General features: G+C 37.8%; 1 protein-coding gene across 8 annotated transcripts; it reads left to right on the top strand.

Moving 5' to 3' along the window:
* The first annotated feature begins 68063 nt into the window (after nucleotides 1-68063).
* ELAVL2 (ELAV like RNA binding protein 2) lies at nucleotides 68064-138313 on the top strand. Of its 8 annotated transcripts, none has more exons than XM_063080507.1 (7): nucleotides 68064-68072; nucleotides 71929-72172; nucleotides 101934-102037; nucleotides 126147-126300; nucleotides 129452-129677; nucleotides 137385-137423; nucleotides 137986-138313. In XM_063080507.1, exons 1-7 carry the CDS (start codon nucleotides 68064-68066, stop codon nucleotides 138311-138313), a joined length of 1104 nt encoding a protein of 367 aa, XP_062936577.1. The 8 variants fall into 8 exon arrangements, with proteins under 8 accessions (XP_062936577.1, XP_062936576.1, XP_062936573.1 ...); XM_063080506.1 differs by having other exon boundaries at nucleotides 137968-138313; XM_063080503.1 differs by lacking the exon at nucleotides 68064-68072 and adding an exon at nucleotides 68999-69070 and having other exon boundaries at nucleotides 71932-72172.
* Nucleotides 138314-144179: the final 5866 nt, after the last annotated feature.

Genomic DNA, 144179 nt, shown 5'->3' with positions numbered 1-144179 from the left:
TCTGTAAAATGATAAGTTTATTGTGAGAATTATCTGATTTAATGGATGTACAGTATTAGAATTCTACTTAGCACATAGTACATGTTACCCCTTATTATTATTACTATCCACTCTTCCCCTGGAAATTATGAGGTTTAGTCAGAATGACTTGCTGAAGGCAATCAGCTCATTAGTGGGAAGAATAATGCTAGGATTCATGTTTCCTTTCTACAAGTCTAGGGATCTTTGCTTAATGCCACAATATGTCCTTTCCCAGCAGTGTTTTTAAAGCCTTCCCTTAGGTTCAAAGGTTTCTTAGAGGCATCCAGGGTGCCAGCCTGATAGGCCCTGGTCCCTGGTTTCTCTCCCTCACACCTTTTTTGGGCTTGTTGGCTCAGAAGTATTTGTTCGAAACCCTATCACTTTCCCAGAGCCTTTAAGAAATATTTTGGTCATCAGATACTTTCATTATTATCAGTGTCATGAACTTCTTTTCTGTACCTGTTAGTCTTTTCCCCATCACCATTATCCCCTGACCCTGCCACCTCATTCTAAGGATTCTTGAGTTTTAGACAGAAGCTTCTTAACTCTGCTTATGTCTTGGTTCTTATTCGTATACCTTTGGGTCTTTTTCTGTTTGGCACTTCTAAAATTCACAGTTGTCAATAGATATATCCTGTATCTGGTAGTTTTATATCTGTACTCCCCTCTTCTGGCTTTCAAAGCCAGCATGATGTGACTTCACAGTACCTAACCAACCTGATATCTTATGCTTTCCAGTCCACTTTCTCCACTATAGTTAGCCTGATCTCCTTCACCACAGTCCTGCAATTTTCACCTGTGAACCTCCTTTCATTTGCTCAGAACACAACCCCCACCTCCACCCCAATAGAGTAGATTTATATAAAGATCTTTTAAAATTGAGGACTGCACACTGTAATATACATTAATATTTTCCTCTTTTCTACAAACCTTACAAAAAGGCTCAAAATTTTATGTATCCTTTTAATATGACTAATATGAAGACACACCTCTCTTTTAGTATTCATTCTACATCTAGGAAATATTAGTATTCTAGAAAACATCAGTGCTCTCTGAGTTAAATAGTGAGCACTGACATAAAAGAAAGGCTTTTCTTTTTATTGTCTGCACAAGGAATCTAGAAATATCAACAAGAGAAAAAAGAAATTTCACAGTAAATTGTGTCAAAATAATTCAAGGAAATGTCTATTTGTTACTCAAACAGCTTAAACAGTCTGTAACACCATTCATTTATGTTACATCTTCCAACTCATGTTTACAAAAACTGACACTTCAAACAACCATATTCTCTAATTTCTCATACCAGAACGACAGTGACCAAAAGAAGAGAATATTATTTCTATTACAACAGTATCCTCAGCCTTAAAATGCACATACATATACTTGACCAGAGAAATAGATTTTCCATTTATTTACGTCAACATGAAGAATTAAAAGGTATGACATGGCAATAACCAGCAGCGCTGGCTTCTCTGTGAGTATGCATATGTGTTTCTTCTCAGTTCTCATTATACTTCCCCATTAAGTCTGGCAGTCACATGACTGGGCTTGACCTTGAGTGGGTCAATATTATCAGATTATAGGATACATTTAGGATGCAGACAGATGCCTGTTGAAGGTTAAAATAAAAACAATAAGTCTGTTTTCCATTGTGACCTATAATGAATTTAGACCTCCAAAAGTTCAAGGTTTGTTCTTTCATCAGGCTGCAAAATTTTGTTTCCTTCCATTTCACTTACTCACTGAAAGTCTACATCTGCAGCTGCATCTATATCAATCCATAGTAAAGTAAGCCCAGGAGGCAATGCAAAACTATAAACCATAAGCAAGTGTTAGTATTTTTCAAATATTCTATGTTTTACAATGTCAAGTGGACATTAGTTCTCTATTTTGTTTTATTCAAAACAAACACAAAACTGTTATAAAAGCCCTTATTGTCTACCTCTGTATTCCTTCAGATATTTATTTTGATAGGTGTTTCAAGCACAGACAACCTAAGAAATAGAAAACTAGAGCAGAAAGTACTGTTAGCCTATGTAAATGGAATAAATAGCCTATAAAAATATTTGTGGGGAGGAAGAATGAGCCTAGACAAAAATGAGTAATGAGATTAGAACTGATTTCTTTCAAGGCCCTAAATGACCAGTAACTTTTGAAACCTTGCCTTAGAATTAACACAGAATGGTAAATAAGAATAGATAATGCATGCTTATATATAATAGAATAATAAATGTCTAGACATAAAATCAAAATATTTCAATTTGATTAGACTGTGATGGCATATATTTGACTCGACTTGATTTCATTAAGTAATTAACTGAATTATAAGCTATACTTAATGCCAAACACTAGCATTTGAGCTTAGCTAAAGTAACAATAGCCATAATTAATACCAAAGTAAGTAACAGATAGCAGGAAGACTGACATTCAGGTATTCTGCTATTTCTATTAACCTTAGAAATGGTACCTACATTCCTAATGCTTCTGTTATGCCCCTGAAAATGAGAAATGATTTAGGTCCTTCTTACCTCCTGAGGTTACAATGATAAATATGTAAAAGTGCATTGAGCTTTTTGTGATAAAAGGTACTATAAAAATCTAAGGTATTTTTATTATTATATCAGTCAGATGGGATCTCAGACTCTGTTCTTTTTTGAAGACCCACAACTTTTTATGGGTGAATCATGAAATTGGAAAATATATTGAAGTCACATAACATGGCAGACAGAAGATTTTATGCCTTTTGGAGCCTTTTAAACTTGGTTACAATTAGAAGTGTGAGAAGATATTTATCCTGAGATATGTCAGTTATGACATTAATGAGAGCAAATGAAAATATTTAAGAGACAGAATGCAAAAGCAAAAATTCTACTTCTGCCTTCATCGAATAAATGTGCTCGGTTACCATTTTTGTTCCCATAATCGTAGTTGATATGCATTGACCGCTTCCTCCCTGTCAGGAAATTTGAGTATTTTATGCTCATGATTGCATTTAACCTCACAGTGATCCTAAATTAGGCATTACTATCACCATTTTATAGATCATGAAACCAAGGCTTAGAAGCAATGAAGTAACTTGTCTAGGGCCCCACAGTGGTGGAGTCACTTTCAAATGCACGTGTATCTAAAGTCAAAGCCCAAGCTATTAAGAGTTTCTATTTAAAGACATAATTTTTTGACAAGCTATACTATTTAAAATTTAAAGAGATATTGTACAAAAGTTCATAAAGAAAACAATAACAAAACCCAGCCATATTGTGAATAAATTTTATAGAAGATACTGCGATATTAAAACCTCCCCAAATTTTCCTTTACTAGGATTTCCTAAAAAGTAATCTGATTTCCTTTAAGCTTTATTGTCTCTAATATAATTCTGTTATTCTAGCACATGATAGGCACTCAAAAGATATTTGAATCAAATTGAAATGGGTCTTTTGTCAGCTATCAGGAATAAATATTTAGAAATAGGATTATGTATCACTCATTTGACCCTTACCTGGTGATAAATGTTATATCTGGAAGGACACATTAGTTATGTCTAACATTTTTGGTAATAGAATTATGGTCAGTTATAAAAAAAAATTTCAACTTTTAGATTTTTCAAAAGCTTCCAATATTTTTGCCTTTATACATCATAGAAAGACTGTTTGCCTTAAAAATATATTGTCCCTTTTTCCACAGGGATGAATAAATAAAAAAATCCTTTTAAAAAACAACTTTTACATTTTTGGATATTTTATTATTTCTTATTATTCATAATGAATTGCTATACCTTCAGAAACCATGTATAGCACTTATTTGTGACAAAATGAGACAGAAGTAGTTTTTATATTTCATGCTAAAACATTTTCTGTTCAATAATGAAAATTTCTTTTTAAAATTACCTTTTAGTTTTAAAATGCTATAATCATTTAAATTTATGAAATCTTTTTTCACATTTCATACTTAGAGTGCATCTTTTAACCCTTACGGAAATTCACATCCTTAAAAAGTTCTACCTATATTAACAAAGAATAGTTTAAGCTGTCCATTGTATGCATATTTTCAGTTTTATTAAGAAAAAAAATAAAAACCATAGTTTATGGGGCTTATTAAAGCTGGCAATTCAAACTTGTTTGAGTATTTGTAAGCAGAAAAATATTTTTGTTTTCTGATTATTGAAGATAATAGTGCCTAAAATGCTGTAATTCATTAAAAGCATATTTCTGAAAATGCTTATGGAGTAACCATTACTTAAGCCAATATAACATTATGAAAAATGTGGTATAAAAAGGAAAAGTTAACTTACATAACCATAGATTTCTTTCTCATTGAGATATACACAGCACTCATTCATCCATATGAATTTAAACAAAACAAAACAAAACAAAAACCTCCTATTCTCTGTTACATCATATGAAGGGTTTTTGCATTTAGCTATTCAACAGAAATGTCTTTGAGATTTCATGACATATTTATCTGCTTATCACCCTATGAGTAATCAGATAACCTCAAAATTTAGAACTGTTTTTAATGTATCAAAATTATTTAATAATTACTGAAACATATAATAGAATCTTAAAATGTTTTTTCATCACTTTTTTCAACAAATCGTCTTTAATTTTTCCTCACCCCAGTAATTTAAGCTGCCTTCATATTGTCACTTAAGTGCACTCTGACATTGATCAAAGTTTGGGGTTTAAACAAAATAAAAATTGATTTTCTAAAGCTGTATTAACTATGTGTTGTTAGCTGAAGGTACCTGTTTATAAATGTTTCTAAGACTTAAAATAAAAATGCTGTTGTAGGAAATGGAATGCACCCTCTCATACCCCTCATAAATGGACACCAGTGAGCTTGCAATCTACTTAAGACACAGAGAACAAGGTACAGTACTAAGTCATTAGTGAATCAAGACAACAAGGTCACTGGCTGTATGCTGGTCATTATACATATTAAATTTGAAGGGAAACATTTGTTCAAATAATTTATAAAATTTCAAATGTCATATTCAAAAAAGCAGACAGAACAGTGTAGATATAAAGTGTGCTGTAAGAATCAGGTGGTGTCATAATACCTACCTGGAATTTTTTGAGTGTCCTGAATTACCCTACAGTAATGACCTGGGTAAAGAGGGGAGAGAGTTGAAATGTAACCATTATTCCTGTAAGCAGCTAAACAGAATTTTTTTTTTTTTTTTTTTCCCCTGTAGTTGATGACTTCTTAGGCTATTCAAAAAGTCATCCTGGAATCTCTTCTTTGGCCTTGTTGCTTCAGCAAAAGAGCCAGGTTAACTTCAGTTTATGGGAACTCCACTGTATCCAGCTGATCTGCTTTTTTTGCAATGAAAGCAAAACTTTATAGAGTTTATTTGGAATCCACTTTCTCTGCCCCCCTACTCTGATAAAGACAGAATTCCCTTTTTACAAGATTGATTTAAACTGTTCCTTAATCTCTATCACACCAAACTTCACACAACCTTATTTTTTTCAGTTTGTTTATTCACAGTAGCTCTGATTACAATCATGGCCAGATCCTGTGCCCCTTTTCCACTCTTCCTCACAGCTTCCCCTCCCCAAATAACTTTTTAAACCCAGTGCGATTTTTCCTTTTCACCACCCTCCTTCTTCTCGCCGTTAAAAAAAAAAACAACAAACCCAACCAAACAAAAAGCAATATCCCATTCCAGGCGCCCCCTCTCTGCCTGCCGAAAGCATTTTAATGACAGTTTACTTTAGCGGTCTATCAGCACACTGCTGCCTCTGCCACCTGAATTTCAATTTCTTAATTTACAGCCCAGATAAAACAGAATGGAACAGGATCTGGGCTGCTCTCTACATTGGGTCGGCTTTATCAAGCGTGAAGTTTGGCGCATTGCAAACCTATTCAAGTGATTATCTGTTGAGGACCTCTCGAGCCATCTCCATCTCTGCAGCGGGCTGATAAGACAGCTGTTTCTCTAGCCGCTGTCTCCCCGGGCCTCAGTCTTCTTCTGGTACAAACTCCGCCTTTGTCACCGTGCCCCCGTGCCGTCACTTGCTCTGTGGGGCAAGGGTTTGATCTGAACACACGTGGGGGGACAAGTGTGAGGGTGTGTGACAGCAGAGGAGAGAGGAAAGAGGAGGGGGAAGGCAGGGAGAGCGAGGGGGGAGGAGGGAAAGAGTTAGAGACCAGAGGGAGATGGGGGGCAGGGCGCCGTGCCGAGCGCAGTTGATGCTCTGATTGACTGGTCGCTCAGCCCGGCTTTATTATTTCAAATTAGACGTGCATCGCACACAAGTGGAAACATAAATCTTCAATATAAGAAAGAGCCTCCGAGCATCGGAAGCAGAAAAACCGTTTCTTTCCAGGTCCCCGTAAAGGGGCCGGCGAAAAGACTGATTTCTACCAGCTGAGACAGATGGTTTCCTTTAACTTCGGAAACTGCTATTTTTAATTACTTGTATTAATTTTGCATGAGATGTATCGGCGTCAGGAAGAAGCTTAGAGAAGGCTGTCGGCGTCTCTGAAAGAAACGGACACAAGGTTCTGACTTGCCCTTTCTCACCTCCAGTTTTTCTTACTTCACCCTCGCCAGGTCGCCTAGATCCCCCTTTGCATGCCCAGGAAAGACGTGAGTTTATCCTCCTAAACGTTGCTACTTAGTAAAAGGGGAGGAAAATCTGAGACATTTGTGGGAGGGTTTACATAAATGATCGTCGATCCGAGGCTGCAAATATATTTTCCGGGACACTCTGGGGCACGTGCAATCGATCTTAGTCTGAATATCTGCAGGCAAATCATCTAAAGGAAAATGAACCTCATACAAATTTTGCCCAGAAAGAAAGTTTGGGGGTGGGGTGGAGGACGGGAGGAAGGAGAAAATCTAAGCTGGTCTCAAAGATTTACCGGGACACTAGTTACATTTATTTATTTTTTAACATTTAAAAAAGTCGCATGCCTTTAAGTGTAAACAGTAACCTCAGGACTTAGGGAGAATTCTCATTAAGTGTGCTGCTCCCTTACTTTACAATCTTTCCCCTCAAACAGGAGTTTAAAGACAGAATGTAAAGAGAGAGTCAAGGATGCTTGTGATCCTGCTCACTGCCGCCCCTGGCACTGTTTCAAATGGAAAGTATTTGCAATATAAAGGGTTCTTTTGCAAAATAGTCTTGGAGGTCGCTCACCTTCTGATAAAAGACTTTGCCCCTTTGCCAGTGGGTGGAGGGAGCCGGGAGAATTGGGGGCGGGGGACGAGGGTGAGCGCGTAGGCGTTTTTGCTGAGATTCCCATTGGGAATTTCGAGCATTCAAAACTCTGGAGTAGGTTTGCCAGACTTTTCGAAGACTACCTGGATTTGCATTTATTTTTGCATGAACACTTTAATGACAGGCAAGCTCATTCCGGCAAGGGAGTATATGAAAAGGAGGACAGTAGAAGGTATTCAGCGAGTTCGGGGCTCCAACTCTATTGGTGGTTTGTCACGATGGCCGAATTCTAAAAAAAACCCAGCCTAATTCGAAATAAACGTGTTTCTGTGGAGGAGGACAGTCTCTTAAAGTCCGTGAATGAAACATTCCCAAGAAGTGCAGTTTCCGTGTTTCACAGTAACAGGCTTTGCAAACCTTTATTCGCGACCGCCTCGTCTCTGTCCATGGTGCTAATTCCTGCCTCATTCTCTTGTCCGGTTGCCACGGCCTCAGCTCACATTGGTGTCAGTGTTCTCCACAACTTTTTTTCTGTTTTCCAAACTGTGGAAGGAAAGTTGACATACTTCTTTAAGAAGAATAAATTAAGAGTAATCAGCAACTTATATCTCTATTATGCTGGCATTAAACAATCACATTTCCAACATTATGAACCACAAATCCCCCAAACAGCCCAAAAAACACAGAACTGTATTTTTATTCATCTGAGAGGGTTTACGGTTTGGAATTGTCGCCACAAACCAAACGTTGTAAACTCATTTACATAGCTTAACTGCTTTATTTTTAAAAAAGTTACATGTATTTTATAGCGCCCTTTACTATAACATACTAAAATTACTCCCTCCTCCGCCCCCAGGGGGACTAGTGTAAGGGCGTTATTTACCTTAAAAGACATTGTCCACAATAACTTTACGTACATGAATGACTTCTCTTTTATAAAGAAACCTCGGTAAAAAAAAGTTAAATGCATTACCATTTTGGCTTTGAGAACCAATTTTTTTTTCAACTTTGTCCACATCAAACTTTTTCTCCAAGCTCTCAGTGACTCCTTTGATTTCTCCCCTTTCTGTTGCAATTCAAAATAATGCCAAGGACTTTGAAGATATGTCAGAGCCATGACTTAATCATAACTCAGATATCTTTTAAATGCTTTTCAAATGTAAGTTCAGATGCTGTGGATAGTTCTGTTACCTAACTATGAAAAAAGAAGGGTTGATTACATTTTTGCTTAATCTGGAGTGAGATGTTTGCATCTTCATTAATTGCAAGATATTATATGTTAATGTTTCAGACTATGACACATGAATTTCAAAATGAAATCTATATCCGGATATTACATGTTTTAAGGTGGCTGTATTCAGTTTTCATTTTTAAGAGTTGGAAAGTACATGTTGCTTAGGATACATATATCCATTTAAAAGTTTTTAGGCTTAAAACATCTTTTTTATTAGGTAATAAGCTAGTATTTTAAGATATTTTCAATTTCTTAAATGATTTAAGTCCATTTAATCTACATAGAAAAGAGAATGTGTTGAGGATGACAACATTTTGAAAAATATTTGCTCCTCTGCCTGAACCAAAAAAGGGAATTTAGCATTTGAATAGACAAATTTACCATTTTTTTTTTGTTACTTCTTTACATAACATACATGCTAGATTTTCATCACTCCTTGCCACTCCCAGCTTTCCATACCTCCCACCCCCATCCTTCTGGAAAACATACCATTGTAATCTACAAATCTTTTTTTGTGGATGTAAACATGCACCAAAAATTTAAACAAAGTGTTAGTTTCCTCCAGTTAGAAGGCACTTATGTAATTATAATGGTAGAGATTTTCTTCAAAGTGCTGAGATTAGGTGAACACATGCAACTAATTCAATGTTAACTTAAGAACATGGTAACAAGGAGAAAAAATTCACTTCATAGGTAAGTCTGACTAAATAAATAGTATTATACTTTTACCCAAGTTGTATTTATTTAAGAGTTATTTCTCTGTACTGATCTGGGTGTTAGGGGAGGGGTTGAAAGAGGATGACAACAAACCCATACATCTATTGTAGATGAGGTAAAGTCTGTCTTTCTCTTCCCCAGCCCCTTGGCTCTCATTTCTTCAAATTGCTTTTTCTCTTTAACATGAGTTTCACCCAGGTCTAGAGAATAGTTTCAAGTTGAAAATAAGACCTCAAAGGCTGTTGTTCTATTAAAAATGGGGGCAGGTTAGGGCATGATAATTATAAATGCTAATTATAAAATAACATATAGATTCAGGCCTTCTTTCCCAGCTACCAGTTATGGTCGTGCAAAGTAATAGAATTTGGACATTGTTATTCGGGCTAAACGGGAGAGATAAACAGGTCTTCTGTTCTTTGTCATTAATCATTTATCAACACCCAAGGACACTTTCAAGGAACACTAATTTGCTTTGCTCCTCATTTCCAAGTCATTGTGCTCTGGGACAATTTGTCCCTTTCCCCTCCATGATGCCCCACCCTCCAGCAATCTCTAACTCTTACCTGCATCCTCAAAGCTAGGGGCTAGTAGTAAACAAGCAGGTAAAGGAATTCCTTTCAGAAAAGCATGTGCCTCTAGAGAAGACATACATTGTGTGAGAAATGTAAATACTGTCTAGGATATTGGCCCTACATTTCAAGATTGAAAGAAGAAATTCTGTCTGGAAAAGAACATAGGTCAAGTGAGTACTGTCTCTACTTATATATCGAGACAATCCTGAGGACCTCACTTTCACTTACAGGGAGAAATAAATATCATGAATAAAGCTGTACTTCAGCCTCCTGTATGTTATTTAAACATGGATTTATAATAAAGGAGTCTTCATCTGTAAAGCAGAAGCGTTGATAACACTTAGTCTTCTGGTTACACTTTCTAAATCCTCAGAGAAAGGGCCCTGAGAAAGGTTCGGCTATCTTTACTGTCAGCAATGCATATGTGGTCCAAGAACTGTACCACCAACAAATGCAGAGGAGTGGCTAGTTCTAATTTTATATACAGCTGCTCTTTTTGAGAGTCATCATATACCTTAAAGTGAAGGACCTTAGCTGTCTACTCAGTACCTCATTTCCTGCACAGGATTGTGTATCCCACACTTTTCTATTCTAACGTGAAGTGAAAGCTAATTCAAACCGTGCAGCTTTATTTGAAAGCATTTCTGACTTCATTCTTATCCTAAAAGAATGCTTTAAAGAGAGAGAAATCTGCAATATGCATATGTTTAAGTACAGAAAGACATAAGATTGCCTAATATCTAATACGGAATACTGAAACAAATCGAAAAAGGCATGCGGGCAAGTAATGGATGTACATTCATCCTTTTCACTCAGATCAAAAGGGGAGCTCTCAATGACTCACACATACCGGACAGAGAGTTTAATGTTAAAAAGAAAATGCCATAGATGCAGCAGGGATGGCAAGAGAAATGGATCTTTCCGAACCAGAAAGATCTAAGAGAAAAGGAGATCGTGCCATATCGAAAACTCTGATAGTACAGTTCCAACCCTCCCACGTTGCTCTCTCCCCATCTCTTTTTGCTTCTTGCATTTCCCTTCGCCGCCAGTGTTAAGTGTATACCTCCCCGCACAACTTACCTTGAAACGGGACTCCATTGAGCTCTCGAGAGTGACACAAGCTCATAGCCAATCGTATCACGCGGCCTCGCCTGGGCGGCATCAATGGAAGAGTCTAAGCCAATCAGCATCCTGTGGCGATGAGCAAGTTGCGTTGTGGCGCGACTCGGCGTATACTTCCGCGCGTGCAGCCCGGGATAGGAGCCTGGCAGAGCAGCTGCACACACGGCAGTGCGGAGGCAGAGAAGGGGTTGGTGATACGGTGCTATAAATCTGGTCCAGTCCACCTCCCTTTTAAGACGTCCTCCCCCCTTATTTCTGTTCTCACTTAGAGATGCAGCAGCTTACTCCTGTAGCGACCTACTAAAAAGCAACAAGGAGAAAGACATCGTCTTTTTGAAAAAACGTTCTTTCGTCTCTTTTCTTTGTTCCTTGGTTTGTTTTTCTTGCCCCTTTTTGTTTAGTGGAACGGCAATAGGAGGGTAGTCTCTCCGTCTTTTTAAAGTCTTTTTTTAAGTTTCCCCTCCCCTTTCATATATATATATATTATTTTTTTTTTTCGTCATTTCTTTTAGCATTGGACTTTGGGGTCGAAAGCATTTCTTTTTATTTGCTTCTTTTAAGCCGAGCACAGTTTAGGTTTCGTGCTGTCTTAAGAGAACTATCCAGCAGCTTCTTGCTCATCCTTATTGGGAGAACTGCACCGTTACTTTAAAAACACACATACACAAAAACCTTAAGGGAGAAAGGTAAGTTTCGGTTTGGTTTCTTTAATCATTAGTTGCAGCGATGCGCTGGCAAACCCAGAAAACCTGTAAGTGAGTGGAATACAGAATATGAAGTTAATTGCACATGCTTGTCTCATTTCAAAGCTACTGCTCTGCTTTTTAATTCTAGAGAGCTAGACTGAAAGACGGTGGACGCATGCTTAACGTACTGAATATTCGCAAATGTCAGTGGCAGAAACTTAAGTGGTAAATGTGGCCAGGGCAATTCAGGGGTGCAATGAGAGGCTAGATGTAGAGTGAGCTTCGGGATTGAGGTTGGAAGTTCATTTCGTGGGAAGAGAGGGATAACTTGAGTGTTGGGGGAATGCATGCCTCTACTTTCGCAAAGCAACCGAAGGATCGGAGGCTTTGGTATCATTAAGAGGAATCGGAAGCCTGGTCTTGCAGATTAGACCAGTGAAAACCCCAGGCTTAATTGTATTAACCGGATAGCAGGATAGCATGTGCTGGGGAGATGGGATTGCCAGATGGAATTTAGATGCTGCACCAGGCAGCGAGTTGTAGTTAACTGAAAAAAGTACATGCCGCCTGAGGGCTGGGGCTGGGCTAGGGCTGGGGTGGTTAGAAGCTGTCAAAACTCATCATTATATACCGGCTCTAATTCACGGACGCCAATTACCGTAATTCAGTTTTAAAAGAAGATAGCCAATTTGGGGCCGAATTCTTAAGCCTGTACCGGATATGAGATTCCCTTTGTTCAGAAAAGCGTAAATAAGATCCTTAGAGCTGTGTCTGTGAAGTGGCGGCTGCCTGGGAGCCTCGTTGTGCTGGGCGCTGGGAAGTGGATTCTAGGCACTGTCCTTGGTCCTACGCGGCTGACTTCGCCTTCGGGGCGAGGGGGAACCCCTCCGCAGCCACGAGGCTCCGCAGCGACCCAGGGAGCTAACTCCGCTATGGAGCCCTGATCCCCTGCTTACCGCCTCCCCCCTCCTCGAATAGCTATTGTTAAACTGATGCCGGGAGAAAGATGGTTGGGGATTGGAAGCTGAGCAGACAGGCACACGCTTCATTTTAACTTTTGCGATTTCTCAGGATTTAGGAGAAACCAGCTGGCTTTCGACTGCGAAAGAGTCCAGGGTAGATGTGGGAAAGCGGGAGGATGTTCGGAAGGTGGGGAGGGCGGAGATAGTGGCGGTGGTGGAATGAGGTGTTGGCTTTGCCTAAGAGAAGTTTAAATTATTGGCACGAGGGGGTGTGGATGAGTGTGTGCATGGGAGCGCCCGTGTGATGCTTGAGAGGCAGAGGATGGGGAAAAGGTACAAAGCCGGCCCGGCTTGTTAATTTCTCGTTGTTCTTCACCACACCCACCCTTTGGGTTAGAAAAAATAACGCATCGCGAGCCTCCTCCTGACTCGACTCTGCTCAGGGCGGTGGGGGCTAGGGATGGCAAGGTGGCAGTGCCCACCTCGGGAGCTCCGCGGCGGACAGGACCTCGAGTGGCCATTGTTGCTTAATTTATGCCCAGCACGTTGCTACGTACCCACCTATTTCACGTCTGTAAAGAATTAATACGAGAGCTATACAACTGTGGCAAATTGGAGGTGGGATACGCTGCCCGTTTTCCATTCTCAAGTACCAGTTAGCAAAACTAACGTCGCGACTGGGTATTTTTCTCTTGTAATTACCAGCTTGCAGGTTTGACTTTATTGTGGCGAGGGTGTGAGAAATTGCCAACCATTTAGTATTCACTCTTCACACTGATGGACGGAGATGGATGTTTCTGCACTCCCAAAACCCCCCAAATGCACTGATTCTCCCCCCCCCCCCATGTACAAACACTCTCGTTGGTTAAGATTCTAAACCCTCAGCCCTTCTCCATACCCCTATTTATCATACCCATCCTCTGGATGGTGGGGTGGGACGGAAATGATGAATATGTTTTATTTCCTAGGCCTACACTGTTACCTGCAACCTATAAAACGTAGGCTTAAAATGAAATAGACAAAAAGTACAGAGCAGATAATAGTAACCGAAGAAATTATTTTCCTAATTGAAGATCACTTCCTAAAGGTCAGGAAAAGGGTGCTTGTGTTTTGGGGAACGGAAGGATAGGAAATCTGTTTAGGCTATCAAGACTTCTTTGTAAAATGGCTTCTTAAATGGGACATCTGAGAGATATGTCAGAATTTGAACAAATAAGTCCGCAAAAAAGAAATTGTTGAGTGTTTCAAAATCTCCTTTTACGGGATTTTTTCCTTTAATTTTAACTATCTTTCTTCGTTATTGCGGTCATTCGTCATTCCCTGAGTCTGTCTTACAGTAGGCTCTTCTTCCCCTTCCCTCTTTTAACCAAGTGCTTGGGCATCTCACTTTATAGAGCTAACGTGTTCTGGAGTTCTCTAGGAAAACAAGGATTGTAGGCAGAAGTGGTTTGGAAGACTCAGGGAACTGTTGAGAGAGATCTCCCATAACTTCAAGAAGTCAACTTCAGGAAGTAGGTTGTAGGGCGTTCTAAGAGGATTAGGCTTGGGTTGGCAAATTAGGTAGGCCCATTTTCGCCTAACGTCTGGAAACAGGCATTCATAGCAATCCCACGTGCCCGGGATGGGAATATTATAATTAACTGTTTAGAGAAAGGTCAAAGAGGCGCAGGCGCTTTGAGCGGTTTTCCCAGGAACCCATACAAAGTCAATTAAGGTCATTTAATTGCGAATCGGATTTGGGGTGACGCAGAAATGCTGATACAGAATCAATTAGCTATTTCCGGTGTCCCCAGTCTGGATTCCCCAAATTGAGGGATGGCGTGTCTCCATTTTGACCGTGGTTGAGCTCTCTACTTTACTATGCTGATTTGACCTACCCCAAGAGGCCAAATTTGCCTCCCCCACCCCCGCCCAGGATTAGAGGAGTCCTCTCCCCTTCCCTCCTCCGCCCCGCCCGTCGCGTGGGGGCGGGGAGCGCTGGGCGCCCTTAGCGGACCTTGCTGCATCAAATCCGCATCATGCCCTTGAAGCAGTAACCTCGGTCACGTTCTTGCGGCGACTCAGTCGCCCACTGCTCAGTTTCTTTTTCTTACCTCCTGCGATTTCAGGTAGGTTTGACAGGTGATATTGTAAAATGTAGTTTTTTAGGGGGAAGGGTTAAAACGGAAGCCTTTGCCATGAAAAAACAAACAAACCCACCCCCAACACTACAGGTGCTCTGGTAATTAAGCGGTCGAGCAGGCGTAAAAACGTGTTTCAAACGCGTGTCTCCGGGGTTGCTTTGACTCCCAGTCGTGAGGCCGGGTCTGAGGACAGGTTCAGGTTTTTCCGGGGAAAAGGGATTGAGCTGGGGTGAAGGGGCGAGCCGAGGCAAGGCAGCGATGGGACGCCCCCTCGGTGAAGAGTTGGCCTTTTCTGGGCTTGCGTGGGGGGGGGGGGGGCGTTGGAAGGATGCGGCTAGCGGCAGGCGCTTGTATAGCCGAGTGCAGGATTTCCTACTTTGCGTTTGAAGCAGAGTATAGCACCCCGCACAGGTACTCGGGGCTTATTTAAACGTCAGATTCCATCTAGAGGCAGGGAGGGGCAGCGGGGTTTAAACCTTTCGTTTTCCGTCGAGAGACAGGCCCCTTTGGCTGTGAAGAAGGGGGAAAAGCCTTTTAAGTCGGCTTGCAATATATATGCGTTACATATGTACATATTTGCATGTATATATGTATGTATTTGATACACATATATGAAAGTAACCCCCGCGCTAGTCGCTCTGACTCCCAGTTAGCGCCCGGAGTCTCGGGGTTTGCAAACTTGCACCTGGTATCGACCGCCTCTGGTCGTGCGACGCTCTCCGCGCGGCCCAGGGAAATCTGGTCGGGGAGTCTGTTGGGAATCCGAAGCCCGGAGGGACAGAGCCTAGCGGCCGCAGCCCGAAGTCTCTCCGCAGGTAGCGACTAGCGAGACGGCCGGGCAAGGCACGCGCCGGCAGCGGCCGAGGCGCAGCGAACTCGCCGCCGGCCCCGCCTCCTGGCGCTCTTCCAAGCAAGCCCCTCCTCCCCGCCTCGCTACAAACGGCGGGACCGCGGCGCCGGGGCGTCACTGAGGCAGCAGCCGGCGGGGTGTGGAGGGCGGTCGCCGGCGCGGCGAGGGTGGGGCGGGGGTTCTGCAGGGTTCCAGTCCGCCTTCCCGCCGCCACCGCCTCTCCGTGGAGCCCGGCCGAAGCGTCTCCTCCGCAGTTGTGCTGACGGTCGGCAGCACGAGCCGTAGTAGCTGCTGCTCCGAGTCATAGCAGGCAAGTGAGGGGGTCGTGGGGGGTGGGGGTGGGGAGGGCGGTCGCGCCGTGCCTTGCCCCTGGTCCTTTTTGGACGCCGAGGCGAAGGGCTGTGTGCGCCCCCGCGGAGCTTTGCTGGGTTCGGCCTCGGCTCGGCGGGAGCCCTCGTCCGGGCTCAGGACGGGAACGCCGGTGGGGGCGGCGGAGGTTGTGCCCGCGAAGTTCCTAGAGCTCGGCTCCGTGCGGCGGGAGTGGAGGGAATTGGGCGCCTCAGGAGGTGGCACCGCTCCTCCGGCGGGCACAAGCTGGTTGGGGGCGGCGGGAGCGGGGCAGGGCCAGTCGCGCCCGGCAGCGTGCACGGGCGTGGACGTGCCCGGGTACGGCAGCGTGTAGCGCGAGAAGGAAACTGCGCCAAGACACAGGTGAGTGTATTGGAGGGAAAGTGGGGGAAGGGGCTTTTATAGAAAAAGGGCAGGATTCTTGTGGTGGGCTGGCAACCTTGCCTTGTGGGAGGGTGTGTGTACAGGGTTCTCCTGCCGAACACACCGAGGTGTTGTCCGGTGTGTGCACACTTCGTACGGCGCTTCCTTGCGCGCGGTCCTTGGAGCTCCCGCGGCGTCTGGAGACTTGCAGCGGCTGCGCTGTGTGCGGAGGTGGCATGGGGCGTGTGCTCCCGGGACAGGAGCAATATTGCTTCTCCTCGTGTGTGTTAGGTGAGGCCTGGCGCAGCCGCGCGAGGACCCAGCTCGCGGTCGCATCCCGGGTTTGCGCGCGAGCAATGCGCTGCGCGGGAAGCGCGGACGCTCTGCCGGACGAGGGATTTGGTTCGTTTGCCGTGGTTGCAGCAGCTGGTCCTCCCGCTCGGCCGGGGGGGGGGGCGTGGGGGGCGCCCAGTTGCGGCCCCGGTGCGCGGACGTGTGTGCGTGCACTGGTGGGATTGGTGGAGCCCGGCGGACTAGCTTCGGTCACCAGCAGGTGTTCCTCCAGTGGCCGTGACAGTGATCGTCAGTCTTTCCACAGCTTTTCCTTAAAAGCCTACTTGTTACCCTTGAGGGTCGGGGCGCAAAACCGTGCCTTTAGATGTGATCATGGAGTTGGAGCTGTCTAGATGGTCATTTAAAATTGTGTGCGTATGAAAGACAGTATGATAAAAATTTTCATTTCTTGTCTTGTCTCTCTTCTGAAAACGTGGGAAAAGGAGGATTCGCCACCGGTTATCTACTTTCCTTTATTCCCTCTCCCAAAGAACGGTGTTTAGCAGTGCCAAAATGTGATTCTCCGGAAAAGACAAAAGAGCTTTTTAAAACTTAATTTTCTGGTAGTGCTACCTTTAGTAATTCTGTCTTCGTAAAAATGTAGCTCAGCCTTAGAACTTAGGACAAATAAGGCCATTTAAAACCACTCACATGCCAGTGGGTGTACTTTTCCCCTTCCCCTTAACTAAAATCTGTTGGAAAGTGTTTAGTTGACCTTGAAGGCAATTTTCTCAAGAATCGTTTCTCCAGAGTCGTTTGAATTTTCCCTTTGTGCTAAGGTCAGACTTTCTTGCGGAAGCTGACCTCTAGTCTCCATTTTGGTGAGCGGGTGGAAAAGCTCTGGTGAATTTGCTTTCTCATCTGGACCTTTGGGTATAGAAATGGTGGCTATTTTGCTGGACCGACTGGATTACTGCATTTTTCCAGGCTCTTTTTTAAGGGAGGTTTGTAGGCATGTTAATTTAACACTGCTCAGGTTGGGGGAGGGTAACTTAAGGGGAGTTTTCTTGGAAATGGGAGATAGAGAATGGGGAAGAAGAAAACATCTATCTGTAAGATAATGGCTGGAGTGGGGTAGGAAAAATTAGATTATGAAGAAACATATTACATCCAATTTTATGTGATTCTTCTTTTTTCCTTTCTTGAGAGTATTTTTGTATGATTAAAACTGTCCCCTTGTTGCCTATTTGGGTAACTTTGTGCTGCCACCTTTCGGAGAATGAGGGTTTTTTTTTTTCCTTCAAAGACAGAACCTTAGGCATTTAAGCCTCTCCCCCCTGTCTTTAGGTGTTTGCTCCACTGTGTAGTGTATTTCCTAGGAATCGACAGTCAGCAGTTTTCACCTGTCACTCTTTCCCCATGGTTCAGGAGAACTTTAGTTTTAAGATGAGTTCTTTGCAGTAGAACAAGTACCCAATGCTGGTTAGTGTCTGCCAATCCACCTGTTACTTACTACGGAACCTTATTTTTCTAGGCCCATCTAAGATGTGTGAGTTGTTAGAGTTCGTTTTTGAGTTTGGTGTTTTGTTTGGTTGGTTCTGGTTAATGCTTCTTCACCAGAGCAACAAGTTACCTCTTTTCCAGTGTCTGCGGTTTTAGTCAAGACCCAGTTCCTAGTAGTTTAAGGAAGAACACTGCTACAAGTGGCATTTTTGCTACCCCACTCCTTGTACCAGCCTTTTGGTTCTTTGTCCATGGACCCACGTTCCTGGCTGAATTGTCGTAACCACTGTCAGCTATTCCAGCCTTTGGTGCTCTTAACGGTTATAATTTTTTTTTTTAAAAAGTAATGGTTTTTTCCTCCTCAATCTTATTCTTTTTCTCTTCTAGAAGCAAGTCCCAAGTTCTCTTTAAGGACCCAACAAAGCCATCCAGGATACCCTGACTTCTAAGCTGGGATCAACCTTTTTCCTCTTTCTTTGCTGAAACATTTTTTTTAAAAAACTTGTGACGTTTTCAGGTGTTAGCATGGAACAAGAAAACCACAGTGGCAAATTACCCTTCATGTTCTTTTTTCCCCAAAAGACTGGATACTCCGAAATAGCTTCTTATCAAGACTGACTTTACCATTTGCTTTTTTGATCACTTGTCTGCATGATAGGCTCAGTTCTTTTGCTCTTATAGGAAGTCTTATTAAATTTACTGCATCGTGACATTCTTATTGCCACTTTTATCACCTGTAACATTTATTTGGTAGTAAGAGAGGCTAGAGATCTGTGCTACTTAGCCTAGTCAGGTTCTTTTTTTGGTGGTATTGTGGGGGTGTTGTATAGGTGGGATGGTATTGGATGGTGTGCCACCCTGTGGAAAAACCTGCCCACAGCAGTTCACCCCAGCTCTTTTTGTTTTTTTGGATATTCAACTGGACAGGCCAAGAATCACAGTAAGCTATCACATTTGAGTGTCTTTTTATTTTTATTTTTATTAATAACTTGGCTAGAGGCAGGGCCACTTTATGGGTTTATGACCTATGCAGTCATACTTCCTCCATCTTGAAATTGTTAAAATTTCTTTTGAACAAGGGTACCCTGCATTTTCATTTTGCACTGAGAGCCACAGATTATGTAGCTTATCCTGGTTAGACACTTTTCCGCTTGTTAATGTTTAGCTGCCAGTATAGCTGCTTTGTAGGTATAGAACCGTTTGAAGGCTTTATGTGTTGATGATGCCATACCCAACCCTCGAATTAACTCTACGGAGAACATAAAATTCATAGAATGTTCACTTGCTTTGGGCAGTTTCAGTTTACAAATGTGGAAGTCTTCGCTGGTTCTGATTACTCACAGAACTCCACATATTGTAGTTTAATGTCAATTTTGCTGTTTCATATGTTTCTAATTTGGGAAGAATATTTATTGTGTATTTTTTTGGTTCAAGATCTAAACAGTTTATAGTGCTAGTGGATTCTTTCTGGATTTCAAATAATATAAATCTGCTGAGCAGAAACAAGACACTTAAGCTTGAAAGACAATATTTGCTTTAAGGCTTTTGTGTATTAAAAGATAAATGTTTTATTATGGATTATGTGGTAACTTTCGGAATCTGAACTAAAAGTAGAAATTAGTGTAGTAAAATGTTAGGTTTTATGGAATATTTAGGAAATTTTTCACTAATGAGAAATTAACAGATTTGGTTTTTAGCTTTTGTGATATGCATCATAACTTTCATTTTAGTAAGGTCACTAGGAGGATTTATTTCAAGGTAAGACGTTCTGTATTTCTAGCATTGTTTCCCATTGTATAAAAAAATAAAAAATAAAAAGGTGACCCTTGTGTGAGCAACACTTTGCTAGGTGCATTCTTATAGGAATCTTCCCCTTTAATACCAATGCTTAGTTTTTGGAGATTGATCTTCATAAAAATAATCTATTTTTGGAAAGGGTATTATTTTCTCAGAACTATGGGTTAGGCTTTCAAAGCATCAATTTTATTGATGCTGTTAACTGCCTCTTTCCCTCTTTAATGTTGCAGAATAGTTTTATGTGATGACAACACAGATAGAGGTTTTCCTTGTAAGAAATCTTCATGCAGAGAAGGATTGGGGCTTTGGGAAGGAGTAGAATAGGTAAAATAACCAGGAAGATCATAAGAACAGGTGGAATGGGGTTAAAACCAAACCAGTTGTACGTTGTCTTATTAACTGCAAGTTAACTGGTTTTTTTTTTCTTTTTTAAACTTCCATTTTCTTCGTATATGTTTATATTACTGATTTCCATTATGTCAGCTTCTGACTGAAAATGAATAGCAAATAAGGTTTGACAGGCAACGTCCCTTTTCCACTTTTAAAAACTCCTTATTTTAAAAAGCTTGGCAATTTTTCTCAATAGACTTATTTATTGTGAGTAAAATTTATTAACAGTAAAATGATAGTTTTTTTTTTAAAGGTTGAAAGTTTTGCTTTAGCACTAGCTATGTTTTGAACTCCTAGGTTGGGGTACCTACGTATTTCTCCCTTGTTTAGATGCTCCTTAACTTGTGATGGGGTTACATCCTGATAAACCCATTGTAAGTTGAAGATATTGTAAGTCAGAAATGCATGGAATACACCTAACCTTCTGAACATCATAGCTTGGTTTAACCTACCTGGAACGTGCTCAGAACACTTACATTAATGGCTGACTGCGAGCTGTGGCTCGCTGCCACTGCCCAGCATTGCCAGCCCAGGAAAAGATCAAAATTCAAAGTATGGTTTTTACCAGATACATATTTCTTTCCCACCATTGTAAAGTCAAAAAATTATAAGTTGATCCATTGTTAAGATGGATCATCTGTAGTGGTAGATTAATATCAGTTTTTTTTTCCCTTGACTTAGAGTTTGTGTCATAAAAAGGAAATTTGTATTCTAAATGACTAGCTTTTTCTTTTCCTCCAGAATTTTGTTGGTGTGGGCTCTTTGTTACTGGAGTTTATTTCAGCAACTTTAAAGACTATATTGATGGGATATTATAAAAATCCTTATTTTCATAAATAGCATATCGATAAACCACTCCTCCAGGATGGGTTTTTATTTTATTTCATTTTGCTTTTTTGTTAGCAGTGGCCAAAACCCACTTAAAGCTTCAGTAGACACTTTCTTGACTAATTTTATCTCCTTATGAGAATAGGAGGTGATAGAGGTTTTGGAGTTCTTAGTTTTCTTGTATTTCCTTATTACGGAGTCATCATAATATTGAAACTTCTTGTTAATGTTGAAGAGTTGAGTCTTAGCATCTAAGGAAAATGGTAGGCCTTCTCTCCCTAGAGAAATATCCACAGAAATTTCCATACAGTTTTCACCTCCTTGCCCTCTGGAGTAGAGAGTATTAAAATGAGATTCTATTTGGTAAATAAGACTTTGGCAATCAGATTTCTCCTCTGACGTTGGTGAGAGCAGAGCAAAGACATCCAGGTAGGTTCTTGTCCACTGTTGAGTTAGCGTTTGTGGAAGGATGACTCTAAGCTTGCCTGTCTCCTCGTAGTTTGTTTTATAATCCATTCTGTTTTTGTAAACAAATATTGTGCATGTAAAGTCTTCTTGTGAGCACAGTGCTGCCAGTTTAGCCGCTGACTCGGCTTGCTTCAGTAGGTTTTGTCACTTAGATTGAAATTCTTAATTTAGCAGAGCCAGGTGGAAAATATTAGGCTGCAAGTCTGAAGTTTCCAGTGTCTGGTTTTGGCTCAATTGCCTATGTCCTTGGTTTCTTAACCTTTTTTTGTGTAAAAAATGTCACCCTCCCCATCTCAAGGACCGAGTGAAGATGAACATATTGAAATACACAATTTTTGGCAGTGAAATGACAATGCTTACTGAATTGGAAAGGTGATAATAGTTGGTCTCCATAGACGAGTTTTATATATTTGGACTTCAGCGTGTTTATATGAACCGTTTTTAGTGGTTCTTTATGACACACCATCATATGTATATTTCTGCCATGAGGGGAAAAAAAATCCAAAGCGGCAGGGAGGTTTTGGGAGAGTTGTGACTTCAAGCATTTCAGTATGGAAGTAGTTGTAAATATATCTATGATGATGGAACTTGGAAAGAAAGTTTAAAATGCATTTTCCTTGAAAACATAAACAATGCTAAAAGATTACACGTGAGGGCCGGCCCGTGGCTCACTCGGGAGAGTGCGGTGCTGAAAAGATTACACGTGAGGTTTTGAGAATTTAGGTAGCTAGCATTCCAGGAATATAAATTTCTTAAGTAAAATTTTCCCTGTTTTTTCAGTTAGAAATCAAATTTTTAAGTTTCAGTATTTGTATTAAAATAATCAGTTTATATTTTTCTTGATTTGAATTTTGTTTAATTTTCTTATCAAGAATCTATTCCTGTACATCACAAAATGGAATTTACACAGAAATACAGTTTTTTTCCTGCTTGTTTCAATACTTTTTCACCACCCCAAGTGAAAAGTCATTGATGGATGCCCTGTCAAGTAAGTTATTGGAAATTGCTCACTTGTTTAGTTTTTAAAGGACGTTTAACACTTTTTTATTCTTTAGGCATTATTTGTTTATATCAGAAGTACAAGAGATATTTGTCAAAGCAAATAAATCACCAGTATATTTGAAAATCAATCCAGTGAATTGGGTAAGGTAGGGAAAATGTTCCTGTAGCTGATCAAGCTTGATCTTGAATTGCCTCTGAGCTTCTTTTCAAAGTGAGATTTTTCTATTTCACTGATGCTGCTTCTTTACTGGAGGTGCCTCTGGTGACGTGGGTGGTCACCCACCTTTGTTGCAGAGCTATCCAGATTGTGTTAAATGTACAACTTTTATTATAGAGTGAACTCGTTTTTGTAACCTATTCCCAGGTAAGGCCTATCTCTTTGAGTTTATTCAACCACATTTTCTCTCCGTCAGTGCTACTTACTGATTGCTGGCTTATTTTGTTTAAACCCTTGGGATCCTTTCCGGCGTATGACTGTGAATGACTCATGGACTTTTCCCAAATACCAGGTCATCAGTGCTTTTGACTTCCATCCCTTACTTTCTTCATTATCTCTGCAAGGAACTTTAACTACCCACAGCCTTCCTCTCCTCTTTGTGATGCTTCTGTACTTGCCCTCTGTCCCTTGTTTATGCATCTAGCCCTGTACTAGTTCTACTTCTAGCCTGGTAATTCTGGGTCAGGTGCAACCTCCTCACTTGTTCCTTTATTATCTTATCCTGCTTCTACTTTTGTATTGGCTCTCATGCATTTTGTTACATTTTACTCACTGAAGAATATCTGCTGTGACCAAGCCCATCACTGATATTAGAGGGAGAAGTGGGTATCGATGGGTAAATCGTTTTTGCTCAAAGGGTGGCCCCCGGGCTTCATATGGCCTGTAGCTGTTTTATTTGGCCTAAACTGTATTTTAAAAAGTTATGAATTGTTGATAGAAGCCTGGGGAGTAATCATATAAAGATCTAGAGCTGTATTTCTTGAATGTTGAAAAATTGAAAGGACGGAGCAACACTGAGCCCACTTTTATGAACTGTCCCCTTCAGGTGAAGCGTGGTTTGTTTCACTTTGGAATAAGTCACTGCCTGGCCTTTGTGAATATTGGAGTTTGTGACTCTTATGCTGTACTGCCTAAAGCCATGGAAATTAAAAAGTCTACTCAAATATAAGACGTAGGCAGTAATTCTAAAGATTTTATGTTCTTTCGATTTTCTTTGTATTTGCAAATAATGTTTGAATCACTTTAGATTGCTCCTTAGAAATTTAGATCTTGCAGTCTCCTTCACTTCAGTCAGAGAAGTCTCATTTTAGGCCTGTTCTTCCTTAATCCCTGGTTGCAAAATAATTTTTCCTTTTACAAGATGTGCTTCCATCAGCTCATCTTACCCTTTCCCTCTTTCCTTGTGGGATTTTAGACCTGTCCCCATTGGGAGTAGGGATTTCTCCCTGCCAGTGCCTGCTTCTATTTGTTCAGATGCTTTGGGATCAACACAGATGCCTTGGTGCTGGGAAAACTAATGGGATGTTATGAGCTGTTTAAAAGAGGGCCGTGGCCCACCTGCTAACCTCATTGCTGTAGGTATCAGCTTATAAAAGATATTCTTCTCTCAGATTGCTGTTTAAAAAAAAAAAGAAAGGCTGATCTGAGAGGCTACCAGGTGTGAGGTTTATGTGTGTCTTGTTTCCCTCCCTACCCCCCTTATTTATTTATTTATTTTTCTGTTCTTTGGCCTTTTCTCCCTGTCTCTAGAAGCAGCAGGGCAGCTTTAGCAAAACTCCCTCCCATGTGTGCAGTAGAACAAGCTGATGTGTGCCAGCAGAAGTGGAAAGAGGCTCCACGTGTCACGTTTGGACCAATGCTGTAATTTTATTTTACAATAAAGAAGGTGGATATTATTAATCTACTCTTGAGCATAGTAGCATGAATTGAACAGCAGAGAGCAAATTTGGTGTGTGTTAATGTCTAGTGAGATAAATACAGATGAATGCTAAGTAGGTAGAAAATGTCAGTGTAGAGCCTTCCTTGTGGTGACTTTAAGCACTTCCATGTCTAGTTAACTTTTTGTTCAGCCTGGCAAACAGATATGAAGATCTATTTTATCAACCCAGCATTAATGTAGCTTCTGAGGATGGAACAATGCCCATAAAGCCCTGCTCTCCTGGCAGACACTTGAGCTAGGCCAGTTGTAATGATGAATCAGAATGTGTCCCTGTATTGAACATCTTAGCAAAACCCTTCAGAGTAATAGGAACTTAATTCTGGCAGTTTTAAAAATTGGCACAGTCTTACAGCCCAGCCAAATTTTTTTTTTTTTTTTTTTTTTTTAGTATTTGGGGTGTAAGAGTGTATAATAACTTTAAAGAATCAATTTTGAATTAACTGTATACATATATATATTTAAATTACTGTAGATATATTCTGGATTTATTTTTAAGAGGCATTCTTGGTGCCAAGCATCTTTTGTGATTACATGATTCTTTTAAATGAATATGTTGCTTGTTTTTGCTGCTCCTTGCAGCATCTGGTTGAGGGGACTCCAGGGTGTCATAGTTATTGGGAGGAGGTGGGAATTGAGTATCAGTAAAAACAAGCACGTTTTATCTTACTGAAGGTTGGGAAATCATTCTCAAGGAGCTGTACTGTGTGATAAGAATGACTTTGAATATGTGCGCTGGTGATTAAGTTGGAGTTCAGACCTTTTCCAAATTCATCCTTTTTTTTTAATAGTTTCATTAAAGGGTTAAAGGATCTTTAAAAACATATTTTTTGTGTAGGGATTATGCTCGGAAGTCAGGAAGGTTGTGTAATATTTATTATTTCATCACACATTACCAAGTGAATACTTAGCAAACTTGGGAGAAGTCCTTGTCCTCATATTCCTTGGTATGTCTGCTTAAGGAGATGAGGCAGAAAATAGCTTTAAAAATCCGCACCCCTCGTCCCGTTTAGTAGTAGAAACTGAGTGCTTGAGGAGTTGAGAGAGAGACTTATCTCCGTAGTCTGGGGATCAGGCTGGGTTGCTGCGTATTGCTCTGGGTATAGGAGTGTGGCTTTTCTTGGTCAGCTTTGTCTGTACATTTATTTGCTTTGTTTTTGTGTCTCCTTTTGTCCCCCCTTCCTCCCATGTCGTTTTTGTTCCTTTTGATTCTCTCTTTTGTGGTCTGAATGACTATTTCCTGGTTTGCCAGGAGCCCAGTCGCAGGTGAAAATTATAAGACATAACAATTACAATTCCTTGAAATTGATACGGCAAGCAAACAGAAAGGATATTGTTGGGAGGGAGGGGGAGAGAGAAGGAGGAGGGAGGTTTCGGTAATTGGCCACAATTATCAACCACATTGTATTTTGACAAAATAAAATAAACTAAAATAATAATTTTAAAAAAAAGAAAATTATTCATGCAAAACCTACCAAGTTTTAAGTTGTGGCTAGAGAGGGGACGCCACTGTGACTGTCTTAATTCTGCTGTGTGTGTGTGTGTGTGTGTGTGTGTGTGTGTGTGTGTGTGTCTGTGTGTGTGTGTGGTGTGTGTGTGTGTGTGGTGTGTGTGTGTGGTGTGTGTGTGGGGTGTGTGTGTGTGTGTGTGTAACTGTGAAACTACAAAACTACGTGAAACCCCAGCCTTTTCCTCAAAGATTTCTTCTCTCAGCCTCATGTGCCAGCCACCTTCTCTGGGCATAACATTTATTTTTCAAAACACCTAGGAAAAGGTCATACTGATTATACTGTTAAAATCTTTGGCTTCTTCCCCCTTAGGAATATAATTGCAGGAGCAAGAAGCAATGCACAGATCAGGAGCTGGGGCGCATTTAAGAGCATCAGTCTGTGGTCTATGCTCTCTCCTTGAGTCTTCTTATGCAGAGGACCATGTGTTCTCAGGGCTGCTGACTGTAGCTTTCTCATGCTTGTTCTTGGTGTTCTCAGGTCTGCCTGTTGGTTTTCTCTTTTAATGACATTTACATTACTTTTTTTTCCCATTACTTCTCTGAAAGGTGATTAAACAGCTTATGTGCTGCTTTGTCTTCTTGGTTTGGTGGAGAGGTTTCTTCCTTCGGTTGGAACTGGCTGTTTGAAGAATAATTTGTGTTTTTGCTTCTTGGACTTCCCCCCTCCCTCCAAGAATTTGGCTGATCTGAAAACATTGGTTTTTGGACGGTAAGGGAGAAAGTTTGATTTCAGAGTGAATAACAGTTTGTAATCTAGACAGAATGAAGAGATCTGTTTTGCTTTTTCTTTTCTACAACTTGTAACTTCTAAATTACTCCCTCTTAAGGATACAATTAGAGTAAGAAATTTTGTGTTGGACGGTCAAGTTGGCCATGTATTGGGATGGGACAGCAAGGAGAAGCCTGTTCTTAATTGCTGACTGGCTTAACTATCAAGGAAGAAACCTTTCCACCAAACCAAGAAGACAAAGCAGCATATAAGCTGTTTAATCACCTTTCAGGGAAGTAATGGGGAAAAAAAAGTAATGTAAATGCCATTAAAAGATAAAACCAACAGGAAGACAGAAAAATACAGCAATCAGCAATCGAAGGTGGTGAACCATCCAAAATGATGGAACCAAGAGATGGAGCATTTCCTCTAGTAATGGTGATAACACCCAATGTTTCTGTCCTTACGGAACCTTACCATAGCTCCCTGAGATAATCATTTTATAGGTGAGGAAAATGAAGCTTAGAGGTCAAGTGGTTTTTCCAAGGTGACAACTGACTGCATGGGGAAGTAGGACTTGGGTCAGCTTCCTAGTTCTGTACCTTTCCCCATGGATTCCAGAATGGTTTTCTTTCTACCTTTGGTAGTTCTTCTGGCTATAGTTTAAGGTGGATGAAGTCAGAGAGGTAGATTCAAGTGGCAGCTCAACTTTAATGTTTGGAGAAGTCTTGCTTGTATTATGGTTGCTTTGTGATTTAAAAAAAAAAAAAAAAAAGTATGACCCCAGCAAGCAACTATATCTCATCTCCAGGTCTAATTGTTTGGTTCCTCAGTGGTGGGGCTGTTGTACCAGGCAAGTGGTGGTGGTTTTTAAAGCTTCACACTGGTCCCTGTAGCACTCTCAGCAGAATACCCACAACTTGTTCTGCAGGGCTAAGATTCTGACCTTGGATTATTTTAGGTCTGTGACTAGGTGACTTCTGGAAGTGATTCCATCTCAAGCTGTGTCTTCCTGATGCCAGCTGGCAGTCTTGACTTGCAGGATTACTTTTTAGAACCATATGAATTATGGATTGGTTATTTTCTATAAGCAAGGGAACAAAGACAATGTCTTCAGACTTATTTTAGGATGCTGTTAAAATCAAGAAACAAAATTGAAATGCCATATGTTGTATTCCTGATGAAAGTGACATTTAGATAACCCTGGCTCATTGTAGTAAAGAATCTGTAAGGGCTACTCTTTAAACTTGTTAGATTTTTGAAACAAATGTGTTCTAAATATGGTGAGTTTTTAGAAGTACCACTGCTTTTGTTCTGAGAGGAGAAAATCTCAGTTCATGTGTTCAGTAGGATGTAGGGTATCCAAATTTGAATCAACAAAATATCCACTCAGTAAAGATTGTTCTTGATTCACCTTTATCCAGTAAGTTGTCAGGTTCAACTTTCTGATGTTTAAGTTTCTCCAGCTTTACTGTCAGAAAAATTTTGGGGGGATGGCTAGGAAAGAATACAGATTTAAGATAATCTTTTTGTTCTTTTCAAGAAAAGGGACATCTGCTCTATTCATTACTTAATCTCTTACAACTAGTCTAAGTGTGAGTGTAGTAGAAGTTCAGGAAATATTTGTTAAAATCACTTGAGCTTAAAGTTTGGTATAGAGAAAAAGAGATAATATAGTACTTGAGACTTAGAATAAATTGGGAAAGTTTTATTTGCATCTGTAGGTAAACCAGGAATGATAGGTGATCTTATTAGCATTTCAATCACTGCAAGGAAATTTTAGCAAAACATATTGCTTTTAGCTAATACTGTATTTCTTCTTGTCTTAAATATACAATTTTTACATCATTTTTCAATGTCCACTTAGTGTAGTGATTTCATGTCCCCTAAAGCTTGTGAGGTTAGTGGTGCATCTTTCAATCCACAATGTCTTAGAATTGAGGAGCTGAACTAGCTGCATGTTAACATGTTTTTGATTTATTATATCTGCATATATTTTACTCCTAGAGTATAAATATTATCTTCATGCTGTATGAAGCTGGTATAAACCTAAGACAATAAGGTCATTAAATTGTTTCTACATATTTCAAGAAGGTGCCTCTGGTATAAAAGTTGACCCAACTGGCTTTGTACAAAGAGAAGAACGTAGCAGTCAGATGGGATCCTGCCACGGCTGCTGCATACTGTTTTGCTATAATTTAGGAGATCACAAGATGAAGCAGAAGTTAAGAGAGTTGTTGAGAATTTAAAGCTGAATAGTGTTTTATGTCATTCCATTTTATAGCACATTGCAATCTTAAGCTTTGGCCTTAATGAATATGCACCACTTCTTTAATTTGTCTGTGTTTTTTAAATTTGACCTAGACTACCAAAGATTTTATTGAGTAAAATGTTTATATAGTTCCCCAGTTCCCTAAGGAATTCAGAAACACAAAGAGATTGAGGGACTAGCTGTTAAGCTTTGGGTGTCCTATTTTTTTTTTTTTTTCAGTTTCCTTAAGGAATTTAATAGAAATTTATTCATAAGGAAATTTTCATTAAGGCTAGCATTTCTCTGTTTTGTATTCCTGGTTATTATTTATTGGTTGTTATTGTCTCAAAGAAATGAGGCAAATTTAGTGACAGTTTAATTCAATAGCCCATGTTGAAAATGTTCACTATGCTTTTTTGGCAAAATCTAAAGTTTTTATTAGTAGCTTTAAAACTTTAAACTTTTCTCTAAACATTTATCATCATAGTATTTAAAATTTTATGATTTTATTGTGTCTGGCCTCCCGACCTTAACGGTATTTTTCCGTCTTTTCAATGTGTCCATTTATTCACTTTTTTGACTGTTGATTCAACCTTTTTGGCCGTGCAGTAGTTTAAACACAATTATTTTGCCACTTTATACGTGAATATTTCTTGGTTTGCTGTGCAAATGTTCATTTGTTTAGTAAGTATTTGTATTCATACTATATGCCGCACACTGTCTTAGGTATTGAGGATATAGTAGTGAACCAATATAGTCCCTGCTAACATGGGACTTACAATGTATTGGAGGAGACACATGTTAAAGTTGTACAAATTATTATTTATAATTGTGATTTGTGCTGTGCTGGAAAAGAGCCTTTGGGCTCCTACCCTAGTGTGGGGAGTGATTAGGGAAGTTCATTTGTTAACCTTATCTTCCCTTCCAGCTACCTTCCTACACAAAAGCAGATTTTTTTTTAGTCTTTAATTTTGTAGGCAGTAGAATATTGGAATAGACAAGGATCCTGAAATTAACCTCCATTCTCCTTGATGGTGAACTGGGAGTCCTAGAGCTGACCTGTGCCCACCTGGATTGTATCCTACCGTAAACCTGGCTTTTTTTTTCCCCAACAGCTGAGAAACACATTTTAATATTCTTTTAAAGACAACATAAGTAGACAGCTTTTACTCTAAAAACTACAACGAATGCCAAGTGCAGCAGTGATATTCACTACATCCTTCATTCACTTCATAAATGGCTTTGAAAATGTACTGTCTGTACCTGATTTTGAAATAAAATTTATTAGTACTTTTTTTTTTTTTGATAACACTTTTGCAGTATATTGATTGAGGCAGTAAGAACTTAAAAAGAGTATCTGTTCAACTTTTTTGCTTTGCTTAAAGTTCTCTACCAATTTATCCAACGTTGCATTTTGTCATTGATTATTTGGTTAGTTTATGAATAACCTTTTGCAGAACCCCTTTCTTTGCTAGATCTTGGGAGTCTCTACCCCATTTCTTTATAATACTGTGTTCCTTCCAGTATTCACTTAAATTTAAATTAAGATAAAATACTATATTAACTTGGCATTGTCTTTAAAACATTTGTTGGGATGGGAGAGGCTTTAGGCAGTTTTCTTTGTAGAAACCTTGGAAGACATTGGTTGTTTAAGAGTGTTTGAAAAATACTTTTTCTTAAAATGACATGAATGGCTTTTGTGCAGTCCCTTAGTCCTAAAGGACTATGAATGTTTGTAAAAGAATGATAGAGTCTGGGAAGTTACTGTAAGCAATTGGAAAAGACAAGGAAGAGAAAAAGAGGTTAAGGAAAAGGAGGAGGAAAGTAAATTCCCCATCTGTCTAGTTTTCTGGCTATACATCAGAACTAAATAGTACAGTGAGTGTATGACATGATATTTTAAAATAGTATCTTTCTGACCTGCTTTATTAGATCACTATACTTAAAATATACTCTTAGTTTCCTAAGTTTCCACTCTGGTGACTAAAACGGGGTTTTTTTTGTTTGTGTTTTTATAGTACATAGACTTCTGAAAGGCAGACAAATCTTTGAATCCCTTTTAGTTTATACCATCTATAATGGTTTGACTTAACGTGTTATAGCATTTTTTTCTAGCTGGATCTTATTTTATCACAGCTTTTAGATCACAGCCGCTTTTTTCTTAGATGTAGAAAGAAGTCATTGGTAATATACACAGTATCCTTCACTGTTGATGGAATTTGGAGAGAAATAAAACAATTTTAGTCAGGAGAGGAGAATTCTAATATTCTAGCATTACATTGACAGCACAGGTGAGAGTTAAGGAGCTGGAGAGGGAAGAGGGTGCTGGGGTAACAATTTTCCATTGCCTTGGGTATCTGGTCTGTTCTTAATGGCTCTTTAAATTGGTTTGAATTTTTAGGACACTCCTTAAATGTTGTTTTAAACTACATTGAATGTTCCTTGATGTCATTGATTCTGTCTTACAGCTTTGTTCCCTGAACAGAGTAGGTAATATTTCTTGAATAAAGTAGGTCCTATTTCTTTAAAGATTAAAATTATAAAATTACATATGCTGAAGGTAAATATTACATGTAAGTTTTTTTTTTTTTAAATGGTATATTCAGCCTTGGTATTCTGGTTACTGTGAAGTTGCCATGTATAACATACATATTTGACCAAGTGGAGTTAATAAAAATTGTTTATTTATACCGAGCATTTCTATGTCTTTATGGACATCATTCGTTACTACATGATAATAATTAAGTGCTGGATACTAGATGAAAATATTTTAAGATGATTTTTGTATTAACAGTGCTGTTTCTCTCCATCCATCTCTGTGAATAATTAAGACTTTATCTATTTGCAGTCTCCTAGCTGGTGAGTTTAACATTTTACTTGGATCATACAGGAAAAGATCCAATGTGATGCTTCTGTAACCAGTTTGAGTAGGCTGAAACTATGCCTTTCACATGTATTTATGACCTGTTTATACAGCTTCAAAGCAAGCTATATTAAAAAAATATTGGCTGCTTCAGGGTTGGACTGAAGTGGCTGTGTTTGCCAGGAATAAGGAGGCAGGCTCCAGGGATGATGCTGGGCCAATCATTTAAGAGCTGTGTGAAACACCTCTGGCTGTCACAAGAATGGCTGCTTTCTGCTCAGCACTGAGTCTGTGTGGAAGCAGATAGAGAAGTGGAGGTCTAAGGTAGATGCTCTAATCAAGGACAGCTAACCTTAAGAAGGGTTATTGGGCTGGGTTCTGTGTGTGCGTGCACTGCACACACACACAATCCAGGGTATAGTAGCAGTTCCATCTGGTATGTTGTAGGCCTGCCTCGACATAAAAACTGTTTGTTCTAAAGCAACTCATTTTAAAGCTGCAGTATGTTAAATGGGCAGCCCCTCATTGAAGGCCTTGGGTATGTTGGCAGTTTATCAGCAGCAGGGTTGTGATCCTGTCACTTCTTGTTAATGAAGGCTTTTATTTAGCTTAACAAATCATATCTCCTGTTAACATCCACTCTCTCAAATGGTAAACTTGAAAAGGGATGTTTGTAACCTTTTATTAATTAGTAGCCATCAGGATGCTTTGGCCCTTGCTTTGTTATAGACATTTTAGCCATATTTCTGCTAAGATGTGGTTTGTCTTAAACTCGGAACAACCCCAAATGATCCTTTTTTAGTTTATCATTTTTGAAGTGTTTTTTTTATCTTTCCTATCAGGTGGTCATTTCCTCCAGTCTCAATCTCACTTCCATTTTCAAATTCCTAGCAGGGGTTTTATCAGAGCATTTGCTTTCCCAGGGCAGCAATTTGACTTTCCCAGCATTTGTTTGTTTGTTCCTGAGCAGCCCAAGAGAATAAGCAACTGTATTCATATTTAATGTGTGTTTCTTATATATAGCAAATTCAAGGACATGGGAGAACATTAGAGCCAAAATGGCCCTTACCCACAGTGCTGACCAATGCTCATTTTATGCGTTCAGAACTGACGCTAAAGAGGTTGTGTTGCCCAATGTCTTAGGAATAGTGACAGGAGTTGATGACTCCAGACCGGTCGCTAGTTCCTTACTTGCCTTTCCTTCTCCCAATCCCCTTTCTGCTACACTGCTACATGTTTCCTTTTTTAACATGCGATTCATTGGCGGGATTGTAAATTGATAAGTTTTTAGAAGGTTTTTTGGCAGCAACTAGAATAATTATAAATGCAGATAGATTACGAACCAGCAATTTCTATCTTTAAATTTATATTTTTGCTTTCCTGTATAAAGTATTTATTGTAAGCATTGTTTGAAACAGCAGAACCCTGGGATGTTCATCAGTAGAGGACTGGCTAAATTAATTAGTGTATATCTCTTTTATATAGTCATTTATAAAGAAAGTTCTCTATGTGCTGATATGAAAGTGTAAAAGCAAGGTATGAAGAGCATTTAGGAAACTATTTCTCTGTGTATGTATTAACGTATTTATTTTTCCTTACCTGCGCTTGTACACATGTTTGCATTTGCTTTGAAAATGTTCAAAATGCTTATGAAACTTAACCTCTCAGGTAGATTGGAGGAATTAATGACTTTTATATAGTTCCATGGTTTTGATCTTTTTGTATCAAATATTTGTATTTTTTCATCTGCAAAAATATTATTAAAATGGAAAGAAAGCAGCAGGACTTCAGGAAGAAAGTGTAGCATGATTGAAGGCCTGGCTAGGGGGAAATCCACCAAACAAAAATGAAAAACTCCTTGTTGGCATCCTTTGTATTCTATAGGAGAGACTTATGCATTTTCTAAGCCAAAGTAAGTATGCAACATAAATGTAACTTATTATTATGCTTTATAAGTGTCTTTTCTGAGAACCAGAATATAATGTTATATTCAAGGTTCCCCTCCCATGATTTTATAAAAATTCTATATCAGAGGAAGTTGAAGTGGTTAAAATATATTTTTTCTTGAAAATCAGGGTAATACTGGATGTATGTAAGAATAGTTTACATAGTCCCAGGGCTGGAGTGACATCCCTTTGAAGGTAAGGAGAGAAATAAATGTTTATCAGTATGTGCTAAAGGAATTCATCCTAAAAAGAAAGCTGCTTTAGTAATGAGTTAGGCCAGTGATTCTCAAATGTTTTGATCATAAGATGCCTTTGAACACTTATTGAGACCTTTTGTTTATGTAGGTTATGTTTATCAATATTTACTGTATTAGAAATTAAGATGAGAAAGTTTCAAAACATTTGTTTAGTTCAGAAAATAATAAACCTATTACACATTAATAAAAATATTTTTAAAATGAGGGAAATGTATTTCCTAAGACAAAAAAATTGTGACAAGTGTGGTGTAGTTTTACATTTTTCATTTCTTTAATGTGTGGCTTAATAAAAGTCTACCATATTCTCATATTACAACAGAGTTAGTGCAGAAGCAGATATCACATATCATATAACCTTTAGAAAGCTCAGCTGTACATCTATGAGAGAAAAAGGCATTGTTTTAATCTTCCAGATTTATGAAGTCTCAGGGGTTCCCAGATCACCCTTTGAGAACCATTGGGTTAGTCTAAGGTTCTTGGAAGAAATAGGGCTAGGCTCATCTGAACCTTAAAAGAAAATGTAGAATCTGTATTATAGGAGGAGTGGACAGTCATTTTTCTAAGGGAAGTGTAAATTTAAGAATAAAGGCATGGAATTAGTGAAATTAAAGATGAGAATGCCCTTGGAACTGAAGACTTGAATGCTATGACCAGATTCTGTCACTAACAAGTTTTACCTTGAGCTGAGTCTTTGGTCTTGCTTTCCTTACCTAAAAATTGATGCTGTGGACTAGGTCTCAGAAGTCCCTTGTAGCACTAACATTGTATGATTTATTAATGTATTTTTTTATAGGACTCTCAACACTTTCTATAAATATGCACATGCCCACACATCTACGTACACATACTTGGAGCACTTTGGAGGGTCACTGAGCTAAAAATGTACCTCGGAGTAGTTCACCTAAACATTTTTTTTTTCCTATATTGGTGTCATTGTGCTAGTTTGTTTCTTAAATAGAAATTGACTAAATGGTACTGTGGTTGTATATAGAATCTTAACCTCTTCTCTTAGTTGTTGAACACACCTGCACTGTTTTTTCTTTCTTTTTTTTAAACCTTCCATTGCATTTATTTATTTCCATCGCTCTCCCTCCAATTAGTCATGAGATTAGGTGAGTAAAAAGGAGGGAGGTGAGATGTCATCTAAACCACCGTTATCAGGCAGGGTTCCACTTGTCAATTCATGGTTGCTCCAGTTGTTGGGAGAATAAAATGCCACAGTAGTCCTTTCCCTTTTTAAAATGCAAAATGGGGTAGTGGTGGTGAGGAGTGCCCATTTATTTTTTTTTCTGTGTACGATTCCATATTTGTTTAATACTCTGATAGAATTAATTTCCTTCAATTTCGAAATATGCTGATTTAGACATCTTCTGCATTTTGAGATGTAAAACAAATTTCTGAATATTGTCAAATATTGAGACCTTTATGTGCCCTGGCTGGATCAAGATATGTCAGTTACAGTGGCATCTAGCATTCTTAATGATGTTGATTTCTACTTAAAACTAAAGTCCCTTAACTAGGACACCTCTGGTGGGTCATGTTGAAGATTATTGATATTCTGGAATTTAAGGTTGCAAGAAACTTATTTCTCTGAATTGTGTAGCCCTGAAGGTGAAGACACACTTTTATATTCTGATAGTTCTTTATACATAGAACCTAATATTTATTGCATGAATGACAGTAAAACTTTCAAACGGAAAATTCAAGGTAAGAAACATTAATTACTTTATTTTGGTAATCCCTTGTTGCTGTAAAAATGAAATCTTTACCCTGAGAAAATTTTTACCTATTTTCAATTTTTATTTTTTTTATATTAAATTTGAGGCTATTTTCAGTAGTGCTGTTTTGTATTTCTTCTGGGCTTTTATTTTTATTTCATGCTTCAGGTGTTCCTGGGTACTCGGGTATCTCCGAAGAAAATGAAGTCTGGAGGGCTACTGTTAAATAGTTCCAAATTGAAATAAAAAGTAAAAATGGAAGAATTGCTATACATTTCACAATATTTAGGCTTGATTTGAAGTTCTCTGTTGGAGCCAACTGGAAGGTTTACTGGTATAAAATGTGTTCTTGATCTGAAAAACCCAGATGAGGTTCACAGAACATGTTCTAAAGGTTGCAGAATCACTTTCAGCATTGAAGCATGGAACTATTTGTTCATGCCAGTTTAGTAGAGCTGCTCTTGGGTGCTGCCATCTCAGGTGGTGAAGTGGTGCACTTAGGCCCCTGCATGAGCAATAACTCAGCTGCACTTGCTAATGTTAGATAAGTTGAGAGTAAGGAATAGGAACCCTTCTGTTTTAGAACTTGATCGTTACACCTGGTGTTAAGAATTTAGGGTCCTTATTCAAGTTATTCAGCCTCTCCAAGCCTTAAGTGTCTGGCAAACAAAATGGGAATAATAATACCTACCATGAAAGGTTGATTGGGATGCTTTATAGTAAAGCTCGCAAAGATAGTAGGTTTTTTTTTTTTTTTTCTCATTCCTGAATTGGAATTCTTTGGACGACTGAAGATAACTTGCATAAGTGAAATTATTTTAGGAGAAATTATTGGACTTTAAGGCTTTATTTCTGTAATATTTAGAATCTTACAAATCTTGCATAATAAAAGATCAGGTCTGTCCTCTGCACTTGCAGAGGCCTTGGTCAACTAAGTTTGAAAGCATGGGCTTGGTTTAGATTTACTGGGAGGCCCAAAAGAGAAAGGAAAGAGAATGGGAAACGGAAGGGCTTAGATTTCCCTTTTCAATGATAAATAGAGCCTTTGCAGGGTTTTCTAATTCTTAATAGATTTCTTGCCCAATTGTGTGACTCTTCTTTGGTGTATTAGGTCTGTAAAGAAGCTTAGTCTAGCCGGAAGGGACTCGGGTGTGATAAAGCAATTAGAGGCTCTCAATAGAAGATGCACTAATTAGTGATCTGCATCTTTTTCAAACTAGGGTGTTGGCTGCTGGGAGTAGCAAGAGTTACTATTAGGCATCAGTGACTAAGAATCAATCTTATTTAGCTGGAAATGGGGGTAGATACTGTAATTAGACGTGAGAGGCACAGAGATCAGACTTGAAAATGTATGTCCTCAAAATTATTGCACTTTTCCCCACCCACATGGTGGGGTGGAGTTAAAGTATCAAATCTCGTTTTGTGTAGAAGGACACGTAGGTTCTAGTCCTGGTTTGACCCTCAGTGTCTTAGGAGAGCACTTCACTTCTCTCAGGGTCTTTTATTTCTAAAAATGTGAGAAGGGAAACAAAATAACACATAGGGATGCCTTTCTCCTTTAAAAATCTGACTTGCAGATGTTAGAACAAGGGAAGGGTTGGTGCTGCTGCTCGTGACTTTATTTTTTTGTTTAGAAGTCATAACTGAGAGAACCTACCTTGTATTATCATTACTATTTTTTTTGTGTGTGGGTAATTGTTTGGCAACAGAGATGGGGAAAAAGAAAAGAGCCCTTATGAGATTGCATTAGGTTTTGTTAGGCTCTCTACTCTCAGATTGTGTATGTCATAACTGGGTAATAATTAGCACTTCAGGAAGGCCATTATGATAAGGGTTTTATAGTCTTTCCACCCTTCGCTTTTCATGACCACCACCTGGGAGAAAATTTTGTGCACCTATGAAAGAAAATGATCAAGTTTTGGATTTAAGAACCTAATTGTTAAGTCTTGATTAAATGATGCCTATTAGGTTGTAATTATATCTATCTATAAAAAATGGATGATAGCAAATTTGATTGCTAGATTTCCTAAAGCAGTCTTTTAAGATAATGAATTTTAATTATACCCGTACCTGGGAACCATTTTCAGCCATTGAGAGGGGAAAAATGGACAAGGCATATTGAAAAAGAAAAGTATTCACCTGGGTATATAGCTTTTAGCTAGTGGTTTTGGAAGGATAGGAGAAGAAAAATCTGACTCTCCCATATCTCCCTTCCCACAACACATACACCCCTACAAAGACTCCTGAATCAATATTCCTGCATTTTATATGTGGTGCTACGATAACGTTTACAGATGTCAGAGGATGTGGCATAGTAGAAGCGGTTGTGTCAGCATCATTTGAAGTATGTCTTTGTGCCAGGCAGTGTTATAAGCAGTCTGCATGCATTCACTTACCTGAATTCTCACAGAACTCTGAGATGTCGGTAATATAATTTTCCCCATTTTGCAGGTAAGGAAACTGCAGCACAGAATAGTTTGTTACTGGCTCAAAGACGCATTAAATGGCAGAGCCAGAAATTAGAAATCATGCAGTTTGGCTCCATCCAGAGTGCACAATCTCAACAACTATACCAGAATTCTCTGTATTAGACCTAAATTGTGTATTAGAGTACTCTTTTACTTCTGTAACCTTTTTAGCATTGACTTTATATGCTATCTCCTGAGATAAGAATAACTTTGCAGGATTTAGACACATTTTAGTTAAAACCTTGTGAGAGACAGGTAAAGGACAGTTCTGACTCTGTCACCCCTGCCAGAAACCTATTGCCTTCGGAAAAGATTTCATGTAGTTTAGGCATTCAGAGTTCTCCGTTCTTTCTCCAATGCAATGTTTACTTTATGAAACAGCCAAAGTTTTTTTCCTTAAACATGACCAATGAATTCCTACCCTATACTTTTTATTCTCTCAAATATCTCATTATGGGAATCCTAAATCCTATACATGCTGCCCTTTTTCATCTCCTCCCAGACCCTACCTTTCATTCTGTCATTATCATCCCCCCCCCCCCCCCCAAAGCACCCTTTCAGTTTTAAATTCTTAGTATCTAACATTCAGGGATTGTTGAAGTGTGCATTACGTAAGATTTACCTTGTAACACAAAGACGGCATATATTTTCCTCACTTAGTTTGTGTTTATATTTACACTGCTCCTGTGACGTATTAGGGACTTAGTGAGTGCACTCTTACTTTAGGGCTGCCTATGCTTTAAGATTTAATTTAATGATTTTTAGAAAATAGTTCTCTTTTTTTAGTGCTTTTGCTGGTTGTATTTTGTGTTTTTTTTTTGAAAATGCTTGTGGTTTTTTTTTTTTTTTTTCTTTAACAGCAAGGATGGAAGTTCATTTTTGGGCTTAAGTAAAAAGTAGGATTCATTCTGGATTTTGCTTCCTTTTGGTCTCAAATCTTAAACTCTTCAAATCCTATTATTAGCAGCTCAGGACTCAGCTGGGCAGATGGTACCTATTATACAAATCAGGATATTGAAGCATAAAGTTCAGGTTAATTCAACCTGTGTCCACTTAGCTAAATTGGCTACCATGTCATGCTTGTGAGTTGGACTCTACATTAACTAGTTTTGCAGTCCATTGTCCCCCTCTTTATTCTTTGTTTAGCTATCTCTCAGATGCATTCATGCTATTGGCCACGAAGAAATGGGGTTAAAGTCAGTGAATAAGCAAGCCCAAATTCATTGCCTCTACTCTATTCCATGACCATGATATGAATCATTAGGATAACCTATACAAAGGACACGGGCAAGTGCAATTGTTCTCAGAATACCTTTTGCATATTTGGGATATTAGTCTCTCTTTGGAAGAGATTTAATTATAGAGCTATGATTAAATACCCTTGTGTGTAGGGAACCAAATCTGTATTTGTAGATTTGGCAATGATAATGTCAAGGCTGCCTATAAGGATGGCAAATCCAGGATATCTTATTTATAGAAAGTCACTGTCCTAGTGAGGTTAATCATACATCTTTGGACCATAATGACTAAGCAGTAGAATTATAATCTGGCAACTTTGTGTATTTACTGTCAGAGTGTGAAACTGTTTTTGCCTTTTGGCAGTATTTTGCTTTCATCAAGATGATCTCAGCTTTTATTAAGTTTTCATCTGATTGATTTTTGAGTAGGTGAGAGTCCTTTTATGTGATGTCTCAAAGGACAGAGCATGGGTCAGATCACTCTTCAAATGGATGGTAATTGTGAGGAAGAGACTTTTTAAATGGAGATAGCAAGTTACTGAGAGCTTATTGTAACTAAGAGCTTTTGTGTGTAATAAGCTTCCACATGGGTAAATAACGGGAACCATACTAATCCAGTGAAAGCTCCAAGTTCATTGTTTAACTTTTGGTTTAATTATTTCTTGGACCACTGAAGTATTTTACTTCTCAAATTTTTGTTTCTTGTAAAATTAAGAATCAGTAGAAAATCCAAGGACCAAAATGAGTATACTTCCTTTGTATGATATTTCAGAATCTGCTGGGAATAATATTGAGACCAAGAAAGTCATTTAAGCATCCATTTAAGCATTTCTCTCAGTTTGTATGGAGGTGGTGGTGCCACAAAGCAGGCTGTGAAGAGGAGTCGGTATTAAAAATGATTGAGCTCTTGGAAATACTTTCCTGGAAATGCTACATGGCAGTAAATCAGTTTTCAGGGAGGAGACACATTGCCATTAGTTGTCTTGTTTTTGTCTCAGCTTTGTAATGAACAAAGGAATATTCTTTCTTAAATATGCGGACTCTTGAGATTTTAAATTCTGTTTTAATACTGGCAACTGAAAATTTCTTCTCTGGTGCAAGATGTTTTGTATTTTATGAGAATCCCACTCTTTTTGGAGTCCTTTTATATGATATTAATGATCGTGTCTTCTCAGTTTCTTTAATAGTCACTGGTAGGGTTGGACTCTTAAAGAATCTTTATATAAAATATAAACAAATAAGCTACCCACTTAATCATGGTGGAGCCTGTAACTCTTATGGTCTATGAAGGTTGGGGCTTACTTTGTTTTTCAGAATTGTTGGCTTTGAAAATAGTATTTAGAAATGTGTTTTCTCTAAATGTCTAAAGAGCAGTAATATTTTACTCCTATAGGTTTGTTTATTTTTTGCGGGGGAGTGGCTGGCCAGTATGGGCATCTGAACCCTTGACGTTGGTGTTACAAAGCTGTGCTCTAACCAGCCAGCCTTCTTGTATTTTATTTTGATAGATGTTCGTGTGTATGTGTGTGTGGGTGTGTGTGTGTAAGACAAAATAAGGGGGAAATTTTGGTTAAAGAGAAGTGTTAACTTAGCTTTTGTTAAATTTTATTTTTCTAGGAGCTTACATATACCTGACATGTATAGTCTCTGTTCTCTGCTCATCATTGACAGAATAGAGGGTGGAAATGTTAATGCTTACTTTGACGTATTTTATATGTATTCCACTAGTCAAGAAGTTTTACCAGATTTTAGGGAGCAGTGCTAAGGGTTGGTGTACTGGTTCTGAAAAGAACTAGTTATGTTTAACCACATGAATTTTAATATGATTTCCCTAAACACTAGGGACTGATTGTACAAGCTTTGTGTAATTTTAATAATTAGTCTGGTTTGACTTGATGAGAAAATGGTTGATATGTTGGAATTCTCCAATTCTAGGAATTTTTTAAACTTGAAAGGTATCTTATTCAGCCTTGAATTTGAGAAAGGGGGCTATCTTTCCCCTTTAAAAAAAAATGTTCTCAGAAGCTTTTTAGAACTCTGGCAGGACAGCTTGCCTTTTCTCCTGCAAAAGGCCTGCTGTACATGTGTTTAAAAGTCAATCTGTCTTATAAAGTGGGTGGTTCTTTTCTCCTCTTGATGGGAAGCTGATGGCCCAGCCCTCTTGGGCACTTGGTGTTCCAGGAAAGTCACTGAAGTCCCTGGATGTTATACTACTATCAGTTTGCTTCTCATTCTGGGCTCTGACTGTAGATTGGCTTGGTCATTTCTCTGTCCTATCATGCCTATGTTAGAAGGGGGAGATAAGCTTATCAAGCAGCTCAAGTGCTCATGGTGTGTTAAGCAGTGACCTTGAAGTATCTCTGGGTGCTACTGACTACAGTGCACTTTGATTTTGGGTCTGAGTGATGGAGGAGCTAAGGCTTTTCTAAACTTTAAATTCTGCTCTGGTTGGGTCTCTACTTAAAAACTACCACATATAGGTGAAGTCATTGGTGGGGTCTTTACAAGTGTTTATATAATACAGTACATATTAAGTTGCCAGGAAATAATTCTCGGAGGACTATATTTTAAAGGGATGAGCAAAGTTTTATTATAATGATGGGCATGTGTGTGAATTGGAACTAGTGGGGAAAGATGTCAAGTGGAGAAAATAGCTACAAAAGTATGGAGGTGGAAAGTCCAGTGAGTGGGACAGAGGCTATTTTGGGGGCATATAAAATCAAGAGCCATGCATTCAGTTTGCTGGGAATCTTGGTATATTACTGTGTTTTGTCACCCACATGAAAATCAGTAAGGCTTCAGTGTAACTTATGAAGATCAGTTAGGTTCTATAAAAAGAGGGTTGAGGCTTGTTATAAAGTTCTTTGTAGAATTGATAAGAGAGGCGGGAGCTGGCCTGTGGCTCACTCGGGAGAGTGCGGTGCTGATAACACCAAGGCCACGGGGTTCGGATCCCATATAGGGATGGCTGGTTAGTCAAGTCAAGGGTTGAGATCCCCTTACTGGTCATCTTTAAAAAAAATTGCTAAGAGAGGGGATAGTTGAAAATTGGGAAAATCTGGTAGACTCCATAAGTTAGAAGTTTTGTTGCTGGGGTTTAGATGGTAACTTTGGAAATAAAGCAGAGGATTTGAGAGGAAAGCTGGTTGAACTCAGAGATCGAGTCTCTGGGTGCATCTCATGGCCTCTAGGCCTTATGTGATGCTTGGGGTAAGATTTAGGGGAGGTGAAAGCCTCTGAAAACTTCCTGAATTTTATTTATGTCAGGTCCTCCCCCATTTTCTAGTTCTATGGAGCTGAGATCTTTCTCTGTTGTGAAAGTTAGACACATTGGCTCTAAGGTAGAGCACGGAGTCTCTTTTCAAATGCCTATTTTCAAGGGCCAGCTGAAGCCTCAAATCATAAATAATCTGGACATGTTAAAGAGTTCACGGATATGCAGTGGAATTTGTGATTTTCTATATCTTAAAATATTACTTGTGTAATTTCTCTTTTACTAGATGGTACCATCTTTCAGAGCTTGTGTAAGTATCTGGCTTGACTTGGGTGGGGTTAAAAGCCTATTTGAATAAAATCAGTTGTGGCAGAGCTCTGCTCGCATTTTGGGGTAGAAAGTTTTGCTGTAGCTTCTTGTGATTGTGTAATGTTTTTCAGTAACTTCTCTCTTCCAGCCACCATTTAGAAAGAGGAAATAAGATGAGAGGATGTTTTAAATTGTTGCAACAGTGAGAATGAGAGCAAGGAAATAAGAAAATGCAGGAGATATCAACAGGATTATTATGGGTCATTTTGACCTTGTGCAGGGTTTTTGCATGAGAAGTTAGGAGAAAACATTAGGATGAGTAAGTTAGAATATTGAAAAAGCCCTTGAATGCAGGTCTGTGTATGTATAATTGATGGCATTTGAGCAGGTGATAGCATGAGATGTTCTTGGGAAGTTGAAGCTAGCCAGTAGTAAATACAGATTAGAATGAACTGTGGGTGGTGGGGGAGATGGATTGGAAGCAGTGTTTATGGTGATAAAGGCCTGCCCTGATGTCATGGGTATTGGAGGATGATGTGTGGATATTGGTGGTGGTGAAGGAAAATTTAACAGGTGTGGATAAGTGAACAATATGGATTCAAAAGTGAGGGGATATTGTTCAGTGGATGTATACCTAAGGTTCAGATCCCAGGAGTCTGTAAAGATTGTATGGCGGGAATAGGAAGAAAAGGCAACTGAGGGAAAAAATTGGTTTGGAGATTATATCAGCTTTCTTGGGCTACCATAACAGAATACCACAGGCTGGATGGCTTAAACAACAGAAATTTATTTTTTCTTGGTTCTGGAGGCAGAAGTCTGAGATTAAGGTGCTGGCAGGGTTGGCTGCTGGTGAGACTTGTCTTCCATGCTCGAAGACAGCCCACCTTCTTGCTGTGTCCTCACGTGGTCGTTTTTACTCTGCTGTTCCGTGCTGTGCATGTGGAGTAAGAGAAATCTCTGATATCTCTCGTTCCCCTTCTTATATGGATACTAGTCCTTTTGGGTTAGGGCCCTAGCCTTATGACCTTATTTAATTAACCTTTATTACCTCCTTAAAGGGCCTATCTCCAATTATGGTGACATTGGGGATTAGGGGTTCAACTCACAAATTTTGGGAGATACAGTTCGTTCATTTCATAACAGCGGAAAATGTATTTAATTTCTCCAGGGGTGAACTGAAATGAGTTACTTTTGTCTTAATTTCTGATCTATAGTTTTCCTTTTTCCGTGCAGAGGGGAAATGCTTTCCAATCTTCATAATTGCTCCAGGCTCCTTGCTCCCACCTTTTCAATGTGGAGATTTTTTTTTTTTCTTTTTACCCTGTACAACAGTTTGTGACCAATTCTGCCATTTAGAGTTGGGATTTGGCAATTGATATGCAATTGATTTCTTCTCTAACCTCTTCAATTTTACCATCTGACCTCTTGTTACAAACTGCTTTTAAAGGCACTATACTTAGGCTTTAAAAGCCACTTAACTAGAACATATATTTAGAAGACATGATGATTTTTGCCACAGGTGTCAAGAGGGTCTCGGCTGTGTTTTCATGGGATGTCTGCTAGTGTCCGTGCAGCTTTGAGAATCTCTGGGTCCCCTTTACATGGAAAACATGAAGAGGTTAAGTGTTCATCATAGGACTTGTGATATTTGTGTTGGAAATGTGCAGAGATGTGAGGTTCAGGGTGTTTTTTTTTTTTTTTTTGTTGTTGTTGTTGTTGTTTCACTTTGTGTGATTACCCAGAGCAGATATCTGCAAGTCACAACTTCTTAATGGAGTTCTGGTTTTCAAGCTAAAAGGAAAGCTAACAATGGAACCCTTATATATAAAACATGAAATCAAACCTCTGGGATGAATGGCTAACACGATAACTATAACTAGTTACATTAACTAGTTAGTTTATGGTTATTGGCCCTAACCTAGCTTAACTATTGCTTTCCTGTCTCTTCAGGGTGACCATCAGATCCAAACCTTTATTTAACATCTATTGAGGGACTGCAGTGAGACATTTAGTTTTCTTTAAGTTGAGGTTTATAGGTGACTGTGAGATGAGGTGAAGGATAGATATTAATCCTTCAGTCAGGTTTTTAGTGCGGCCTCATTTTGTTTGAGAGTGAATTCCCAGAGCAGCTGATATGCCTGTAATTATTCCTGAGTAGAAAATTCATTCCAAAGTCAAAAATATGTTTTTGCTTTACCTGTGCAGGCGCAGTATGGGAAAGGGAGTTTGTGTAGGTCTCTGAGAATGTGGACTTAAATTGTTTGGTGACGATATCCACTGTCTTTTCATCCAAGCAGGTGTTTCTGTATATTTCTGTGCCTTTTCTATCTTAATCTTTTTCACTACAAAAGTTTGTTAATTTCACGGTTCCCTCTCTGATCCTCTTCCTGTTATTTGTTTTACCTGTTAGATCTGTTTTGTTTCTAGTACAAAACAAGTGAACAGCAGTAGGACCCATCATTTCTTTTAGAGCGGGTCTTTAGCTAAAGAATAATTTAGGAGAAAGTTTCTCATTTATTAGAAGCCTTTTTTTCTTTTTACCAGCAATTGCCATTTTGTGTGTGTCTTAATGGATTATCTAAGCATTAAAGTTGTTCTTCTATGAAAACTTTGGTTTCAGGCATTAGAAATTAATGTAATTATATCACTCCAGGAATATGATTCCCCCTTACCTCTGAGTGTCCTACCTCCACATTCAAGAGAGGGTTAAAAGAACATAGAACTCTCTTAAAAACAGATTCAAATGTTTTTTACTCATTTGTAAGAGATATTTAGTTAAGGCTTGAATGACACAAGAAATTGACTCTTTAAAGCTATATTTCCTATTCCTCCATCCCCCGCCCCTTAAGAATGTTTGTTTATTTTTCCAGGGGAAGAGAGATATGGGATAGCTTGTATAATATAACAGAATATAGATAGGAAGCCATTTCTTTTTCCATTCATATTGTGGGTTTCAAGACCACTTAGCTAAAGGATTACTTAGTAAGTATGTAGAAATCATCTAAAACAAAATAAGGTATATGAAAATGAAAGTTAAATGGGGAATCTTGCATATGACCAAGCTTTATCATTCATCAGGTGTCAGATTTTAAGTTGTGTAGACTTTTTTCAGTAATAATTGAAAGTTTTACCAAATCCTGTTATTAGATTTAACTGTTTCCTAAATAGTACTTGGCCCCAAGAATTCAGTTGAGGACATACAATCATTTAATATATAATTTTGAATATAAATTATATAAATTTAATGTCACTTAGTATACAAATTCACTAACCATGTGTGTGTGAAATGACGATCATTTTAGTGGATGGAGGTACATTACACCTTACCACTGAGGAAAAATTTCCATTTCTCATGGCTTTGCTTAGTGTCTGGGCACCGGCCTAGACTGATGTAGGGCATAATTGAAAATGGAAACTGAATGGGCAGGCCAAGCTTCTAGTCTATATTTACTGAGTCTTTAAAACTATCAGGGCCATCTAAAGTTGCAATGTTAAGAGGAAAAAATTGGGGGACTATTTTCTTCTGTCACACTCTATTAGAAGCCTTTGGTCTCTTTTCTTGGCTGCGTTACAGTCGTCCCCCCTGATCCTCAGCTTCTCTTTCTACAGTTTCATTTATCCTTAATCTTGGTCTGAAAATATTAAATGGAAATTTCCTGGGGCGGGGGGGGGGAATCATAAATTTTAAATTGCGCACCATTCTGAGTAGCGTGAGAAATCTTGTGCCATCCCGCCTGGTGTGTGAATTATCTCTTTGTCAAGTGGATCCATGCTGTAGACACTCCCCTCCCAGAAGTCGCTTAGTTGCCATCTAACGTATTACATAGACTGTGATGGTATCGCAGTACTTGTGTTCAAGTAACCCTTATTTTACTTTGTAATGATCCCAAAGCACAAGATTAGTGATGCTGACATATTATTATAATTGTTTTATTATTAGCTATTATTGTTAATCTCTTACTGCCCCTAATTTATAAATTAAACTTTGTCATAAGTATGTATAGGAAAAAACAGTATATGAAGGTACTGCAAAAGTTCATGGAAACATTTGTATTTTTTAATTCCACTTTTCCATGAACCTTTTGAAGTACCCTCGTAGATAGGGTTTAGTACTATAGGTTTCAGACATTCACTGAGTGGTCACCGTATCCCCTGCGGATAAGAGGGGACTGCTGTATTTCATTTATTCTTCCAGTAACTGAGTGAAATGATATCATTTTCTCAATAAGGCTTAGAATGATGGATGCCAGAAAGCATCTCAACTCGTGGTTGTAACCACTGTGCTACCTCTGATTCCTCAACAAGCCCTACTCATTATCTGCCCCTTCCTATATTTTGTATCACTGTCCATTGGCTTTAATCATCATTTCTTCCTTAGCATTCTAAAATTCATATTCCATTTGTCACAGTTATAAAAATCATTTCATGTTCTCTTTTTACCTATAGTCTTAAAAGTACAGATTTTTTAGCTACTAGTTGTGCTCTCAGCCAAATGATACCAACCTATTTTTACTGGCCTTTTTAATCACTGCTTTGAGTAAATCCTCTGGTCAGACTTCTCCTGATTTTGCTTTCACCCCTCTCTGCCTCAGCACCTCCACAGATGTTCTTGAAGTCCTGTTTTCCCCTTAGAAGTGGGATGCTTCCCCGGTCTCTGATTCTTTGACTCCTGTCTATTCTGCACGACCCACCTGATAGTCCACTTGTATTACGTAGGTCTTTTGCAGTACTCTCAACCTAGGGTGCACGTTAGAGTGAAGTGGGGTGCTCGACATGGATGGACCTAGAGAGAATTATATTAAGTGAAACAAGTCAGACAAAGAGAAATATCACATATTCTCACTTATTTGTGGGAGCTAAAAATAAATTAATAAATACACACAAAAAAAATCCGGGGTGGGGGGGAAGAAGACATAATAATTACAATTCCTTGAAATTGATACGACAAGTGAACAGAAAGGAGATTGTTGGGAGGGAGCGGGGAGAGGGAGGAGGGAGGGAGGTTTCGGTAATTGGCCACAATAATCAACCACATTGTATTTTGACAAAAAAAAAAGAATGAAGTTGGGTGCTTACAAAAGTACCAGTGTCTGGGCCCGTAGGAAGGATTCTTGTTTAATTGGTCTGGGGTGAAAAAGATATTGGTTATTTTAACTGCTTCACTTATGTAGTGCAAAGAGCATGTGTTTTGGAGGCTGATAGACCTGAATTGATAAGTTTTGTGGTTTGGGGCAAGTTAATCCTTTCTAAACCCATTTCATGATTTGAAAAACCACCCACCTATTTTATTGGGATGTTAGGATCACATGGGGGTGATTTCCCTTAAAGAGGCTTAGTGTACTGCTTGGCACACCCTAAATTAAACTATTAATAGCTCTTGTCTTACCCCATCCAACAGTGTTGTTTTCCTTTTCCAAATGCCCATATTCTGTCTCACATTTGCTGTTTATCTATTGGCCTTTCCCAGTGTTCAAATCATGTCTTTTCCATTAAAATTAATACGGGTCCAAGGTCCTCAAGGATGTTTTATTCCATTGTGTGCTTAACTAAAAGTGTACCCTTTACGTTTTAAAATATATTAGACATGAAAAGAAGCTTCCAAAGAAAAATAAAGAAAAAGCATCAAAACTTCTTTGAATAGAAAGTAAACTGGGTCATGTGGGTGTCATATAAAAATTTCAGTGGCTTAGATTTTTTAAAGGCTTTCCTTTCTCTTTTTTTGCCACTAAAATCTGTTAGTGAAACCACTGCAAATTTCCTAGTACACTTTTTGAACATTTGTGTCTTTTTGTTTTGTTTTGGTATTAATAGGCTCCTAGTCTGATCTTTACCTTGAAGTTTAATTTTTTCTTCCAAGCTTCTTAATAGCTTCAGGGTGACTTTCTGAGTGATATATTCTATCTCCAGTGATAAAGGGCAGATCAGCATCAGTTGAAAGGGATAACTGTCTTTATATTTTTAAAAAGTGGGTTTTTATTGAACTGTACTTTTTTTTTTAAGAGTAAAAGAGATCCTCTCCCTCAGAACTCCCGTTGTTATTCTTCTGATGTGTCAGTAATCACCTCTGGGTTTTTATCATTTTAGTTGCTCAGAGTCCATGTATATTTCTAAATCATTCATGTCTTATAAATCTCTATTAAATAACCATCCATGGCAATTCTTCTGGAAGGTGATTTTTCTTCCATATCAGAGGTAAATGCTTCTGTACAGACACAAACATTTCTGATGTCCTTGGAAAATTTGAAATCTCAAGTTTAGCTAGCTTGAGACAGTGTCCAAAATAGAGTGTAGCATCAGTGAAGACCAGCCAGGTTCTTCTTCCAGTAGATTAATCAGCATTCTGGGTGACCTCTTCAGGGTGAACTCATCTGGTGATCTTCAAGGACTTAAAGGTTTGGAATTCTTACTTAGGTTACCATCTCTTCTTTGGGTTTATAAATTAAGAGAAAAGGTTGAGATGAGCCTCCTTTGAGTGGAACCCACTGTCTCCACCTCTATGAAGAATTCCATAAACAGACTATTTTTCCCATTGGGTGCCCTCTCCAGTTTTGACCTATTATTCTTTTCTGGCTGGAGCTGGTCATATGCTTCAGAAATACCTGTTTACAGGTTGACCCGGACCTAGAGCCACTGCTAATTGGCAGAATATGTCCAGGTTTCTGTGTTACAACTGATTAGTACCTATAGTGGTAGTTTTGGGTTAATGGGACAACAGTGAAAGTTGAGCTGTAGTGGATGCAGTTTGAAGGGGGTATCCCCCCTTGTTATTTTTGTTTCCACATTATCCTTTAAAAAATATAACGCAAGGTTTGGAAAATATCTGATTAAAAATTAAGGTTTTGGAGGAAGGAGAGGGGGATGGGGAGAGATTGGATAAGGGGCATAAAGAATAAGTATGATTTGTAATAGTATATGTGCTAATAATATTGATTTGATCAATATTCTGTTAATGCTGAACCCCCAAAATATGTTATAATCAATTATGTTTCAGTAAAAAAAAAAATTAAGGTTTCATTTTGACTGTATTAGACTTATAAGGGCAGCTGTAATAATTAAAAGATCATAAGTCCTTTGTTTTGTCCTTCAGGACACAATTAAATTCATCAAAATTCCCAGTTCATAATATAGTCTATGCATGGACCCTCTTATTTGGTTGCTGAATTATATTCCGTTCTGTGAACATAAGACCATTTATTTGTCTTCTTATCTTTCTTCCTGCTTATCTTCCTTGATAAGCATTTGTTCTCATTTTTTTTGCTTTAATGAACAGTGCTGCTATGAACTCCCTGTTAGTGATTCCCCCAGTCTCCTCAACCCTCTGTGTAACAGTTGTTTCTTAATGTCTGTATTTCTCAGGCAAGTACAGTAAGAAATAAAAGTTTAAGGGGGATGGGGTGGGGGGGGAGAATGGACAGATTTTCCAACTCAGTTTTGCCAGGGAAAGGCATTTAAAATAATCTGACATATTCTCTAATATCACCATCATGATATTCTTCCTGGATGTTTAGACACTCAAATGTAGGATGGATATAATTTCAAAAGAGAAATGGAAATACATTTCACATTACGAAAAACTCAACATTTCTTTTTGTCCTAAACTGGTGAGGATTTTTCCACAATATCTAGTGAAGTGCTCTGTACTTAGGCTCACGTCTGCTTATTTTCCCTATAGATATAAAGTATATCTTGTACATCACCAATTTACTGAACTCTGACTTTCCAAGTGAATTCTCTCATTTAAAAAGCAAATTGGCAGTTGCTGTAATGGGAGTTACAGGCTGGGGCCCACCTCTGTCCCTACCTAGTTCAGTGACACTGAGCCAATTTCTGGGCTTCATTTCCTTCATGTGAAAGAAAGAATGGTTGAGCATAGATGTTTTTCAAGATTTCTGTAGCTTTTTAAGTTTCCACAATTATAAAATTCTGTCTGCTGGGTTTCCACATACTGCATCTGACTGCTTCCTGGGATGGGATTCCTCAGAACACAGGTTATATCTTATTCACCATTCCCCCCTCCCCAACCCCCCACAGTACCTAGCATGTTGTGTGGCATCATCCCCTTACCCTTCAAGGACCATGTATTACATATATCTAAATGTGTTCCTTGTCTTTAAGTCTCAGCTTAAATGTCTCTTCTCTAAAGAGACCTTTTCTTCTGATTACCCTCCCCGTTTTATTCCCATAGCATCCTATTTTTCTTCATGTCATGGACTGCAGTTCTAAACACTAGCTTTGTTCTTTGGCTTATTTAATATCTGTCTCTCCGCTAAGTGCCTGTCTTGGTTATGCTGTGGACTCTGTGCCCAGCAGTGTCTAGCACATGGTAGGCATTGGTTAAGTGGTTGAATCCCTGCATACCTCACTCCCTGTTTAAACACATGACAACAGATACCCTAGTGATCATGTCCTTTCTCTGTTCTGAGCCTTTCTGATTTTATTCTCTATCATCCAGATATAATCCTTCCTTCTCGTGCTTTACCAGATTGTATCCTGTGTTGTGGTTTTGCATGTGTTCTGTTCTTTGCTAGAAGTAAGTGGGAACTCCTTATCTGAATCATCTGAGTATCCAGCACAGTGCCCTGCATGTTGTAGGATTTGCATATTAGAATGAATGCGGGTATCTTTGTCCTTCAGACGAGTTGATATTTGAGTTGTATCTATTTTTTTCTGTGTCCTTTTAGTTGTGACTAAAGCCTCATTTGAAAGCTCCATCTCCAAGGATCCCTGATGCCTTTGTTCAGTAATGATCCTCCTTGTTTTCAGGTCTGTGCATGACCACTTTGTAGTGGTCTGGAATTGTAGTGGTTTGTCATGCTCTCTGAAGTTGTGTGTTTCTTCTGTTTAACCTCTCCATTTAATTGGCTCCAGGATCATGAGTTGAGATCTTGCTGTCTTCCATTCTTGGCACTTTTGAGCATTTCTTTTTATGTTTACAAGCTAGTTGTTTCTCTATGGCTATTTTTATTTTAGGGACTAAAGTGTAACAGATAAGGTAAGGATAATTCTGCCCAATGACTTACCTGTAAGTGGGATGACTCCATCACTCCCGAGAGTAGAGGTTGGCTGCCTTTCACAAGTATTGGAATAAATACCAGGTATTTCTTGCCCTTTTGAAGTATGAGTTTGGATGCTAGAAAATGAGGTGCGCTCTCTGTCTTTAACCAAATACTTACCAGTGAGTATCTTGGAATGTCTGGGGACTCAGTGAAGTTCTCAAATGCGAGAGGTGATGAAGACCCGGTGAGCGGCTGAGATGGGAAGCTAGGAGGAAAGAAAAGGAAACTCATAGGATAATGGGGTATGTACGAGACTGTCTCGTCAGCTACCTCCTGCCCCCTTCTCTTCCCATGCCCTGCTTTCTCCATGTTCAGTTATGCTTTCCCATTCTGCCCAAGTCTGTTTACCAAACCTTGGAGGTAAATGAGCTTGCAAATATTTTCTTTATCAGTAAATTCAGATAGGATTGTCTTGTCAGCAGAATATATCAAGAAGTATGTGGCTGTATAAAGTGGTTTTCTTTGTGTGGGATGGTACATACTAATTATCTTCATGCTTAACCTTTGGTCATAGTTCTGGCTTTTTAAAATGTCTTAATCTTTTGTGTGTTCTTAAGAATGCCAGGCATTTCATACTAATCACAGATTACTGTTAACTTTTTGACTGTGCTAAGACCCTGCGTTAAGCACTGTACTAGGCTCTAAGCAAATGCCCACCATGTACTTTGATTCTGAGTTATCATGGGGTATGATTCTTAACTTGGCATCTTTTGAACATTTCTCTCACCTGCATAGTAATAAAGTGCTTAGACTTGGTTATTTGAACGTTTTTATGTTAAAGAGTTTTTTCTTAAATATTCTATTCTGTATGCTATGGTGGACTAAATATTTGGTACTTGGAACTTAGTATATAATAGAGTTCCTGGTCTGCTTGTGTAATTTAGCTTATGGTGGAAAAAATGTTCTTTGAATGAAGAAAGTGCAGCCTGTGTGTGTGTGTGTGTGTGTGTGTGTATTTTTGTTAATTTGAATTTCTCAAGTTAGTGATTATGGCAGTTTGATCTTACCATAAATTAGAAATCTGTTGTTAGAAAGGAGAACATGAAAGCATAAAATAGTTCTCAAGGTTATTGTCTTAAGAATAATACCATACTTTGTGTAGTGTCTGACAGTTTTTGTAAGCTTTTAAAAAATTTATTATAAAAAGCATGTTTGCTAGGCAGAGTGAGAAAAATCTCTATAGATGAAGGAAGTTATCAAGGCTCACAATTTGTCAAAGGTCGCAGAACTACTAAGAAATAGATTTAGGACTGGCAGCCATCGTCTTTGGACTTCATCTGGGCTTTCCCTTCTTTCTGGTCTATTTCCAGACAACTCCTCGTGAGTTGTCTGTTAGCTTAGAACCTGGGAACGGTATATTTGCCCCTCCAAGGCTACTCCTAACCCTGACTCTAGCTAATTTGAAAGCGTAAACTCTAAATTTCCCACATACTACATAGTATTGAAACCTGGCTTTTCCTGGCCTTTCCTTGCCTTTTCCTGGCCGTTTCAGCTCTTCTCAAGAACTGAACTGAAGCCTTCATTTTATTACAAGTGGATTCATTTAGTTCTGATGTTTTTGATATGGGAAATAGTGGCTATATTTGGGCGCTACTCTGTGTTACACGTTACTTTTGATTTGAGTTTAGACCTATCCAATGCATTTATTTCTGTAAACTTGGCCCCTAATGAAGAAAATAATAAGACTCTTGGTGTGGACCATCATAGTTATGGATGTGGACCTAAGAGGTGTACCTCTTACCTGATATTTACATATTCTAGAGTTCAACTCCTTTAATAAGATATCATGAGAAAACAGTTATACAAAGACCCATAAGGACTAAATATTTATAAACTTGTATGAAATTGGAGATATTTGGTATGTGTAAGGCCAGTTTATAAGTTTATTAGGTTGGAAATTTATCTTAAGGGTTACTAACAATCAGGTGTCAAGGCAGGAACCATAAACACTTGCTAGTGTTTAAGTTAAAATGTGAGAATGTGAGAACTTCACATTGTTTAATAAGTTCTCTATTATGTGGTTACTTTCTTGTTTTTGAGTCTCATACACTAGATTAGTAAACAAATATAAAATTACTTTTTTAATATACTACTATTTAATGCCAAATGTTGGTTCTTTTCAGTTCCATGTTATATAAATAGATAACCCTGGAAGAAGAGAGAATCTGCCTGGGTTATGTGTGAGGTTTTGCAGAATGGGTGAAATGCTCTGCACACTTAGAAAGCAATACTTTACCTCATAATGGAGATTGGACTGAGGAATTTTTTTTTAAAAGATAACCAGTAAGGAGATCTTAAACCTTGACTTGGTGTTATCAGTACCACACTCTCCCAAGTGAGCCACAGGCCAGCCCTGGACTGAGGATTTTCATGAGGATTTTTTTAAAAGGAAAATTACCATGAATTCTGAAAAAAAAGTCAATAGCATTACAGTTATACTCTGCAAACTTAAAGATTTGCAGTTGATGGGGAATAATTTAATTTGCCCTATAAAGCCCTCAATTTTGGAGTTCCTCAAGCTTTTTATTTTTAGCTGTGGTTTTTTAGTTACGAAAAGAGGTGAAAAGTAGTTTTCTCCCTGTCTCTGCCTGAAATTACAGAAAATTTCAACACTGAAAGTTCAGGGAGTTCTGGAGATCATCATTATACACTGGGTGGTGGTGTCCACACCTCTTTGTTTAGACTTATTTCTAGAGAATAGGAAAGAATGGTGAGTTAATTACCTAAGGATTTTAACTAAATAGTACTTGCTCTGATATTGTCAAATGGAGCTGGAGGGACAGTCTGGTAATACTTTGAAAACTTATAAAGGAAACAAAATAGCAGGTTCCAGGGCATGGAAGAATGCATGAAATTCTGAGTCTAAGCAAGCTGGAAGGAAGCCCACTCACCAGTGAGCATATTCCTTCAACCTCCTCACAAATCGTCCATTCACCTTGCTATGAAGCAGCCAAAATCGTTGGGCAGGGCTTTGCCTTCTACCCTGTTACCTTCAAGGAGTTTCTGCAGGTCCTGGAATTGCTCCTGTTCCACTGCCTGCATACTTTGTGGGTTTTGAAGCCTGTTTTTACGGGAATCTATTTAAGTAAGCTGAAAGCAGCAGAAAAAACGTGGAGTTAAGACCTCTTCTTTACACTTCTGTCCCTAATTGCCCTCTGTTTTACCTCCAGAATGTAATTTGTGGTATGTCACGAGGCGTTTTTTGGACAGTTTAACCTGGAAATTTGTTTAATGTTAGTTTCAGGGCCTTCTGATAATAGTGCAAGGTGATTTTTTTCTTTTTGTGTTCCTCCTTCCCCCACCACCAGTCCTGGGGATAAAGCGCTTAATGTGCTCCTCCTCTTTGTTCTGGTATCAAAATATTTGATTAGGCTTGAATTAGCTTTCTCCTCAGCCCCCAGAAGGGACAGATTATACTTAATTCTTTGTGGACAAGATGGGCTTTTAGTCAAAATCCGGAGTAGTATAAACATGCCGAAATGGATCTTTAGCATGCTTTGCATGTATGTGGCAGTCGTGTAAGGATGCTTACTTAGTTACACCGACTCAATGCTTTTTTGTCTCATTTTTTGTTATGCTTATTCCTCGGAATATTTTCATTGACGAGTAGGTCTGCAATTAGAGATCCTAGGTTAAGGTAACCAGAATGTGTCTGAAGTAGTTAAGATTAAGCATCCCCACCCCAGCCCATCCTTAGTTGTATCTCTATGCTGTGTCTACAGTGAAGTTTTCAAGTATTTTACATTAGGGATTCCCCCCCGGCCTTGAGCCTCTGGCCTTTTGAGCCTCTCTACTACCCGTGGTAGAAAAGTTGTATACTCTTCAGCATGTTTGACCTTTAGGCTAACGTTTTTTATTCGGGATCCAGCCCTTGCAGGTATCAGGATCTTAAGGCAGTATTGGGAGAACTGGAGAGAACATACCCCATTTAAAGGGCAACCTGTTGGCTCTTACCTCTTTGGGAGTGTGGAGTCTTGCCAATCTCTTTCTCTTTTCTCACTCTTTTTTTTTTTTTTTTAAGAAAAGCCAGGAATATCTTTTCTTAATGTGAAATTGCTACATTGATAAAGTTTTAAATGTTGAGCACTACTAATTTAAAAAAAAAAAAAGACATTGGATAGACCAAGTAACATGTTTGCAGGCTCAGTCTGCCCTCTGGCTTCCAGTCGTGACTCTGGCCTAGAGGTTGAGGAGTGTTGTAGGTCTGCGTGTTTCCAGCTATCTGTTGGCTTTCCTCCAAGAGACTTGTGCATAATCGTATGTGGTTACTGATGAGAGTTTTTTTTGGCACTTTTTCCTCTTTTCAAATGTGATCCTGTAACCTCTTTTCACTTTGTGCATGAATTATTTAAGCAGAGTCCATAGTTGTTGTTTATTTGTTTGTACTTTTGGTTTTACTAACTGGCCATCAGACTCTGTAATTTATTTAAATGCATTATACTTTAAGAAGACTTTTGATTGCCCTCCACACCCCCCATTCTGCTGGCTAAAGCACTATTGGGTCGTACTCACCATGCCATTAGGGGTGTGATGAACGTTATACCATGAATAATGTCAAAAGTGGCCACTTGGCTGCTGTTTCTGTTGACCATGATTATTATGTCTTAGTTAATGTGTAGACAACCTTGATGGATAAATTGGAGGGTTCATTTGTTTTCAGTTTGATCAATCCTTAATGTAGGAGGCTAACTGGCAAGTCCAGATATGGTCATTTTCAGTTAGAGCAAGAAATTACTTAGAGAAAAACCTCTGTGTCTTGGCCAGTGATGCATAGTAATTGTTCTTTCTTGATCCGATGGCAGTGAAATTCACTCTAATAAGTAAGTGTTCCAATGCAGTGGATGTTTTTTCCAGTCTTAATTTTTTACTCCTGTTTCTACCTCAATGATTCCCCCTGTGCCCCTACCCCCTGCTTCTTACTCTTCTTGACATGGAGAATGAAATGTAGAAGGTCTGCAGTAGCAGATCTTTGTTGTGAATCCCTGGTTTTAGCTTGACCAAAGATGGCTGTTTTTTGTTTTTTTTTAAATAAAAAGGCTTGGGTGGGGCAGAGTGGTGTAGAAAAATCACATTTATAAACTGTTCTACTTCCCTTATACTGATGATTCTCAACCAGGGGTTGGCAATCAAAATCAAGTCAAGGAACTCTTTAAAATACGTTTAAGATAGAGTATACTTGAGTAGAACTCCACTCTCTTTACAGAAAAAGAGTGAAAAATTTGGGTTTAGGACCATAGTTCCTTTCAGAAGAATGGCTTAAGAATTCTTTTGTTCAAATCTATCTGAGATTAAAGTAGTTGATGATGGGATGAATTTCCTCAATTTCCTTCCTTTTAGGAAAGAAATTGTAGTCATAACTGCTCTAGGTATATGTATATTGACTGGTGCATAGTAGATGCTTTCTGAAAGTCTTATAGATGGTAAAAGACTGTATTTACTGCCAAGCAATTTACATGTTAAATCTACTGTATTGAGATAAAGAAACTTGCACTCTATATAGGACAAAATTGTAACAGGAAATGGGTATCCACAAACTCAGCAATTCTAAATCAGGAAAATTTCAGCCTGCATTTTTTTGTAATTTTAAATTTTCATAGTGAGGCAGAAGTCCAGTTTAATGTTAAATATGAATGGTGTGCACAATCTGTTGTTATTATTTAGCATTTTAAATATCGGGTAGCAAAATACTTTCTTTCTGCTCAAATACATGTCAGAACTCAGATATTTAAGTTAGAGGTGGTAGTTTCCATAGCAGCAGTGATTTTGCCTTTTTTATCTTTTTCTTGGATAGCAAAATATTTAGCGTAGGTCAGCTAGAGAGAATATTATTCCTGGCTCAGCTGGAGAGATTATTATTCCCTAAAGGTTTTCTTGCGTACCTTTGACTTCTCTGGGCATCTTCTCAGGGTGCAGGTGTGTTCCATCCAGAGCAGCTCCATGAGGGGTGGAATGTTGAGTGTGTTTTGTGCACCTTTGTTTTCCCAACATCTGGCACAGCTCCTGGTACATGCAGTGAACTAGGGATCTTGCTTTTCTGGCCTTGGGTGGTTTCTTCTGTACTTTATTTCCTGATATTATTCTACACACCAGACCTTGGCTGGGTTAGGGGAGAGAGGTGTTAACTTCAGATATGGTCTTGGTTTTACACATTGGTGGTGAGATTTGCTTATTTTAAACTGTGATGTGATGACAGTGAAACACACCTGTCTTTCCCTCACTCTCTTTCTGAGGCTTACATTATTTTAACAAAGGCTTGTAGCTAGGAATTTTCTTTAAAATATGTGGATTCATGGGCCGAGCTCATGGCGCACTCGGGAGAGTGCGGCGCTGGGAGCGCAGTGACGCTCCCTCCTCGGGTTCGGATCCTATATGGGAATGGCAGGTGCACTCACTGGCTGAGTGCCAGTCACGAAAAAAAAAAAAAAGACAAAAAAAAAAGTGGATTCAACTTGAAGTTCGAGCTTATAATGTAAGAATTAGTAGCTATATCTGGAAAGGGATATAGGGCCTGACAGCCTACTATAAGTCTACCTTCCCCTTTATAAACAACCTGAGATGATTTTGTGACTGGCTCTTTCAGGTATGTAGGGTTGCAATGGAAAGTATCCCTTCCTGGCAGGGAATATAAAAAAACCACATGGATAAATGAGAAGGAAGTTGTTTACTTGTCACCTTGGATCGTACTTCACAGCATTCTTTCTGTTTCTCTTTATGGACCTCTCTTTATATCTGTTACTGAGGAGGTAAAAATAAGTGTATGGGCTTATAGGTACACAGAAGAGGAGTTATCTGGCCCAACTCAGTGGTTCACAGATGGCTTACTGGAGGTGTTGTGCACCCGTTTTCTGTGCTGAGGATGTTTCCAGTAGCCAGAAGAAAGGTAGTGAGGCTGTTGAAGATGGTGAAAAGAGGTTGGGCAACAGTGGGAAGCAGCCTGGAAGTAGGAGGAAGTATTGGCCTTTGTTAGAGTTTATTGTGTGCAATGGGGAGTAGTGGACTTGTGGATGGAGAAGTAGGTAGGAACCAGGTCAAGTTGGATGCCTCACTGCAGAGCTGGAGTCAGTGAAGGCCTTAAAATAGAGATGGTTGTGGGAGACTGTTTTTTAGGTGGGTCACTGCAGCGATGGAATGGAGGGTGGATTCGAGAAGGATGAAGCCTGGAAGCAGATCAGTTAGGAGGCTTTTATTTTTATTTTTTTTTAATTTATTTATTTATCTTGGTGGCTGGCTGGTACAGGGATTGAACCGTGGACCTTAGTGTTATTGGCACCATGCTCTAACCAACCGAGCTAACCAGCCAGCCCTTAGGAGGCTTTTAGATAAGGAGTCTCGGGACTGGTTTCAAATCCCAGTCTCTCTACTTAATACCTGTGTGTACTCTTGAGGGTTTGAAATCCTCATTTGTAAATTGAAGATAATGTGCATAGCTCATAGTTCACAAGAGGATTAAATGAGATTTAGTTTGTAAAATATCTAGCTTGGGGCCTGGCACAGAGTAAGGAGTCAATAAGTACTAGTTTCTTTTCCTTCTCCACTTTTTTCCTACCCTCTTTTAGTTGTAGGATTCATTGAATTCTACTATTTAGGGCAGTCAGATCATCTGAACTGCTTTCCCATAGCAAAGGATACCCAAATCATTTGGAGAGTTCAGAAAAATGCCTTATTTATTTATTTTTCTTTTAACTAAACATGATCTTAAAACCACAGTTAGTGCAGGCTTAGAAAAACAGTGTTTAAATTCAGTTCATTTTGAAAATCATGATAGGAGGAAGATGGTAGGAGGCTGTATCCAGTTTTGTATGCATGTTTATGAACCATTTCCCTGACTCCTAAATGGTAGAAACTTTGACATCATGTGATTGATAATGTGCACATTATGCAGTCTGTCTCAATTCTACAGTATAATCATGGATGAGATTTCTCTGCAGCCTTTCTCCCTGTATTGTAAATAATAAATCTGAATATAAGTAGAAGATGCTTGGATCATCCTTGGAGTTCTTAGCAAAAGGAATGGAGAGGTAGCGATTTCTAATCTTAAATATTAAAATTCTGAGAGACTGAGCATGAGGAGACTGAGTCGGGGAGGATGGAAGGCATGTGGACTTTTTTTGGGGGGGTGGAGTAAACTCTTTAAGGTCAATTAGAATAGACAAGGCTGTTCATCTAATGTGAAACACCAAGGCTGTTGGCACCCTATGTATTTAAATATATAGTCTTTAGGGGTCTGGGGTTAAAAATAGCATTTCAAGTAAAAATTCTTGTCTTCTTTAGTCACCATTTGTGACTGTGTGCCAAATGTAGTTTAACATAGCCTCTGCCTCAGAGGCCCAGGACAGGAGATGACAGTCATGATTAGGAAAAGTCTGTATACTGTGTTTTCTGTCCACGGTGTTCCCTTTTCATGTTAAGAAGCTCCCAGCACAACTCTGCAGCCTTGTTACCCATTTAGATTTGGGGGCGGGGAGCTGGGTGTGTGTGTGACTAAGCGTTAACCTTAAAGACAGATAAGCAAATTTTCTATGGTAACAATTTAAAAGAGGCATCTTCCTTTGTCCAAGAATAATGGTAACAGACCTTAATCTTCATTTAGCACTTTAGAGTTTGTAAAGTGCTTTGACATATCGTCTGACACAATATATGTATGTAATTAAGCTTTTAAAGAGAACAGACTCCTTTTCCCAAAGTGGAAAGAATTCAAAGCCTAAATGGTCTGAGTCTTAAGAAAATTTTCTTGTGTTAAAGTATGGCCTGTAATTGTATGTGTCTTCTTTCCCTGCTTCACCCTTTGGGAGATTGCTTCTCACCAACTCTGAGAAACACGTACATATATACGGAGGTTATACGTACACACATGTGCTCACATACGTGCTTCATTGTTGATCTCTAACATGGGGGATTTGACCCTCATGTACTTTTAGAGATCCTTAAGCATTTGTTTCAAATGTGCTTTGCTTTAGTGATATAAAGCTAACTTGTGAAGTGGGAAGTTCAGCTGACAAAAGTAGGAGAGAGTGGAGTCACTATGCTGCGTGAGGTGGTCAGGGGTCATTGACTGGGAACCTGTACTCGTTTCCCTGTTAGGGAGGTATCCAAGATCTTGGATTGCGTATGTGTGCCTGCTGTGGAAATAATAAGCAGAAAGGGTCTGATGCTGAGAAGGGCTTTACCTGTTCTGTAGTGTATAGCGTTTACTTTTTAAGCATTAACTCTTATATACATGTTTTTAGGCAGCAAATTAATCGGAAATTTCCGATAGCAACTCCTTCCCCTCCTTGGAATCACTATAGGTAAAAATAACAGTTCTATCTATTGAATGCAAATTCTTGCCTCCCCCTTTTTTTTCTTGAAAAGTAGTAAATATCCAAGAGCATAATTACCGTAAAAAGTCACAGATGTCCCTAGGCGTTTTTCCCAGCTGGGATGTAGGTTTTAAAGAAAGCTGTCTTTTTAGGAGAAAGGGGAAGATGTGGACCTAAGGAAATAACGTAACTTCCTTAGTGTGGTCTTGTTTTTTAAGATGCCCCAACTTTCTGTGCTAAATCAATCAGTCTTGTAGAAACATATCAAAAGTATACATCTCGTGGGAATCTCAGGACTTTACACATCACCTGAAAAGAAAAATACATTTCATAGGTGAATACCTGTAAGTGAGGTGATCCACATTTCAGAGAGGAAGGAAGCTGGCCATCTGTATTGATCAATGTTTATACTCCTGTGGTCCTACAGTGGACAGGAGAAGAGTACATTGTTCTGCTCTCCACAGTGGATTAATGAATTATAAGATTTTATATGCCCCGGGATAGCCTCTCTTTATTTTCAGTTTCTCTAGAGTTCTGCAGAAATATTTGTAGCATTCTAACATTACTAAGGAAATATACCTTGTTTTGTTAGTTGACGTTTTAAATGCCTTTGTTTTGGTATAAACTGCTTGGGGGTTAAACACTAAGTATAGCATTTGGTTTTCTATCTGTAAGTACTGCTGAGTGACAGTTTATACCATTTGTGAGTTAAATGCTATCTGTGTTCATAAACCTTCCTTGTCCTTTACATTCCCTTTAAGGTTAAGGTGTTCTTCCTGTTTTGGAGCCTGAATATGACAGTATTTTAGTGTCTGTATCCTACAGAGGAGCTATGTTTTTAACCTACCTAATGAAAACACTCAACTACTGGGATTAATTTGAGGATTTCCAATCAGCCTTTCACAATTTGTACTACCCTGAGGGGATTCCCATTAGCTGTGACTTTTGTAAAAGAATGTGAAGTTAATCCAATTTCTATGTTGATTACGATGTTAGCAGTCTTAATTTAGCAATTCAAATTTATCTGCCTATACCAAACAAAAACTGCTACAAAACTGTGGGAGGAATTGATTTTATTCTTATTGTACTCATATCCTCTTTTAGGTTCTATAGTCAAATAATGGCATTGAAATTAATTGGGCCCAATGAGGTTGGAATGATGCATCACCAGAACATAATGAGCGTATTCCAGCCTATAACCAAGATTGAGTTAACCCAAGACTTAACCTTCACTATTGTAGAGGTATAGAAATGTCCCTGTTAAAAACTATAAATATTAAAGTTTATTTCTATTTCACAAAACGTAACTTATTCTCATTGTCTTCACCCACTATGTTTTTAAAATTTTGGGGGGGGGGAACTTTGAGATTTTCTTATCTTGAATTCTGAAAGTTTTAAGGGGACTTTCATAGGTTACAAGTAAATTTCTGACATACTATGTTTAGTAATTGCATCTTTTAACTTACTGATTTTTTATTTTACATTTGCTATTAAATGAATCAGTTGCTGAATTTTTTGTAAAGAATCCGTAACTCTTGATTTAATCTTTATAAACAAGGATTTTTGTACATTGAGTTTTCTTAAGGAAATATTTTTTCCTTTTAAGACACAACTTTCCATAGAAGCTCTTCTTTTATTTATTCATCTTGTATTCTTAGTGCCCAGAACATAATAAATGCTTTGGTGGTTTGTTTACTGATATAAAGTAATATGCTTCCTTCTGGGTATATCCAGAATCTGAGGACTTCTTCCCTGACATCACCCTGGTAGGATCACTGTCACCCTTCACCTGGATTACTGCAATTGCTCCTTGACTGGTCTAACTGCTTCCAAGCTTGCCAAGTCCTCCCACACACCCACACACAATTTACTTCACAGTAGCCACATGCTACTCTTTTGCTCAAAACCTTCCTATGATTTTCTTTCTTCTTATGGTGGCCTTCAAGGCCCTATGTGGTCTGGCCTCATTACCTCTTTGATTCATCTCCTCCCACTCTTTCTGTAGCTCCTCGCTGTTCTACACAACAGACAAGCTTTGACCTGGCTGGTCTTTCTGCCTGGAATGCTTCTCTTCTAGATATCCCCATGGGGTCTGTATTTGTTTCCTATTACACCTGTAACAAATTAAACATAGTGTCTTTAAACAACACAAATTTATTATCTTAGAATTCTGAAGGTCAGAAGTTCAAAATGGGTCTCGATGGGCTAAGATGAGGGTGTTGGCAGGACCGCATTACTTCTGGAAGCTCTAGGAGAGAGTTTGTTGTTCCCTTGCCTTTTCCACTTTCTAGAGGCTGCTCACATTCTTTGGCTGGTAGCCTCTTTCAGAGCTTTTCAAAGCCAGCAGTGGCCTGTGGAGTTTTCATGCTGTATCACTCTGGTAAAGATTCTCCTGCCTCCCTGATTCGCTTATAAGGACCCATGTGATTAGATTGGGCCCACCAGGATAATCCAAGCTAATGTCCCTTTCTCAAGGCCAGTTTATTAGAAACCTTAATTCTCCTTCGTCACATAACGTAACATATTCACAGACTTCAGGGAATAAGATGTAGATGTTTGAGGGGTGGGAGAGGGGAGTTATTCTTACCTATCACAACAGCCAGCTCACATCTCCTTCAAATCCTGGGTTCAAGGCTCACCACCTCAATGAGGCCTACTGTTTAATACTGGAAACTACCCATCTTTCATCTCCACATTCTCAAGCCCCCTTATTCTGCTCTACATTTTCATTTATTCCAAAACACACCTATTTCTAGCTAATATACTGTTTTCTCATATGTTGTTACTTGGTCTGCTGCACATACCTCCTATTGCAAATGTGCACTCCACAATACTTCTTCATCCTAGTACCTCAAGTGCCTAAGGCTGTCCTTCCTTAGCTCATGGCAATTGCATGCAAATATTAGTTGAGTGGATGGATGAAGAGAATGTGAAATTTTGCAGATCTTTTTCATTAGATCTTTACTTTCCCATTGCCCAACATGGATGCCTGTAATGGAACTAGAGTGAAGGGAAGGACTTGGGATGCCAAACTCATTGTCTTAAAAATTTTAATTCTGCCAGTTGTTGAACTACAAAACTTCAGAAAGACTGACATCTAAGACACTCCATATTTGTCTGCAGGACCCTTAAAGGGCCAGGAAACAGAGAAATGTTAGCATTTGCTGCCAAAGTACATTCCCTATGGCTCCTGCAGCTGTTCAGTGTATTGTCTCTGGCAGCTCTTGCACCCTTGTTAGCCCCAAGGCCAGAAATTTGAGTTTGAGGTTGAGGAATCCATAGAGCAGGTGATGAGACAGCTAAAGTGGTGGGGTAGGGTAGAGAGTTGACAGGGATTCTAGGATTGAGGATATTCCATGAAATTTAAAGCCACAAATCTTTATTATTTTAGGAACAGCAAAGCTAAGAGGTTTAAAGAAGATAAAGTAATGGCTCATTCCTATAACTGGCACATTAGCTCTGTGATTTCAGTGCTTGGTTGACTGTTCTCTTACTTAATTCAGTAAAGCCAGAAATGTATCCTGAAAATGCCATTGTGGTGACTTGGATGGGAAAGATAAAGCATTTGCTGTGGGAATGGTGTCTTCTAGAAAGATGACCCCATCCGTCGGCTGCTTGCCCAGTGCTCGTCTATAGGCTCAGATCATGTATTTCACTGGTTGGTTGGAGTGCTTTAGTTCCCTGTCTCCAGTTCTCCAAAAGAAGATGTTTTTGGTGAAAGATGTTCCCCACATGCCGCCCCCCCCCCCGCTAGGTGTGTCTCTTAAGCTTTAGAGAAAAATAAATGTCTTCTATTCACCTTGTAAGTTGTCCTTTAGAGAGAGATTTGATGTGTTCAGAGGGAAGGCTTTGCACCAGACCGATTCTGCCCTGGTGCTGCCATACTCGAGGTATTAGGAACCCTCTAGCTGCAAATAAGTGTGGAGACCAGGGTCACTGTATCCAAGCTAGTCTTTTCCATCCTGAGAGAGATGCCCTTCCATGCCTCTAGCCATGATTTTCTCGGAGATATTGCCATTTATGTTTGCCTAACCTTTTCTAGTCTTATCAAAATAAGACCACTTTGAGATCTTAACTTAATCATGATGCATTTTTAAATGTTGTTGTGTGAAAATCTGTTTAATTTTCTTGCATTTACTTTTGCTTTTTGCTAGTTTCCTCAAATCAGACCCAAATTCCTATTTCCATAGCCCCCCTGACCAGAGGCTTGGGACACATTTATGCCCTGTTTTTGGATTTGTCTTGGCTTCCAGGTTTTTGTAGTTGGCAAGGTGATATGATAGGTTCCTAAAATAAAAACACACAGTTGTTCACTCAAACGATGTGGTTTCCTTTATTGTACCATGTAACAGGAATGTGGATTTCAGTGGGTGAGGCTGGCTAACGGGGTGCACGCAGGATTGAAAATACACTTTCACAAATATCTCTGGTTTGAAATACAGTTGTATGTCACTTAACAAAGGGGATACTGTCTGAGAAATATGTCATAAGGCAACTTTGTCATAGAACATCACAATGTGTACTTACACAAACCTAGATGGTATAGCCTACTACACACCTAGACTATAGCATTTTGCTCCCACGACCATTGTATATGTGGTCTGTCATTGACTGAGCTATCTTTATGTGACGCATGACTGTACTTGAGATATGGAATAGAAAAACAAGCGACCAAGTTTGCATGCATTTAGGAAGGTGATTTGCCCTTTCATTCTCCAGTTTTTTAAAGAAATTGTTTTTGCCCTTACATAACATTTTTGAATACATAGTCTGTACAAGCCCCTGAAGTGGAGGTGGGATGAGTTTGGGTGGGAGGCTTGCAGGCAGATGGAACTGCCTGAGCAAGGTGGGAAGAGTGAAGATACTGGACTGTTTGAGGGACGAGGAGCAGTTCATATCTTTTAGTACTGGAATAAATGGGTGGTAAAAGTAGTTGTAGAAGATCTCAAATGTTTATACTGTTTATAACGAGTGGTTTGCACTTAATTTGATAGGCAGCAGGGACCTTTTGAAGGTTTAGAAAAATCCTTGTGGGAGCAGTGTTAGGATGAGGGAGGGACCTTTTGGGAAGCTCTAATTTGGTGGCCAGAGGAAGATGGGAGTCCAGATCAGGATGGTGGTAACCATAGCTGTGAGATGGCCGCACAGACAGGACCAGCCTCACCAGGGGCTGTGCAGTGGCCTCTCAGCAGTCCTGCCATGACTTTATCCCCCAGAGATCTGGTTCCCAAATCAGGTGGTTTCTAGGTTGTGGAAACTTTTTTTTCTCTCTTGCAGATGTTATACCAAGTAACCTTAATGAGAATTCTCAGAATATATTTAAGATATTTTTGATTAGCAGTCTGTCTTGTTTGGTGGCTGTCTGCAAGAGGTTTGAAAATAGTGAAGAAGATGATTTTACCTTAGTTTACAGAATTTTTCACTAGGAAGATTGGAAAATAGAGACTTTGCTTTTTCTCTTATGTGACCAGGAAACCGTTGGACAAGTTTGACTTCTCAAATTCTTACTATTCCCAGATGTGAGAAATAAAGCTAGCATTGGTTTTCTAAATTCCACTATTATAAGAAACTGTAGATATTAAAGTACTTAGAAGGCTATTTAAAGAAAAAAGAAAAAGTTCAATGTGAAAAGACTTTATGGCTTTTTGGAAGTAAACTGTGTGTGTGAAAATATAGAGGCTACCCTCTCCTCTAATAAAATCCATGCTCACATCAAACTAACACCTTACCATTATCTCTTGGAGCACTTAAGGTTTAGAATATTCTAGATTGATCTGTGCTAAAGTGCCTTTTCATAAATTATTACATGGAGAATAACAGAAGGAAATGCAGTCGGAATTGGCACAATTGATGTCTGAATTAAGAGGCAAACATATATTGAAACATTATTTTTTTAAGCCTTAAAATAAGTGACTCATTTTCACTGGAATATGGCTTTTTTTTTTTTTTTTTTTTCCTTCCGAAGAGTTTCAGAGCCAATGGAAGTTATAAATAGTGCACAGCCTGGTTGTCTGTGGTACACTGAGTAGAGGAGAATCACCTGTCCTTAAGTGAAGGGGAAGTAGCTTTACATTTTTAGTAACTGAATTATTGGCCAGCATAAAGGTAAGGGCCATGTGAGCAGTTTATTTATAACTTCCCATAAAGGTATGTGTCTGCCTCAAGCGGAGAGACTGTCTGGGGTGCTTGAAATGTAAAAGTGCAGTAGAATCATTTTCCATACACAGCCTTCCTAGCTAGTCAGTGCAACTAAGTGATTGTTCACATCCCTGGGGCTTTCAGAAAGAGGGGTGTCAATAGATAGCTCATTATTGTCTGCCTCCTATGGAATAGAAGTGACTGAGGCTATTAAAATCGAATCTATGGTTTAATATAGTGAGGAACGATTAGGTATTAACTCCTGAGGGTATTCAGGACTTAAATTTAGGCTTGGTGAACTGTTGGGTGTGGTCCTCCTCTTCTACTCATGTAGTCTAACCACTGTGGGTTCTTGCCAATATATCTCATGGGTATAAAACACTTTACTTTTTCACAGGTTCAGTTCAACTATAAGTAGATTTTTGAAAAATAAAGAACATAGGGTCCAACTGAATTTTCTGGTTGCAATGGGAGAAGGGAAGAAGAGTAAAACATTTTAATGGCATTGGATAAAGAGTATGTTAAACCCTTTTGGTAGATGCCAGAAAATGGAATCCATTATTATGTGTTATTAGTGTCTTTGCTAGCATCAAGCAAGAGTTAAATCACTTGCAGCCAGGTTTAACTCTAAGGATGAAATTTTTATAATTATAAATATGCAAGTAAAAGACATTTTGACCCTTCTTTATTATATATTATCTATCTTCAGAGACTGTTTTCTGATTGTTATGTTGACCGTTTAAACATCTGCATATATAGCTAAAAAGTAAACTTTGGATTTTGTGCCAATATTGTGACTGTTTAGTATTTGGGCAAGTTGTAATAAGTGGTGAATGGCCCATTAACTATATTGGAGGCCTCGTAGCAGCACTAATTTCAAGTCATGCTGGGTTTACAATTTACATATTAAAAAATGTTCACTTGATTTCGTTCAGGGACAAAGCTGACATCCTATGCAAGCATTACTCCAAACAATCCTATTTATTGGTCCAATTATTTCAATTGAAAGATGCTGCTTTACTGCCTCTTAGTATATGTGAACAATTCTCAGTGAAACTGTTAGAGACCAGTTGACTATAGTGTCAGAATAATCTCACAGGGTTTCGATTCACTTTTAATTTTAAGTCCCAGGATTAAGGATCATTTGTAGTATAATGTAACAGTGTAGGCAAATATAGCTTCTCTTAGTACCCTTTTGATATTTTGGGGGAAGAGTGTTTTTATGCAAAACAATCACTTATGAATTGCATGATCGCTTTTTCTCAGTGTAGAATTTCATTCACATTTCCTCCCTTCTGCCACATCCTTAAGAGGCAGGACAGCATGCAGTAATTCGCTTTTATTTTGTTTTATTTTTTTATTTTCGAGATGTGGTTTAAGGTAGTTCTGTAGGATAGATGCCAAAATAACTATTTAATATTGTTTTAAAATTAGGCTCAATTAAAAATGCTTACATTTGTGCAAGAAAACTACATGTTAAAATGAATTTGGAAAGATTAGATTGGAATTGCCTCAAATTCAATTAAGCCACACTGCATGGACGTGCTGGGAATATCAATACAGTCACTGTAAATTTTGTACAAACTGATTTGTTGCATTATCTTGCTCATCTAACATACGGTACTTTTTGTGTCCATATTGCAGACGGCAACTCCAAACTAACATGGCAGTCAGACTGTGTGATGTGGCTTCTCTGCTTAGAAGTGGTTCGTGGGCAGCAGAGCCTTGGACTGGGGTCTGTGGGATTTTTCTTAAATTCTGTAGGCTACTTTTTTTTTTTTTTTTTTTTCTTAGCATGTTGCAGGAGTGCTGAGGCCATACCAAACACTTGAACCTTTCATTTGGCATACTGATTATTCTTACATTGAATCTATTGTGGTATGGCCATCATTAGGACTTAAAGCACATTGCAATTTTAACTATAGTGGTATATGTAGCATCAGAACCATGCTCTTGTATGTAACTTTTAATAATCTAAATTAGGATTTAGGGCAGACTCAAAAGAGTTGACAAGCTTTTTTTAAAAACAAAAAGTTTTGGTATGGTCTGAATACTAAGTTACCGTAATTCTTTACATTCTGTTTACTATGTATTTTTTTGGTTACTAAATTTTGAAGTTATTTACAATTCCTGATGCTCAAAAAAAAAAAAAAAAAAAAAAAAAAAAAACCCCAACTTGAAATTGTAAATCTGGCTAAAAATTATTTGCCCAGTAACTGTTGAAAGAGTTTGCATTCTGTGAACAGTTGTGTTGAGCCTATCAATGGAATATGCATTATTTGTAAAATATAGCACATTAGTATCATTTTATTCTGAGCAGATGGTCCTATAGCTAAGAGATGCTGTAATTTTCAGCACACACAGCCTACTGCAGCTGTTCACTTGAATGTTGGCTTAGGAGCTCATTCTTGCCACCTGAACATGGAAATAAATGTGCAATTATGTGAGGAGTGTTTGTTGTCCTTGCTAAATCCTGCTAATTTCAGTCAATGAATACTTTATATTTCAAATGCTGTCCAAATTGAGCCTTAGTCCAAATCTCACTTTTGGGGCTCTCAGTTTCTACACATACCTTACCTTTTAAATAGTGATTTGTTTTAATTGGCCTTGGCCACTTTCATCTTGTAGCTTATCGGTTTCATAACTGCTGGGCAAAGGTTAACCCTACAAGAATTTTGCTGTGGAAAGAACAATCCACAAATAATATTCTACAAACCAGAACAGTTATGCTCTATTAGGAAATCTGAAACCTCCTTCTCAGTTTCAAATAGATTTATTAATTTTAATAAAACCCATATCTTGAATTATTTTAGATTTTTTAAAATATAGATTTCCAAATGTTTCTTTTTCCTTTACTCCCTTAAGTATTCCCTGAGGATACTTACCTGGCAAAAGTAGCCTGCAGTTTGTAAAATAAATGCCCATTTCTTTGAAAAATGAATGAAGTCATGGAGGGGTTACAGGTTGTTTGATATTTCGTAGGTGTTCTGGATTTTGGCTCCTGTATTTCTTTCTTTCTTTCTTTTTTTTTTTTTTTTTTAAATCATGACAGCACTGATTTCTTGTCCAGTCTGACCAGTGTCAATCCGGTCAATTGACCAGTCTCAACCTGTTCTATGCTGCCTTCTTTTATAAACATCTCTTGGCAGTAGAGATTTCTTCCTATATGTTTATCCACTGATGTGCCCTTTTATTTTTCTTAGACAGTATGCTTTTTTAAAAGACAGTTTTTGTTCTTTCCTTGTAGCCGTTTCCCTCTACTTTGCTTTTTTTCTTTGCCTCGAATTATTTGCCTTTTCTATGTTAAAATTTCCCTAAAACTAGCATCCCATCAATTCAGAATGGTCAGTTTTGAGAAGCAGTTCTTTGTGGAGCTAAGAGACATATTGGATGAAATACAAAAGATAATCCTTTCAGTGATGCTTTTGATTTTTAGATTCCCCCATGGTCTTGGCTGTCCAAAGTTAGATAGCGATTGGAAAATGTTTTCGGAAAATTTGGGGCTATGGTTTGTGAATCTTTTGCTCAAAGAGCATAGGATTGGTTTTTAGGAAACTGTATTCAAAATTGCTTAATAAGTGATTTTTAGAATAGCCTGAATAGTTTGAGGCCATTTTCCCCAACTCTACTATTTATCTGTATTTGGAGTTTATAGATAACTTATTACTAGCATTTTCAACAGGCTTATGTGCTCAAATGAAAATTCCTTGGGCTGGTCTGTTTGTAAAAGTTGATATATTTATATTGTTTTGGTGGACTGGAGAGGGTTTTGTTTTTTTGTTTTTTCTCTTTAAAATCTGAGTCAAGGCAAAATATCATATTGAATTATTTGGGGATTTTATTTTGATACTGTTGATCAGTTGCCTTGTTGGTGATTTTTAGCTGCCAAGGTTGACAAGAATGGCCTGTTTTCTGCAAGGTAGACAAAGTATTTATAACTTCATTCCCAAGTTATCCTACAAATCCTTTTCACTCCCTAACATTTAACATCTATTTTTCTTATATCTTACTAATGGTAGAGGTACATGATATTGTCAATCAAAAACATTTTCAATATGTAACCAAAACAGTACATGTTGACAAATTTATATTTTTTAAAGTACTCTTGCTCCTTGATTTTAATTTAATGGATGTGTGTCACTTTTAGATTATTGAACCTCTTAGGCTAACTAAAAATCTAATTAGGTAGGCCATTTTTTGGTTTATTTTGGTAGCGTGATAAGCACTTTAATTTTCTAGTATGATTTTTAGTCAGGGTTTAATTCAGTGCCATTTGGTACTCAATTTCCTCGTTTTGGTCACTGCAGGTGAGTAAGGTATGTGAGTAGACTCAGAATGCGATTCTAGAAAATGTTTTAAGATTTAAGTCGTGCTTATGTGCATGTATGTAACATGTATGTGAAAGTATAATTGTAATCTTGAATAGTTTAATATAGAGTAAAAATTAAGCGTAGGTGTTGTACTTTTTGTTGAAGCTTTTGTCATTTCAGCAGAATGACTTGTGTTTAGTGACAACTGTTTAAATTCTTGGATGGAATCTCTAATAGGTTGTGAAATATGAATCCTGACATTTCTTATTTTCTCTGTTTTTAGCAGGTAATTGCTGCCATGGAAACACAACTGTCTAATGGACCAACTTGCAATAACACAGCCAATGGTCCAACCACCATAAACAACAACTGCTCATCACCAGTTGACTCTGGGAACACAGAGGACAGCAAGACCAACTTAATAGTCAACTACCTTCCTCAGAACATGACACAAGAGGAACTAAAGAGTCTTTTTGGGAGCATTGGTGAGATAGAGTCCTGTAAACTTGTAAGAGACAAAATAACAGGTATGCAGTTTTATATATATGATTCGCATTTAAAGGATTGTGTTTCAAGATATGAGAAAATAATAAGTTTATTACTTGTAAATAATTCAGCGCTGCAGTTATACGCTTCTAGATTTTCTCTCTGTCACTGATTACATCAGCAGTATGAAATTTAGTTTTAAGAATTTTAAGTTTTCATTTTAAAGCATTTATATTTTGGGCAGGTATATGTTTTAACTGGACTTCAGTACACTCTGAGCTGTAAAGCATCTTTGGAAAATGTTTTAAAATTGTGTGTGTGTGTGTGTGTGTGTGTGTGTGTGTGTGTGTGTGTGTGTGTGTGTGTGTGTGTGTGTGTGTGTGTCTGGGGTAGCAAGTGTCATGTTAACCTTTATTTTTTATTTTTTTCTGAGCTTACATGGTTTAGCATTTCAACAGTGAGATTTAACGAAAACTGTTTGGGAGAGGGAAAAAGCTCTTAAAATGTCCTTCCCCTTAAGTTAGTATACTCCTTCTGCTTTTAATATATATGATAAAGTAAATGATAATATTCACATTGTCAGTGTAAAAACATTTGCACTGATATAATTTGAGTATAAAGAGATCTTATGTCCTGTTCCTTAACAAGGAAAGGAAGACATGGTTTATTTATTAGTATCCCTCTTATCATAAAGTTGAGAATGGAAGGATGGGTTATTTGGCCTTAATGATGGTACATTTTGAATATTAGGTAGTTGAAAATCCCCTTAGTATTTAAGATTTGCCTTAATGTTTAGAGTAGGTCAAAAACCTAAGGAGTATGTTCTTGGGATAGAAGGGTTAATGCTTCCCCCAGGAGTTGTTTTCAAACACTGAAATGTACAAACACTGAAAATGTACAGACCTCATGGCTGTTTCATGTTATTGTTAAATTTGAGGGATGGGTGCATATTTACAAGGCTTATGACCAAAAATATAAAACTAAATAGTACTTGAAATAAGAAAGGATACATAAAAGCAGGGTATAGAATAGGACCAGGGGTCTGAATTAGTCGTGTGACCTTGGACAAGTTAGCTCTTGGCTTTAGGTTTCCATGGATAAAATGAGGTAGAGGGTAAAGAAAAGGAGGTCACACTGGGTAATTTTTAAGGTCAACTTTGACTTTTTTCTGAAATGGTACTTTGCTCTGTTCTCTTATCAAGACAGCAGGGCTCATTCTCTCCAAGCTCTCCAAGTGAGTTCTTAAGAGTCAGCACGTGGGCTTGCTTGCCTTCACAATCGTATTTCCTCAAGCTACACATTGAAATTCACAGGGAGATCATATTCATTGAAATCAATTAAAAACTAAGTAAAAAGTAGTCATTGATTCATACTGAATAATTATTATATTTTAACTAATTATGTTGTTTAGATGTTCACAATGATGTTATCAGGAAGGTTCTTCTTATGTTCTTGAGCATTGATAATCAGTTGGTTAAGATTTTTCAATTTCTTTTCCAAAATGGAGTGTGAGCAGCATATTTGAAATTTATAAAAAAAGTTTTTGAAATATTGGAAAAGGTAGAGAACAAAAGGCTCTTCTGTCCTGATATTGAATTTTATTTTATTTTTTTAATTAGCAAAACAACATTCTTTACATGTGGATTTCACAACCTTGTTGACATAAATATAAAATGTGATAAATGATATGAAAGGTATGACATAAATGATGTGATTTCTGGTTTCATTACTTAGTAGCTACCCCAAACATTAAAAAAGATGGTTGAAAAGAGCACAATAGTCACATTTTTTTGTTGTAATATTGTGTGTAGTAGATGAAAATATTAAACAAATAATGCGTCTTTTGTATTAAGCAATTGCCATCGGAAGCATCTCACAGATTTTCACCTCTCATCTCTAGTCAGTTTTGAATTATCTTATTCTTTCATAAACCTTTTACTTGAGCTGTTATATGTGGAACAATGGGATAAATTCGAGTTCATCTTCATGTCCTTTGCCTGTCTGGCTTTAGTGTGGTGGATTTTGGTAACAGATGCACAGCACATGGGTAATCTGAAATATGTGGTTTGGTACTGAAAAACTTAATATTTGTTGTCCATTACCTTCACCTCCCACCCTCTCCCTATTGTCTTTTCAGGGATAATGGATATTTCTACTATGGTAAAATTTCTGTTAAAAACATCTGGTAAGCAAGTGGAGTACCTGAGAAATTCCTCAATGGGCAGGAGTGTCAAAAAGTGATGTTTTCTAAGCTTTGTTTCATGAGATAGTGATAATTATTTCTCAGAATAAGTACTCCATTGACAAACAAGTTTGAGAAATGCTTTGCTCCATACTTCTCTGTTTCAGATACACACTGCAGATCATCAGCGTATTAAAAGTCCTGCAGTAAAGAAAGAAAACCTGTTTCATTTATGGTTCCTCAGCCTTATTTGATCACAGAACCTATTTGGGGGGATATCTCCCTGACACTAGATTTCCACTGAACATGCTGCTGTAAAAGCTTTTGAAATCATTTGTTAACTAGTTATCGGTTTAATCTGAAATTCTCCCCTTACCTGTTCACATCAATAAAATATGAGCATGTTTTGTAATATGAATGTACATGATAATGAAGTATAAATTAAAAAGTTGAGTAGGCAAGTCTGAGTATAAGTCATCTCTACTTCAGGTAACCCTGATTTGAATTGGCCCACTGACAACTTATTTGTAGTATGGATTAAAACAGTGTCAGAAAGGTCTGACTCATTTAGCTTCAAACATAAATTGCCTTCGGATTATTTTCTTTTTTAATTCTGAGTTTCTTTGTAAATATTTGCGTCGAACAAAGTAGGCTAGTAAATGGTAGATATCTAAAACAGAGTTCTGAATAGTTGTACTTTGCAAAGCAGGCATATCTTCCTAAGAAGAGCTTTTATATCTCTGGAAAGGTTTTGAAAGAACTTGGGGGATTGGATTCTGCCCTATGATGTTTATCTTTGGTGATCATGTGTAGTTTCTCAGTACATATTTTAGGGACAGGTCAAAGTTCTTTGTTCCCTCTCTAACTATCCAACTTATCCTACCTGCTGGGGGCAGTCAGGCGACATTTTCGATTTCTACTTCTGTAGGAGCATGAGCATTAATTGTCTGGGTTATAAGAAAACTCTGGAGTCACTCTTTAGGAAGATGACTTGAAATCCCTCCTTTTCACTTTTCTTAAGTCTTACTTGTTGCTTTGCGTTGCTTCGCCCCTGCCCCCCAAATTTGGCACCCCACTGCCCCTGGGTGACGGAGATGAAAGGATTACTCAAAGCCCATCTTTTCTGAGCAGTGAGAGGTCCCGAAGTGGTTAACTTCCCTTCCTCGGGAAATTAACGCTGAATTGGGGTTCTCCTCCTGCATTTATTTTCCAGACCAGGAAGTTACAGGAAGAGACATAGGTGGGGTTATAGTTTAACAGTATAGGCTGTTAACTTTCAGTGAAACCAGATGACATTCCAGTAAGGCAATTAAGTGGTCCTATCAACAACAGTTTGATCTTAGCAAACATTCCTTCCTATAGCAATTTCTCAGTATCTTTACATAACAATCAGTAACTAGTCTGTCTTTGAGCCAGTAACCTTCTGTGCCACAATCCTTATCTTGCAACAGAGACTGATAGCCTGAGGGAAATTTCTAGTCCTCTGCAAGGTCAATATTTGAAACTGCAAGGCTTTGGAAAACCAGGCCCTGTGAAGTACATATGCTTTTTAGTATATTCCACATTACTTAATGCTGAATTAGGAAAGTATATCTCAGGTACGAAAATATCTACTGAGTAAAGTGTGTGCCTCTTTTCTAAGTCCTTGAAGAGACTATATAATTTTTAGACTGTGTCAGTGTTAGCAAATTAATGTCACTATTTTGATAGAATGAGGATTAGGGAAGTACATTAAGAAATGTCTTCAGTAACAAATACAATAATCTTCTCTCTAACCTAAATTCTATTTATTATGTTGTTTGTCAGGCCCTTTCTTTGGGCTTGTGCCCAGCTTTATGCTTCAGCCTGTTTCCTATCTATAGGCATTCATCATGAGAAGCTACCACTGCTTACACAGTTTAGCTGACGTTGGTCCATCCCTCTGAGTTCTGAAATGCACTTCAGAGTCCTTGACACCTGCTGATGCTGCATTCTAGAGGAGTAAAATGAATTTTATGAAGCAAGGAATGAATAATAGAGCCTTAGAGCCAGAAAAGTGCTAGAGGTGACCTTAACCAACCCCCTCCATACCTTCCCCAAACATCACAAGTGATGAGAGGCCCAGCTTTTGTGAAATGACTAGTTCAAGGCCACACAACTATTAAGTGGTATAGAGCATGGACCAGGATTCTGGTTTTCTGATTTTTTACGTAGGTGTTTGCTCCTTGTCTGTTCTTGGAGGCAAGAACTCAGTCCTAAAAAATTAAGCACAGGATTGACTGATCCAGGCAGCAACTACTGGTGAGTATGTTTTCGTTGGAAGGGGAATGGAAGATTATTGAGAATCAAGGACTGAAGGATACACAAAATGAACAACAACATCCATGCTTACCTAGAAACGTTATACTATACGGTTGTGAGTTTGGATGTTCTAGCCCTCCGGTTCCTAAATGTGGCTTTACTTCCTCACCTAAGGGAGTTTTAAAAAAGTACAGATTCCGGAGGCCTTGAGAATCTGTTGTCAGAGAGCTCTCCAGATGCTTTTGAAGCCCAAGCAGTTTTGGGAATCACACAGCATGTCTCTCGAAGTATGGTTACTAGGGTACCTGCATTGGAATCACTTGTGATCGCCAGAAATGTAGGTTCCTGGGTCCTGTACAGACCTACTAAATTAGAATCTCTGTAGAAGAGAATAGGGCCTAGGAATGTTCTAGTTACCTGGGAGTTATTCATATATTTTTCCTGAACATTTAGCAGGGAGACAGAACAAGGGATTTCCAGGTTTACCTGAATTCTGGCCTTGAGGTGGATAGGAGAGGTGTTATGACTGTAGCACCTAATTCCATGGCAAGCCTAAGTTTCAAGTGCTGTCCCCTCCTTGGCATTGGTCTCTGAGTTAATTTCTGGGGTCCAGGACTAGAGATGTTGAGATTAAAAGTCACCAGGCTGAGCTGTCCCTGAAAGTGTGGGTGTGTAATGTTTTCAGAATTCCAGGATATAGTGTTTTGTCACTGTTATTTTTCCTTTCTTCTAAAACAGGGGTAAGAGAATTATAGTTAGTTGAAGACCTCAGGTAACTTATCCTGGTGTGATGTTTTGCTCTTGTGCTGACCCCCATAGGCTGCCAACTAGGAGTTTTCAGACAAAAGGGAAAAATAAAAACCAAAACAGACAAACGTAAACTCCAGGGGGCCCAAAGAGACTTTGCAGATGTTGATTACCTCTGATCTGGTAGTGCCTTGCATGGTAAGGAAGGCCTCTTTTCTTTTTCTCCTCCTAGGGCTAGTGTAGTAAAAAAAATTTTTTATTTACTGTATGCCATTGCTTCCTGAGAACTTTAAAGCTAGTTTTGATCCTTGTTTTTTCTATCAGAATAATATGATTTTCAAACTCTTTTAATGGCATAGGATTCTCCCCTCCTTTTTAAATACATACAGTCTTAGCTCCTCAGGATTGAAACTGATGAGTGATATTTTATTAGTCTAACACATACCTTCAAATTTAATAGCATTTATTTCTTGTAAAGTCAGTCAATTACAGTTAATGCAAGGCTGTTTTGATGAACATTAATGTGAAAATGTGGTTCCGTATGACAGTTACAAAATTACAGTCGGCCTGTTAGGTGTTCAGAATATCAGGACATCAAGAATTCTGATTCTTGTAAACAAATAGTTGAAAACAGGGTGGTTGGGCGGGTGAGTGAATGAGCAGATGGTAATTTAATAAACACCTCACTTTACAGACTCTGTATACTATTGAATTAAAAGGATGGCAGAAAGGCTGTGTGTGTTCCCAGGTCTGTAGGAAACAAGATAACTAGGCTGCACAGGGGTTAATGCTTCAGTGGTCTCTAGCTTAGCTATGGAATATAATACATTTGGATCCATTTTTAGATATTTGTCTCAAGTTTGTGGAACCCCTGATGAGTGTTTGAAACATCTGCAATAGATAAAAGATACTAGAGAAACTTTATTTGCATCTTTATCAATATACCTTTCAACCTGATTATTTTTATGTTATACCTTTTTATTTTCCAAAAGTCATGGCTAATCTATCGTTTAAAAAATTTGATGTTATTACTATAGAAACTTTTCTATAAAATTTTGGAGAAAGGACTTTAAAATTTATTCTTCTAGGTTCACATTTTTCACTTGAACCTGGGTATTTTTATAGAACAATCTTCAGTGTCAGTGTTGATTAGTTTAGATGAAAAGTTTTATGCAGGATGATAAAACTAGAAACTTATAAAAATTTAAGAAATCAATTGTACTTCTTTACCATTCTCAGAGAGAAAAAAATTATCTTTACCCTCTTAGTTTTAGTTCCTGGGAACCTACACTCTAAACTAACAAAAGACAGATTACGTGGAGAAAAGGCACACAATGTTTATTAGTATTTTATGTGCTCGGGAGTTCACAGAAAAGTGGTTAGACTTGGGGGCTTATATACCATTTTTACAAAGGAAAGGTTTTGACTTAGAGGAACTTTGTGGAGAAGTAGTCAGAAAATGTCCGAAAAAAATTAATGAAAGATAAGGATTATTTTAGCAAGATTTGTTTATGCAGACTCATGTCTGTGTTGACTCTGTCTCTGGTGGTAAGAGTCACTCTCCTCTTACTGGCACATGATGGGGGACACCTTTGTGTGGAAAATTTATGCTCTGCTTTTAGGCAGAAAAGGGAAGGGAAGAGAACTCTTGGATTTGTTGATTCTTGGCCTTCAGTTTAAAAGTAACATGCTGAAGTGGAATATTTTGGGGAAGCATATTCTGGACCCCTCACCATGAAGTTAACGCCCAATTAGCAAACTTAAACAGAAAAGCTGCTTCTTTGGATATCCTGTGGTGATGAAACCTTTAATGGCTCCTTACTGGGAAGAGAAAACATCTATTATGAGAATACAGAAAAGTTTGAAACAGAATCTTTCATGATTAATTTGTAAATTATGTGGGTTTTTGTTTCCCTGATTTCTTGATGTAGATATTTGTGTTATTTTATATGCTTTTCCTTTAGAAGAAAATGCAAGAGTGTGTGTAACTCCCAGGAGTTACTTATGCAGTTTTCCAACAGCTTTTTAAGAATATTTACTGAGAAAATGAGGTTGAAACACTTAGGTAAATGAGATTTAGGAGTTCTGATTTTATGTTTATTTTCTTTTTTGGCTGTTGTCATTGGGGACTTCCATAATGACCATATTTGTCTTACTGGTGGATTAGGAACATAGTCTTTAGTACCTTTGACTTTATTCCTTCGTTAGGTTGATAGAAGACACAAACTTTGTTAATTATTCCTATTCATAGAAAATAAAAATGTAGTTGAAGTTCTGTTGTAAGTATTTGCCCCCTTATATTTCAAGGTATGAGTGCATGTGTGCTATTTGCTATTCCAGACCTTTTGTTTGTTTGTTTTTAGTAGAATTTGATTACTTTTGCAGCAGGATATTGGTGGTATAGACTAGAAACCATTCTCAGTTTTTTATTAAGTGGCTGTTGTAATGATGGAAAATGTAGATGAGAAAGAGGATGGTGAACTAAAATGAGAGAAGATAAAGAAGAAATGCTGATACAGGACTTCTTTTTGTAAAATCCCTTTTCTCCTCATGTATGAAATTGACTTATTACCCCCCTCCCCCTCACCATTTTCATGACATAGTACAAAAATCAACCTCGTTGTCTTTTGATGGTTCTTACTCTATTTCACTACCTTATTACGCTACCTTAGCACCAGCCTTTGTTTTTTAAATTTTCTGTCTAAATTCTGAATGAAATGAAGCGTATTTATTTTGTACATTTCTTTTTAAGTATTCCTGAACCAGAATAGTTGATTGTTGAAGCCAAAGGTGTGCTTTGGTATTTGCCAACTTCTTTTGAGCTTGTTCTAAGTTAAGTGACTTTCAGCCGAGTACACTGCTGCTACTGAATTTTGAGAGCTGTGGGAACCCTTAGAGCGTGCCTTTGCATCTAAAAAGGTCAACTTTAACAAATATTTTCTGGTATTTTCCTTATGTCATTTGATTTGCCAGGTCCATACAGTGGCTTCATTAACATGTTTTACTCCTTAATGTATTTGTTTTTGCTCTTGGAAGTGTTAGAATGTCAATATTTTGACAACACTGGATACCCCTTTTATTGGTGTATCTGCAGTCACATATTTTTTGAGGAGCGTTAAGCTGCAGAGAGAGCAGCATTGGCAGGTCTTCCAAGTATTTTGAAGAAACAGTTCCTGAGTTAAAACTGTCTTTTGGGGATCTAACTACTCCGTAATCTCTTAACACCATATATCATCTTTAGCTAATCGAAGAGTGATCATTGTTCTAAATTAGAACAAATATTTCCACTTTGTACTTTATGCCTCCTTCGAGGAGAAAAAGTGCAAGATGGCATTGTTCAAGTTGTGTCTAAGAATTCTTATGGTCATGTGAAATGGATGTGAATGCAGCCGTAATGGGATTTACCAGACTCCTGTGTACACTCGGCTTATTTACGTAGCTTAACATTGAAACAAAATGCCTTTTGTCTCCTCCCCTGCTAGAGAGGTGGCCGTTTGAGCATTAATTTTAGAGGTTTATCCTATAAAGTTCATTGTTACACTTGGGTTCAAATCCAAGTCAGCCACTTACTTGTGTTGTGGCCTTATGTGAGCTATTTGATTCTGAACTTCAGTTTCTTCTGTAAAATACCTAGCACACGGGAGTTCTTTCCCCCAGTCTTCTTCTTACCTGTTAGTATTCAGTTGTGTGAGAGTTGCAAGTTTTTTTCCCTTGGTTAAACTGATATTTGAAAAAACATCTACAAGATGATCTTTTGTTCTAGGATTCTTACAATTTCTCATGATGCAGGAAGAATACAAAGCTGGTTTTCTATCCTTTGATTTCTAGGTGATTTAACCAATATAATTGGTTTTCTAGGGGTGGACAAAGTGGGAAAAGGAAGTACAAGGCAGGACTTCGGAACCCAGAAAGATGATTAATGGTATAATACCAGCCTCTATGAACTAGAGCACTGGAGTGTGGAGTTATTGCTCTATGTGGTATTGTGTGAATGTTATTCAGAATGAATTAGCTCAACTTAAAATATGAAGGTACTTTCAGCCGAGCTTCCCTAAAGGACTGTTATTGGCCTGGGAAGGTCAGCAAGTTGTTAAATTGAGACACGAAGTATTGGTTAGATAAAAACTAACTATAGCTTATTTTTACTTTTATTGAAGTCTTCTTCCTTATTAATGTAAATTGCAAATACTGTTACTAAATATTCTGATTTCATCATATAAGACATTCAAGTAGAGAAATACAGAGACCTGTGTTTTCGTTTGTTAAGAAGCCCCGGTATTCCTGCAGTGTTAGCAGATCCGAGGACATAGAAAAAAATTGCTGTCCCTTTGTTTTCTTTTCTGTTGAAATATTCATTGAAAACATTTAAAACATTGCTTCATTCAGTCATCACAGACTTCACAGATTTCAATTGGGGGGAGGGTGGAGGGGGGAGGCAATTTCCGTGAGGGCATGGTTAACTTAACAGATGCAGTTTTACATCTTGTTTTCCTTTTCTGTTAAATCCTTATGCATATTGTGAATTAGAGTTTATTTTTAGCTCTTAATGAGTTCTTTTCTCATCATTGTACTTTTTGTTGGAACTCTGTTTTGTACATAATGCCTGGATTTTGAAGGGAAAGTGTATATGCCTTACAAGTCCTGTATCCACCCTCTCCCTTCCAGCTCATCTAAAATTTACATTTCTTGATGTGGGATGATAGACTTATTTGTTACCTTGCAGAGCAGATGTGGTGATGCTCTTGACTCTTCACAACCTGTTTGACCTTTGGACTTCCTGAGAAAGTCAAATCGTCCTTTTAAAATAGGGTTTAAGGGAGGCACAGCTGCATGTAAACAGGTAAACCAGAATCATTACCTTGTTTTCAAGGTCACTGGAGCCTGAGGGAACAGCTTTATTTCCTCACATTTTGATGCTTTAAATCCAGTCTTAAGGAATCACTGGTCGTTAACACCGTGCCCTCCAAGGTGCTATCTTCTGAATCCTTCCCATCCCTGGTATAGTCTCCGAGAGCTTTTTTCATACCACTAAAATGAATTGTAGTTTGCTCTTAGTCCACTTTAAAATGTATCTAAATAGGTTGGTCGTGGTGTGTCGAATCAACTGACATATCTTCATGTATAAAATAATGGAGCTCCCCTGAATGATTTTTTGAGTCTTATATCTAAAATTCTATGACTTTCTTTTGTGAACCTGAGTACTAGGTTAGCGCTTCTTAAACACAGTACCAAAGATTTTGCCATGCATGGTGTAGACAGCATATTACATTCTCAAGCAGAATGATTTGGGATCTCATCTCTTAAAATCTCAGCACATTAAACTAAGTTTAGTTTTAGACCCTTATATTCTCAGTATTTCTGGGCCTTTATTTCTGGGGTAAATCTCTTCATTTATGCTACAATAGGATTAAGATACAGAATTGGCAGTACTGATTTGTTGTTGTGTTTACATCCATACGTTTCTTTTTGTAAGTGCTAGAAATCTGAAGCCTTTGCAGAAAGGCATGATAATGTTCAATGCATTATATCCCCCAGTTCCAGGTTCTAGAACATTCAAATCTGTACCTGACATGCTGTTGAAAAGCAGAATGTGGAATCTCTGGGCTTAGCTTCCTGACTCTATTTGAGATTTTAATTCTTTGAATGCTTCTGGAAAACAGTATATTTGGCATAGTAATCAGTGTAAGGAGGATGTCTAATATTCTTTCTTGGCTTCTAGAGCTGGACAACAGGCTTTTTTAGAGTCCTTCCCTTCCTTTTTTGAGGGTTGACATGTTGCAAGTGGACCTAAGAGCTGTATACACTAAACTAACTTTGATAATTTTGTGTAGTTGATAGTAGGCACAAAAGAAGGAAGAGTGAGGTTTAGCTATTCTACAGGTTATAGTGAAAGCAGATTTCAGGCCAGATTCTGCCACACATATGGACTTTTAGCAAGCAGGCCCAAAGGGATTGATAAAAATGTTCTGAAAGCTTAATAGAGTCTCAGTTCTCTATTTTGTTGTTGTTGTTGTTGTTGTTTTTTAGGTGCTTTGAACACACCTTATATGAAATGTTCACCTGAGGCTGACAACATTCCACAGGTGGCATTCTGTGTCCTCTCTTTGCATTATGCAAAAAAGAAATCCCTTTCATCAAAGACTGGAACTTGGGCCATTTAATATTTTAGGGTTTCTATCCATAAGGATTAAGCCACCTTGGATTTTTGTACCCTGTTGATACACGGGTGGGTAGTATCTCTAGACTAATTTAGCTCATCTACATATCTTGAATGCCTTTAATTTTACCAATAAGACCCCATTTCTGACACTTATTACACTAATTAACAAATAACTAGCATATGGGGAAAAGACCTGTTTTGACATTTATTATGTAAATTAGCAGAGAATTGGTTGTTGATTTAGATATGGATAGAAGACAGGCTTATACTAGTCATTTTTGGATTTTGGCCCTTACATGTATTATGCTAGTCATCTATGCTGGAACTGTGCATTAATGATAGTATGGTGGGTGACCACCCATAGAAGTAAAGCGTATACTACTGGTGCACAAGTAACACCACACTGATTCATACCAAATTAAAAAAAAAAATTTTATCGTAAACTGTGCATAAAACAAAATTTATCGTTTTAACCATTTAAAGCATATAGTTCAGTGGCAGTAAGCACATTCACAATGTTTTGCAACCATTATTACCTTTATCCATTTCCAGAATCTTTTCATCATCCTGAACAGGATCACTGTACCTGTTAAATAATAATTTCTCACCTCCTCTACCCCCATTTTTTTTTTTCCTGGTAACCATTCTGTTTTCTGTCTCTATGAGTGTGCCTATTCTAGGTATCTCATAATAAGTCAAATAATAAAATATTTGTCATATTAAAGTATTTAAAAAGTAAATTATAGTGATTATTTCAAGAGATATTAGTTTTTTTCGTTTTGTTTTATTTTCCCTTGGACTCTGCAAATTTTATTTCTCTTTCTTTCCACAGGGCTTTGGGAACCAATTCCTCCTCCTAAAATAAATAGCTTACTTGTCTTTGATCTTATTTCTTGCCACTCTCTCCATAAAAAAGAATATCCAATTAACATACTGAATTTGTGCAATGTTTTATTTATTTATTTTATTTTACTAATTTTTTTTACATTCTGTGATATTGCAGAGCAGTTGGGTGGGAGGGGGAAGAGGGGAAAGGGGAAGGAAATGGGATGGAAGAAGGAGGAGGGGTGGGATTGAGGCTTGCAGCACTCCCCTCATTCCCACAGGGGAGACCAGGAGGCTTCTAGAAGTGGCTTGGTCATTGCCAGGCTGGGTGCAGATGTCAGGGGGTTGTGGCAAAAGCCCTCGTCTTCCACCTCCTCAGCTCAGGAACCTGGGGCCCTTCTTGCTGTGGCTTTGTGGTGGTTGCTGGAATGGTTGCTCGTGTTGCAGGGGGCATGACCGAGACCCTCAGTCCCCCACTGCCCCAGCTCAGGAGAGCCCAGGACATGTCCTGCAGCAGCTTGGTGATCGTCACTGGGCTGGTTGCTCATGTTAGGGGGGTGTGACCAAGGCCCTCAGCCCCTAACTGTCCTGGCTCAGGAGAGCCCAGGGTGCTTCCTTTGGCGGCTCAGTGGTTGTTGCTGGAGTGGTTGCGCTTGCTATGTGCAGTGTTTTATCAGATTACTGACTACTTGCAGGGACTCCATCTTGCCCCTTTGCAGTTGTTAAGCCTTGTTCAGGCTTGTTTTATTCTTTTGGAAGTTGTTTCCGATCTCTGTCACACAGTGATGTCAGACCACCTGGAGGAAGAGGCAGTGGCATGCACAGCAGATTTGAGAAGAACCACCTAAGTAGTAGTTTTACACCCAGCGGTCTCCTCTGCCTTCATGCTCTTCTCCTTCCTCTTCGCCTAGAGTCAGAGCATGCAGGGATGCACATCTGTGTGGAGTCTTGTGAGCAACGTTCCCAGACTTCCTTCTCTTGGCCTCATTTTATCCTCTCCTTTCCTGAGAACCTGATGAAAGTCTTGGCAGAAAGCCATTCCTCAGTAGAAGGAGACAAGAAGGGAAAAGTAGAAATGACTTTCTGTAGTTTTAGTTCTTTCTTCCAGTTTTTTCTCGCCCCTGCTCTAGTATTTCCTCTACCCACCCCTTAAAAAAAAAAAAAAAACCCAAACAAAATGGTAATCAAGCAACCAACCAACCAAACAGACTCACAGGGCAGAGCCATTCCTTTTTTTAGACCACAGGAACAATTGTTGTAGTTAAAGAAGAATTACATATCATCCTAAAGCAACTTTGGAAGGCAGATGCTGATGTATGTTGAATTTGGAGGCCATTGGTCTGTGGCCTATTTCTACCTTTGCATTATTTCAGATTCTGTGCTACTGAATAGAACAGTCTTCCTTTTAAAATTTAGGTCTTATGTCTTGGCCTCCTGCCTTCTCTGTTGGCATCAGCCAAATGCCTGCTGGCTGCAGGAACATCATTCCACACTTAGAGACTGTATTTATTTTCAGATGTTGGCTATTGACAACTGAAAAGCAATTCCATGTGTTGGGGCTTAACAGAAAGTGTCCCCTAGGTTGTATGAGTTTAAAATAAAAGCGGGGTAATACACTTCATGGTTAAGATCTTAATTCAAGCTTTTTGTAGACTTTTCTTCTCCCTACTGTGTACTTTGCACTTGTATTAGTGGAGAACTTCCAAAGGCCTCATTCTGGGATGAGGAAGATCTTCTACCTCCGAAGCTATAAGGTCTTTTCTGGTAATAGAGTTGGATTTCTGATTTCAAGTGGTGACTGACTGTTGAAGAGAGCCTGAGTCATGAAATACTCTGATAACATCTTGTGGCAGCATCTCATGGTTAGTGTGAGGTAGGGGTGGAGGAATTGGTCATACCTGTGGAGGAGAGATGCAGAATGTTCTAAAGTGGTGTTTGTTTTGTTTTTGAGCTAGGATGTAGAAGCAGTATGGTCTGGTCCACTAATGATTTGTTGACCGTTCCATTTGATGGTTAATATTAAATGCAATCACTTGTTTGAACGGAAATGGGAGAGGTATCTTTCAGTTTGTATGGCAAGATTTGTAAGGACCTTTATGGATCCAAGAGTAAGTTGTCTTATTCTTTCATTTTTATTAGGACCCTTCCATATTGGGGAATTCTCTTTCCTAATATATAGCTGGTAGGAGGGTAATTCTCAAAGCCAGTGGGGCATGTCCTCCCTGTCCTTGCCTGAGAGCCAGTAAGGGAGCTGGAGTAAAGTCAGTTAGGCATTTTCTCCCAGGACCTAGACTTTCTTAAGAAAGTGGTGGAAGGATGGGATGGTGATGGTGACCTTACCTGTCTGTTTTGTGATGGTGTTTTCACTTCTTACTTCTTAACTCCCTGGAGCCTGGTTCCCAGCCCCTTTTCATTCTGAAAACTCTGTGTACCTGTTTGAATCAATTCCTTTCTGCTACTTAGCAAGGGTTAATTTGCATTATTTGTAATTTACAACTCTAATGAAAGAATTTCTGTGTAATTCATGTTTCTCTTTCTGTCAGTTTACTTTTCACCACACCCAAAAGGAAGCTTCTTAAATTTTTGTTATTCTCACTTTCACTTATAAGAAAGTTTTGTAATTGTTTAGAAGTCCCTGTTTTGAACTTGTAGTCATTGTTGGCAAAGGAGTTTGTCTTTGTTTTGAGAAATGTGCATGTATGTGTATTTTATAAATAAAATCACGTGTCAGTGTCTTTCAAAAGTTGACTCATATTTGCTTCACATTGCCAGTGTTGGAGGAAACCAACATTTTTGTATAATTATGCAAAAATAGGAAGTGCAATGAAGATACTGATATTCCCTCTCAAGTAACCTCTTGTGACTTCTCCCTCATTTGATATGTTTCCTGGTCACCACTTTCCTCCATGAGTGTGAGTAAGAACAACCTGAAGAATGGCTGAGATGACCAGCAGCAGTGGCATTCTCTGTGAGCACGTAGCAGGTCTTTCTGGGTGTTTCATGTCTGGATTTTAATCTTTAGGGGTCAGTAATGTTTGCTGACTTCCATTGCTTATAGCAGCTGATGAGAACCATAAGTCTTGTGAAAAAACAGACTTACCTGTGAATGACCTTTATTTATCCCCTGTTTTCTTAGTCACCCTTTAATTAAAACCCTTTGGTGTCCAGCCATGTGAGGACATACATATGCTTAGAGGCGTTAAATTTCTATGTCCCATGGGGTCAGTGGTATACGCCATCATTATCTCAATTGTTTGGACAGTTTTCAGTTCTCTGAAGAGATTAAAATCTAGTTTTATCTTTATTGATAGTATGTTTTATTCCTAACAAGTCACTGAGGCAGAATCATAAGGGTAAAAAAAACTTCCAGTTTTGTGTTCTTACCTTGCAACCTATTAAGATGTTTGTGTAAGCGTAAAGGATTAGGATGGGATATCTGTTCAGGCAGCTTTAAGTGAAAACGTGGTGGGTGGGACAGAGGGATAACCTGGCCAGGGTATCACCCGGTTTTAGAGGATGATTTCAGAAAATCTTTGCCTAACACTTTAATGAGGCTATGCATTCTGCATTCAGAAAACAAACTTTTTAGGGGACTGTGCAAATATACCTTAGCTCTAGGTCATTTGATTTGTGTTTCCTTAGAAATTTTGCTTTTTTTTTTAATTTTTATTTTTTTTTAAATTCCTGGATGAAAATGACAGAATGTAACTGTAGGAGCAAGATATCTTTGTAGGGAATAATGGCATCAAGAATCTTGGGGCTGCAGTCAAGACTGTGAAGTGATAACCTTAGTGGTAAGGTTTAAGATTTGACTAAAAACAATCATTTAATAAAATTTGGTAACTGCGATAGTTATACTGTGATTAACCTTTAGTTTTTTGTTTCTAGATATTCAGCCCAGAGTCTCAAGAATTGCTAAGAAAGAGAAGAAATTCTGAGTTAATTTCCATGTTGTAAGAGTGGAAGGAGTATCATTAAGATGGTTAAGTAGCATAGAATACTTAATTGAATCTTTTAAGTATATGTTTACATGATCTTTCATATGTTGGAGGCTTAAGGAAGAAAGTTTGTTCCTCTCCCTTCCTTGAAAAGAATGCTGTTTAGAGGCATTCAGTCTTAATCTGAAATTTTTACACATATACAAGTCACAACTGTTGATATGACATAGCTTTTAAAGCATTGTACAAGTTCTGCTTCCTTTAGTTAGTGATGGATGTGATTCTGTGGGGGCAGGGAGGATAAAAAACTAAATGTAGTATGGGAGTACTTCAAAAAATTCATGGAAAAATGGAATTAAAAGATAATACAAATCTTTCCACGAACTTTTGAATACCTCATGTGTAGTAGGCTTTTGAGTTAAGACAGTCCATTTCAGTGTATGTTTGTTTTCTTGCTAGAAAATATTCTTGCTTGGGGAAAATAAATTTAGTAATCTAAGTATAAATGAAATAGCTTACTGTTGGTGTCAGGGAAACCTAGAATAAGCACTTAAAAGGTGGTATTGTATTTGGGAATAGTGCTTGACTAGAAAGTGATCTGGAAGCATACATAAGGTATTTCAAGTTTTTCCCCCAAATAAAGGAGAGAGATTAGTTTATAATATGTAACTATTTGGTTCCCTTCCCCTTTATAAACAGCAAGAAAGAAGTTGTCAGCAACAAAATAGTAAAACTCCTTGACACTAAAGGCAGTATTGGATATTGGAATGAGCTGAAAAACTAGTATTTAAAGAAAGCTTCATTTCTTTGAGTGGTGTACTTGTAATTGAATACCTAATGTTTTGTATAGCATTCTACGGTGTAGGGAGGAAGCCCTTCAAGACTGATTCTAAAACACAGGTTTGAATTTATTTGTGAAGCTTACTTCACAAGGGTAAGGTGGAGATGATGGAATCATAGGGGCGCACTAGAGAGCACCTGTAAATCAAGTAATTTCAGTAACAGCTGATAAAAGGAAGCATCATATTAAAAGTTTTTAAGATGAATTAAAATTAAGGTGTTCTTGAATGAGACCCTTTCTATCCTCTACCCTGCTATAGATTCATGGGTACTTGAGATGATGAAGTGGTAATAAGTTAAAAAGTTCATTTTCGTGTTTAGGTTCTTTCTGTTTCATTGGAGGGATGTATCCAGAACTAACAGCAATGGCCATGTGTGCTAAGTTTCTTAGTATATGATTTAAATATTTTATTTTTAATATATGTTTAAGTCCATGGCAAAAGTCAAGCCTCTGTGCTTCAGTGTGATGTATTCGGTGTAAAGGGTAATATACTACAATGCTGATGTGGCTGGTGCCACAGTACTTTTGTGTCCCAATGATCCTTGTCTAGACATACCTTTTAAGCATTTACTTCTTCATCAAAATGTCTTTGTAAATTTTAAATTTGGAGGATCACAATGGCTCATCCTTCCAACTTTTAAACCAGGTGATTCGGGAAGAAATGCTTATGTGTGGTATGAATGTAGCAATCATAGGAGCTACACCATTTTGCATTTCTCTTTAGAAGCCATCTATTAATTGGTGGGCGGATTGCCCTGTGGTCTGAGTGGTTTTTTATAACATATGCTGTCCCTTAGCAAAAACAAAATGGATGTTTATTTCTGTCTGGGGACCTCTTTGACTTAATTCGTAGCCATAGGTCCTTCTGACTTGCAGCCTTTACAACTTATTTACCATGTACAGCTCAGCTTCCTCTGTAGATTGTGTTCCATTGGGATTCTTGCCCCTTTACTGCTTCTGAGAGAGCTTCTTGAGGTTCTGTCTGTAGTATTTAAATAGATTCCCTTTATACTCAGCATTTTTACCCTAATCTGCCCAAACACAATTGGTGTTTCTTCTAAGTATAAAAATCAGTGCATTTGTGTGACTATTTTAAATTGAGGGGGAGAAGAAAATGTTCCTCATACCCTCTTGAAAATGTAACTGCCTTTCTTTGTTAAATATAAACTAAGCAAAATGACCTGTACAAAGAGAATAAAAATTGTTATTTTTTCCTAAATCTTTGTGTTGATTGGGGACAATGGATACCCTTTGGAAACTTACTTCATCTTTGCTAAAAATATCAGTAATTTAATTCTGTTCTTTCATTTTGAAATAAAATGAACTAAAATGGACAGTTGTCCCCAGGTGGAATCCTTGTATATATCACTTTATGGCAAACACTTTATCAACAATACAGATAAGGTAAGATGATGTTTTTATATTATTGAAAGTTTCTTCTGATCATGTGATTCTATCTACTGTTCCCTTCTTAATGACCCAGGCTCCCTCCTTCTCACTCTTTTTTTCAAACTTGGTGTCACCTTATTATACATGAAGGACTTAGATATGTGCATGCATTCAGAAGTCATGTATAATTTTGCCATTGCTGCATAAAATGTCAAAATAAGGTTTGTTAACAGTTGTGGTAGTTTCTTCCCACTGATGGTAGTTATTAATGCTTTCTGTCCAGTCGTAATAGCAGCTCAACTGTGGAAAAAAGGGATTGAAGTTCACATTTTTACAATTACATGAAGGAGGTCTCAGAAAATCATAAGCCTTCCCTGGAGCAATCATCATGGGTTGGCTTTTTGGGTGTGGCTGGGGTAATCCGTACCTGTTAGATAGATGAGTATAGATAAAGAATATTTGTGAGACAGCAGGGAATGGTGCATTGTATTAATCTCTAGGTACTAACCTATAATTCAAGAAGTTCCTTGCTCCCTTGTTACTTCTCAGGATGTGAGAGGTTATCATGCTAGGAGGTATAGATGTTCCTTGGGCCCAAGGGATTACCTTAGATTTCAGTCCTCGTCCTTATTCTAGAAGGCCTACTGGTTCAAAAGTTTGATTTGGGGGATAAGGGGCCTTGTGTTAATTGAGTCAGCCGTGCTCAATCTGAGCCAAGAATTTATTTGGCAGAGGCTCAGAGGAGGGTAGCATGAGCAAAAGGTTCTTGGAATAGAAGAGCTGGGTTGGGGTTTATTCAGATGAGAGGCTAGCCATTTAGGATTGGAGCAGTTTGTAGGGACTTGGGAAAGAGGTGGTGGGCTTTTATCCTCTAATCTTTGCTTTTATTTATTTATTTTTTTTAGTTCTCCTTGACCCTAGATCTGTATCTCCTCAGTGACTGTTCCAGGCCACCAAAGTTAACGTCCCCAGGTCTCTCCTGTTTCTTTCCTTCTTGCACCTCACTGCTTGGTGCATCCTGCAGTCTGACCACTGCAAACCTTCTCGTGGGGCAGCCCTGCTCTCAGGTGGAAAGTCAGCTAGTTTACCTCTGTGCAGACTACTTCCTATTCAGCCTGCCTTTGGCCTGACCATCTCTTTTATATCTCTCCAATTCATTCTTCTCCATGTGCCTACCCTTAATTTCTCTGTCAAGAAATGCCTGAATTTCATCTGTGTTTTCTTCCCTGTCCCCTCCCCCAACATAATAGCTGGTTGACTGTAGGGGTTTTTTCCTTACATTTTATTTTTTTGAAACATAATTGATTATACATATTTGTGGGGTACAGAATTGACTATCAATTCCTTGCATACAATATGTGATGATCAAATCAGAATAATTAGCATATTCATCATTATAACATGTAATCATTCTTTGTGTTCATTAACCAATTTCTGCCTAACCCTCTCCCTTGCCCCTTTCCCACCTCTAGTAGCCACAGTTTTGTTCTCTTCTTCTGAAATTTCAACTTTTTGCCTTCCTCCATTCTTTCCTGCCTTTCTTCCTTCCTTCCTTATTTTTTAGCTCCTACTTACGAGTGAGGACATGCAGTATTTCTCTTTCTACATCTTATTTTGACACACTGTAGATTTCTTTTTCAAGTTTGTCCTGGATAAGCATGAAATGAAACCCCAGTGATTAACCTTACATGTTCCATGTTCATTAGGTGCCTACATCTCCCTTGCTTACTGTGGGACTTTAGGTTTTTAAGCATCGTAGAGGGAAGAAACCACGTGGTTTTGATCCCACCTTCTTTTCCACAGCTACAAAATCATACTATGCGTATGAAAGCATTTTAATGCAATCTGCTGAGGAGAGAAGTGTCTTGTGTGGGAGACAGTTTTGGCAGGAGCAGACATGTTTGGCTTAACTGTAAGAATTGCTTTCTGAGTTTCTGGAAAAGGAGTATGTAAATCAAGGCCTGTTTTAAATGAATCTCTTTATAATGCAGATATCGTTCATCTATCTGTTTTGTAATGATTTCTTTTGAGGGTTTAAATAGTTTGTGCACCTGCTGGATGCAGTTCCTTTCCTTCTAGGCATTTTCCTTTTGTATGTAGTCTCTTGGATGGATTAAGAACTGTAAAGTTCCAATTGATTGATTTTATGACAGAGAATAAGAAAAAAAATGCAGGTGTATTTGGAGATTATAAATATTCTGGTTGGAAAGTTATGAACTTTGGGTGCACAGGATTCAGCCTCAAATTAATACCCAAGCTTGGCCAAAGGTCAATCCGGCCTTCAAAACCTTTCTAGCTGTGTGCCTTTGATTAAGTTAGTCAGCATCTCTGAACCTCCAATTTTATATCTGTAAAATGGGTACAGATCTACACAGAGCTTTGTTGTGAAAATTAAATATGAATGTATGTAATGTTAGGATCATAAGTTGTTTGATAGCATTTTAGTTAGGCAGTGGTATTGTTTGCTTCCAGGAAGTTAGAAACAAGCCCTTACATATTTTGTTCAAGAAGAAAATTGGTCTCTAACAAGTATTTTTTTTTTTGGTCATGTGGACTTGGTGGTATTTGTATGGTCTAATGTTTCCCATTCTTCTGGACAAAATAGGGAGCTCTTCATAGTGGTTTGCAAGACTCTGACATAATTTCAAAAAGGACACTAATTATAGTGCTTAGGGCCTTTAATTTTTTTCTTGCAATATCTGAATTAAAAAATCTGTTACAGAGAGAACAGCATTAAGAAGCTGTCTACTGCTTCTCAATGGACTGCGTACTGGTTTCTTTGTGTGTGTGCATTTTGTGCAGGCATGATAGAGAGAGAGAGAGAGAGAGAGAGAGAGAGAGAGAGAGAGTGTGTGTGTGTGTGTGTGTGTGTGTGTGTGTGTGTGTGTGTGTGTGTGTGTGTCTGTGTGTGTGTGTGTCTGTGTGTGTGTGAAGATTGACACCAGCTGGTAACATAAGCAACAGCAGATGCCCTTTTTACTACTGCAGTTAACTGGTTTCCCTCTTGCCACAATACTATTTTGAGGAATATAGTTCCTTTGCCCTCATCCCGAATGATATTTACTTAAAGGACTCCATTGCCTCTTGAGTAAGCACAAGATAAAGCAGATAACATAAGCCCATGTTCAGAGGTGAGGAAATCTGTATAGAGTTAATTATACTTAACAGAGAAATGAGAACATTGCTGCAGACCCAAGCCTTTAACTGAAAGTAGATTGTGCGTTAGCTCATAGTTGTTAATGTCCTAACTTTATTGTGTGTCCTTTTTTTAAATGTCCTAACTTTCTGGCCACCTGAAGGATTTTTGGCTTTTGCTCTCATCACATTGGCAGCTTCAGTATTTGAAGATAGAACTGCTGATATTTATTTTAGAACAGCTATCTACATCAATAAGTAATGGAACTGGCTTTTGGGTTTTTTTGTGATGCTGTGATGCTACACTATCTCACTCATGCTTTCGAGCTAGAGAGCCTGCACCAAGTTAAAGTCTTATCCTAAGATGTGTATACTAGAGGAATTGGTTTATCTTACCACTTCAGATAAAGATAATTTTTCCTAATCTTCCTGTTCTTAGATGCGAGACATCTTAGTACCCAGTGCAGTATTTGGTGAGAATTTAGAGGATTTAATAGGCTGTTTCTGTTCTTGATAGCCTAAGACAGAATTGTGTGGGAGTTCTTAATGTTGTCTGAAAATGTGATATATTAAGAACCCACAGTTTTGCCAACTTAAGCAAGGTCACGCTGCATTGCCAGCAGATTCGTAATTACTAGGACTGAAGCTATAGGAAAATAAAGCTCTACCAGTTGCATAATCAGGGGACAGATATGGCCGTTAAAATTAACTTGAAAATGCCCTGATGCTAAGGACATTAATTGCTCCTTCTAGAATTAGGCTGCTTAGGTAGTATTTACCATATTATCATTATTTACAACTTTGGTTTCAGCAGAAAAGTTATAATTTGAACTCCTCTGTATTATCTCAGTATATCTGTAAGGTCCTGAAAACTATTTAAAAATATTGGGGACTTTCAGTCTGAGGCCAGCTTTATTAGCATTTGGGTGGAAGATGAGTCTTGGAGTGAGCCATCTGTTTTCTGTATTATGTGAGTGTCTAGGTCGAATTCTCTCTTCTTGTGATAATGCCTGGTAATGTCCTTTGGGAAGCTGGTAAAAAAATGCTCCGAGCTTTCAGGGAGGCTGGCTGGGGCTGTGGTAATAGAATCTGACCAGTCTTCCACCTCACAATATTGTCTTACTAATTTGAGGGCAGCGAGGAGGATCAGTTCAATTTGACCTGAATTAGTTGAGTGTTTAAATGGAAGCATCTGGTTTACTACATTTGAGGAAACTCAGGCTAAGTCAGGAATTAAAATTTGGAGAGAAATGTGACTAGAGAGGATTGTATCCCTGTGTTCTTCCAAGATTCTCTCAAACCTTTCCCCTCTGTGTGGTACCCACATGGTTTTGCTACATATCAGAGCTGAGATATTAAGAAAGCTACTTTGTAAAGTCTGGTACAAGTTGCTTTGCTGCCAGAGTTGCAGTGCACAGCCTGTCTGAACAGACACACATAATGAGTGCCCAAGAACAGAAAGTCCATCTGAAGAAATACAACACATTTGCAACTTTATTGTGTGTTTAGGGGAGTAGGAGAGAAGAGTGTTGCAATGAGAGAACTGGGTCTTTATTTAAAAACAAAAAATTTCCCCTGTTGGAATGAAACCTTTCCCAAAGCAAATTATTTGCCTTTTTTTTGTTTGTTTGTTTTTTTGTTAAGGTATGCAGTTTTATATAGGGGCTGTGTTTAGAGACAGCAAGTCTTTTCATTTTGCTTTTTTTCAAATGTTGCATTATTAAACCTCAGGTTGCAAGAGTCTTACTTGACAGAGAGGACCATCGTGACCTGTTTTTGCTAACTGTGGGATTTAGAAAAGATTCATGCTGCTTTTATTCGCTTTTATTTCCTAAAACATTACTACTGCTCTAAATGAAATAATAGATACACATCAATCAGTGTAGTCACCTTTTATTGTTGATTCAACTACCAGGTTTTTACAGAATTCACTCTGCATTTTATTTGACTTGCACATGAATAGTCTCAGCAGACTTAATTATATTAGTGAAAAAGCACTTTCAACAAAATTATATGCTGACATCCCATAATTCATACTTACAGATTTGTGAAACAGATTTATGTAAATCTATCAAATTACTCTAGATAACATTTTTTAAAATTGAGATTTTATTTTAATGACATTTGTAGAAAATTTATGTGAATTTTTACAGGAACTATTTTTAAAAATGTATTTCATATCACTCCCTTATGAAGATCAAATACTGTAACATTTGAGCATCTTGTCTGCACATATTCTATAATCAATCTGGTACAATGTAGGGACATGGGAAGCATGTTTATAGGGGCAACTCCTAAACCATAAGCTCCTGGAAGGCAGGCACTGCTGTTCCTTTGTCATTCATTCATTCATTCATTCATTCATTCACTGAGCATTTAGTTAATAATCTGTGCTGGGGTCATCTTTGTCAGGAACTTGCTTGACTTTCCCTTGCTCAACCGTCTAGTAGGAGAGGGGGATCCAGATGGACTCAATACACATATGTAGTAAGAAAAAGGTATAACATAAGAGGCTGTGGGAGAGCTAGGGAGGAGCATTGAACATTGTGAACGCATTAGGGGTGGAGCAAGTTGTGGCAGGCAGTGGTCTCAGAGAAAGTCTCAAAGGATACATGGGAGTTCACCAGTTTCAGGTGTGCTCCAGTCATAGGGAACTGAATGTTCATTTTAGGGTAAATGTGTAGGAGTAGTGGAAGCTGAGCTAAAGTGGAAGTAAGCAAGAAGCTGATGATGACCAGCCCTAGAAACCAGAGCATGGTGAGATGTGTCTTTTAGGAACATCACCTGGCAACATTATAGTGGTGGATGTCTGGTTTTGGAGTTAACAGAGTGTGGGGAAGGGATGATTGATTAGGATAGTGTGGCAATAGTTTGAGCCAGAATAATACAGAAGGACCATGCTAAGGCAGAGGAGGAGGGGCAGATTTAGCCCGTAGAACTGGCAGGATGTGTGATACCTGTATGGTTGAACTTGAGCTGAAACAAATCTATTTGCAGATCATAACTGATGGACTATGAGCTACTTCTTCAAGTCTGGGATCTAATGTTACCTTCAAGATGAGGCCCATCCGACGACTATTTGAACAGCAGCCCTGCCCCTCTTCTTCCTACTCTCAGCCCCTGCTTCTTTCTCCTTAGCCCTTCATTTCTTGTAATAAATTGTAGAATTTGTTCATTTGTCTCCCCCTGTTAGAATGTAAGCTTTATGAGTAGGAATATTTTGTGTTTAACCTCAGGGCTGCAAAGAAGGGTTTCTGTAATTGTTCAACAAGTGAATGCTAACGTAGGTGAGAAGTTTGTAGAAAGATGTTTTGTTTTGTTTTTGGTGGCTGGCCCATTCAGGGATCTGGACCCTCAACCTTGGTTTTACTGGTACCGTGCTCTACCCATTGACCTAACTGGCCAGGCTGACTTTTTTTGTTAATACAAAATTTTCATCTTCCACAATTTCATGTTGACAGGGGTCTCATTTAATTTTGGTTGGATAAAATTAAATTAATGTGCCAGGTTTATAATCAAGAATCAAGGTGGTCTGTTGCCTGTACCTTTAAACCTGAGGAGGTAATTTGGTATTCTGAACATTGGTAGTAATTTGAAATAGAAAAGACTAAATAAAGTGACCTTTAAATGAAACAGGTCCAGAAGATTGTGGATTTTTAATTAAAATATGCAATTAAATTTTTAATTAAAGTATGCTATTAAAAGCAATGTAGGTGGCAAGGGAATGGCTGATGCTTTGAATTACACACAGTTTGGGATAAATTGGCATTTACTGTGATTCTCGTAGTAGTACTTTGTCACTCAATGGGTTTTCTTCCTGCTCTGACCCCCACACAGCTCTTGATGGTTCTTGGTCTCATTCAGAGGCCTGTGGAGTGTTTCAGCTCTGTGTTATAGATCACTTGACCATGGTTCTAAGCAGCCTGTTTATAACTGTTCTCCTTGTGCTGGGAGCATTTTTTATAAGTGATTTTCTATCTCTGGTGAAGGAAGGGATCTTTTTGTGTGTGTGTGGAGTACATGTTAGATTAAAAAGGAGAGTGCAAAACAAAAGGCATTCACACACAAGGGTGTACAGAATACATATGCTGACATGCAGTATTGACCTGGAGTTCTCAGTACTGGGCAAGGGTCATAGGTGGTATGACTGCTCAGACAGCTTCCTTCATAGAGAAGTTCTAGAATTTCTGACATAGCTGTTAGAACCGTGACTTGGACGAATGGTTTCAAAATCCTTAAGAGCATGTGACCACTGGTAGCTAGTGAGGACAGCTGGGGAAAAAGTGGTGATGAACCTGTTCTTGATGTTCAGTTACCAGGGGGAGTTTTTTGGCTTCTAAAGACAGAATTTGTTTATCTTAAAGTCTTTGGTAAAAATTTTCTTTTCATCGTATTGGTTTCCATAATGGTTATACTTAGAATTTAAATGTAGGGCTTTATAAAATTTTTTAAAAAGTGATTCTTGGTTTTGGTATTATCAATGTGCACATTCTAAATTCAGAGTGAGTTGAAAAATAGATTTGGATGATATGGATAAATGACGCTTGGTTTCCAAGCCTTTCCTGTGGCTCATGACTGTTACAAGTGTGGGAAAAGTGGATCCAGGCTGGGTTTTCTTTGTTTGTTTGTTTGGGTTTTTTTTTTAGATTTGACTTGCTACTGCTTTTATTTTTTTTAAATGTGCTCTCATGTATGATAACCAGAAATGTGCACTATATAAATAAGATGTGATTTACGTTGTCATAGGAATGAATAACAGCATAGAAATTCATATGTAGTGGAACTGATATTTGCACAAAAAGTACAGAAATTTGAGACAGTGGGCAACCAAGAAGCAATTTTTTTGTGGTAAAAACTCTGTCAGAAAATGCCTGTTTACATTATACTTCAGGCATACTAAAGATAGTCAGGTATAAACTAGTAGTGAATTGAGTACAGAAGAGCACAGCATTTGAGAGAGTCCTGGATTCAAGGCCTGACTTCACTCCTTACTGCCTCCCTCTTTGATTTGTAAAAGCTGATCTTGCCAGGCGTCAGATATCACTTCTACCTGATAGAAGAATCTGAATATCGAACATGATTAATGTGAGGCTACAATGAAACAGTACAATACCATGTAGCTGAAAGGTGAGAGGGGAGAATCTTGCCTATCTTGCTATGATGTGATGGCTTTATCTATTTTAAGCATCCAAGAAATATTTGCTGACTTGACAAACTCATACAATGAAAATCTGTAAAGTCCCTAACTTCCTCGTGTTATAATGCCAACATTTTAATGCACCAACAACAGTGGATTTAGGAATGCAGCCTTTTAGCAGCAGATACCCACTTCCATATTATTTTGCTTAGGATTATAGTAAAATTTTGCTTACCTCTAACATATTCTAATGGATGGGTAGCACTCTTTCTAATAATACCACTAGGCAAATTAGAAACTTCTTATGAGGAGGAGAGGTCATTCGGGGGTAAATAATGCCTGAATTTAATCCATTTACAGGTGGTAGAAATTTGACTGACTCATTATTAGCTACCCATGATTGCTTGAGGGAGTCAGGTCAGAGACCCTTTCAATGGTTGGGCCCTCTGATGGTGATGTTGGTGATGATAACCTTTGGTTAAATAAATAACACCATTAAGCTTCTCATTCATACATTTAGCAAACCTGTGAGTGCCTACAGATTGCTGAGAGAGCGCAGAGGCCAGCATAGGAGGCAGCTGGAGCAGGGCAGACTTTTCACTATCAGGCACTGCTGTGCCTGAGACTGACTCAGGAGGCCAATGAAGTGTTTCTTTGAAGTGATGGATAAGATTTTAGAAAAAAGACTTCCATATATATCTTACAAATGCAACTGTAAAAAGGCAGTCTTCCCTGCAGAGTCACTTCACCTGCTCAGACCATCAGCACTTGGCCCGTTTTAGGGCTCCCAGAAGCCCTTTTGTAGCCCCAGGTCATCTCTCACCATGAAAACAGTGCTTTCAGGGGGAAAAAGGAGGAATTGGTAAAGTCAACTACATTGTGTATGTATTGATAAATTAAAATAAAAAAAAAATAAAGCCAATCTCTGGTTTAAAAATGAAAAACAAAATAAAACAGTGATTCCTCAACCTGGTTGTATGCTAAAGTCACCAGGATTTCAAAAAGCTGGTACCAGTGTTTCATAACAGACCAAAAAAAATCAGAATCTTTGAGCGTGGGATTCAGGCATTTTTTTTTAAAGCTTTCTACATGATTCCATTGTGCAGTGAAGGTTGAGAATATGCTGATTAGAAGCTGCTAAAATGCAGGTGAATGGATAGTGCAAATATAAAGGAGAATTGGACTCTTTATGCTGCTATAATGGATAATTTGATTTATTTTGTCATAGGATAGCAGTGTGACAAAACTACACAATATGATGTTTGGCTTGCCTTTTCTTTTTCACATTATATTTGTACCATCTTCCTAATTTAACTTTAAATGAATACACTTAAACTCCTTAACATGTACTATATATGTTATTTTCTGTCACATTATCTTTTGACCAAGGTGATCTACTTTCATCAGTGAATATTCTCATCATTGGCTCAGCAACCTAGTTTGGTAGTAATTATTCTCATTTTACACATAAGGAAGTTGTGGTTCAGAGAGGTTAAGTAGCATCTTCAAAGTCACACAGTTGGTAAAATGGCGGAGTCAAGACTGGAACTCCTCTGTCTCTAAAGCCCATATTCTTTTCATCATAAGCTGGTTCCTTGAGCAGATTTTGTTAATGTTCAACCAATTTGAATCCTGCTCAATGACAATAGAAGTACAGCACATTTTTAGAAGAGGGCACTGTGCAGGTAGTAGGCACATGATAAACGTTTGTCGAATAGCAAAGAGCTGAATGTTTGAAAATACAGTGGTTTCACGTATGACTTTTTTATAAAACGGTAAGATAAAAACTCTGAATTTTAGTGTGAGAGAAACAAGATGAACTTAGTTTTTAGCTCCCCCCTCCCCAATCTTTTTCAAAAACAGGAAAAAATATATTTTGATAAGACGGCGTATGTTAGCAATGATTATTCCAGATTGTGATTGTGGTCCTCAAAATAAAATCACAAGTTTTCATGCTTACTAGGTATTGTATTTAGCCTTCTCTTTTCATTTGTGTAGTAACAAGGAACCATATAAGGATAACCAGGGTGGCAATCCTAAATACCCATATTCATAACCACTTGGACCTACAGTGCCCATCAAGAACAAATCCTTCACTTTCCTATGAAACTGATGCAAAAATGGTATTTAATAAGAGCATTTGGACCTTTATTGAGCATTTTCCAGGAAATCGTCAGTTTGTTTTGACTTTTAGTGGAGTAAACTTTTCTTCTGCCCTTTTTTGTCACCTTTTCAAACTGAGAAACTTTTCCTTAGTTGAAATACTGAGGGCTTTGGGATTGACTTTATTGGTGTGTGCATTCCCTTGATTCCAACTGCTTGATATCATTTTTTGAGAGTTGGGGCATCATTGAGCTAGTGGTGAGAGGGCTCAGATGATAGGAGGAAAACAATAACAAAGACTTATTTTGAAGCAACTCTTACTCAAAACATTTTCTCTGTTTTATTTTTGTTTATGCTCTTTTTCTTCCTTTCCCACGTGTTCTCGTTGGCTTGGATGTCGTCAGTGTAAATCTTTATGTTCCTATTTCCCGATATTCCTCATCTATATCATAAAAATCCCTTTAGAAAATTTGATTGCGTTTATTCAAAGAAGCCCTCCTCTAAAATAAAAGTACATGTACATGTCTACACACACACACACGTATATACACGTACACATGATTCTTAACCATTTTGACTCTGAAATAACTGTACTTGATAAAGCCTGTAAATGTGTATGGTTTACAGAACACTGACAGATTCTGGGTCGATGTTTGCCATCTTCCCATCTTATGGGTAAGGAAACTGAAGCAGAAAAGGTCTTGCTGCTTTAACCCTCTCAGTAGCTCAGCGGAGATTACACTCATAGTTTCTGAAGCTGAATGTCACCTTGCTGTTGGCACGCTGTGGCTCAGGCAGGCCATGTATGATGAACACTTTGGGGAAGTGTGTGTTTTTCAACAGCACTGCTTGCTGAGTTCTACCTGATGTTTAAACTTGCAAATGTAGTAGACAGGAGATGAGAAAAATACTACATGCATATTTCTAGAAGAATTAATGGAGAGTTGTTTTTGCTATTGAGAAAAAATGCTGGTGTTAATGACCACGCCATATGCCAACATGAAAGTTGATGTCTGTCAGCAGTGTAGAACTAATATATGCCCTTTTCACCTTCTCTTTCATTAGGGCAGAGCTTGGGATATGGCTTTGTGAACTACATTGACCCCAAGGATGCGGAGAAAGCTATCAACACCCTGAATGGATTGAGACTTCAAACCAAAACAATAAAAGTATGTTTTAAATTTTTTTTATATGTATTAGTAGAACAGAAGCTTAAAAAAATTAGGGTTTACTAATTCTTTCCTTCCTCTGTTTTGGGCTCATATAAATACTTCTTTGGGAGACATAGTAGAATTTTTTTGTTTGCATGTTGGAGGAAGTTGTTTATTCATGATTATTATATGTAATCACTTGTGAATTAAAAGGACAGAGCAGCAGCTTTCTTAGATAAGTACTTTATGAAGCCTACTGAAATCTTCTACCCTTGCAGAGAATTACTTGTCTTATAACTTGAGGAAACCTTAGACGTGTTCTTTTTGCACAGGGGTTGGCAGACTTGTTCTGTAAAGGGCCAAGTAGCAAATATGTTGGGCTTTGCCAGCCAACATGGTCTTTGTCACAACTTCTCAACTCTGCCCCAGTAGCATGAAAACAGCCATAGCCACTGAATGAATGAACGATGTGGCTCTGATCCATTACAGTTTTGTTTATGGACACTGAAACTTGAATTTCACATAATGTTCATGTGTCACAAAATATTCTTTTTATTTTTTTCCCCACTAAAAAAATGTAAAACCACTCTCAGCTCGTGGGCCATACAAAAACAGGTGTCAGGCTAGGTTTGGGGCTTGGGCTGCAGTTTCACTCTGTTTTAGCAGATTCAGGTTATTTTTCCTGTTATATTTTTCTTTTCAAGACATGGTAAATAATTTTGTGGGTATTTTTCTGCTTTCGTAAATTTTTGAAATTTTAATGTAGATTTTCTCTGGATAAGAAGCTAATCCAATTCACAGAATGGATTTCTTATCCTTTAGAAAATGAGATGTTGTCTCTAGCAAATTCTTAGTACCTGTACCATTAATTTACTCTCTCCTGCCCAGTGTAGACATTGCCAATCAATCATGGCACTCTTTCTCACTGAGTCAAGATGTGGTTCCCAAATATTTTTCAAAATAGTGTTCCAGACAACCTCTGTCAATTGACTTAAGTTGGAACCTGTTTTCCACCCTTGATTTAAGAAGCCAGTTCAGATGGTACCCTGAAGTGGTGAGAGGAAGTTAGTCAAGGCTGGCTGTGGCATCCGTCTTGCTTAGAGACTTGTCTACAAGATTTCTGTTCATTTTTCAGGTATCTGGAAATGCAGTGTGTCATCTTTGTGCTTAAAAGTTGCTTCTCTAAGAATTGTCAGTTAAGGTGATTTGTTAGCCTTGGGTAGTTTTGACATCTCATTCTTTATATTTATAGTCCTATAAGAAAAATGCCTACCAGCTCTGTCTCATTTAAAAGAAAATGTGTATGTATGGTGGCTCCCAAATATTCTTGGATGTAAGATGTCCATAAATTCTAGATGTTTCTCAGTCAAGAAAATGTCCTATTTGAAAAGATTCACCCTTCAGTCAGAAAATGAACTGGTTACTGTGTTATCAGAATTTGAGGAAATAAATTAGATTTCTAATACAGTCTAAGATAATAAAGACTTAAGTTTGTTTTGACATTTTTTCAACCTGGACTGTTTTTCCTAATTGTCTTCACTTCTCTGTATACTTCTTGTTTGTGTCAGAGGTTAATCATTTAGCAGTTACTACTAAGTAATAATCAAGCACTCTTTAAAAGAAAAAGGTATCCAAATCCTTGCAACCTTCAGACTGGCTGTTTTGTTGCCCTCTATCCTACTGCAGATTTTTGTGGGCCTCCTCTTTCCCAGCTTACGTTGATATTCAGGATTGCTGCTGATTTGTCTTAGTTCTGAGGTCCTGAGTTGTATGGTTAAGAAAATGGAATGAATGGTTGGAATGGCTCATCCCAGGAAATAGCCTTTGCTTCATTCCAGAAATAACCACCCTTATTTAATTCTAGTGAGTCAGCTGTTTTTCTATACATCCTGATTGTACTAACATCCAGAAGAAGGTAGCAATGTAGGGGAACAGTTCACCATAGGAGAAATGTCCATGCCCTCAAGGAGACCTTTAATGACAGCTGCTTCCTTACTGTTTGCTGTCCAGCCTTCTCTCTTCAGGGCCCACCTGCTCAGGCTGAATATGTAGAAGAAAGGACAGTAATGGCTTGTGGCTTTTATACTGTGACATCTGCTACTTCTCTTCTGATTTTCTGAAATGCGGGTGTGGGTGATGGGTAAGCAGCAGGCTACTTCTTTCCCCACCCCCATTTGGTTCCTGCAAAAATATCAGATAACAGCTGGTATCCTCAGTTTGGCCCAGATTTCTCTGAGAGGCAAAGCAGACCATTTTCCAAAAGTATATAGCACCATTTTTGCCTGTTTGTTCGTTATGTTTTTATTTTTTTTCTTATTTTCAATTAGACAGGTTTTGTGCTATTATGCATCATCTTGAGCCAGGTTTTTCTAGTGTTCATAGTTTCAGGTACCTTTGGGAAGCTGCATTTAAGCTTTCCTTTTCTAGGATACTATTCCATAAATTAGTCACTTTTTCCCTCCTCCAGTCTGTCTTGATGATGGCTGTCAGGCTAATCTTACAAAACAGCACTTTCCTCGTGTTACTTCTCACTCAAAATTCTATCATGTTTCTTCGCTGTTTTACCATATCCTCTGGCTTAGCTTTGGAGGAATGTCGCCAGTGTTATTGCTATTCTCACTGTAGTCAGACCGGCTCTTCACTAGCAAGCTGATCTTATTCCCAGTCTCCGTGCATATACTCTTGTAGTTCCTGCTTCCTGATGTACCTTTCCCCCTCATTTTTAGTTTAACTGTGGCCATCCCATCTTTTGGAGCCCATCTGAAGTCCTTCCTTCACCTGCAGCCTTGCTGGGTTGTTCCAGTTTGAGTTAGGTTCCCCTTTCTTTGAAGTCTGTAATCCTTACCCATGAGGAACCACAGAAGTTTTGAGATCAAAGGGATTCAAATGTATTTAGGATTAAGCACTATTTTCTGCCCCTGATAAGCGTGGAGACCTGGGTGGTCATACAGGTTAGCCAAGACTGGGCAGTTGAATACAGAGCTGTGACTCAATCTTAGTCTCTAATACCTACAGCAAAACTCCTGCCATGACACCATGCTTTACTTTAGAAGATTAATTAGTGTATACAAATGCTTGTGCACTCCTTGAGTTTAGGGTTCAATTCTGTTTTCCAAGTTATTGGAACCAGTTCCTTCCTGCTTATTGGAATATTGAAATACTGAATCAAGTGCTGAGAAAGGTGGTTTATTTAGCAGTTTTTCCTGGGGCTTCCTGATAGCATTAGCTCATTAGGGTTTTGTGCAATAATAGATGGTGTGTTGGATAAATGACAAATTCAAGGGGTCTTAAGAAAAGTCATAAAAGACTTTGTATTATCTTTTTCCAAGAACTTTTTGAAGTACCCTTGTATTCAATACAACTTTGTTGCATCATAATCACAAGGGCAGTGAGTTAGAAGTAAAGGTTTTGGGATCCACTTCAGATCTATTAGATCAGTGTTCACAAATGAGATTCTGGAATTTGTTTTTTAATAAGCTTCCCAGGTGATTTGTAACAGCAAGTCTAAGGCCTACCACTTAGGAACCGTCAAAATGAACCTTTTTGAATTAGTGGGTTTTTAATACATTTGGTATTTTTGTGTGCAAAGTTCAGTTTATTTTCTAGCTTTTTTCACCTTTGATAATCCTCTTATGATTAATTCTGTTAACCAGAATAGTAATCACACTTTTTCTTGAGCATGCTGGATGATAGTTTAGCATTTGGAATTCAGAGTGGTCCAAACAGTCTTCACGTTTATTTAAAAAGTATGGCATATGTATTACAAAACTTAACGTTAGAATGGTATTGATTTTATTTTAAGTAGTAGCGTTCTTAGGTTAAAGTCTCAAGTTAGTTATTCTCGTCTCCTAAGGATCACTTTTTACCTGGTTGAGGAGATGTCCCAGCAGCTTACCGTGCTGGTGACATCATGCTGTCCCTGAACTGGACAGGAGGCAGCTATTATGGGTTAAGCCTGTCCACAGTGTCCCTAGTTTTGACATGGTAAATAAAGTGTGACTATTACAAGATGTTTTTAACTTCTCATATTAGGGAGGGTAGTGAAAAGGTAATGTATATACAGTTCAGGCGTCCAGGGAGAAAAAATCTCATGGCATTGTCAAAAATTGCATGATGGTGGTTGGATGTTTCTCATCGAGAGCCAGCTGGTCCCCATGGGAATTCTTCCTTTTGTGGACCCTTCAGGGGGTCGGTGGTCATGACTATTGTGTTCAGTCTTCATGTTCATTCTCTACTCATTTTGTTTTTAGAGGGTCTTAAGTACTGATAAAATCTAAATAGTGTATGAAACTTTTATGGCTTAAAGTCAATACTTTTGACCTCTTGTCTAGGTTAATGGCATCAGATTTAAATCCATGATTGGCAAAGTAAAATCACTTACGAAAGTACATATAGACCTTTTTTTTTCTCCCTTGAGTTCTCCAAAAAGGTGATTATAATGTACACAGTGAAATGGATGCCTGACTCCTGGCATCTCTCCCAACTTTTCCCTCTTCTACAATAAGCCTTGGAAGCTTTATTTTTCCAGAATATGGGATTGCTTTATCTGGAAAGTAAGAGTTAATGAGAGTACTGCAAAAAGTTCATGGAAGGATTCGTATTATCTTTTAATTCTGTTTTTTTCGCAAACTTCTTGAGGTACTTTCATTATCTCCAGGAATAGAACTTTTCATTATTATTGATAGATATTACCCCTAGAAACCAATCTTTTCTCTACCCCCCAAAAGAGAAAAACCCTGTCTGGAAGTATTACCAGCACAGAAAAACTAAGTTTGGTCTCGATTAAATAGATCTTTTTCTTAATTATTCATGTATAACTTTGTTTAAAAATTATTAATTGGCATACAGTAATATGAAATTTCTTATGTGAAAATAATTAAAACACCATTTAAGCATGTATGGAAAAAATTCTGTTTTAAAAATTGGAGTATTAATTATAAATAGTAATATCTATCCCTTAAAGTATTTAGTTTGAGAGTGATTAAGCAACGCTAATAAACCTTTATACTAAGCTACTGTATTGCTTTTGTTTTGATTTTTGTTAAATTGATACCTTTTCCTAACTAGCCTATCCTTTTCTCAATTAGTAAATGTCATGTTCACTCTTTTTTTTCTTTATATCATGAACTTGACCCTTAATATAGGAAGAATGTAGAACTATATTTCTGAAATCTTATTCTCCCTGACTCAGTCACCTTGCTAAAATGATTTAATTGTGATCTTGAACAAATATTTTAATCATTTAGGTTTTCATTTATATCTGTAAAATGAATTAACTTATTCATCATTAAGAATGTTTATTACCTGCCTCTTTGGAAGAAAAGAAAAAACAACTTTCCATGGTCTGCCAAATTGCATATTAAGAAAAGATGTACCTATTTTTTAATGAACTCATGTTTCTTGTATAGAATGTAGTTAGTAATAAAATGCAGCATCCTATCCTGAAGAGGTAACAATTTTAACTGCTTTCCTCTACCATTGTTGAAAGTTTAGCAGCTACCAGTAAAACTTGTGCTGAGAAACACTCTTCTGTCTCAGCCTCCTTTTGCTACAAGACTATTGGGATGGGGTTGGTTTTTATTTATTACTGTAAGTTGTTTTTTATTTATAAAGTTTAACTGACCACTAGGAAATACTCTGTAGATGCTGTGTAAGTCGGCCTCCACCATAGAGCAGGAGAGGGAATTGGAGCTGGAGTGTAAGCAATGCTGTGCTATAAGGTGCTCACCACTTAGTAGGTGCTGTGTTAAAATTCCTGCAGCAAACTTCTGGGGTGTTTGAGACAATTGGCTTTTATAATAGCCATAATGCTGAGAGTTCCCCCTTTTGTAGCGTATGGAAGTTTGAAAGCAGATGTTAGGGAACCACAAAGAATTTGCTAGAGCAAAAAGCAGGATGGGAGACTAATGTGGAAATGAGCCCAAGAGCGATTAGGGATCATGAAAGGTGGATATGCCATGCAAAAGAGTCTTGGTTTTATTCTGTAGGTGAGGGGGAGTCACCAGAGATTTTGGAGGAGAGCAGTAATGGGATTGGATTTTAATATTAGGAGAGGAAGGTTTGCTCTGTATTTAAACTCCACCTGTCTCTGAGCATCTTAGCTCACCCTAGTTTTCTTTTGACTTGTACAAAGTGTAGAAATTTATAAATCATCTCCTATGAAGTACCCCTCATTTTAAAGCTTATTTATAGACCATATTTACCTTTTACCTTCAGCAGACTTGGAAAATTTAGAATTAATAGTTTGAAGGACAGGTTTCAAATTAACTGACCACTTATGAGATGTTAACATAATAAATGTTGTCTGATCAGATCTGTTTCTGGAGAGAAAAAAGATTGAAAAAATATACCACGAGTTTGGGTAAAAATGGCAATTTTGAGTAAATGGTTTCTTTGACATATATAAACAGCTTGAGGTCATGTTTTCGTGATTTCATTTTTAACCCATGGTCTGGAACTTTCTAGAGCCATGTACCAAGTTTTAACAGAATAGTGCCATATCTGATTATATAAAGCTCTTCAATATATTTGAATAAAATTCTTATATCTATGTTGAGTCCTGTTTACATGGTCCTTATTTGAAGCAAGAAATATGTTATTTATATAACACCCTTCATGTGGTTTGTAGAATGCTGTATTCTTGGCTTTGGTTCTCCCCTGCCCCACAAAAAGCCCAGAGATTTCTTACTTACCTGAGGGGTCTAGTAAGTGTGGGCAGGGGGCCTAGTAGGGCCCAGAACTTGTTTGTGCAGACTTCAGGACTGTAGCATAACTCCTGCTTCTTCTATCTCCAGAGTGAGAGGTAGATGAACATTTGGGAATTTCCAGAGGGCAACAACTTGTCATTCTTTGAATGGATTTTCTTTATTTTTCCGAGGTTGCTGGATCAGAAGCTGAGCCTGCACTGAGGGAAGGGTGAGGACCTGGGTTCTCAGTGTCCTGGTGGCAGTGTCCCCAGCTTGCCCCCTGCCTGTCCCTGCTTGTGAGCCACAGGGGTAGTGATGGTGGAAGAGTCCTAGCACTTAGCTGAACCTGTCTTCCTTAGAAAAGTGTTGATGACCTTTAGAAAGGTTAGGAAGACTGGTTAGAAAGGTTTGCTAACTGAAGCATGTCCATGAAGGATGTCATGGCCCAGGTCAGGTGGATGCTTAAACTTGTATGAAGTAAGGTCTATACCAGAAAATCCTGGCTGTTTCATTTCTGTAACCAGCACAAAGAATTTTCGGTTTTATAAACTCCATTGGAGTTAAGAGAGTACGTGACTGTTTGTGAGTGTGTGCTTGTGTGAAAGGTAAGGGGAAGGCCAGGGAAGTAATATTTGCATGGGTTTAGGAAATTGTTGCTTTTTACATGTGTTGGGGGGGGGTGTTTTTGAAACTTAATCACTTACTGTTTACCAGAACTGAGTCATTCATGAAGGATCCGTGTAACAGCTTGAAAGGTGAAAACTACTTGCAAGCCTAGAATATTAAGTGCAGAATTAGTTTTCTAATAAGGAAGCTGAGGAAGAGATTCAAGCAAACCATGTGAATCTTGATAGAACACACTAAGAGTAGAACCATGCGTTCAAATATGTTTGGGTTTGGGTTCTAAGCTGACAATGAGAATAGAGAAATTGAAACTGATTTGGATGGCCAGGAAACTCTTTTTCCTGAACACCACCGTGTTCCTTCAACTTTTCTTGCCTGTTTTACAAATGTGTGTCACCAAAAGCTTTTCTGCAACACATTGCTAGCACTCGTTTGCTTTACTTTCGTTTGTGACCCGGGGAATGTGGTGCTCAGTCAGTTTGGCTTGAGTCTGTTCTACCATAGCTAGCTTGAGAGGGTTAAGATGAACGTGCTGACTTCCCAAGAATGGAGCCTTTAATTCTTTGCTGTATCTACTTTTCACAGTAGTTTCCATAGGACTTTCATCTTCTTTCTTGTTTGGATTCATGCAAAGACAATAACAGTAGTTTCTGGTAGAAAAATAGTTAATCCCTTTGACCAGTGGAATGAAGCTTGTGTTAAGGGACTTGTTCAAAAGGATATAGCTAATAGCATTACTAGCACCAGAAATGTATTATCACATTGGCTGATGATGTAGTTTTTAATGTTTTTTTCCCATCTCACGTTATTAATATTAATCTAATGATTAAGGTGTTTTACTTAGAGCCAGGTTGTAGAGACCACTGTAAACCAAATATTCTCTGGTGGCATTAATTTGGGCCTTTTAGCATCTTGAGGCTTTCCAAACCAGATCTCTGATAGGTGTGAGGGAGTGGATCTGTCTGTGTCTTGGGGCGAAAGAACTCTAATGTCTTCCAGGCTGAACACTTGAGATAGCCAGACCTGTAGTTTAAGAAAACTCGTAAGGGAAGGTCTTAGCAGATAGGTGAGTTAACGTTGATTGTTATTTCCATTGTAATTGAACAGTGAAAGGATTATTGTAGTAACTTCCTGAATATGTTTTATAGGAGACTGCCCTTTCTTCAAGAATGTTTTTCTGGTAAGTTCTTAGCAATCTTAGGTGCTGGATTAAAAATTACATAAAAGTTCATTGGTCTCTTTTTAAATTTGTGTGGACTCTTTAGAAAAGCGTGGATGGTTATTTTCTTTTACTCCCATCTCTGCCAGACTTTCCTATCATTGCCTTTAGCACCAGTTCTCAGCCACAAGTCAATCCTATATCAAAATTACTTGTGTGTGGAGGTTTTATTCCAGAAGTTTCTTGACATGCTGCTTATGTGTAAGCAGAGAGAGGGCTATGTTTTGAAAACGATAAAGGAAATCTGATACTTGTTTGCCTGCCTTCCCGTCTGTGAAGAACTCCTTTGAATGCTGCAGTAGGACTTGGAGTCATAAGTCTTGGATTTGTGTTCTCTTCTTGATTTCTTGGTCTAGTTGTCTCATTTATAAAATGGTGGAGATGGTACCATGCTCCACAATTATCGTGAGAGATTTGCTTGCACGTGTTACTCTTGACATATAGACAGAGAAAATGCTGGCTTGTTAGTTATGGAAAGCAAAGATCAAGAATATTCGGTTGTTTCTCTTTCTTCCTTTGCTGTGTGAAAGTTGTATTTTAGAAATCTAGTTGGGGAGGTATTAAAAAGCAACCTTTTAACATTTCCTGCAGTTACTTTGTGTTATGGAGAAGTGGATTTTTTTTGGGGGGGGGGGGCAATAAGTCATGCTAATGTGCTTTGGGTTTTGATCATTAGTGTAAGGTTCTCTCCCCCCTTGGGAGTGAGAAGTTTAATCCTTCCTGCACAGGTTCTGAAGTTGCTAATGAGTCTTGATCTGGCTCTCAGGTGAGCTGGAGGAAGGGGAGGGAAAAGCAGAGCACCTGCCTGGTCCTGGAAACTGATCATTTAGGAAAGGCTTTAGTTTCCATGAGTTTTGCTAAATGGCTGCATTTGGAAATTTGACTGTTCCTGCCTGCTTTAACCAAATGACCCTATTCACATTCCTGGAAAAATTATGGAGTCATTGAAAATGGCTCCAGCTTCTTAGAATCAAGCACAGTGGCTTTTTTTGTTGTTGTTTTTTTGTTTTTTTGCAGAGACTGGTCAGGCCGATGGGCTCTCTCACCCAGCTGAGCCACATGCAGCCACTGAGTTCTTGGCAATATCTTCGAAGGGGTTTTATGGGCTCTGTTTATATCTACATTTTTGCATTTGTTGGTGATATATATTTATAGATGCTTTGCTTTCAAGCTACATGGGCATTTGTCTCCTTCAGAAACTAACATCATTGGAGGGCAAAGAAGAGGGCTTGGCATCTGTGATGTTTGTGAGCTCCCTAGGAAACCCCAGTACACCTCAGAGTTTAAGGATTACCTGTTTTAAATCCCTTACACAAGGAACTGCCAGAACTTTAATGTACACCAAATCACTGGGGGGAAGGGTGGTTGACAAAATGCAGATTTCTAGACTCCCACCAAGGTTTACTGAATTATTGTGCAACGCAAGGACAAGGAAATTGCATTTTAACAGTCACAACAGGTGATTCTTAAGCAGGTGGAGACTAGAGCTGAGAACCACTCTTTATTGGACCATAATTTGTACCTGGGTAGGTACATGATTTTTGTGTGGATTGTATCAAAGTCTCCTGAATAGTTGGGATTAACTAATACGCTTTAACGAATACAGTGCTGGATTTACTTAAGAAATAATATATTTTCTTTATCTCACATGCACACACAATTTGCTCATTTTCAGAGTATTTGTGTGCATCATTAAATATTAAATTTTAGCACATAAGTGCATTAGCATAATTTATTATCTGATTCTGAGAGTACTTGGGGGATTTGCAGTATGGATCTTCAATGTCCTTCTATTTACAATGGGTGTCTCATAGTGTAGAGATTGGGAGTTGAGTTATTTGATACACGGGGATTATAATTCCTTCAATTATAAAGGTTGCTTTTACAATTCAATAAAAATTTGTCTCATTTATAGGCTCTCAACTACACTCCCACCCCACCCAGTGTCCGGATATTTGAGCTGTCCAGCCAGGACCTAAATGGAATTTGCTCTATTTATCATAAGAACGCTCACAACCTGCTATAATTATTTTTTTAAAAAAAAGACAAATAGCATTTGCTGTATGAGCCTTAATTTAGAAACCTTTGACCTGTAAACTGAATTTTGCCCCAAAGCTACATGAAAGCAGTGCATACTCTGGCCAGAAGGCTTAGACTGTTTCCAAACCTGCTCAGGTTCGCAAAAGTGGATTAGTAAGAAATCAAGGATTTTCCATAGTGTTTTTCATTAAGTGATTTCTTGGGGGAATTGTGAAATATGCATTGTCTGCAAAGTACCGCGCACAAAGTCAAATGAACTGTGAAGGTGAGAGGTAAAAACACCCATCTCACCTTTGTACTTTGTTCTTTGAGTATTAAAGAACATTGATCTACCAAGTGACGAAGGAGATACTATTTGGTGGTTTAATTACAGCCAGCGAGTGTTATTGATGCTATCAGTCAGTGAGACCTGGGGAAAGGGCCTGGTGCCAGATCATTGAGTGTAATTAAATACCTCAGGACGGGATTCTCAAGGTAAAGTGAGGTGCTTCTGCAGATGTGAAGCAAGAGAACACATTGCCTTGGAACAAAGATAAAGGTAGTTGTCCCTCTCCTTACTGCCTGCTCTTTCAGTTTCTGCAGGAGTTTTATAAATTGTGATGATATGGTTTCTTTAATGTGTACAGTGAAGGTTATCCATGTTTTCCTTTAAAACCCTCTTTCTTGTAAAATATTAACAACTGTGACAAAAAGGGATTTAGGAATACTGTAATTATTTTTTTGTTAAAGCTGTGTGGGGGAATATATAGCTCTGGTGTCTAATAGATATTTGGAGAATGAAGGATCATCTTTGAATGAGACTATTAGTCTTGCAAATCAGTTCATTTAGAAAAAGCTTTCCCCATGGTTATTCTCTAATGTCTAATCATGTTGAGAGAGAAATATCTTGGTAGATTTAAAGTCATAATACACTCAGTAATGTTTCAGGGGTTATCCCCTTATGTATTGAATACATTTTTCATAGTTTTATAACTTATGTCAGGTCCACAGAATATATGTAGATAAACTTCCTTTGGTTCTGTTGGGAGGGCTTATAATAACATTTCTATTATCCCTTTCCTCCCTGTCTCCTTTATTGTATGCATATGCATCTCACGCAAATTTTCATCTCAGCCTGTCTGAGAGATAAATGCCGTACAGTACTACTTTAGTCAATCTAAAATGTTTCCTGTTACTGCTGTTTCTCCTCCTCCCTGTCCTATTCCCTAACTGGTATATAGTGCCTACTGATTGAGCCTTACCAAAGAAAGTGAGTTGGTTTCTTAATTTTAGTGTGTGTGTGTATGTATCTGTACAGGTACACTTACTGTAGATCCTTGATAATTGGGTCAAATAAGGCCCCAGAACACTAAATCCTGGATATTGTATGGTTTACTTGTAATATAGACATGGATTGCAGGTTTTGTTTTAAATTTCAAATAGGTGTTTCAACAGGGTATTGTCAGAATATCTTCTTCTTTAAGAGGAAGATTATTTGTTAGGAATTTTTCTTTGGATGTTTAAGGAATAATTTTTTAAATGTACATTGGAGTTTGATAAAAGCGAATTCAGGTCCAAAAGTCCCATCCCATTAGGGCCTTATTATGCTATATGGAACCGTAATAAAACCAACAGTCAGTCTCCAAGTTTGTAGGGAAGGTTGCCAGTTTTAAAAGTTACTCATGCCCGTCATACATGTGTTTACCCCCCCCACCCCCCACTCCCTGCCAAGGGCTAGGATGAACAAATATAAAATTAAGTAAAAATGTAACTGCAAGTTTTTGGTTTTTTTAAGAGTACATGATCTTTACTATACCAGTCTTAGGGAATATCTGTGAGTAATTAAATAAGTAACTTAATTCTGCAGTCTTTTTGAATACCTAGTGTGTGCCAGTCAGCTTTGTTAAATGTTGAACAGCATTAAAATGAGGCAAGAGGTAGTCTTGTCCTTGATGTCATTGTGTGGTAGGGGAGACAGCACTTCCTCTGTATGCCATTATTTGGATGTATGATAAGTGAATTTGGGATGCAGTGGAAATGGATATGCCACTGGCTGTCTGGAAGACTGTGCAATGATTTCAGAGGTGATAGGGTTTTACAGTATGGGTTTTATCAGATAAAAAAGAAAGGTATTACACATGGAAGAATGTCTCATCAAAAAGCAGAGAGTACTTTACATGACGTGTACCTTTTGGAAGAAACATATCTGAAGACTATAAAGTGTATTTATACTATTAAGTAATATAGCCTTCTACAAAAACGGTAGGAAAATTTGATAAAACCTGGCCCCATAGCTTACATTTCTCCTCCTTTACTGGAGACCTAATTTATAAGAGGAGCTGTAGGAATGAATTTTGGGAGATTTATTCATTTGATCGTAGAAACGTATCTGTCTTGTTTCACAGAGATGTGTGGGACTTTTTAAGGTACTTACAAATGTTACCAAGGTAAAGTTTCTCTATGGAGTATTTAATGTTACACACAGAGATTAGGATCATTATGTTTTCATTACTGCATACATAAGTAGGTCAACAAATACTTGGGTATCTGAACTAACATTGTTCAAAGCACTTTTTCTTCTAGTTTTAGACCATAAGGAAACTTAACTGTCAATAGTATTTAAATTAACTTTCTTACAACCACACTAATTTGGACCATTCCTTTCACCTAGGTTATGATGGGAAAATTGTTTCCATATTCTTCTTTCATACATTTCTGTCAGTGACAACATTTAGTCTGTCACTCTTCTGCTCACAAAAACTTAATAACCCTGACATTTAAGGTCTCTTGAATCTGCCCCCAACTCATTATTCTAGTGTTGTCACTGTCTTCATCCTTCAGTATGCAAGTCTATTTCTCCATGCCTTGGGTCATTCTCTGTTCACATTCTCTCCCTATACCCCTGACATTATGTACCAAGCTTTATTTGGCCATAAAAACACTTGTTTTTCACTGCACATTACTTTTCTCTTCAATTCAATAGTCCCCTCTCTGAGGGCAAAGGGATCTTTGTCTTCTGAGCACCTTACTCTGACTACTTATGTTTTTGTTCAGAAACATCCTCATGCAGAGGCCATATATTTTGCTTACAAGAAACTCAAATAGAAAAAGTCAAAATTTAAGTGAAATTAAAAGTGAAAGTTTGTAGAGTTTTTGTTTTGTTTTATACCATCCTTAACTTTGGGCGAGTGGTTCAGAACTGTCACTTCCTGGTAGGTGTCACTATATATTGAAGATATGGTTGAATGAAGAACGTGTAAAGGACTTATATGCTTTTTCCTTTTTACCAAATAATGAAGATTTTACTAAAGCTGTCTTGTCCCTTCATGTGAAATTTTCTACGTAATGTTCATCAGCCTGTGTCTTTGTCTATCATCTGTCTCTTTCTTTCAGATTTTTCTCTCTCAGACCTTAGATGGAGTGTGTGAAAGCACTAGGATGTTTAATCCATTGAAATTGGGTTGACAAGAACCTTTTCCTTTTTCCACATAGTACTAGTTGACCTTTATTCTTAAACAGCTCCAGTTTACTTACTGGAGCCAGTGTGTAGTCCTTAGTTACATTTAGTTTTCCAACTAAGCATTTTAATCTGTTGTCTGTTGACAATGCCTTAGACATAGTAGGTATTCATATACTACACAAATTATATCTTAAGTATATTTTTGGAGATAAAGTTGTGACAGCTATCTTGACAGTATGGCTTCTGTTGGAGATGTCATCTGGTCAAGTTTCAGAATTTTGAAATGCCCTTAAGCCGTTATTGGAGAATTGCTTTTTAAGAATTGGATGAGTACATCTATTTTTCTGTGAGCCAGTTTAACCCCCATTGTTTCCAGTGAAGCATAAAAATCTAGGTTATTTGAGCAAATATCACAACTTTGAATCATTTTGCCTGAGACGTACCTCAAAAATAACTCCTGCACAAGGCCATGGAAAAAAATCCACTCAACAGGATGGAGTACTTTCTTGGTGCGTGGGACTACAAGATAGGCATACATATAAGAATTATTTTCAACCCTCTAGGAGCTTAAGACCTAATAATAAAAAAGATTTGGATTGTAGTACTGTTACCCTGGGAAGCTTTGAGGCAGTCTGAGTACTGAGAATTCTTTCTTCAAGTCTCTGTAACGTTTTCGTAGTATATTTAGTGAAACTGTCAATTTTATAGTACTACCTGGTAGTGTAGCCTCCTCAGTATTATTGTATTATTTTTATACTGGGAAATTACATTGACTCATTAGGCAGCTGGCTGCCCGGTGACTTATAACCCATCTCACGTGCAGAAACATACACATAATCCTAATCTGAAGTTAGCTGTTATTCCAGGAAGCCCATTTATTATTTCCACTACTGTCTCCTCCTCCCAACCTCCCCCACCCCCACCCCCAGTATCCTCCGTTTCTCTTTTCACATGTTACTTTACTAAGTTTAGGCTCTAAGAAATCTCTCCCAGAGAGAATGAGGAAGTGGGAGGATTTAATATGTAATAGTTTGATAGAGAAATAAAATTAAGATGGGCTATTCTGTTGTCTATTTAAAGATGCTGGATGTTGACTCTCCATATGATAGTAAGACAGCCTCCCTCCTTACGCTTCAGCCAGGCTGCAGGCTTTCCAACACACTCATCTACTATCGTCTTACAGAATACCTGTAATATTCAAGAATTAATTTCAATAATAATTGCCATGGATTTGGAAGAAGCCTTATTTATGTAATCTTTGAACTGTTTTTCTGTTAAAGTGCATACGTCATCTTTGTGCCAAGACTCCCTCTCTGTGTTGTCTTATCTGACCTTAAAGATAATAGTGATATTTGAGTTTTTCTTCCATCAGTTGGGGATGCTGATGATAATACCCAATTCATAGATATGTTGTGAGGATTAATTGAATTGACATATGTAATGTATCTAGAACAGTGTCTGGCACATGGGAAGCACTTATTAAATGTTAGGGGCTAACATTATCTGTATTGTTATGACATGTATGTATTTAAAATCATATTATGTTATATCATGATTAAAAATTATTATTCTCCAGCTTGGTGCTAATAGTTTTATTATTCCATTTAATACTTGTAAAGTTCTCATAAATAATGGTAGGTACTAGCATCAGTATCAAATTACAAATAAAGAAACAGAGGTTTTAAAGGACCTCAGGAAATTATTCCAGAGTCATGTAACTGGTAAGTGAAAGAACCAAGACCTGGACCTAGCTCTGTGCAACTGCATACCCTGTGTTTTTACTCTTTTGTAACTTTGGAGGGCTCTAGTCTAAACATTCATTTTTGGCCACTGGTTCATAATATGCTCTATTGTGACCAGAATTTCACCGGTGATAATGTATTCTCTTCCGCTTTTTCTAGGTTTTTTGACCGAGTACAAAACTCATGTTTGCTTCAGTTCCAGCTTATTCATATTACTTAATATTTCTAAAGATTGTATGTCCAAATTAATACAGGTTCATTTCTCATTTTTAATGTTAAAAGTAAGGGACTTAGCTCTGTTAACCACTGCTGAAAATTTCCTAATGTGTAGAGGGTAGGAATAGACTGGTGGTTACAGCTGGAACTACAACCTTTTTTTTTTTTTTTTAATACCACTTTAGTGTAATCACTTTCTAAAACCTGAATGGGCTAATGGAATATGGAGCATATTGATTGACAGGTTCCTATTTAGAACTTGGAATGGCTAGTCTACCACCAGTGCAGTGGTGGATTTGATTTAACCACCCCCTCCTCAGATGCTATATGCACTACCATTGCTCTACTTGTGTTTCATTTCTTATTAAATTCTTTACATGCAGAAGTACTTAGGAATTTGGAAGGCATTTGTGATCTAGTTTGTGTTTTATAGTATCTTTACTATGTACTTTCTGTTTGCCTTTACCAACATGAGATGTCCTTATTGAAGCAACTGTGTACTACCATCAAAAAGACACAACAATAAAAGGGGTAGAAATGATCTACCAGCTATGATACTTGAGTAAAAAATAAAGATGTCTGTCAGGATAGCCTCTTTGGACCCTTATTTATTTGATACACATGGATGAATCTGTCTGGGTAGCATTTATTAATAAGCCCTGCTTAGTGTAGTTTTTCAGAGGCTGAGTTTAAGTCATGTGAGAAGGAAATCTTATTTGTTAAGTTTATAGTTTATGATTAGTTGCTTAATATAGATCTTATAATCACCATACTTTCGTTTTTCTGTGGCTATTTGGTAGTTTTAGTATTGTCTTAAGCAATGTCATATGATCAGTCATTGTTATGACCTTACTTGTCCTTGGCTTCATCTTTGATGTGAAAGAGATTACCTGCCTTGACTTTTATTTAACGATGTTGCACTAGAATTTGAAAATGATGTGAGACTGAGAAGTCTCCCTTGTGTAAACAACCAGTTGCTGTTTTCCCTTTCTGTCAAATTGTATGTAATTAAAAAAAGGCAGAAAGCCTTTATCAAAAAGATTCTGATTATTGTAGGTACATTTTAATTGTTACAAAGCACTGGTCTCGGGATTCTCAGTTTCATTTTTCACTCTTCATTCCTCCAACCCCCAAATACTAGATTTTTCTCAAACAGCTCCTAAATAATTCTCAGGCATTACTGGTAGAAGAAATATGAGGGTATTTTTCCAAAGTTCATGGAAAAATAAAATTAAAAGATAATATGAATCTTTCATAAATTTTTTGAAGTACCCTTGTATAGTAACTGTCCTAAGAGAATGACTTGTTTTGATGTGTTTTTTTTTAATATTAAGAAAATACTTTATTTAGCAAAGCTGAAGTTCTTACCTTCTTGTAGTATCTGTTCTGGTATCTCCTTGGAAATGAACAGTTATCCTCCAAGTAACTGTCATTTCACTATAAAATTTCATGATTTCACATACTGTGTTGCATCTAATGGTGTAATGGAAAACACCCTGATGGACAGTCAAGACCCCTGAGAGAGATATACCACCTTTTTGCTCTGTCTTTGAACAAATCATTTTGCCTTTCTGTGCCTCAGTCTTCTTGTTTTCTAAATACAGAGAAAGTGAACTAAATGATCTCCGTATTTTCTTTTTGCTCCAAAATTAAGACTTTTTTTTCTTCTCTCACCACAATATTATGCTATTGAAGATTGGGTTGCCCCTGGGGACCTGAATTTCCAAATTGAGAAATGAAACTTCATTTTTAAAATGTTCAATGGATTTTTCATTCTAGTCTGTGCATAGAGTACCATCACCTATGATTTTTGGTATATTTCAAAGCAGATTGTGACTTCTCTTAACTTTTAAACAGTATTTCAAAAATAAACTCTCAAATTAGTATATGATTATAAATCATCGTCATTACAGTAAATGTTTGATAGGTACTGAGTTGTAGAAAGTAGTATGATAACAAGGTTTGTTTGTTTTTTTTATTTCAAGGGGTTAAAAACCAGTTACTAGGCAGGGTAACAGATGAGTACATGTTAGTTTAGTCAGTATTTAAGAGAAGAAGGCATCTGATGTAGTGTGGATACAGGTAAAAGGTACCTAATTCAGACTGTAATGGAGAGGACTGATGAGCATTGACTTTAGGGACTAAGTGATGCCCATGCAGAGTCTGAAATGACTGAAATTTAGGTAAGTGGAAGGGGTTGCTTATATTAACACAGGGAAGTGAGAGCAGGAAGCTGTGGGAAACTACTGAGGGTTATATGTGTTTATATAGAAAAGGTAGCTAGTGGCCTGTGCACAAAGGACTAAGAACCTTAGATTTAAAGCGTTAGGGAGCCCTTGAGAGATTTTGAGCAGAGAACAACATAATCAAATGTATTCCATGGTATCTCTGAACGTCTCACTTGAATTAAAGCAATCATTACTTAGTCTTAAAACTTTCAGTCTAAATAAAATGTAAGGTTCCATATGTATTTTTTACTCATGTAGTTTTCTAAATTATGTATCTTGGAATATCTGTTAAAGGTAACTGCCTAATTTGAATACCTTTTATAAACCTTCTTGTTACGTGTGATAATTTGTTAGCTCTGACACCTTTGCTGAAGCTGATCTTTAATTTCTTATTGTTCTCTCAGGCTTACTCATTTGCAACGCATTGTGAAACATGCCCTTTCATACGGAAAACATAATCTTGGACTATGATATGCATATGCCTTGATGTGCATTTGAGAACTGTTCCTGGTAGGGTTTTGCAGTTACAAGCAGATAAAAGGATGCATCCTCTTTTTGGGTGAATTTTGAGGTGTGTGGCCTCAATTGACATTAGAGATCAAATCCTTCTTTGTACTTTACTTCTGAGCTCTTCTGGAGATTTCAGTGTAGCCCACTATCTATATAGCCATGATGCTGTCACAAGACCTTTGCTACTGCCTATCAGAGCCAGAGCTAACTTTCATTTAGTCATAGTGTTGCTCTTCAGACAGTCCCATCAAGACTCCTTATTTTTGATATGAACAGTAATTAACTTTTTAAATATGTATAAATAGGTAAGACCTTGTCCACTCCGTGCAGCTGGAGAGATTGAATGGAGCTTTTCAAAACAGTCTAAAGTAGCAAGTGTCTTAATTTTCATGTTCAGTGTGTGTAGTCCTGGGTCAGTAATTGACAAGTGATAAAAGTTGTTCAATGGTGATCTTGTCAGTGGGTGATTTTTCAAATGTTTTTAGTTAGGGAAAGAAGGAATTGCTGTACTCATTTATGGACCTTATTGCTTTAATCTGCTGGTATTAACATCTGCTGTCACTGGTCTTTACATTGATGGATCAGAGAAAGGAGAGCAGTTGTGTTTTCAGAAAAAAGCATTTAGATGGACTTGTATTAAAAGTAATGAACCGGGATTTTAAACTTTACTGTGTACATTTAATAAAGTACCAGTTCTTATCCATAAGAAGTTTTTGTTCCTTTAATTCTGTGTATTTTGATTAATTTATATTTTGATAGCCCACTCTTAGTATATGTGTTACTCCTCTTTGCATGTTTAATATATAATTAGTTTTAGCTGCTGATGAGGAATGAGAAATGAGTTTATAATTACAAAGATATACTATGTTTCATACTGTTCCATTTTTGAGACCTAATTATTTTGAGAAATCTGTTTTATTTCTATTATTTCTGTTTTTATTTTCTATTTTGTCCAGTCTAATTCCATTTGTGAGGAATGATTTGGGTAGCCATTGGCCTCAGCATTTGTTTGCCTGTTACTTCTCCTTCCCTCCCTGTTCCCTTAAATCTCAGCATTGCTTGTCTTTGTGTATTATATCACTTGTAGAGTTGTGAGAAATTCCAGGATAAACCTGAGTTTTAAGTTGCTGTCTTTGGAGTAGATTGGTGTTTAGTGTTGTACTCCCTGTATCATCTTTAAATATTTAGATTGCAGACTCTCTTGCTGCCTCTTAAATTAGATCCTTCACTTAGTAGTTTTGACATTTCATAACCTTGCTCCTCAGGCATTAAATATTCACCTGCTTTAAATGGCAGTAAAAATTTAAAATCCAAACCCATGCACTAATCCAGTGAATATTGATTAGAGAAAAGTTTATAGTTGATGAAGGAAGATGTTTTAACCTCACTAGGACATATACTTGGAAGTTCATTATACTGAAGTATTTCTAATAGAGAATTTGCCATTTAAAGCAAACCCTCTCTTGGGTCTTCTCCAAGGGAATTTAGACTTGAAGAACCACAAATACTTAACCCTTTGAAGCTGAAGATAGCCCATGCGTGGTTCTCTGAGTATCAAAGCAAGACACCTGTACAAGCTCCAAATCCACAGAAAAATCAGAGTAGAGAAGGTTGCTGATAATTGTCAGATATAAAACTTGGTCTGGTAACTTATTTTATTCTCCAAAGAACAAGTCCTTATCCCACTGCAAGCCTTCTTCCCACTTTTGTATAAGTACAGTTTCTATTAATAATCCTCTGAGATGGAAGAAGAAATGTTTTTCTTGGAAAGGAGGATGGTAATGACAGTGATAGCCTTGAACAGAGCAAGAGAGATAGAGATGCTTTAATCCCCAGAAGCAATAAAGGGGTAGGGCTGAGACCTGGTACATTGGTCTGGAAGGAGGGAGAGGGCACTTGCCCTTCCTTAAATCTTCATTTCCTGGAAGTGGCATTGCTTATTTCTAAAAATTAGAAAGTAGTAACATTAACTTCAAAATTCTAATTGTGATGTGCAGTTACCCCAGTTAATCTCAATTAGTGACCACTCATCTTTTCTTAGTAAAAGTTACTTTTAAAAATATTAGTGGAAAGTGAAATAAAATAAGTTTTGACTTAACTATAATTTCTAGTGACATTCTGCCTTCTGTCTGTGTTCAATTTCTCTCTCTCTCTCTGTCTCTGTCTCTGTCTCTGTCTCTCTCTCTGTCTCTGTCTCTCTCTCTCTCTCTCTCTCTCACTGTGTGTGTGTGTGTGTGTGTGTGTGTGTGTGTGTTTAAGGAATAGCCAAGATTCATTTAATTTTTCCAAACTCTTAAGAACAAGTGAACTGATAAACTACCTGCAGTTACTATAGTGTGGTATTATGAAAAAAAAAAAAACTGAATGAGGAGAGAAGGACATAAAGCTAAGATTGGAGCTTGCATTCAGTACTAGTTGTGTATAACCTTAGGCATGTCATTTACCCTATGCTTGTTTCTCCAGCTATAAAGTACTAATGTGTACCCTGCCTACCTCACGTTATTGTTGTGAGTCACAAAGTACAGTATTTGAAAATGTTTTACAAATGGTGAATTCCCATAAGCTCCTATATGTAAGCTAATGTTAAACATTGTTTGTTACCACTGTGAGTTTATATTCAATCTAGTCACCTCTGTCCTGCCTATGGTAATGAAAACTGGTTCTTTAACAAAGTTACTGAAAAATGCTGTTTTGAAAAGGTCTGTCTAAGAGCCCCCCCACCCCCTTTTTTTTGGTGGCTGGCCTGGATGGGGATCCAAACCCTTGATCTTGGTGTTATAATATATCTTTGAGCCCTTTTAACGTGATTGGGAATTTAAAAAGCAATATGAACTGAAGACTGGACGTTGAGAAAAGAGAAAACATAACTGACCCAAGTGTGATTTCAAATCTTTTATATAAGCACTAAATATAAACCCGTTTTCCTAAATATATTTTAAGATAACTTTTAAAACACTCCACCCACACTCATCTGAAATGCACAAAGCAGTAAATGTCACTGCATGAGTAAATTATTCTGGAACAGTGTAATGAACTCAGGTTACTCTCAACTTTAATAGTCTGGATTTTTACCTACGTCCTCAGATGCACATAGAGATAAATAATATTTATAATGTAGTTACCTAGATTTTTAGACTCTGTGCTAAGTATTTCATACGGATTAGAAATTATTTTGTTATTTCTAATAACCATACAAAGAAGATACAGTTATAAGGTAATATGCTTAAAGAATTTGTCCCAAGTTCACAGGGCCCATAATGAATTGAACCTAGTTTTGAGCCCAGGCACACTGATTAAGAGAGCCATTACCTTTAACCACTGTTATACTGCCTCACACCATGCTTGAACTCATGTAGAGGCTGCCTGCTTTGTGAGCCATTGGAAAGTAGCCACCTTTGAGAGTGTATAGATGCTTACCCTTTAGCCCATGGGAAGTGATTCTTCATAATGGGGACACTTCTGCCACATGATCTGGAGCTCACTTGCTGAGAGGTCTCTGCTATGGGAGTAAAGCCCTGGAGTTCTAGGTATGGATGTGAATCCCAAAGTTTTAGAAATTGGGTATTTCTAGGAAATAGATTGAGTATTTGTTTATTTACATCACTGCATGCATTTATAATTAAGTGGCTTTATGTTTTATCAGTTTATAGCAATCCCAAGACTAGATTCCATTTAAATTATTTTGGTCACTTGAAGTTTTCCTTCATTTCCTATTTTTCACTTACAGTTAAATACTCCAATTCTCATCAAGTGTTTAGGCGTAGAGAAAAAAAAGTAGTATGTGAGTGGATATCTATCTTCTCTCCATCGCTATTCCTAGTTTGTGTAGGACAGGACAGTGCTAATATGACTTCTAAATATAGGCTTTGGGATAATAGGTGTATTTTCACTTATTAATGAGCAAACTGGTTGAATAAAGGATAGGACTAGTAAATGTTCACTCGTGGGGCAGGGGTGAAAGATAGCAAGACCTTTATAAGCAGTATAAAACCTGGCCTTTTTTCCCCCCATCTGGAAAGCAAAAATAAAATAAAATAAAATATATATATATGTGTGTGTGTGTGTATATATATATATGTATGTATGTATGTATGTGTGTATATATATATATGTAATACGGAGAACTGTGGGCATAATTTAAATCATGGAGAAAATATTTGGTATTTTACACTAAAAGTTATTTAAATATTAATGTAAATTAGAAAAACTTTTGGGGTTTTTTTTTGGTAATAAACTAGATTAAAAAAAATGAGCAGGTGTAAGTAATTGTATGATGTTACCCCAGCAAATCAATCCAAGTTGGACCCACTAGCCATTTTCATGACTTATTTGGAAGATGGGGTATATTGTGAAAATTCTGTTCTTACAGTTGGCTAGTCCAGAAGAGCTTACAATTAAACTGAAGGGAATGTGGTCAGGGATAGCTCATGAGACTCACAGCTGTCTAAATATTGGCAGAGAGAAGTTATAGGCAAAGAGCTATTGATTACAGTCTGGGCAAGAGATACAGATGGCTTAATGAACTTTCCCTTACATGCTGTGGTCCAGTAAGTTGTTATAGACCTGCAGGATCAGCAGTGTATTGGATAGGCTTCATTCATCAAATATTTCAGCATCTGTCATGTGTCAGACATTGACTAGACATTGAGGATACAGTGATAAGTGAGACAGATGTAGTTTCTTCCCTTGTAGAGCTAACATGGAGAATGATGATTATAAACAATTACCTGCAGACTTAATTTCTCTTTCATTCATGTGGTATTTTGGACACTGTTATCTCAAAGATAGGAAGTTTTTTGAAAGTATGTAAAATGGCATGTCAAATTAATAAAGACTTAAGCCATTTGAAAATTGAGGTGAAAAAGACTTTGGGTGAGAAGACAATGGACAGAATAATGTAGGTTACAGCTTATTCACATATTTAAATTTCTGGAAATTTATGGAAGATAGAAAATTATTTTGGCATAAATGAAAAGGGTACACTTATTGATAAAGGGTAAATTTTTATTTTAGAAACGCCCCCCCGCCGACCTTTGGGCGAGGCTGGAAAATAGGTCACAAAAATGTATCCAGTGAATTTAGAATCTTTAAGCTAGTAATGATTGGCCTAAATCCCTACATCTAGGGGGTTGGCCCCACTAAGGACAACCTAGTACCGTGAGCAGTACTGTCATTTATCCACTGGTTTGTTTTGAGAACTTACACTCTTGGGGCAAATACTGTCTCCTCTCCACCCAGAGGAACAGCATTCCCCATTTGCCTAGGATTTCCCCAGAGATGAGTTAAGCAGTTAACACCTGGCTTGCTTTTACTTCGTTGTTTCTCCTATGCTCCTCATGGAAAAGTTACTGGTGCAGTCTTTAGGTTTCTAAAGGGGGGTGTCTGAGTGTGCATATATGTTTAATTTTATTTCCCTTTTCCAGGTTTCCTATGCTCGCCCAAGTTCAGCTTCTATCAGAGATGCAAATTTATATGTCAGTGGACTTCCAAAAACAATGACCCAGAAGGAATTGGAGCAGCTTTTTTCACAATATGGACGCATTATTACTTCTCGTATTCTTGTCGACCAGGTCACTGGTAAGTAGGCAGCCACTCCGGACAGTCTCGCTCTCTGAGTGGCAGATTGTGAACTATTCTGTCTTTCCCACACAGCAGTCTTGCCTCTAGAACACATCAAAGGTATATGTGGGCCAGAAAATGCAATTTTCTGCTGGAATTGTTCATAAATATGCATGGACAAAAATAGATTGTGGAGTGTAGTGAGCAAGCTTGAGTCATTTCCACCCCGAAGGTGCAGGTTTGAAGCCTGTTTCATGGCTTGTAATAAATTTATAGATGCTATAATCTTCATTTCCAAGCCACTGCGTGAAAAAAGCCCCATCCTCCTTATAGAGTACTAATAAACAATTTTATTTGTGTAAAAAGCAAAGTTTAATGCAGTAGTGTGCAGCTGGTTCTTCAAGGGAGGGTTATGTCGCATCCACACCGGTAATTGCTTTTTTCCAGGCCCATGCTGCACTGTATAGGCATATGTAACAGTATGAAATTTTGAATGTTAAAAATTTATTTTATGACTAATGTAACTTTTAGTCAATGTGAAATGAGAAGACTAAGATGTTTATTAAAATTTTTGTATGTAAGGGCCAAAGCTTTTAGTTAAAGAAAAGCTAGCAATATAGATTTGATTTGGATTTTAAAAATAAAGTACAGGTTTTTCTTGTTTTCTTTAAATTATAAAAGCAAAGCTTGTCCTTCTAGAGACTTTTTAAAAATAAAGAAACATGGTAAGAAGGGGAAAAAAAGGTCACCAGTAGTGCCATACGCTTAAGCAGTCACATTAAGATTTTGTGGACTTTAAAAAACAAAAAAGTAGACTTTTTTCTATTTTTGTGTCTCCTTCTTACCCTTTCTTTCTCTTTCACTCGCTGTTATGTCATAATGATAATACTCTGGAGACACATTGTATGTTACAGTGTCTGAATTTTTAAAGAAAGTAGTGGATTAACCATGGAATAAAACCAGGCTAAGTTTAATTCTTCAAGTGGAGATCAATTTAGTTGATCTGAATTTGATCAGAGCAGCCCACATTACGCCCTCTGTGCTGTTAATTGGCTTCATAGGAAGTACCACCCTTAGAGTTCAAGGGAGAGAGATCTACCACTATATACATCCCTGGGGAAATGGCCTATAGATTTTGTTGCCATGAGTAAATTCAAGCAAGTGAGAAATGTGAGACATGGTCCTCTTAACTGCATTAGTTGTTTCATAATCTTCCTCATACGTTTTACCATACCATGTTATATCCCACAAACTGCTAATGGGGTTAAATAGAAATCCAGGCCTTGCAATCCAGATAAATTTGTTCAAAGCAATAAAAATGTGCTTTTATTTTGTTCATATCATTCATGCATTTTAATTCATTCACTCTTAATGAGAACTTGGTGAATTGAAAGTAGATTTCACCTGTGATACAGAAAGCTCACCTCATCTGTTAGTGACTGTCCATTCTCTCATTCATAGTACATGGATCACCACCTTGTAGTTTAGTCAGTGACTCTCAAGTGTGGTTCTGCACCTGCAGCATCAGCATCCTTCTGGAACCTTGCTAGAAATGCAAATTCTTGGCTCCCTTCCCAAACCTACTGAATAAAACTGTAAGGGTGGGCATTTTACTCTAAGGTTATTCTGATGCATGCTTCAGTATGAGGATCACTGGTTTAGATGACTCAACCTGTGTAGAGGACATTTCATTGCCAATCTAATGCTTTCTTAATGGAATGGCTAAGCTATAGGGGTTATTAATTCTTAATAGGAGCTAGTAGGTAAAATGAAAAGATGTATTTGCTATCATTTCACCATTTCGTTTTTATTCTTAAAGCTTTCAAAGCAAAATCTTATTCACTTTACCTGAAATGAAAAATGAAACCCTGCAATTTTGTTACTCAGCCATCAGGTGGTAATAATGTGCAGTGGATAGAGCTTAAAGAGAAATGGTAAAGTGATAGGGGCTGTCTGAGATAAGTGTATATGGAAAAAATGCCTTGTCTACCTTAGGAAATTCTAAGCCATTGACCTTGCACTGTATTAATCATAAAGCAAGGAGATCTTCATTTCTTTTTAACATTCCTGCAAATCATGATGGTGTAGTGTGTTCACTCAGCATACCTTTCTCAGTAACCCCTAACTTTTTCTTCATTGACATACTCTGAATCATCTAAGCTTTTCTAGCTGCTAGTCCCAAACTGGTTCTGCTAGTACCAACTTACTTGTTATGTAACTGCTTATCTTATGATGACCACCTATGGCCACCCTGACTAGCCTGTTTCAGTTGATTACATGGAATGAGTTGGGTTTCCCTTTACCCTTTTTCATCAGCTGAAAAGATTCTTGGCCGTGTCTCTGCTTTCCCATTCTTGTCTCAAAGTGGGGAGAGTATTGGATTGGGAGTGGCCTTCTGTAGACAGAAGTAATGCTGCAGAGGCCAGCAGGCTTTGATGCTTTACTTTTTATTTATTTATTTTTAAAATCTAGGTCTTCTTTTACCTCTTTTTCTCCATATAATATTGTTTCTCTAATAAAGCATAGCTAGTGAGAAGGATGGGGGAACTTCAGAGAACCAGAAGAGTCTCTTCAGACATTTTTTTCTTGGACCCGTATCCTACATAATATTATTAAGGTGGATATATTATTTACAATTTTGGCCGAAATATTGTCTTTCTCCCACAGTGCATGTCGTTTTAGCATAGCTTTTTGCATTTTTAGCAAATGTCTGGTTCTGTTTTCTTTGTTACAAGGAAGGGAACTACTGTGCCCCTCGTTTCTGAGTTGCTTGTCCAATAACACAACTTGAAAAATGGAACTCAGGCGTACTGTTGACATTATTAAAGAGAGTGTGTCAGGAAGAGAGGGAAAGGAGGTGGGGGAGAGAGAGAGAGAACATGTGTATACTTGTGCTTTCTCATCTTCTTGGCTTACTGGAAGGCATGTGATAATGGGTACTTAGATTATATAGGTGACTTCATGCATTTAAAAAAAAGCAAAATTGTAATTCTAGATTGAATTGCCGTAGTAAGTTAAGGTAAAATTTCCTCTTGGTATGATTTTGTGGCAAATGTTTTATGTGGGTGAAAACATGTTCTTGAGAAGGAAAATTAATTTATCCTTTCTTCTCTCCCTCCCCTCTCCTTCCACTCCCTCTTTCCCAAATCTTTACTCAAATCTGCTATAGGCATATCAAGGGGTGTAGGGTTTATTCGATTTGACAAGCGGATTGAGGCAGAAGAAGCTATCAAAGGCCTAAATGGCCAGAAACCTCCTGGTGCCACAGAGCCAATCACTGTAAAGTTTGCTAATAATCCAAGCCAAAAAACCAATCAGGCCATCCTTTCCCAGCTGTACCAGTCTCCAAACAGAAGGTATCCAGGACCACTAGCTCAGCAGGCACAACGTTTTAGGTAAGTCTGGTCTAGTTCTTGTGCCCAGCTATCATACTGAAAGAGAACACTCAGGTTTACTGTCTAGTACTTTAATGGACAGGATCTCTGGTTTGCTTTTATCAGTGTTGTTGTTGCTGTTTTCTTTCTTTTTTTTTTTTTCCTCATGGGCTCAGAGAGAACCTACTTGGGGAATAGTGTCTTTTGCTAATAATGAAAAATGGGAACAAAAGGACAATAACCTACAGCAGAGGTTCTCATCCGGGGATGATTTTGTCCACTGGGGACATTTGGCAGTATCTGGAGACATTAATATTGGCATAACTTGAGTGGGGGTGCTACTAGCATCTAGTGAGTAGAGGCCATGCTGCTAACCACCTTACAAGGTACAGGACAGCCCCCCAACAACCACAAATTGTCTGGCCCAAATCATCAATAGTACTGTTGTTGAGAAATTCTAACCTACAGATTGCTGGGATCTTCTTAATTGTATCCAGTGCTTCTGATTTCCCCTTTTTAGTTTTTTTCCTGATAAGATTTTATTTTCATGTTTCAATTTTTAGGTCAAGTTCTTTCAGTTACTTTGTTTTATAATATGTGCACTATTAAGGATAAATAACCTATGTGAAAACATTTGTTTCTACAAATGGGTCCTTCTCCCCTTTTTAAAAATGGTTTCTTATAGTTTAGAGGTTGGCACACACTCTCTGTAAAGGATCAGATAGTAAATATTTTATGCTTTGTGGGTCATGGTCTCTGTTGCATCTGTGTTTGTTTGTTTGTTTTTAACAACTCTAAAAATGTAAAAGTCATTCTTAGCTCCTTGACTATACAGCAGAGGTGGCAGGCAATCTGGATTTGGCCTGTGGGTGGTAATTTACTGACTTCTGGAATGTCCATAGAATGACTATAGCTTTAGCCCAAAGAAGACATTCCCTTCATTGACAGATACAAATATTCTGACTTTTCAAGTTGTATTCTAATCCTGGGATAACAGCCAAACCAGGAATCTTTCAAAAAATATCTCTAAACTTTATGTGAGAAACAACAGTGACTCTAAGAAGTTAAACTGAGCACAAAGAGTTTCTGGTTTCATAAGCAAGTCACTCAGTTTTTATCTTCGAGTACATTTTTTAATATCCTTTTGGCCATCTGGTATACTGTAGCCATAATGCCATCAAACCCCCACATTAATTTTTTTGTATTATAAGCGCATATCAATTTTATTTTTTTCCTTCCTGAAATATTAGTTAATTACCAAAAATATAATCAAAAACTTAACCGAAGAAGATCGAGGCATTATATGTTTTCTAGATTAAGTCACATGTATTTGTTTATTGGGATATTTGGAGTGCTGAAGAGAGTGGAGATAAAAATCAGTCAAAATACCTTCTTTTAAAAAAAAAGCTCAATTATTTTACTTGAAGTATTAGAAGGAAATTTACCATAAATAACACATTCAATTTTTTTATTTTTCTTTCTTTCTTTTTTTTTTTTTGGTATTTATCATTTCACAGTATCATCAGTTTTTGTGGCCCTTTAGCAATTTCTTGCTAACCCCCGCTCCCCACTCCTTTCCCACCTCTGGTGACCTCAGATCTGTTCTCTCCTTTTGAAAGTTCAACAAATTATTGTGATTGTTGTTTCTTTTTTTCCGGCTCCCACTTATGAGTGAGGACATGTGGTATTTCTTTCTTTGCCTGGCTTATTTCCCTTAACACAATTTTCTCTAAGTTCATCCATGTTGCTGCGAATGGCAGTATTTCATTCCTTTAGATGACAGCAGTATTCCATTTTGTATTTATATCACATATTCCTTATCCATTTGTCCATTGACAGACGTTTAGGTTGGTTCCAACTCTTAGCTATGAATTTCTGCTTAAGTTGGTTATTGCTGTGGGAGAAGAGGTGGCATTGTCAAAAGGCCACATTTGAAATGGGTGACTAGGTTCCCAGTTGATTGAGCCTTGTACTCACTCCACACTTTGCTATAACTTTGCAAGAAAAAAGCTTTGATGGAAAGGAAACCTTTGCCATCTTTGACTTTGGTGGATGGTAGTGGTGATGGCACAAGAGGGAGAGAAGCATGGAGCTGTTTGATGCCTGCCCTTGTGGAGAAAAAAAATCCCACATAGCCCCTTTGAGCTCTGCCTGTATGTGTGTTTCCTCTGTGGCATATTTCTTGATTGAATATAATTTATATATACATATAATTATATATATGTATATAATTTTTTTTTTTTTTCTTGAAATTTGAGGACAGCCTGGAGGGATTTTACAAGTGTTTTCTAGGCAGCCTGTCTAGTATATATAATAACTTCAGAGCTCTTTGGAACCTAGAAAAGAATTGAGCTTAGATGGGGGAAAGTTCTTTAAAATTTATTGGTTGATTTTAGCACTGTAAAGATATAGCTTCCTACTGACAGCAAACATTTTATATTAATTTCAGTTTTTAATTTTTTCCCCTAATTTAAGCTGCATTTTGGTTTTATGGTAGTTACTAAATAAAACAGTGTTTTTACAACCAAGGCTGAATTCTGGAGAAGACTGAAAAGACAGGATTTAAGAGAGGGTTTGATTATTGCAATGGCAGGGCTTGTAGGTGACTCAGGTGTTAGATTGGTGGCGACTATGGTAATCCACCCTCAACACCACCTAGCCCCTTCCCCCACATGCTCTGTGCTTTTTGTTTTTGGTTGAGTAAAGCTTTACCCCATGTTCTGATGGTCAAATTTAATATCTTTTTTAATGTCTTCAGTTCATTCTGTGTTTTTAATCTTTTAGTACCATATGTTATCTTTAACTTGGAAGTTCTTCCTTTCCTTGACTCCTATAGAAAGAAATTTTGGAAGAAGTAAATGAGAATTGTCAATTATAAGGAAAACCTGGTTTCAGAAAATGGGGGACTTTTTTTTCTCCCTTCAGATTCCTAAGTGTCATCTCCCTCACCCAACTTTCCATTCCTCCCATAATCTCTATCCTGGTAAAAAATATAAACTAGTCAGTGTGCTTAGTGAAGGTGTTTAATCTAGATTGCATGTTGGAATAAATTATTCCTAGAATTCAGGTTTAACCTGATACGTGTTTGGTGTTCTTGTAAAAATATATTTAACTTGGCTGTCATTACCTTGATTTCCCTACTTCATTCTGTTGAATAAAGGTTGAAGCTTCTTCTTTTACCTGATAAAGACTCATGAATTAAAGACTTGTTTATTTTGTTGGTACTTTACTCTTTTCTGTAGTTCAGGTCTAAATTCTTAACGAAAATATTTTTTCCCTAGTATTTGTGTTTTAATACTCTTGCCTTGAGTTTGTCACCTTCCAGCGGGCACTTAGAAAACTTCTTGCTGTGTATTTCTGTGTTGTCTGTAGTACCTTGGGAGTTGAAAGAGATTGGAGAACACAAGTTGTAATTATTATAATAATAGCCAAGGATATTTTTAATATTCATGAAGTGTACCATACCTTTTAAGGTTAACAAAATTAAAATTCATGTAATGAGGGTTGAGTTTAAAAGCAGGTTTGTGGGGTTTATGGCTCAATCAACCCATGTGAATAGCTGGGGAATTATTCTAACATGAGTGCTGATGATCTAAAATGCTTATTTAATTGACTGCAGTTTTCAAAATAAGACAGGCCTTATTTATTTGGATGGATAGTGTAATTCAAGCCCCTTAAGTTTATTCTTGGGACATGGTATCTGAATTAAACTTTAAGTTGAATTTTGTCATGTTCTTTTCTTGTGGAGCTGCTTTAATTTTATTGAATGTGATCTGGTCTGATAGCCTGTGTGCCTGCTTCTGTGAGCCTTTATGCATTTTTAAAGGAGCATTTTAAATCAGCACTTGAGTTGCATTTAAGACATGTGCTGGTTGCCTTATCACAATTTCCTTTTGGAAAAAACTGGTATTAATCCTCTTGAGTAATTTTCCTCTTTCTTAGAGGGCAGATGATACCATCTAATTGGATAAGGGGTTGATGATCTTGTGGATAATTCAGAGCAGGTCTCGGTTGATGCTTTGGAGAGGTTTTGATAACCATTATATATAGGGTTCATGGTTTTATTTTATTACTCATTGGTAACCTCTCTTCATATTTTTATTTCTCACTAATTGATTTCACATTTTGCCTTTACTTGCATGATAGACTTACTCTTGTAGTCTGTCTGCTAATTCTTTTTGAAAATTAGGGAGGAATCACATTTTCTACTTATAAACACCTAGCTTTGGAGTGGGATTGATCTATCTAATACAGGGTTCTATTCAAAATATTGCTTAGTTATAATCTGAGTTGTATTGCTGTTGATAGAAAAATGTTGTACACATACCCTTACTGTGTATTTTTTTAATCAAAATACATATGCCCATGGGCTTGTGCTATTATATTCATTAGATTATGAACTCTATTTAAACATAGAAAATGAAGATAGGAAAAAGATGAAATAAACAATATATCAGATGTCTTGCTAATTATCATTATGGCTGGTTTAATATTTAATTTACCTAATATATTAATAAACAATATGGCTTTTAAAGCAAAATCCATAAAGTAATATTCATAATTTTGAATTTCCTGTCTGACTTCATGTAAGACAGATTATTCTGTGCCTAACTTCATAATGCTGCTTGTACGAGGAATAGGAGAAACAATCAGCTCTCCCTTTTCTTATTTACTTGGGTTTCACTTACTGGTGTCATCTTCAAGTCTGATTTTTTTTTTTTTTTTTGGTAGGGAACTTTTTAAAGGTAACTTTCTTTAAGAAAAGGTTATTTTAATTAAAGCTAGATTATCTAATCTAATCCTCCAAATCCACTTAACGTGCTATTTGTAAAGTGGATTATGTCCAGGCTAAAGAACAGGTCAAAGTGCCATTGGCCGCCTCTCCCCTTAGAGGATGGCTCAGTCTTCCCTTAGGGAAGCATATGATGCATGGGGACTGAGTGAAGGGGCTGGTTGCAGTGCATCTATTAAATATAAATAAAGAGTACTTTATTTTTAAATAGTAAAAATATATATTGAATGGGCCCTTTAACATTTGCTTCTCACAGTGTAGTACATTATCATGTGTCCCTCCCCCCTCCCCCGAGTCATTCTTAAGGATACTAGCTTAATCTCCATTTAAAAATTCCCTTCCATTTTTAAATGATTGTATATAAAACAAACCCAGCAAAGACATATAATTCCAGGGAGTAATAGTGGTCCTTGTGTCTGAGGCACTGCATCATTTTCTCTTGTAACTGCCTAATTTCCAGTTTGCCAGCTGCTACTAGTCTTGGGGTACATGGTGCCCACATGGAGCACCAACCACCTTCTCTGAGGTCCCTTGGGAAACTTGAGAGAGCACAGAAACCTTCTGGGCCCAGCTGCATACAGGCAGGGATTTCAGGAGGGCCTGGGCCCTGTTTTCTAGGTCTCATGTGCCTTCCTACTCTATCTTGTGATGGAGAAGGAAAGAGAGAAGGGTGGATAAACTTGGCTTAAATTTCAGAGGACCACATTTTTTCTCAAATGGGAGATGAGTGAAGAAATCAATTAAGATCGTGGTATCATAAAGGACTTCACAGGTATGGCAGATAGGAGGCCCATTGGTGGGGTCCTCAGGGATCCTAGCATGAAAGTTCTAGACCTATTCCCTGGAGATTCCAGATATGGAAGGAAGTGGGGTGGTGGAGGGTGGGGAATGAGACGTCTGTCCCTCAGTGCTTGTAGTTTAGTTCTGGGGCAGGTTTTGGTTCTACCCTGTCATGAAAATTTGTTTAGGAAATTCTGTCTCTGGACTTTTGGTTGCTGTCCTAAGTGGGTGGTAGCAAAGCATGACAGTCCCAACCTGAACACAATGGATGGGCATAGATAGTGTGACTTTATTTTGAGTGAATTAATAAGGTGCCTCTCATTCTGGGCCTTTTAGCACTTTGGACAGAGACCTTAATATGCTTTTCTTTTCTACGGGTATCATGTGCCAAGTGTATTCTGTATTTATCATTCCAGCAAGTGGATGAAATTTTCTGTATCAGATTATTTTATGATTGGTGATACCAATTTGTGTTTTGCTTTATTTTTGGTGTTTGTGACCTTAATTCTTGACAATGAAGGCTTAGCATCTTTGACTATGCTCATCATCTTTGCAGAAAACAAAGCCCTCTTTTCACACATGTGCTTTCTCCCTTGCATATGCAAACAGGCTTACTCCACAGATCCTCCTGGTAGATTTAAATTTGGATTAAGTAGTTGGTGATAATTTTGGTAATCTCTTTGCCTGTATTCAGCCATCAGACACTTATTATGAACCTGCAGTGACTCAGGCCTGTGCTCAGTGGTACAATGAGAATGGTGTAGTGGGACAAGACAAATACACAAATATGAGGATCCTTTGTTATTGTGATTTGTTCTGTTTTCTTACATGTTGTGTATTACATCAGCTCAGTTCTTCCGTTTCATTTTTCCAAATCACACAAAATTTCCAGTGGAGATTGGGGGCAGAGATGTGCAGAGACAACATTCTTTTTCCAATTCTGAAAGACCAGATGAGATGTGTTTTGGCTTCTCTGTAAAACTAAGAGGAGTTGCTTTTTCTTATGTGCTCTAGCCTTGACTTGATAATACCACAGGTTAGACAATAAGGTCAAGATTTTTTTTTTTTTCAAACTTACTTTTCAAAGGTGTTAAAAGAAAGAAAAAAAAATTGTAGCCCCCACCCCTGACCAGAGGTTGTCTTTGGAAAGTGTTGAGCATTGTGGCAGTTGAGGGTGGTTATGTGGGCTATGTGTTAAGTTATGCCTACCTCCTTGAAACAAATGTAATTAATTGGTAAGCACTGTGGTAATTTGGAACATCAGGATGGTTTTTTGAAACTGATAAAGCAAGAAGAATCAAATACTATAAAACTGATTTGTTTTTCTAAATAAGAAAAGGGTGGGAAGTTTTAAAGAGTACATACCCACCCTGCTTTGTTTTAAAATTTTTAAGAGAAGCTCAAGTTGGCTTGTTTCCTACCTAGCTTTTTAAAACTTGTGTAGGTCTACACTGCCTGTAGCATAATTTAAGTCCAGCATCAGGCTTGGATCTGAACTCCTAACTTTGTTGCTCACTAGAGCAATGATCTTTCTTCTTTCCTTCTCTAGACCTCAGCCAAGCACATTTAAGAAGTGGGAGGATTAGCCGAGGTTGTCTATAACGTTCTTCTACCTGTATTTATACTTCTTTGATCCTAAGCGATGAAAGTCTTCCAAGTTGGGAGATTTGAGGGAAATTTGTAGAATTCTGTAAACTGCAGAGTTTAAATAGCAGAGCCATCATTTACTTAGTCCCATGGTCTCGGGCAAGCCACTTAATCTCGGTGTGCCTTAGCATCCTTGGCGATAGAGTTGTGAAAATTAAAAGTGGTGTAACGTGCTGGTACACGAGGAGCACTGACACCTTGCCTGGTGAGAACCCACACGTTAGCTATTGCAGAGCCTCCACATTTCTCTTAATGGTTTCCTCAGGTGACCACCACCATTTCCCCTGCACCGACTCTTGCAGAGACTGACTGTGTTCATGGGATGAGCTAGTGTCCTATGGCTGTGGATGTCCATTCTCTCAGGAATGTGAAAAAAGACTCAGTGTTTTGAGACTTTACATATAATTAATGTAGAATCCCCTCGGAAGATGGCAGTAAATGAGCCCAGCTTTCTTGAACATCAAGGGGAAAAATTAAAAACTGAAGTTTGCTAAATGTGTGTTTTGCAGGTTGGACAATCTGCTCAATATGGCTTATGGAGTAAAGAGGTAATGATAGAGGTTCATGATACTCATAATCCCTTCCCACAGTTGATCAGTTTCTTTGATTTGGGAGTGATATTTACACCCCTCATAAGTTTGTGTTGGTTTTTATTTTGCATGTACAACCTAATGAAAAGCTGCTTTTTGAAGCACGATTGATTCAGGGAATATTTCTGTACCACTGGATGCCACCCGGTCTTTTGAAAACCCCATTATTTGTTTCATATTGCGTTGCGACGTCATAGCATGTTTATGTATGTGTTGGTTCCCTCCCCAGTCCTGCTTAAGTCATGAAGCCAGTTCTAAATATATTTCTTTGCTACTGTGAGTAATGGTTTAATACAGCAAACAATTGCCATTTCATAAGTTATTAATACCTCAATAGTATAGCATGTTACTACAAGCCACACACAGACATTGGTTGAAATATCAAATAGCTGTATGTATCTGTTGGGAGAGATTAATTACTAAAAATCTTGGGGATGGAAAGAGGAAATAAGTCCATCACTGTAACCAACTTCCATTTCTATTTTGTGTGCGTGTGTGTGTTTCCTATTCTGTTCAGTAGGTTTTCTCCAATGACCATTGATGGAATGACCAGTTTGGCTGGAATTAATATCCCTGGGCACCCTGGAACAGGGTGGTGTATATTTGTGTACAACCTGGCTCCTGATGCAGATGAGAGTATCCTGTGGCAAATGTTTGGGCCTTTTGGAGCTGTCACCAATGTGAAGGTCATCCGTGACTTTAACACCAATAAATGCAAAGGTTTTGGATTTGTGACTATGACAAACTATGATGAGGCCGCCATGGCGATAGCTAGCCTCAATGGATACCGTCTGGGAGACAGAGTGCTGCAGGTCTCCTTTAAGACAAACAAAACGCACAAAGCCTAATGAGCTCTGTCCTCAGTCCATTTATATATGAAAACTATACAACAAAGGCAAGTTAAGAGAAACTTTATACATTAGTAAATGTCTTTGTAAGTCAGTGTTGAGATGGGTATAAAATGACTACTTAGCATCCTAAGAAATATGTGAGATTTTTTATTGCTAGTATTTGAATTAAAACTTCTTAAATATCTTTTATGTTTGAATATGGACAAGAGGTACAGGGTTTTTACCTGTCACATTGCATTCTATTGCCTTCTTTGAAGAAGGTGGACCTTTTAAAGTGTTTCAGCTAAGGGAAGACATTTCTTTTCTTTTTACATAACTGCCTTGAACCTGTGAGTAAATATTGAGGCTTTGTGTTGTAATTCTTCAGTTGGTCGTGTCTTTTTTTTCCCCCTTTTTTTCCTTTCTCTGAGTAGCTTTGTGTTTGGTTTACATTTAAAGCATTGCTGTTATGTCTGTTTAAGAAAAGTATTTTGAAGTTTACATTTTTATTTATGAAGTTAAAAACAGTATTTATTTTGTAATTATGATTTGGGTTGGGGAAGGGGGGGCTACATTATAAACGCTTATTGTAAGAATACTGGAGAACTTTTCGTAAAGCAGTACCTTGCCAAAGAGATAAGAGCCTCTTTGATGTGGGTTTAAAAAAAGCATCTATTTTTATAAAAAAGAAAATTTGGAGAAACTTTTTACTGGTCCTGGAACAAATATTTTGACTTGAATACTTTGAGAAATCTCTTCATATGACACCTAGTGAGCTTTTAAAATTTACCAGGAAATTTGCAGCGGTTGGAAAATTTAGAAAGATTTATGATGTAGAAAATACTTTTGAGATCTTTGTATGAAAGGAATAGAATTAATGGGGGAAACACTGCTGGTTTCATTTTTGTAATCACCAGTGGAGTGTCTGATCATCCTGGTTATTATGTGATAGGTGGCTCACATTGATTTGTGATTTTGAAACAAAAAAAAAAATTTACAAAAGAATATATAAGAGCAGGCAAGAAATTTAAATTACCAAGAGATGGGGGAAAAAAAATCTGTTCTTCCTAAAGAAATCCCTTCAGATAGAGCTCATGGTGTTTAGTGATGTACTTGCAGTATTGTTTGAAGAATTGTTTTGTCTTAAGGAACAAAAAGACGTTGCACATGATTTGTACTGCAGCAAATCAGCAAAAGTGATCTGAGTTGGATATATTTGAAGGTATTTTGAAAGTTATGTTCAAGGCTAACACCTGAGCTTTGTGTAATGTAAATAAGACCTTGTGTTTATGAACCTTTCAGCTAATTTGATTTTTTTTTTCCCTTACATGCCAAGTGATGTTCAGGTTTTGAATGTTTTTGTATCAGTTTTTTCCTTTGTAAATGGCATTAACATTGTTACTTGAGGTCTTGCTTAATCACTTTTGTTGTCCTGAGGACTTGAATTTACAGTGCATCAGATTTGTTGCTAATTTTGTCTGTAGATAGTCTAGCTTCAGCTGTTTATGGTGATGCTACATTTTCGTTTATAAATATGTTTGTGGTAAAAAAAAGAAAAATGAGTATAACCATAGGTTTTGAACAAATTTCCTTACATTTTTCATACAAAAGTCATAAATATCTGTATGCTATTGAAATTTAACTTTGTATGATGCTTAAACCACTATTTGGGGAAATAATAAAATAAGTCTTTACCATGTATGAAAGAAATTTTAAAAAATACAAAATATTTTCTGATTAGCATCTAGCTTATAATAAATTTTCAAAAAAGCTGAAGGCAAAAATGCCTTCATCAGGATGCACTGAGAACTGTAGTTACGTCCTGCTTTTTGTATAAACTGAGATCCTCACATGCTTCCCCTTAGAACAGGCAATGTGCTATGCATAACATAGTTGTACATTATCTTTGCAGTTGCTTTGAGTTTTATTTTTTATTATTTAAAACTGTAGTTATAAAATTTTTCAGTATAGTACAGTACATATACTGTGAGGCGCGTGCTAAAGTGAATAAGCGAGTTTTCATGCTGACCCACTCAATGCTATTCAGAAATCAATTGGCTTAGCACTTTCTCATATCCTTAGGTGCATTTAGATTGTCAGAGTTAAACTTCTGCGTTAAAAAAACAAAACAAAACAAAAAAACAAAAAAAAAACTAAAAAATAAAATACATGTATATACTTAAAAAAACATAATAAGGTTTCCCTCACGGGAAAACAGCAGCTACATGCTTCTTTCCTATACTACTGTAGCAAACCAAGGCATTGATGAGAGGGCATGCAAATTGTGCTTCACTTTACAGTGTTTATCAGAGCACTTAATAAAATGTAAGGCTGGTATTTATTTGAAGTTGTACAGTATGACTTAATTCACATCTGTTGGAATAGAAAATATATTCTGTTGAGTATTTAAGAGGCTGTACATGTTTTCTTTTGTGTTTGGATTCTTTGTACTTTTTCATGTTCAGTACATCAATAAACAAAGTTGAAGGGAAAGAACAGTGTGGTGAGTAGGTCTTTACACACATTTTTGGGGCTCCTGTACTCAGTCTAATAAACAAACTTGCTCTCTTGAGTTAAAAGACATTCACTCAGAACTTTAGTTGAAAGCAGTGTTACCTAAAGTAAGAATTCCAAAAGGCAAGTAGGATGTGCAAAAAAAGTCTTGACTGAATGACACCTTCTGATTAGTTGGTTTTCAAATATTACCAGACGAATAATTCTTACAAGGACACATACTTTCATATATTAGTTGTAAAGTTTGGGAAATTGGATGTTGATATCGTTCTGTAGCTCTGATTTAACCTTCAGCCTTTTGCACAAATGGGTATTGCCCTCACACACACATTTACTTACGCTAAAGGAAAACCAAAGAGAAGGAAGCTAACTTACTTTGCTTCCACTGGCAGGACTTAATTCACCATGCGATTAAGTGTTGGTGTGTGAAACTTATTTTTGTTGCACAAGTGCTAAATCGTCAAGAGACTTCTCTAAAATCAGAAACTCAGTTTTTCTTAGGGTTAGGGTTGCTGTGTGTAGCACATGCGTACATTACTACCAATGGTGCCAGCCTTGTGTTTCACATACATGTTTAATTTCTGTATACATCCTTAGCGGATCTGTGGAAGGAAAAAAAAAAATTCTTAGTGTTCTTTTATGCAAGGATTCTATCTCAATAGAACCTAAGAAAATTGAATATAATAATGAAGTACTTTTTCTTTTTAAACAAAGTATACTAAATAGCTTCTTTTCATTTGAATGTGTCTGTTGGCTTTTTTTGGTAAAAGCCATTCTAAAAATAATTGTCCTGAATTCAAAACCTTATAGTCAAGAGTGTAGTTGAGTGACAAGAAGCTTCCTTTTCTTTCAACATGCAATTAATCTCAAATCTCCAAACTCCCTTTTTTATTATATGACTTTAATACTCTAATTTTGTGACGTGGGAACATCCTCCCCTCACCTCTCTCCTCTTGCATGTTTTATCAGTATTTTGACTGGTTTGCATGTCAGCAGTTCTTTTATATTTGAGCAGATAGTGGAAAAATCCTCAGTACAGGAGGTTTGTGTAACTACTAGTGTATTTGAGGAGAAATTACATTTTTTCCCCTTGGAATCCTTTCTCACCTGCTTGAGAATCATCTGAACAGTGTCGCAATTCAGTGTTACAGTAGCCAAAGTTAATTCTTAATCTTAACATCATTTTACATTATTTTAATCTGATTTGAGGAAAAGTGTTAACAATTTAACTTTCCTGTTTGTTTTTAAAATAGATTGCAAGATTTCTGTCCTTTATGAGAGGATCAAACATAAATTGTAGTGGAGCCTCAAACAGTGGGAGAAAAAGAAATATTGATAAAATCATAACAGAAATTATCAGATGAAGAACATTTATAGTTTGTCATTGCATTGAATGGCCCATATTTCTCTACCTGTAGTATTTTTTTTTTATATTCTTCCTCTGAAAATTCCCAGAAGTGGGCTCATTTCTCTTCAAGTTGGAAGAATTAAACATCTACACCATTAGTATGGGAAGCTTGCTAACATAAGATGGACCTTACTGAAATCAACCTTTCCAGAATTTGTTTCATAGAAAAATAAATGGGAAGGATTTTTTTGGTTGCTCAACACAAATTTATTGGTTATCTGTCTACTATGAAGTGCCCTGGGTCTGTAAAAATGAGTAAAGTGTAGTGCTTACCTTTTTAGAAACCATCACCTAAAAAGGCGGACAGACAAGCCACCAGGCCATGACTGCAATGTCATAAGTGCCATGAGGGTTTAGAAGCAGTTGTTAAGCTAATTTGCTATAGATTTGATAAACTCAGTTACAACTCATAAAAGTGAACCCATTCTGCCCTTCTTAAAGATTCTGCTTTTTCTTTCTTGGATTAATTCTTAGCTCATTTGTGTAATTTTCAGTTTGACATCGGTATGTAGTTTAGTGAATCTTCATATGTTCTCATACTCTTTAAGTTGTCCACGTCCTTTCTGAAGCAAAATAAGTTATTAATAGCAATAAGACATCATCCACCTGAATAATTGGGTGAATTTAGGAGTCTGGCTGGATAATTTTATTCTCTCTAAACATATAACATGTGGAGCGACAGTTTGGAAAGCACTAATATGGTAAAATACCCTGAATATTAAAAGTATGCTTGACTAGTTTTACTCTATTTTGAATTAAGACACACCACTATCTTAGTTTCTCAAACTCAGTATTAACATTACTTTTAGTTTAAATAATCTAAGATGTAGTTAAGGACTAAATTGATATCAACATTCAGAAACACTTTTGCAAATACATATCTTATAGCAAGCTTATAGGCATAAATGCAGTAAAGTAGTTTATTTAGGCAGACGTAAATGTGTGAAGACATATGCCTCTATTCTCAGGGAGCCTGTGTCATTTGCTCCATAAGATTGCCCCACATCTACAAGTAACTATACAGTAACAAGAAAGGAGTGCTGTGTACAAGTACATTAAAATAAAAAAGGGAGTGGCTCTTAATGTGTGTGAGTGTGGGGGAGGGGGTTAGGGGGTGAGAATGCCAAGCCACACAGAAGTGATAGCAGTTGAGCTGGCTCATTAAGAGTATGTAGGATTTAAGACAGTTTGGGAGAGGAAATTCAAGAAGAGAACCCTGTGATCAAAGACCCGGGTAAGCCTCTATCTACTTGTAATATTTTCCAGGCAGTTAGCATACTAGGTCATATTCAGTATAGACCTAATGAATTCCTTAAACATTTTGTATCCATGACTAGTTAAATCTCAGAATAGCCAGAAACTTGAGTCCATAATGAAATACAAAGTACCTAAATATCAAAACTTTGTCCTTGTTCCCTTGCCCATTTCTACTGTAATACCAAAAATATTTGCCATGATAGGTTATATGTAATTTGGAGTATTGTATAGAGCTTACTAGCGAGGATGTGCCCTCTTTTAAAAAGGAATGTTATGCAGTTTATGCAAAAAGACCAAACAAAATTTCCACAGTAATAGAATATTGGACTGGTTTATTTCTCAGAGTATATACCTTTCAAACTCAATGATTTAAGTGCTCCTTCTATTTCTAGTGCTGTAGTACCTGGTTCTCTCATTCGTTGGGTTATGTATTTTACATTTTCTTATTCATATCACTCAAGAATCACCTTTATTGAAGGTGAGGGGAAAAGTTTGAAATCCAAATGTTTCCCAGATATTTCCAAGACCGAGGTTTTAGTTTGACAGTTTTTGGAAGCTCCTTTAACAGCCATACTTTCCCTTTCAGTGAAGAACCCTAGGACAAGAAAGACCATTTAAAGGGCCCGTCAGTGGGCCTGATTTGTTTATTCTGTAGGGCCCCTTGACCTGCAGGTTGTTGGCAGCCACATGCTATCTCTAACACTG

This window comes from Cynocephalus volans, chromosome 16, assembly GCF_027409185.1.
Source record: "Cynocephalus volans isolate mCynVol1 chromosome 16, mCynVol1.pri, whole genome shotgun sequence".
Classification (NCBI taxonomy): domain Eukaryota; kingdom Metazoa; phylum Chordata; class Mammalia; order Dermoptera; family Cynocephalidae; genus Cynocephalus; species Cynocephalus volans.
The sequence above is the reverse complement of the archived record's forward strand: the minus strand, read 5'-3'. Positions and strand labels throughout refer to the sequence as shown.

Coding starts and splice junctions, on each gene's coding strand:
- ELAVL2 (XM_063080500.1), top strand. CDS start 68,999: ATGGCAGTCAGACTGTGTGATGTGGCTTCTCTGCTTAGAAGTGGTTCG. Junction 69,071..71,928: donor CAGCAGAGCCTTGGACTGGG/GTCTGTGGGATT, acceptor CTCTGTTTTTAG/CAGGTAATTGCTGCCATGGA. Junction 137,424..137,982: donor ATGGCTTATGGAGTAAAGAG/GTAATGATAGAG, acceptor TATTCTGTTCAG/TAGGTTTTCTCCAATGACCA.